The sequence below is a fragment of the Anabas testudineus genome, chromosome 3 (assembly GCF_900324465.2).
Source record: "Anabas testudineus chromosome 3, fAnaTes1.2, whole genome shotgun sequence".
Classification (NCBI taxonomy): domain Eukaryota; kingdom Metazoa; phylum Chordata; class Actinopteri; order Anabantiformes; family Anabantidae; genus Anabas; species Anabas testudineus.
In genome coordinates this window covers 26,976,112-27,120,290 of record NC_046612.1, presented here as the reverse complement: position 1 = coordinate 27,120,290, position 144,179 = coordinate 26,976,112, and the positions used below count along the sequence as shown (strand labels likewise).

The following is a 144,179-nucleotide window of genomic DNA, read 5'->3' as shown; positions in this document are numbered from 1 at the left end:
GTGACCTTGGGTTGACCTAATGTCTTTGAAAGTTTTTCTTGGCTCTTTGGTTACGATTCATGTGTATGTACACTCCAGTGGACCTTAAACTTCTAAATATTATGTGCAACTGTAGTCACAGGAACATCAAGCTGCCTGGGGATGGTCTTACATCCTTTACCTTTAACATGTTTGTCAATAGTTTTCCTTCTATTCTATTGAGGAATGAACTCTCTCCTTAGTTTTCTGTGGTCCATGTTTAGTGTGGTAAACACCATGATACCAGAACAGTAACCACTTTTCACCCAGTTGACTTATTACAAGTGTGAAGAAACTTGTGGGGTTAATTAAATCTTTTTTAGGAGTACCATCATTTTTGTTCAGACCAGTTTCATTAAATAATTTTTTATGTTTTATTTATTGTTACTTTTGTCAGTTTCAGATTATTTTTGTTACCACTGTGGATTTTTCGTACTTTAATGGAAGAATACCAAGACTTTTTTTCCATGTCTGTTTATACTGGTTATATATTTTAATCACTCGCTATAAAGGAGAGACATTATCTGACATCTGAAGATTTAAAGTCACATACTGTAGCTGATTAGACAACAAGTTATGAGGACATCTGGAAGTCAGACAACACAATATGGCTTTTCCCAAATCATTATAATCTAAATATCCTCGGGACTGGACTGTTGCTAGGTGAAACAGGAAATGTGAAAATGTCTCTGTTTCACAGACTGTATAATATATCAGTATTTTTTATCTTTATTTATCTGAAAGAAGTACAAAGAAAAATGTTCAGTGTTTTGAAGCCAATTAAAAGTTGGACACTGCAACACACACAGAAAAGTGACAAAATAATGCTGAAAAGTTTGTATAATAATAAAGTCTCACCATTCTAGACAATTATTGATGATATAATTAACAAGGTAAATGGTGTCAGGTCATGGTATCATGATTGGGTACCTAAGACTCCATCTTTGCAACATGATGAGTCATAGCTCACCACTTTGCAATCAATTAAAAAGTAATTGTACTATGGGGAAATATCATTGTGTAAAGTTCAAGGACAGAAACCCCTGTTGAATGTGCGTACTGTAACTGTCAAGCCCTGAGGCAGCTTTGCATGAGAAACTTTCATGCATACAGTATATGATAATATACAATGATAAAATGATGACAATGATAAAAAACATTGCCATACATGGGAAACATCACCAATTTCTTTGGTACAGAACTTGTGTCAGATGGAATGAAATACAGTACTCTGTGGTCAGATAAGCTTGTTTAAAAAAAAAAAAAAAACAGATGTTGGGCTCTCAGTGCTGTCTCTCAGACCAGCCAGACTGTTTTCAGTCTGAGAGTAACCTTTGTACTGTTGTGGGGTGTATTAGACAGTCACCATGGGTGACTTACATATATGTGAAGGTACCACCAACATGGAGGTGAATATTAGGATTTTAGAAATACATATACTGCTATGGAAGCATCATATTCACCCAAGGAGTCAGTAAGCAATCCCAGGCCTCATTCTGCATATGCTACAAAAGTGTGGGCTCATAGACACAGAGTATGTACTTGAACAGCCTATCTGCAGTTCAGATTAGGCTCCTGTTGAAAATGTATTGAGCATCATTAGAGGAGAGTCAGACAACATGGATCTAAGAGTATATTGCATTCAGCAAGAATAGGCAAATGTCCCACTTCCACTCCAATAGAGTGTTTCAAAAGGATCACCTGATTATTTTTTTTTATAAAACAATAGTAATCTGCACTTTTTCAGTACAATGGACCGCAATACAAAAAGGTGTGGGTTTCACTTCTCAACCCCAAGCTCAGTGGTCTCTACAAAAGATGTAAATCCTTAATACCAGCTCTCAATAGAAGGAACATGGAACAAGTGCAACAATGTGGCTCACTGATTTTAGTAATAGGTACTGGGCTGTGAAGTGTGGAACTGTGAAGATCTGTGGCTCAAAGGAATTGTTTTTGGATACACACATACTGTCACACAAGTTACAGTGATTATTGGTTTTGATCCACAAATGGGATATACTGACTAGAAGAAAAGTATACTGAATAGTAGAAGAATAGCTACTTCTGCCCAGCATATTGAAAGGTATCTTCAGTTCACCTATTCTTGTTTCAGTATCTGAAGTTGCCTGTAAAAAAGCCCCAGGCAGTTTCTCACTTCCACTAATAAATATGTATGAGCACATACGGCATACTCTTGAGAGACTACTACAACATGCAGAATGATGATCACATAAACACTGGGTCAGTAGGTGTCACTACCTATACCTAAATCATATTTTTATAGTAATAATAGTAGTAAAACATAAGTAAAACATAAGTAATGTTAGCGTAGTTAGTAAGACTACTGAAAAGTAACCTATGGATGTCTTAGGCTGACTTCATGGTGTCACATGACCTTTACCTTGTAGCTGTCTCTGGAGAGTTTCCCACTTTACTTCCCTTGATCAAGACAAATAATGTTTGCTAACATCACTAGTTTCACTGACATATACTGCATATTGAGAACTGAACACAATGTAGGCAGTCCTGAGTTAGCACAACCCCATATTAATACCAGATGTAAAAGCAATGCCTGTATAAACAGACTCTGTTGTATCAGATCAAAATGGGGTCTAGAATGCCAGAGACAACAATATCATCCATGTTTGATAGAAATTTCCAAATTCAAGTTGTAGTCCAGATGTTTTGTGACCAGTGATAGTGTTACTTGTCAAATTCATTAGCTGCAATCATGCAAAGTCATGGTACTGAGGAGTACTACTTGATACACTGTTTACATACATATACTTTTTTCTTTTCTTTTTTTATTTTACATTAGTTGGTATATGGATGATTTCAGTTTATTTCAGTTTCAGTGATAAGAAAACCTTTTAGAAATTTTTGGTTTTCTGCATTAATTTGCGATAAAACGTGATCTGCTCTTCATCTGAGTCAAAAGTATTATCAAATAAGATGGCCCTAAAATAATAACACAAAAAGTTCTGATCTTTCATGTCTTTATTGAGAAGAACCTTAAAAATATCATAGTGCTAGTGGAAAAATTATACGAACCCTTGGAAAAATGAAAGCTAACTGGAGTCAGGTATTAGTATATCTGGAGTCATCTTAAGAAGAATTAGTTTGGAGGACATGTGCAGTTTGCTCTGCACAAGAAGAATACAGTTATGTGAGCTATACCTCACCAAAAGGACCTTTCAGAGTATCTATGAACAAGAATTGATGATTTATATAAAGCTGGAAAAGGTTACAAAGTGATTTCAGACTTTAGAAACCAGTCTACAGTTGGAAAACAATTTACAAATGGAGACACTTTGGTACTGTAACTACTCTACCAAGAAGTTGTAGTCAAAATGACGCCCCCAAGAACTAGCTGAACCAATATGACCCCCCAACAAACCCCCATGAGGTAAAAAAGCAACCCCGAGTGACAGCCCAAGATTTGAAGGCATCATTGGAACTGGTTTACGGCTGTGCTTATAAGTCTACAGTACATAAAACATTGAACAAGCAGGATGTCTATGACAGGACACCATGAAGGAAGCTGCTGCTTACTAAAAACAACATTGTTACATGCCTGAAGAGCACATTGACACTGCACTGCAGCAGTATTGGCAAAATGTTTTGTGGACTGATGAAACTAACATTGAACTATTTGGAAAGAACACACAGCACTACATCTGGCCTAAAAAGTATACTGAAGGAAACGTCATGATTTGGGCCTGCTTTCATGAATCAGGGCCTGGCCAGTATAATGTGAGAATTGTCTGTATATCAGCTGAAACTCTGTAGTAAGAAGCAGTTTTTAATTTCACATACTTTTTTTTGCCACTGGTAAATCCTATTGCAGCACCGTGCAGGTTGGAAAAGATAAAGGTGTTCTTTGCTCTTCCAGAACAACCTTTTCCAAAACCCAAACAGATGGTTGGCTGGGTCTCAAGGGTTCATTGGAATCCTTTCTGCCCTTTTCCTGAGCCTGGTGTCCCGTAGTGTTTAAATGAAGGGCACCTGACACACTGGAGCTTGTCTTTTATTTGATTCTGTGCTCTATTAACAAACATACATGCATTTGTTTTATCACATTACTATTTCTAAGGTTACCCTTTTCTTTTCTTCTTATCCACTTTGATTTTACATTATTATTTCATGGTCTCCTAAACAGAATTTTAGTTTTTCATAGTTTGCAATAATGCAGGTATTATGCCAAATATAATATGATAATAGAATTGAACATTATGATGTTGGTGTGTATTCAGGTGTCCATATTTCAAATAAAGCAATAGTGTGTTTGCTGGTGGCTGTTTTTTGTTTGGCCCTGCTCTATCCATGGGCTCTGGGGAGAGGGAGGCAGCAGAGCATGCAAGCTGCTCCCTCTACCAGGCAGATGGAGCTGGAGCTGAGGAAGCAGGAGAGAGTGAGGGACAGAGGATGCAGAAAAGAAAAAGGGAGAGGTGGTGGGGAAGAGAGGTCATTGGATGGGATATTGAATATTCATTTTGTTAGCTACACAGAAGGCACCCTTTGAGGCTAACAAGCTATGTTGTTGCACTCAATTCAATTCAATTCAATTTTATTTGTATAGCGCCAATTCACAACAGAAGTTATCTCAAGGCACTTTACAGTGTAAGGTGTAAGGCCTTAGAGATTATAAAAAAAAAAAAATGATATAGAAAACCCAACAATCCCATTTGAGCAAGCTTTAGGCAACAGTGGAGAGGAAAAACTCCCTTTAGAGGAAGAAACCTCCAGCAGAACCAGGCTCATAGTGGGCGACCATCTGCCTCGACCGGTTGGGGTGAGTGGAAAGAGAAGAGAGAAAAGAACAGCAGGCAATAAGACAACAATAAGTAGTACGAACACTGGGAAGGTCAACTGGATTCTGTAGATGTACAGCTCCAGGCCGAGGATACCTGCAGAAAAGTACAGAGAGAGACAGAGAGGAGGAAACACAACTACAGGAGAGAGAAGACATAAAGTTAATGACATGCAATGGTGGCATTTAGATTAATATAGGAGAAAGGAGAGAGGAGAGGAGCCCAGTGTATCAGTAGAGGTCCCCCAGCAGACTAAGCTATATCAGCATAACTAAGAGATGGTTCAGAGTCACCTGATCCATCTCTAACTATAAGCTTTATAAAAAAGGAAAGTTTGAAGTCTAGTCTTAAATGTAGAGGGTGTCTGCCTCCCGAACCTGAACTGGGAGCTGGTTCCACAGGAGAGGGGCTTGATAGCTAAAGGCTCTGCCTCCCATTATACATTTGGAAACTCTAGGAACCACAAGTAAACCTGCAGTCTGAGAACAGAGAGTTCAGCTAACTAATTCAATTCAATTCAATTCAATTCAATTCAATTCAATTCAATTCAATTCAATTCAATTCAATTTTATTTGTATAGCGCCAATTTACAACAGAAGTTATCTCAAGGCACTTTACAGTGTAAGGTTTAAGACCTTACAGAAAATATTTATACAAAAAATTATAGAGAAAACCCAACAATCCCATTTGAGCAAGCTTTAGGCAACAGTGGAGAGGAAAAACTCCCTTTAGAGGAAGAAACCTCCAGCAGAACCAGGCTCATAGTGGGCGGCCATCTGCCTCGACCGGTTGGGGTGAGTGGAAAGAGAAGAGAGAAAAGAACAGCAGGCAATAAAGACAACAACAAGCATCAAGAACATTGGGCAGATCAACTGGATTCATCTGGTACAGCTCCAGGCCGAGGATACCTGCAGAAAAGTACAGGGGTGGCTGTGGCTCAATAGGTAGAGCAGTTGACTGCCAATCATAGGATTGGTGGTTCGATTCCCGGCTGCCACGTCACATGCCAAAGTGTCCTTGGGCAAGATACTGAACCCCAAGTTGCCTCCAGTGAGTCAGCTGCATAGCAGCTCTACCATTGGTGTGTGCTTGTGCGTGTGAATGGGTGAATGAGAAGCAGTGTAAAGCGCTTTGAGTGCCTTCTAGGTAGAAAAGCGCTATATAAGTGCAGACCATTTACCATTTTACAGAGAGAGGGAGACAGAGAGGAGGAAACACAACTAAAAGAGAGAGAAGACACAGAGTTAATGACATGCAATGGTGGCATTTGCATTGATACAGGAGAAAGGAGAGAGGAGAGGAGCTCAGTTTATCAGTAGAGGTCCCCCAGCAGAATAACCTATATCAGCATAACTAAGAGATGGTTCAGAGTCACCTGATCCATCTCTAACTATAAGCTTTATAAAAAGGAAGTTGAAAGTCTCGTCTTAATGTAGAGGGTGTCTGCCTCCCGAACATGAACTGGAGCTGGTTCCACAGGAGAGGGGCTTGATAGCTAAAGGCTCTCTCTCTAGGAACCACAAGTAAACCTGCAGTCTGAGAACAGAGAGTTCAGCTAACTAATTCCAGTCAAAACTCTGGCAGCATTTTGGATTAACTGGAGGCTTTTTAATGAGTTATTGGGACATCCTATTAATAAAGAAAAACAATAGTCCAGTCTGGAAGTAACAAATGCATGGACTAGTTTTTCAGCATCACTTTGGGACAGGATGCTCCTAATTTTAACAATGTTTCTCAGGTGAAAAAAGGCAGTTCTAGAGATTTCTTTGATGTATGAAGTGAAGGAGATATCCTGATCAAAGATAACTCCGAGATTTCTTACAGTATTACTTGAGGCCAATAGTAAGTCATCAAGGGTGAGAATGTGATTAGACAGATTAGTGTCTCTGAGATTTTTAGGCCCAAACAAGTGTTTCCTAATAATATTGCCTAAGGGGGACATGTATAGAGTGGAAATTGGAGTGTATATGTCTACAGAGAGACATTGCAAGTCAATAGCAAACTCCAACAAGAGACTGATCAAATTGATTAATTTAAGGCTGAAAATCAGGACTTAATTATTGATCAGCTCCAAAACTTTGGATCCTGCATTTCATAAAATGGAATCCACAGTCCCTCTCTAATTCCCCCACTTCCAGTTTGTAATCCTGTTTTTTTTTTTTTTTGCCATAAGGTTATACATTCACCATGATGAAGCCTACATTTCTATTTTTTAGACCTGCCAAAGCTCCTCCCTCCACTGCCAAACCCTTTGTTGGTCAGGTATGACCAGAGGTACTGGTAAAGTACTGTATTGGTGGACATGGGTCAACACAGGCATTCTGACTGGTCTGAGCTGTGAAGCACTTTGTGTTCTGATATCTGTCAGTCATAGCAGAGATTAGTTACCATATGATTGTCATATTATATGTCTGTCAAGTGGCATTTTGAAGAAAAATTCAATTCATTTTTGCTTTTTTTTTTTGTATCTTTCTGAATTTCAGAAGCATGTCTGCTAAATTTTATAAAGAAAAAATCGAACATGTTGATCACATGAAAAGGAAAGGTGAATGAGACAAAGAAGAAATGATAGAGTTACAATGTGGAGCTGATAAAAGTGGGGAGGCAGAGATGTTGTGTGTGGGAGACAAGGGAATGGAGGGAATTATAGATCTCTTTGCCAACGTGAGCAGCATTGAAAGTATGCCCCACACCACCCCACCCCACCCCCACACACACGTACACACACACTCCCTCCATCTAGCACTGCTGTTTGAATTCACTTCACAGATGAGGATAACAAGGAGGATTCAGTTGTACACAGTAACAAAGCAACCAGACTTTGATTAAAGCATACTGTACAGAGAATACTCATCACCTGCATTGATTCTAATGGTAAAACAAACAATTTATATATCACCAGACTGTTCTCTGCTAAAGATGTAAACTTGTCCTTTAGTGTCTCATAAAAGTCCATTTTGTGTCTGCATAATAACCACAATATTAATCCAGTTGTATCAATAGGACTATTTGACAGCTAGACCAATGATGTATGTTGCGACTGCTTCAAATGCAGGCTGTGGTTTATCTCTAGTAGGGGTCCTTAGGCAAGACCTCCTTACACCTACTCTGCCTTGTACCTTGTACCTTGCTTTTATCTAAAGCGTCAGCCAAATGACTAAATGTATATTAAGCCAAAAGTCCATGTATGGAGGCAATTTAGGTGGTTGGATGGGTAAACATCACTGATTTCCCACAAGACAGAAGTTCAAGTCCAATCAGCCTGTTGTAGAAGGGACACAGTAATTCATTTGTGGGGTATGCGCCACAAATGGACCCCCATAAAGCTGTAGCCCATAGCTCAACCAAAAACACAAAAACTAGATCATTACACAGACGATATGCTTGTATTTTTTTTCTTAATCATTCCAAATATATCAACAAGAGGTAAACATGCACTTTGGATGCATTCTTTCATTACTCCTTTGCAACTTACTCACCCAAAATAGCACCAGGTGATTGCACCTGTCTTTTAAAGGTATGAAATTCAGATGCAATCTCAATCACCACAAATCACTTTCAGGATAGATTTTCCTGTATTTTGCACACTAGGACAAAAACTCTACTTTGCATATTCAAGGGGAAAAGGTGCAAAATTCACAGTTTGCACAATTTATTTCACTTCAAAGATGCAGGTGTAATTCTACACCCTTAATAGATCAGCTTGTTATCAAGTTTGCATGTTATTGAGTACATGTAGCCTTTTTAGGTTGTACAAAATATGGCAAATTGCCCATACACCTGAATTATAAACATGCCTAATAATAAAAATTGAAAACATTTTTTTCCTGCTCTAATATTACTAGTGGACAGCACATAGTCAGACTTTGTGGTGCTATTGCAGGCACAAAGGCAACATTAAAAGTCTAAGGGGGACCAAATATGAAAAATCCTGTCTCTGTCTCCAAATTTATCCCCTAAACATTGGGGTCCTATCCATCCACCCCAGCCTTTCCTTAGGAAAATGCAGCGCTTCAGTCAATTAACAGTTCTAAAACAACCGTCAAAAAGTGGAGTGTAAAACCAAGCACTTCAAATAGAAAAGGATATCCCCCAAAGTATTATTGACACAGCATGTGAAGCCTCATGAGGAACACACCTCAAGCATAAAAGTGTTGATGTTTGACTGAAAGTGTTTCTTTGTTAGAACAACCTCCAAGTACTCTGTTTGAGCTGGAAGCTGCTGAAAACTAAAGCACCAGAAGCTCAACATCCCACATTGACATAAAACAAAGAGTTGGGTGGAGAGGATTGGAGGGAGGAGAGAAAATAGATGATCCCACGTCACTTTCAGTATTTAGAAACTCATTTCACAGCCTCACAATTTAACATCAGTGTTGCAATCACAGGTCATTTTGACACATGCTGTATTTGCTCTGTAAGAGAAAACAGGGTGACAGACAAGGCGTTCTGGAGTCATTTGGACAAATCACAGCCCCACCAGAGAGATGTGGAGGTGCAGAAATTTTGCTGTTTCCTGTTTCTTTCCTAATTAAAAAAAATTAGCATCAACACCCCTAGAAGCTGTTTCTTTAAAGACGTAGAAAAATGTTTCAATAACCTGGGAGAGCAAAATGCTCCATGTATCTGTGAGAACAACTCCACAGGTGACTTATTTTCTCTGGGGTGATCAGCAGGAGAGGAGAGTCTGACTGTGCAAACATACACTGCTTCTCTTACTTCACACACAAACATCTGTATACAAGCAGCATGCACAGTAAATACCCTGCCCGTCCAAAAAAAAGTAATCACCTGGATTTACCCAAGAAAATAGGTAAGAGCCTCCTACTGGACAATTACTGTGCGGATAATTATTTTTCAGCTGGCAACAAGTCATTTAACCCAAACCGATGCAGTGAGTAGCTTTTCCTTTATTAAACAGCCATGTCGGATGATAAATCCTGTCAAATTATTGGCACAAATCAAGCAAAGAAAACATCTGAGGAGATTGCTGAAACTACTAACACTGGGTTAAGAACTTTACAGTGTAGTCTAATGAATCCAGTGTTACCCTGTTCCAGAGTGATGGGCGCATCAGGTTAAGTAGGGGGGTAGGGGAAGTGATGCACCCATCCTGCCTAGTGTCCTCTGTAGAAGCCTGTGGGGGCAGAGCTGTGATCTAGGTTCAGCGGCCCTAGGTTGGACGGACAGTGTATATGATAGAAGCAGAAGAAATAAGAGTCTACAGTTTGGATGACATCCTCAGGAGTAACCTGTTAATAGAAGATGGTGACCTTTCTGATTGAATACCAGGCTAAGTTGATTAAAAAGATAAAATGTTGCGAGTGAAGTTCCGACCTCCCTGCATTTATCTATTAGTCTACTGGAGTGTGACTCTTCACAGTAATACCAGATATGGTCTTCTGTCTAACAACTAACTGCTGGAAAGCACAGTGAGCTCTGTGACACATGCACACACACCCACATGTCACGATTTCTGCCCCGGTCCTGTTAGTTTCACTCATTCTGCCTCTGCTTTCTGTTTCCATGCGAATACTCCACTCCATCACCCTCAGCATCTTATATCTGGAAATTTCCATGAACTGCCCTTCCCCACCTATCCACCATTTTCTCCGAGCTTTCCCTTCATTCAAAGTCACCTGAACTTACACACTCGCCCCTCTCCAGATTTGCCACTACTTCACCAGCTCCTTGCCACACTGTCAGGTTCTTCATGTTGCAGACTGGATTTTTGTAATTGGGCCAGGGACAATCAAAGAAGGCCAATCACTAAACTAGACTTGTCAGAAATGTTCTGCATTCAAAACTTTGTTTTACTAAAATACATTTCTGACCAGTGATCAGTGTTTTATTGGTTTCAGACTAAACAGACTAATGCTGACATTCTGAAATTCTACTTGTTACCATTTGCCATCATCATGCAGGTGAGTTGTTTTGCTGAATGGCTTTGCTGTTCATCTGTTGAATGGGTGACATTCAGTTTCAACAAAAAATCTTGGAACTCTGTGCACTCCACTTTAATAGACGTAGGACAGTCAATTTATTTATTTATTTTTTAATATTATTAATTGAATTGCAACAGAGAAAAGAGTTCTTCAGTACAGTGCCAGTAAAACTTGAATCTACACTTAATGTATTGGACCACCTCCAACGGGGCCATGGTAACAGATCTCTGTGTGTCAGTACTTGAATAAAACAAAATCTCTCTGTGATCAAGCATTAAGTTTCTGTCATTAACTTACATTTTGGTTTATCTTATGTGATGATTTTGCCAGTGTTCTGCAACTGTGCACTTCAGAGAAGCTAGCTCATAGTTAAGCTAAAATAAACACAGATGACTGGAGATTAGAGAGAAAGTTTCAGATTTGTTACACATTTATGGCAAAACTTCTGTCTCATGTGAACAAAGAATCCAGAAAGTTTCTGTGTCTGTCTAAGACAGCAAACAAATAAGCACTCTCCGTTGCAGTTCCAGTTACGCTTTAATCACCTGGTAGTCGTGTCATTGTAATAATTAAGTAATACTATTAAATAATAGTTCAACTGCAATTCAACCAAAATCTATTTTCTGTCAGTTAATTGTTTCATCCTAAAATGCACTTTCGTGCTAGTTTATGTAATTTTTTCTGACTGCATTATATTGTGTAACATGGCTCCTAATGGGAACTGTGCTTATTAGTTCATTTACTTGACAGTTGAGCAGAACGGCCACTCATTTAGCTCCTACCGTCTTTAATTATCACGGTGTTCTGGTTAGATTTAGCTGTAACTCTTAAACTGTAAATGTACACACCCAAACTCATGAAGTGCTAGAATATGAAACGACATGGCTTCATTTTAGAAATAAAGTCTGAATGTTTACTGTCTGCCCAACACTCTGAAATGAATGCATTCCCAAGCATCAGCTGAAACATTCCTTTTAAAGATTTGTTTGGTGCTCTTCGCTTTTTTAGCAAACAGTTGTAGATACATAAAATTCAATTCAATTCAGTTTTATTTGTATAACGCTAATTCACAACAGAAGTTATCTCAAGGCAATTTACAGTGTTTAAGGTTTAAGACCTTACAGAGAATATTTATACAAAAAAATAAAATGAAAACCCGACAATCCCATTTGAGCAAGCTTTAGGCAACGGTGGAGAGAAAAAACTCCAGCAGAACTAGGCTCATAGTGGGTGACCATCTGCCTCGACCGGTTGGGATGAGTGGAAAGAGAAGAGAGAAAAGAACATCAGGCAATAAGACAACAACAAGCAGGAAGAACGTTGGGAAGGTCAACTGGATGCTGGATTAGTACAGCTTCAGGCTGAGGATACCTGCATAAAAATACAGAGAGAGGGAGACAGAGAGGAGGAAACACAACTACAGGAGAGAGAAGACACAAAGTTAATGCTGTGCAATGGTGGACTTGCATTGACACAGGAGAAAGGAGAGTGGAGAGAAACTCAGTTTGTCAGTACTCAGAACTTCCCCCTAGCTTTAGAGCATATTTTAACTCCTTGCTTTAATTGTACGGCCACATCTTTACTGTTTAGATTCAGTCCCACTGCTACCATTACCCATGCATCTAGCAGCAGACAGTAAAAATACTATGAAAAGGCCACTCAACAAGTGAAATGTAGGAAATAAATGGTGAACATAATGGAGCCAGACATGTTACTATAGCTTATTCTTATTCCCAGGGATCAGCAAATCATGTTTTGTCAAGTCCTTTGATGTCACAAATTGTTGCTGACTGATTTTCCCCAGCTCAAATGGCTACAAATTAATTTGTGTCCGTATTTGAAGCCTGTTACATAGCAGCGATGTAACAGTCCATACAGAACACAGGAGACAGATGTTCAAGTTCAATGTGAGCCATTATATGAAGGAAATACTTATTTTATCTTTTCATTTAACCTAATCCTTAACTCTTTCTCCCCTAGTTGTGTTTTCTCCTCTCTGTCTCCCGCTCTCTGCACTTGTACACCAAAATTGTGTTTGACATCTACTCAAGTGGCACCATCTAGTCTAACGCTTATTTTTGTCCTCAATAGTTAAAAAGACTGGACAAAACTGTGCAACAAAGATATTTCATTGTGTATAGGCATATGGGTTAGGCTTAGGTAAATAAATATGGTCAGGGTTAGTGAAAATGCCAAACGATTGCCCTTAAAATGACTACCTCATTATCTTTACATGACATTTATGTGATTGGTTAAATTACATGTAATGGTCTAAACACAACATGGTCATGTAATTATAACTCCAGCTGCTAGACGTTCTCTTACAGTAATATGTATGTGTTGATCATTTTTGGCTGGTGATACAATACAATACATGACATGAGGACAGTCTCACCAAAACTGAGGCTGTTTCCAGTGACTGTGTTAAATTATAAATCTTTGGTGCCATTGGCTGAATTCAGCACTAACAATCATTGTTACTTACATGGAGGGTGGCTGTGGCTCAATAGATAGAGCAGTTGTCTGCTAATCACAGGATTGGTGGCTGCCATGTCACATGCCAAAGTGTCCTTGGGTAAGATACTGAACCCCAAGTTGGCCCCGGTGAGTTAGGTCAGTGTCTGTCATCGGTGTGTGAATGTGTGTGTGCTTGTGTGTGCGAATGGGTGAATGAGACGCAGTGTAAAGCACTTTGAGTACCAGCTAGGTAGAAAAGCGCTATATAAGGGCAGAACATTTACCATTTACATGGCCTTATTGAGAACAACCATAAAAACCTCACAGTGCTAGTGGGAAAGTAGGTGAACCCTTGGAATTAATAACTGTGTATGACTCTCTTCAATAGCATCTATTTTGGTTTGCCTTTGAGGTCTCTGACTTGGCCACTCCAAGGGCAGATTTTGGTTTTCTGAAGCCATTTTGTTGTGTGTTTTGGGTCATTGTCTTGTTGCATCAACCAACTTCTTCATGATGCAGTGCCCCTTTTAGGCCAAATGTATTGCAATGAGGTCTTTCCAAATAGTCCAATATAGATTTACCAGTCCACAAAACATTTTCCCAATACTGCTGTGGAGCGCTGTAAGCAGCGGCTTCCTTCATTATTTCCTGACATAGACACCCTGCTTGTTCAATGTTTTACTTACTGTAGACTCATAAACACAGATTCTAGCCAGTTCCAATGATACCTCCAAATCTTTAGCTGTCACTTGGGGTTGCTTCTTTAACTCATTAATGGGTGTTTGTTGTGCTCTTGGGGCCATTTTGACCAACATCTTGGAAGTGAAGCCACAGTCCCAAAATGTCTCTATTTGTAGATTGTTTGCCAACTGTAGACTAGCAAATCAACAATTCTTGATATTATATCCTCTGAAAGCTCCTTTTTGGTGAGGCATGGCTCACATAACCACATTCTTCTTCTCAAAAAGCTAGAGTTGTTTTTCTTCACCCGAAGTGCCTCTAGTCCACACTTCCAAACTAATATTCTTAACTTATGCTAACATCGGACTCCAATTAGCTTTTTTGAGGCCATTATTCAAAGGCTTCACATACTTACCACTCGTATTGCAAGGTTTTTATAGTTGTTCTCAATAAAGCAAAAAAAGATCAGAATTTTTTTGTGTCATTACTTTAGCTACATTGTATAAGTTAATACTTTTGACTTAGATGAAGATCAGATCACATGCAGAAATCTGTGAAATTCCAAAAGGTCTTTTTCTTGCTACTGTATGTGCCCTTAGTATTTTCAGAAGCTTCCATTTGCACCTCACAGATGTCATCCACAGCAGCAGCAAACAGGTCAAATGTTATTGATGTGAAAAATTAACAGTATGGTGTTAAAACCCTTAAAATTGCTTTGAATTTGGTGAATCTGTGGTCCTAAACGAAGGCAGAGCGGCTGTCCTCTAGCCAGGACAACTCTTTGGAGGAATGGGATGGCAAGATTGGTATCTGGTTCTGGGAATAAGGATCAGGTCAGGTTCTGATATGGGTTTCACGCTCTGTAGGCTGAGCTGTAATAGAATAACACAGCTACCCAAGCCTGCATCCATCAAACTCAACAAGTAACTGTGGAGACACACATTCATGTGCATGTACAGTACTTACATACAAATAGACTGAAAGTTTGGATTTCAATACTGCTTGATTTGATGACAGATGTGGTTTCTGCTGGCACTGGCAAGTGTGTGTGTGGCGAAAGAACAACCTCCTGTATCTGTGTACAGCACAGTTAATTTAATATGGGATGATTCACTTGCGGATGTCCATTGCTATAAACATTCAAGGATAAGGCTGGTGTTATTCTTCATTGTTCTGCTTCTCGTGAGAAGAACACAAAAGGAAATCTTTAGTTTAATCTTTAGTCTTTTAAATACTGGGAAAATGTACTTTTGTGGGAGACTATTTTCATCAGATGATTAATAAAACATTTGAGGCTCTACTGGCCATTTCTAGGAGCAGGAGAGTGCATTATCATCTTTATCCTTACTAATATACTGTACTTAAACTTTTTCATTTTTTTTTTTATATCTAGCAAAACAAATTATTTATTTTTGTATTTGATATGTCATGTGATAGTAAAATATTTTTGGGACAATAAAATAGGAAAACGTAACCCGAGGAAAATATGTGTATTTGATAAGCAGTACAGTGCTTGCATTGATTCAGTTGCCATGACATCATCAGATCTGCAAATGGATGAAAAATCTCACTGGCCTGCTGCCACCAAAATCAGGAAAGACTGTCTGTCATTCACCCAACAGCATCAACCCTTCACCATCTGTTCATGTAGGCTGTTTCTAGCAGGGCTGCTGGCACTCCATTCATATGCATGTCTCCACTAGATAATGAGCACACAGCTAAATGAGGCACTGCCTTGTGATAAAATGTTATTGATGCCACATGAGCTTAGGGATGAGTCACCTAGAAATGGTCAGCTCCCATCAATAAAACCAGAGCCTTACTGAAATGGCATACCTTAAGCTTTTACAGTAACAGTTACAAAATATTATTGATAAATCTGGTAATACCAAAATGTCTAGCTTGCATTACTTAAAACAAAGCTGCACATTAATAATAATATAATAATAACTTTATTTATAGAGCACTTTTTTAAACATAAATTACAAAGTGCTTCACAAAAGAGACAAAAACACATGTAGCCCAACAAGATCAACTTGAGCAAGGACTACAAACCTCCAGCAGTTAAGTTAAGTTAAGTTAAACGGCCATCTGCCTTGACCGGTTGGGGTGCAGGAGACAATAATACAAACAAAACAATAATACAAACACAGCTTACAACAACTACAGCATCAGTTCTTAGGAAGACCAGTTCCAATGGAAAGACATTCTAACTTAATGGGAAGTCTTCCTAAAGGAAGATTTATCTTAGTTTAAAGAAGATCAGAAAAGGCTCATAAGGCTTTAAAAGCTGGGATATATAGCTGGGGGAAAGACCATGCAGAGCTTTAAAAGTTATTAATAAAATCTTAAAATCGATCCTAAAACATACTGGCAGCCAGTGTAAGGAAGCTAAGACAGGAGTGATTTGTTTATATTTTCTTTTTCTAGTTTAGAGTCTTGCAGCTGAATTCTGAACAATCTGTAGCCGATTAATAGGCTGTTACAGGACTGTTGCAATAGTAATATTTTGGAGATATTTCTAAGGTAGATAAAAACATGCCTGAACAAGCTTTGTGACATGATGCTCAAAGTTTAGTTTACTATCAAACCAAACACAAAGACTTTTTGCAGTGGGCTTTGAATTATCTAAAAGGGGATCTGTGCAGGGCAAAATGTGTTTGGCTATATGCTGTGGACTGATAACAACTATTTCTGTTTTGTCAGAATTCAGCTGCAGGAAAGTTTGAGCTTTTTATCTCATTTATACACTGATGTAAGGAACTCAGTCCCCTGTGGTCAGAGATCTTAAAGGGACAGTACAGCTGAGTGTCATCAGCATAGCAATGAAAAGAAACATTGTGTTTATGAATAATATGTCCGAAAGGGAGCATATACAAAGAGTAGGAATAATATGTCCCAAAGGGAGCATGTACAAAGAGAACAAGATTGGCCCCAGCACTGAACCTTGTGGGACTCCGTACTTAACAGGAGAAAAAGATGACTTCTATTCCAGCCCAGTGCCTTAGTCGGTCCAACAAAATGTGGTAGTCTACTATATCAAAAGCAGCACTAAGATCAAGGAGGACATGAATAGAGCACATACCAGCGTCAGAGGCCAACAGAATGTCATTAGTTACCTTTAGTAGGTCGGTCTCTGTACTGTGATGTTTGTGAAAACCAGATTGTAATTCATCAAAAATGTTATAGTTGTCTGCAGCTAGAAATAGCTTTAGACACGTATTTTTCTAAAATCTTTGATATGAAGGATAGTTTGGAGATTGGACTGTAGTTTTCAGGGGATGAGGGATCTAATCCAAGTTTTTTCAAAAGAGGTTGCACACATGCAATTTTAAAATAATCTGGCAGATTTCCAGTGGACAGAGAAGTATTGAAAATATTTAGGAGAGAGGGATCAAGCAAATCAATGATTGAAATTAAGAATTTAGTTGGGATGACACAACTCGGCTGGAAGATGGTTTCATTTTAGAGACAGTTTGTAGTAGCTCAAATAAGGTCATGGGAGGAAACCAGCTTAAAATGGATTGTCTAGAAGGGTGTGAAACTATGACTGGTGAGGAGTTAGGGATAACAGAAACTTCTCTCACTCTGCATCACTTTCAGCCGGGATGCTAGGAGGGTTTGGGTTTACAAACTTGTCAACAGTCTGAAATAGAAACTTAAGATTATGGAAGTGAGCAGTGATCAGGTCTGAGAAGTATTTAGCTCTGGCATTCTTTACCGTCCTATTGTAGTGGAGTAATGCTTCTTTCATAGCTTCATAATGCACTTGAAGTCCCGTTTTTCTTCCATCTCTGCTCAGCTTTCCTACACTCAGCTTTACAACTACGAATGCTGACATTTATCCAAGGCTGTTTGTTGGTGTTTTAACAGGGCACATTTGCAGTCTTTAATGGAGCACCAGTCTCTAGCGCAGATGCACAAATATTATTGAAAAGGCGGACAATATCATCAACATGTGATGTGCAAGAAATATCCTGCTTCAACATAGAAAAGGTGCTAGTGAACTTTGCTGCTGATTGGCTGTTAAATAGACAGCGTTTAACTGTGAATTTTCGAAGTTCAGTGATTGGATGAAGACAAGTATCAAATAAAACATATTTATAATCAGAGATGGAGTTCTTTAACTCAATGGAGTTTAGAGTCAATCCTAAAGTGAATATCAAGTCAAGGGTATGCCCCTTGTTATGGGTGGGACCTTGACGTGTTGAACCAGGTTGAAATATTTTTTTATTTTAAAATATACAACTACAACTACTACAACTACAATGAAAAGTTTTAGCTTCTCAGTCACAGGCATAAAACTGTGGTGAGTCTAAATGTGAAATTAAAGCAATGTCCAAACAATGACCATGTTAAAATCAGGTATAAAGATATAATCTTTATGGGCTATAGGGGAAAAGAGGTGTTTGGCCAATCACCAGGTGTCTCTAAGTGATATTATCTGTTTTGTGGTGGCCAATCCATGTCTGAAAATTATGCGTCATGCTTACTGAACCCCTCTTTCACAATTTGAGCCCCATGAAACCTGTCATTGTCACCTTGGAACATGCCCCTGACATCAGGAAAGAAGAAATCTTAAACCCTTTGATGGAATAACCTGGTCATTCAGTATATTCGGGTCGTCAGTTGACCTCATTCTTAGGAACCATAACGTTGCTGAACCTAGACCTGACCAACTGCAGCAACCACAGACCATAGCACTGCCCCCACAGGTTTGTACCGAAACCACTAAGGCAGTGCTTCTCAATTATTTTCTGTTACGCCCCCCTGGGCGTAACAGAAAATACTTTTGACCTGTTACGCCCCCCCGGGCTTCGAGTTGGAGTAAGACAGAGGTCTGGTTATTTATAATAATACATAGTATAATACTTAGGATATACCACCAGTTAACTGATTACATTTTTCAGCGGACTGCGGACAACTATTTCCACATCAGCCGAATTTTGAGTCTCCCCAGTTCTTCAGCATATCATTTTATTCAGTCACTTAAAGAAAGTAACAGTGATCATTAACACAGTTCAAGACAACTGTACTTTACTGTACTGAGTTCAAATCATGTTCTCCTCCAGTGAAACATAGCATCTGAACTCAGAATAAAAGGCCATCAAAATGTGTATGTTCGTGTGTGTGTGTGTGTGTGTGTGTGTGTGTGTGTGTGTGTGTGCCTAGCTGAGCATGCTGGCATTTCTTTTGTGCACCTATGAGTGAATGAAGAATATCTGATGCATTTAACAGTGATGTCTCACATCCTCCACACCCCAATGTTTATCCTCAACAAGGCAGAGTCAGAAGATTGATGGTCTTCCTCTGCTTCTGCTCTCACAATAAGACCATTGAGAGTTGATCTGCTGGGTCAGGACACAGTAGAGGGGGGCATAAGGTCTTCCACCTCTGGTGGCATTTGACCCTGCTCCCACCCCCTGTCTTCTTAATTGCCACTACTGTGCTTGACTGGACACTGATTGAACAGAGCAGTAGTGGCCGTGAGAGCGGGGACCCACCATCATAGCATTGCATCAGTGCACACTAAAGGAAAGATTACTGCAGCCCGGTCAACATAGAAACACAAACAGACACATAAGTCATATGTGCAAGTACATATATTTATGCACCTGAAAATTCTAGATTCTTATCATTGTGAACTTAGTGAAGTAAGAGGTTGGATTTTTGGATTCACTTTGTGCTGTGGGTGGTAAAAAAGACTGGTTAAATGTTCCTAGAGTTTCAGTGGAACAGTAATTAGTCTAACAGAGGTTGTTTTTAAGGCGATACAATTAATTACTGGCAGTGCACCAGTACATTAGCATAGAATGAGTTTCCTGAAAACTGTTTTCTCCCAGGGCTTTATTTCTTCCTTGGAAGAAGAAAATCTCCTTCAGTCAACTGCCAGTTTTAAATTTCCATGACTTCTTTCTTTTTTTGTTCTTTCTTTCTGTCCTTTTTTCGTTCTTTCCTTCCTGTGGACGGGGGGGGGGGGGGGAAGGGGGGGGGGGGGTTAGTACTCTCAGCTGCTGCCATGCTGTCACATGGAACCCGAAAGCACACCTGTCTGCAAGTGAATAAATATCAGATTACATGACTGGCAAAGCATTCTTGTGTGTTAATGAATGTGAGTTGTGTGTTGGCTTGGATGACCCCCAAGAGACTGTGGCCTCCATTCACATGTAAACATGAAGGCAAAAAAGGCAAAAACAATAATTTCTACATGCAGATGTGGGATGATGTCATTGTTTTGCAAGGTCAAGACATTTTATAAAGCTTTAGTGTAACAGTCGCATTGCATTACAGTTGCTCTCCAGATCATTCACAAACGTCAAATGTAATTCACAGCTGTTTCTCATGCTGTACAAGTTGAATTAATCCATCACTGAACGGGCATAAAATTAAATGGTATAATGACGAATGCTACCATTTAAATATGACTTTCAGAAGACTAGCCTAACTGCATCTCTACAGGGGCAGATGCCCTCCGACTTCTGTCTAAATCACTAAACTGCCATCTTGGCCAGGTCTCCCTTCAAAAAGATGTTGCTAATCTCAATGTGATCCACCTGGTTAAATAGATTTTTAAAAATGTAATCATCTGAAAAATAATATTGTTTAATTTAAGGAAAAAATGCACAGCAACCATCACTCACATTGAGTTATTCATCAACATCTCACCTCCAGACAACCCTGCCAGAATCTAATGCCACCAAATATGCATTTTTTGCCAGTGCACCTCTGTCACCCCACACATGATACATGTACACATACAATTACTTGTGCAGCATTGAGAGAGTGTGTGTGTGTGTGTGTGCCTTTTAGGTCAGGAATGCCAACTCTGGAACCATACCACTCAGTTTAATTTGATGAAATGACCAGCGATGCGTCAGAGATGTCTTCCTTCTCTCTGTGCTGCTCCTCTTGTCTCTCGAAGCTGAAATTCAGGTCAGTTTCCTTACTGAGTCTGGCAGTGGGCTGGGTGAGTCACCACTGACACAGACACAGAGAGCCAGTTCATTCAGCATTCATAGATGTTTGTGCAATTGCATGTCTATAAAGGGAAACATAATATCTGTTTGAATAAAGACAGGATGCAGAATCTGTCTTTAAGGCTGCAGTGGGCTAAATGACATTTGGATTTTTCTTATCAGGAAAGAACACAACACTGGATTGTGATGGAGCAAAGCCTCCTGTCCTCACAATGTGAGACACTGTCGCTGAGGTGCAGCGTTACTTGAATACATTATAGTGGCATTACCATAATAAAAACAGCTAAGACATGAACATGAATGCTCACTACATGTGCATGTCAACAACTTTTTTTATGCCACTCAATGAAAACAAATGTGAGACATAAGAACAACAATAAGAACGGGAGTGTAGCTTCTTGAGTGGCTAATACTAGTGCTGCATCGTTGCTGCTGTGGCAACTGTAGTTGGTGCTGGTTTAAATGGCGGATGATATTCTTGCAGAATCCCTCTCAGGCTAGCTGTGGCAGCTAACCTGAGACAATGCCAGAGATGCTGTAAAGCGGTCAAACGAATGATCAGTTATGCACTTATACAGCACCCAGCTTCACAATAGTATGTGTAATATCAAATCACAAAATGCATAATATGATATATCACTAAAACTGGTGCTGCTAAGACAAATGTTAGTCTGTTCTACCAGTCACTGTCAGAAGATATTACTCTGCCACATACGGGCCCTGATTTCTACCATGTAGTTGCTTCCTGGGTGAAAACATTCTGTGGAAACAGAAATAGTTTAATATTTTTTTAAACACAAGCTCGTCTGCAAGCTTCTTGTTGAGCAGTTTTGGTCAACAGGGTCTACTAAAATAAAAGACATTAGTTACATGACCTCAAAGGGAAACACTCGTCAGTAATAAAGACAGGAACCAAAGATGCTGTGGTATTTGTGCTGTGTCTCCTCCATTCCCATTTTTATGACTCTGTGGTAGCCTCTGCTATCCACTACGCCGTGGTCTGCTGGGGAGCAGGCAGCACAGACCGGGACAGAAAGAGGCTCAACAAGCTGGTCAGGAGGGCCAGTTCTGTCCTGGGCTGTCCACTGGACTCTGTGGAGGAAGTGAGTGAAAGGAGGATGTTGGCCAAGCTAACATCCATCATGGACAACACCTCTCACCCACTACATCGGACAGTGGAGGCACTGAACAGCTCCTTCAGTTGCAGACTGTTACACCCTCCATGTAGGAAGGAGCGGTTCCGCAGGTCATTCATTCCCACAGCTGTTAGACTGTACAATGCCACAGTTTAAATATACATGTACAAAACCGGTCCATAGCCCATCTGACTGTATTGTTTTTACTTTATTTTATTTATTTTTTATTACGTATAACATATTATATATGTTAACTCGTAATAGTGTATATAGTTGTAGATTCTCGTAAAATGTTTATTACTTTTGTATTTTTGCACACCCTCTCATTCTTTTTGCACATTGCTGTTGTTCTTTTTGCACTGACCTGCTGTAGCAATTGAATTTCCCCAATGTGGGATCAATAAAGAATATCTTATCTTATCTTATCTTATCTTATTCCCAGCTACAGTACCTAGAACCTGAGTCCTGTTCATTGACTTTTTCATTGTTCATCGTGTTTCTGCGTTCAACATGATCCAGCACCATCTCAACATGCTCTACATTTCATCCAGCTTTCTCATTGACAGACTGCATGTAAGGGTAATCTCAGGTTAGTAATTAGTAAAACTTCCAAGGCCGTGTCCTTAGTCCTTTCTTCTACACTTTGTGGTATCTGAACTGGCTTATCCTCCACCACTGCATACTTAGAGAGCTCTGTGATTTCACTTAGTGATGTAACATTATTTATTGTTCTGCTTCCATCAGTGGTGAGTCACTTGAGAGTGACAGTTAACACTTTCAAATATCTTCAAATCACACTGGACGACTAAGTAACTTTTGATCCTCACACTTTCACCACTCACATCTATAAACACCATCAGTAAAAACTCTCTGCCATTGACAAACACAAAGCCCTCTGTGTTGCCCCCCACCCACCCAAAAGCATTATTCATTCCATCCTGCTCTATTGCTCCCTTCATTTTCTCACCAATCTGTCAGTCTCCAACAAGAACAAGGTGTCCTGTATTACACACACATGCATTAACAAGAACTGTTCCCCCAACACCGTACCTCTCAGATCTTAATATAAGAGCCACCACCCACATGGCACTCAGCACAGAGTACAACCCTGAACACCCCCTCTATCAAATTCTCACTCTGCTCTTATTTGATCATAGATACAGGACACTGTACTGTACCTATTATCTGGAGGTAAACATTACTAGGTGTTCTTTCAGACATTTAGACATTCAAGCAATCTCTTACTTAAAGATTTCACTTTCTAGTCATGATGGGAGGATATTTCAGAGCTCTGCTGTTAAATGCTTAGAGTATGTCAGAGATTTTAATCTATATTAGCCAAAAACATTTTAAGGATTTAGTTGTGAAGATAATGTAGGATTTTTTGACATAACTGACTGTATAGGAGCACAGCAAAAAAGGACCAGTAAGCGAGTCATTTACTCACTGTCAGCTGGTTTATTATAAAAAGTGAATTAGTACACAGCACACCACCCTTAAAAGTGCAAGTATTGTACTGCGCTGTAAACAGAAAGAATGACTTATTGAATTCTCGTTCCTCCATTTGAAACATAACTATAAAGCTTCTATAAATCCACTCCATAAAAGAACAACTTAAGGTGTGTTTGTACAAGAAAGCTGCTGGTATTTTTATTTCGCAGGAACCTTCCCTAGGGTGAATGTCCCTTGAGTAAATTTTGATTTGCATTTTCACAGGAAGGACAAAGTGTCAGGAAGAATAATGCTCAGTGACATTTTGCATCATTATGACCTAGGAGTGAAAAGATTAACCAATAGACAGCAGACAGCAATGTGGATGGTAATAAAACTGCAAAAGCTGCAGATACATTGATATGTTCCATATCAATGAAATCTACACAGACAGTGGATTTTTATATCAATCTAAAATCTAACATGATATTTTCTTTTTCTGATCTTGTAGTTCAACATCCAGTTTTGTGACCCTAGTGTTAGGAACCTTTTTTATGGTTGGGTTCATGCAGTGGCAGCACTGGGTTAAGGTCAGGCAAAGAGAGAGCTGGCTTACTAAAGGAAAGATCAAAGAATAGACTCACTTCCCACACACCATGTCTTTATGACACAAACCAGTCTTTCTCTAACCATAACCAAATTACTTGTTCGAACCCGACCTGACACAGATCCCTGGACTCAGTTTCAGATTTGCCTCACCCCTCCCCGGCACTTCTTTACATACCACTTTTCATTAACAAATGTAATGCTTCACTCATTCAAAAAATATAATGTGCCAGAACATCACACAATTTTCATTATGTTCATTGCACTACTGTGCACAGAAAGGCCACTTTACAGGAGACAAGGTTGGTTCCACATTCCAGCTTGCTAACTATAGCTATCTATAGCTGTGCTAATCGCCATTTTGTATGCGTGATACATAAAGCATGTTACTTTGCTATAGCCTAGCAGTAACTAATGGACTCTTCTACCTACTCCAAGTGATGTTTAGCACAGGTCACGATGTGCTGTAATCACCACCATAGAGAAGGTGACTCCCCAAGAATTCCAGTGAACCACAGGTGACGGTACCTTTACCAGGGCAGCCTGACCTGCCTGTTATTTGAAAGCATACTGTCACTGGCAGCCATAATAACAAAGCTCACCTCAGCCTTCACAAATAGAACTGTCTTTAACTGACTAACACAAACAGGAAACATCCATTTACATGGCAGCTACCTCAAACTAATCCATGACTCCTTCCTTTTTTATACTCCATCTGGATATGATTTGGCTGCAGTGGGGGAGACATGCTGCCCCTACATACGGAGCCAAGAAATACTTTTCCTATTCGCTTTACTTCCTTCAGCAAATATTAAGAGACTTAAAGTTTAGAGGGGGAAAGGGAGAGCTGAGCAATGAAGAATGAACTAAGTAGAGACAGAGGGAAACTAGTCAAAGGATGAACAATGTAGAAAGTGAATTAAAAGGCTGTCTTCTACTGAACGTCAACAGAATGTTAAGTATTAAAATGTCAGCTGTTCAAATGTTGAACATGTTGAATGAATGATGAGACTTTTTTCCAGGCTGTTTGAGAACATGTTTATGCATGTACTGTAAGGTGAATCCTGCTATGATCTATCTATGATCTGGGAGAAAGGTGAGAAGAGCAGAGGACAAGACCTGAAAGAAATAGAGATGAACTGGAGGGAAAATAAGAAATTTGGAAGTGAAGGAAAGCATCTGGTTGTGATTTGCATAGAGAGGTGTCTCCTCTGCTTCTATCCCACAGTATTGTGCTTTTCCCTGACAGACTGACAAAGCTGCAGGAGGTGAGCACTGCCAGGAAAAATAAAAGTACAGGCAAGCGTATTTGGGAGCAGAGGTTGGGAAGGAGGAGGAGGAGGAGATGAGAGGGGTTAAGGTTGAAGGTGATGGTGGTGGTGGGTTACTGTGAACAAAGGCAGTCAGTCAGGCCAGCCGCAGAGGGTTAGAGTAACATATAGAGTGAACAGGCCTTTAAATAAACACGGGACTCAGAGATGAATGTCTGGCTGGCGTGCACCCTGGGACCTACATCTGGAGGTCTAACAAGTTTCTATCATTAGACATCATTACTGCTGCTCCTCCTTGTGCTCTGCGCACTGGAAGCTCCACAGTCAGGGACAAACAGCAACATCAAATTGAGTCTCTCTCTGTGTCTCAGGCTGTTACTTTCTGATGATAGTTTTTGCTTGTTAGTGACATGTTTTAGCCCTGCTCATTAGCCAGAGAGAAGCCCTGACATTTGGGAGCAAATCTGGGGGTCTTATTTCAACAGAGTGACCAGTTTCCTACTCAGGCCAATTTGTTGTTCTGTTTCACCTTATTGCTATTGCATCTACAGTACAAGCAGTATTTGTATAATGATTAGCACGAATGGACTGTGTATAGTGATGTATACATGTAACTGAGGCGTTGTACACATTATGACACTGTACAGTGAGGTTTTGGTGGATGTTTCAGACTCACTTACACTGCAACCTTGTCATCATACTTACTCACTGTTTTTTCTCCATGCCTCCCTTGTGTAACGTGCAACATCTACCCTTTCTCAGATGTACGCAGTCTACCTGGAGTTTGTATGTAAGGGCTGCAACACACCAAGCTGACATCAAGATCTAGAGCTGCCTTAGTCTGGCTTTTGCTTTGCCTTTTCCTGCCTTCATCTGGACAAAAAAGTGGCTGTAGGAAATAACTCTAAACCAGCAGGAGTAATCGTACAAAAAGGGAAAAGAGAAGAAGATCTAGGAGTGCAGATATACAAACTGTGAACAAAGCAGCATTTGTTTTCTATTTTCACACCACTCTCGCTCACGACCAGAATATGTCTGATGACTGTAAAGGGCACTGGATCCATTTCTCTTCTCATATGCTTATTCGCTAAGCTGAACAGCCAATCAGAGTTGCTTCTATCACTGATGGGTCCATCGGCAATTCAACATGCTGGCGGTTCAACCAGTGCCAGCGGTGTGGGACACACCTCAAAATGTAGTCGGGCCGACATTGGCCGGTGGCTGGTCATCAGCTTGATGCATCCCAGCCCTAAGAGCTAAGAGTCTGGGGTATATATAATATAAAGTGGTATATATAATAATTAACACCCTGAAAGTGAAATCTTAGGAAAAGACACACTTTTTTACTAGCACTATGAAGCTTTTATGATTCAATGAAGAATTGAATGAAGACATGAAAGATCAGAATTTTTAGTGTTATTCTTTTAGGCATATTATATTTGTTAATAGTCTTGACTTGAAGAAGATCAGATGAGATTTTTCCTTTTTGCCACTGTATTTAACAGTCCTCGCAGGCACATGGCTGCAGGGTAATAACGGAAATAGGCACTCAGTCCCACTGACATGCACAGTGGCATCCACAGTTCACAGCTTACAATACTGAGGACGCATTTTGACTGTTGGAATAGTCTCACGGTTTTGGCCGGAGCTCTTCTGATGTAGCAGAGACTCTAGCCATAATAGTGGATTTATCCTGTTAGCTCCACGTGGCCAAATCAAAGCTGAGCTGCAGCATAAAAAGATGGCTTCCATATGTTAATCCTCCCTGAGCCGGCTTGTTTGGTAAATATGAATAATGTAAATAGCTGTATTTTGAAGCTGAAGTGATTAATTGTCCCTGGGTTTAATTTCTCAAAAAGTGTAGAGATGCTGAATAACAAGTGGATGTGTTGTTTGGTATTTCAGCAGAAAGCTCAGATAAATATATCTGTGAACACTTGTACAGAAAGCAGTTTCAACGGCAGGGACACTGGAAGATGAATAAAAGCCTAAAGCCCTGGACATTGTACCTGAGCAACAAGTACGCACCTACAAAACACTTACAAACAAATTTTTTTAAAGAAATCTTTCAACTGCTCGGCCAACACAGAGAGTAGCCCTAAAATTACTCGTTGTGGGTAGAGTAAGTCTGTAGTGATGGTAAATAGCGGATCGATCATAGATTATCTGTTGGATGCTTGGATGTGTGTTTTTATTTAGTTTTGAGTCGTTGTGGATTTAATGTGAGGCAAACTGTTGTTTCGACTGGATTTGATGATTGTTTAGATTGTTAACAGTCTGGAACATGCTTCCTGTGGAGAATAATGCACAAGCTTTGCAGCAAAGTTTGTCCATACTTGTGCAAACCCTCCTCCAACACTGTAGGGGGCACTATGTTGTTTTCTTTATTTTATTTTAATCATTTCTTCTCAGGAGATGTTGATCTCAACAATATTTTCAGAATAAATAAAGCTTAACTAAAATAACTGCTACAGTCTCCATTGGAAGAGCTATTGGGGCTTTGTATCCACCTGAGGATAAGCAGTTCATTCTGGTGAATTTGTGACCATGACATTTAGTGCATGTGTAAAAAATAAGGGACAGAGCACATTTCTGTGTTTTAGATTCACTTTGCTTTAAAACTATGGTAACCAGAGGTGGAAGGAGTGTGACAGGATAAACTGGAGTCACAGTGGGACAAAATCAAAGGAAAATAAGGTGTGTGGGTTCACAAGAGTTTGTGTGCGCAGCTTTATGCATGACCCACAATAAATATGTGTGTTTCTTCTGAATCCTGGCCAATGAAGTCCAGCAAAAGCATTCCAGCACATACACTGGGGAAGAGAAGGGGAAAATCAATCAAGAGGCTACAGACCATAAATGATGCTTTACATTACTCAGGGCAGAACATATGAGTCATACACACTTCCACACTGTTGGTCAGCCGACAGGAAGAAAGACCAATCAGATTTGCCTCATCCAGCGCAGTGGTCCATCAAAGCCGTCAACTCCTCATTCATTCTTGTATTGTCTCCCTGCCACATGCTGCTCTCTGTCTGTTATTACTTAGCGTAAGATTTTTGCCAATATCGGGATTCCTAATGCTCCTAATGAGCACAGTGTATATACAGTATATAAGCTGCTGATGCTTTTACCAGAGATAGAAAATGCTGCCAAAAATTCACATACAGTGTAGAAAAAAACACACTCTTGTCTACTTCTAGTCTACCTCAAAATAATTATGTTAAACTGAAGGCTTTTTTCAGTTTTTCCTTTTTAAAGAACAAGAGAGAACTAGGCAGACACATGTCAGATCAAGCGAGGTCATCCTGGTTTGATCCAGTCAGACAAGTAGGCTGCTTTAAAAACAAGTAAAAGAAGTTTCAAATCAATACAGAAACTGACGATTTTAAGTGTAGTATGCTATCTCCTTCCGGCACTGGTCAGCAGCCGGGCAACAGATTTCCTGATCGATTGTAACTGATTTATAATTTTATTGGTTAGACCAGATAGGAGAGCATGATGGTGGTTCAGTGTGCTGGATGTAAAAAGGAGAAATGGCCTCACTTTAGCTACATTACTAGAATGATAAAAAGCAGATGTAGTGATGACCACAAGTGTTTAAAGTTCAGCTCAGACTTAAAGATGAATGCATTCCAAACGCAAGTGTTGACCAGAAATCTTGTTCTGTCACCGTATTTACTCTCTGAGCCTTTGAGTCAATAACTAAAATCACAGTTTTATCTTCATGGACCTGTAAAAAGTTCTGTGACGAAAGGGGCATAAATTCATTTTGTTCACCTTATCCACTGACATGGCTGCCAGTGAGCGCTATATCAGATTTTGGCAATTATATTGATTTCATTGTCATATTTGGTCCCTGCAGCTTCTACATTACACTAGTTCAGAGTCTTCACTCAGGTCTCTGTCCAGCCCTGTGTTCTAAAACCTGACAGTGTAACATCACCTGCCTAACTAGCTGGAATCTTCCCTTCTCTCTTATCTCAGTCATTATCGTGTCTTTCTCCTCCTCGCTCATTAGTCAAAGTCAAAATACAGAAGGAGTGGTTGAGACTACTGTATGTGAGGTTCGGTAAATTTATAGTTTTTGTACCCTCATTTTTGTGAATGAAACTGTCACAACAACAAAAACAAAGTAGAACAGGAAGTCTCAGATGACAATTTTATGCTACTGATCAAATCACACATCACAAACATTAATCGTCGAGTGATTTACAATGTGTTTATGCAGTTATGAAAGTTTGTTAAATCTGATGCGGAACCAACAAACCTCAGGGAGAGAAGAGAGCCATTATTGACCATACAAAAATGGCAACAGACAGACAGACAAGGTATAATAAATATGTCTGAGACATGAATAATGACAGATACTTGACAGCCCAAGCATTGCCAAATAGAGGAATGCAAAGGTCTGCACAATCATCTGGTATGTGCAATGTGTCCTTTACGGTCACTGTATGAGTGTGTGCTACCTGGACGTGCTCTGAGTCAGTAACATTTCTCCTACAAGAGGCAGAACAATGACTCTGCAGCAGCTGGATTTCTGTCATATAAACTTCTGAGACTACCCTGATCATAGACAGGAAGTTAATTTATCACAGGCCTGCAGCTCAGCTGGACCACTAATTACATGCATTATTCTAATCAATCTGAAGACACACATATTTCATTTAATCTCCTTTATTATTCTGCCATGAAAGAGTTCTCTTTCCTCCCTCTGGTAGGTTAAGGGTCAGTGGAGGACACCTCTGCAGGTGAACTAAGAACAACACAGCACTGTCAAACTGGCGATTTGCCAGCATCATTAACCACCAGACAAGACTGCAGATGATGCGGCATCAATGACGCATCGATGCTGCTATTTGTTACAGACTTCATGTCCACTGGGATGTCATTTAAGTAGCATCAAATCTCAAAGTTGCATTTTGTATTTTGGAAACGACTGTTAAGAGCAGCAGGAACATAGTTCCACTAAAGAATGTGCCTAATGAGTGTGTGTGTGTGTGTGTGTGTGTGTGTGTGTGTGTGTGTGTGTGTGTGTGTGTGTGTGTGTGTGTGTGTGTGTGGTGTGCAGCACACGTTTGTGGAAATAGTACCATAATGGCAGTTGCTGTATCATGCACTTTGTCATCATTGAAACCACAAGAAACAGAATTGTGGAACCATCACAGCTGGTTAGTATTAGAAACTAGAAACTACAAGGTAGGATAGGTAACACATGAGCTTGAATGGTTTAGGGATAAACCATAACCTCCTCCAAACAGAATGCAAAATGTGTCATGAACACAAGCAAGTGTATATAGTGGAACAATGATGACAGAACCAAAGCCCACATCAGTCCACAAAGCTGTTCAACACTATGTGGTCCTCTGATGTCTCCATCCTGAATACATCCTACAACAGCAGAGTCATCAGAGAACATCTGAAGGTGGCAACAAAACAACCATCCTGAAGGTGGTTTGTCCCTGCTCAGTTATACAAGACAAAGAAGTTGACACATGAATGTTTCTTTATTCACTGTTATTTTCAAATTTTCAGCTGTATATTATTTTTTAATATTTGTTTTGATTGTGATTGTTACTGGGTTTTGATAGTGATATGTTGTATTTGTTTTAATGTTTTGTTTCTGGTAATAGAAGAACAGTAGTTGTTACAGACGGCAGTAACTAATGGGGATCCAAATGAAGAATGAACAATAAACAATGGAAGCAGGCATCTGTTGGAATTACACCCTGTTGGCACCAGGCACCAAAATGGCAGCTGGCTTTACACATTTTATCTTCCTAAACAATCAAAACTACTAATGGGCAGAAGAACTGCGCGCCTGTTTTGTTGACATGTAAATGCCAGGTTCATGTGAGAATGTCTACTTTAGGAACGTTTTCAGACTGCCAAACAGAGAGAGAACAAATGTCAAATCTACAGTGAACATCAAATAGATTTATGGATATCAGCGATTCAAATCACTATGACAGAAGATGGAACCCACTGAATATATATATTTCTTATAACAGGTGTAGTAGGATTAGTCAGGCAAAGATATTTTACCTATAAAGAGTTATATTCATTAAGGTAAGTTTGATTTGAGCCATGCTCCGTTCATATGAAGCCTGCAGCAGGAGGTGTTGTTTGCTAATAAGAATCAAGGCTTGTTGCACTGGACTTGGAGCAACCACACCACCATTAGCCATTCAAATTTGAAAAGAATTTTTTAAAGCTAAAGTTTTTGTTTTCTTGTTTTTATTACTTACCACTTACTTACTTGCTGACAAATCCACTGAAACACTGCTTTTCAAAGTCTCAGTTGAGTTGAGTTGAAAGACTATAACTCAACTGTATAATCACCAGTTTCCCATTAATGCCATGTCAATAACTTTTGAATAATGAAATACACTTAGATGAGGCACTGTGTGCTGCCTGCTGTTCATCCAGTGAACGTGACAGAGACAGAATGTCTGTGATGGTGATGTTTAATCAATGCTGAGTAATTAAGACATCCAGCTGTTATTGTGGCTTTACATCTTTAACAGGCTTCTAGTTTCCAATTAAGCTAATTCACGTCAGCTACGACAAACACACACAAACTCCGGCAAACACGGCAGACGGCTCAGGATTCCAGGATATCAGCACTTTGCAGGGACGTTTGGATTCAAAGTCTAACACGTTAATTGGAGCCTTCATTTAGCCTCTTTTTTTTTTTTTCTAACCTCTCGATGCTAATCTGTGTTACTTTGACATTACATCTGCAACAAAATCACAGGGAATGTGAAGAATAAGGAACATTTTCTATAAATTACGAGAGTCAAATGACAAGCGTGGGACAGTTTATCTGAGATTGACACTGGGCTTCAGAGCCAGTGCATCAGAGCCTGCTGTGCGGAGCTGTGGACCTGTGGGCCTGTTTTTTGTTATGTTGTTGGAAAACATACAAAGTTGTCCTGAAGTCACCTCCACAGCCTCTGTAGTCTCATGTCATCTCTCATTCAGCATTCATTTAGTCAGTCGTTCTAAAGAAAGGGAGCTGCGTGTTCCTGGTTTTACTTCAATTTTCCATGTTGCTCCACTGACTTATTATTTGCAAAACCTGGAAACTATTCAAAACTGTGACAAATGAACACTCTCCATTGAAAGCTGTCAATTCACTTTTTCTTCTCTTTTCTGTTCCTCCTTGGTCCATCCTTCATTTTCTTTTAGTGATTATTACTGTAATGACTATTTGTTCATATAAGTATTTGTCATTTAAAGTATAAGCTTTTAGCTTCTAATCTTTTCTGTACAACTATCCTGTACTTTAAATCTATTCATAAAGATTTCAGTAAAGTATGTGTAAACATTTCTGTGAACATTTCTAAATAATAATAAAAAGTGACAAAATATGTATACCTGTCAATAACATTTGTTTTTTTTAACATTGCTTTGCCTTGTTATAGCTGCTCTCTGTTCCAAAGGAAACAACCACACCAGCACAAACAGAAAACACCTCGAGAAGTAAGAACAAAGAAAAGCTGATGCTGGATTATTATAAGAGCTATATTAGTCAGGAGTGGAATGCAGTGCAATAAAGAGAGATGACAGAATGACTTAAATAATGACATTAATAATGATTCTGATGATGGTCAAAGGTTGGAGCCATAGAGCCAAAATGCGAGACTATGCAGTCCATTATGCAGCTCTCCGAGGCTCATGGGAAATGTCATTACCTTGTGTAGACAGAATCTGAATCCCAAACTCCTTCCTGATCAAGTTGGGAGTTTTTTCATTTTCTTTTGTCTTGAATTGAAACCTTTTTTCGTTTTTTAGCTCAACCTTCATTCAGTGAATGACAACAGTCCAAACACAGTTAGGCCACTGCTGGAATTAAACAATCTGTCAGCTGCTTGGCTGCATTTTCACCAGCCACACTAGTCACTGACATTCTCCTCCACCTCTCCCATCCTAAGTGGGTCAGTGGGTCCATCAACGCTTGCCAGTAAAGTGCCGTTACTGCAGCAGACGCAGTAAGGTAATGAGCAACAATTAGCAGAGCTGTCTTATCAGCTCCCTGCTAATAGTAATATACTCAAACCCCCTCCACCCCCCGACAGAGCAGGGCCAGTCTTAACCTGTATTCTTGTTTCTCTTTCCCTTTTTCTACTTTCCTCCTTCCCTCCAGCAACACAGCGCCTTATGAATGGTTGTGTATGTGCTGCACTGTACATTGCAGCATCACTCGTCATGCAGCCAGACAGAGCAGGAGGGTTAAACTGAGGTCACAGTGAAGACAGCTGAGTGCAGAATATAAGATGGGAGTATAGTTTTACAGACATCTTTGGCTGTGGTTCTTATTAGGATTCATGTCTTGAATGCTTCAACCACACCTGTCTGGCACTGCTCCTCTCTTCCTGAGATGTGTGTTTTCATTCCGACTCTGAAGAGCTGCTGCTATGTATGCGAGTGTGTGTGTACGTATATGTGTATGTGAGTCTGCTTCATTCATGATGAGCATGGGCATCAGATGTCTGCTTAATCTAGCTGCCAGGGAGCAATCAAAGGAGCCAGATACGACATGAATAATAACACAGAGTAAGATGATGTCTGAAAGGTTTGTACATAATGCAAAAAATGTTTTAGAACTATTCATTATGTGTTATTGTGATACACGTGTATTCATGTTTCATTCATAGTTTACTCATATACACTGTGTTTTATTTATTTATGATTAGGCTTCAGGTATACAGTTTTTAAGCAGTCATGACAATAAATGAGAGAGAAAACAGACAGAGACCCCACCCTAGAAAAGCCTACAGCACAGTACTGCTGCAGTAAATCAAAACAAACACACACACACACACACACACACACCCTGTCACAGATATCCATGCATACACATACACAAATAGTCACACACACAGAGCAGTGAGAATGGGAGAGGGTCCCCACCCCTGTCTGTCTACATTGCAGCAGTGCTGCAGTCAGACAAAGAGGAACAAATGTTTCATAACAGGGCTGCAGCCAGTGTTAGAGCAACCCCTAGTGGTCCAACACTCAATACCAGAACATTGCTTCAGTACTTAAACGTGTATTTGAATATTTGAACGGAAGCAAAACTAGAAATGACAAACAGTATAACATGCAGAGACTGTGAAAAACTTTGGGTCAAATTAACAAGTTAATACGAATACTTAGATTAAAAATAAAAATCAAATTATGCAAATTAGGGGCTTGGGGGAGACCTCCGGGGGTGCTCAGGGGCTCCTAAGTGGTCAGTTCAGTCATGGCAGAAGCTGTCAGTTCCTTGTTCTGTTAATGACCTTTGCTTGAAGTCATGTGGTTCAGCATCTCTGGAGTAAATTCACCAGCTGATGGTGAGAAGTCCCTGTGGTAAGGACATCACATATGTAACAATATTGACCTTACATATTTTACACTGAACCATGTGACTTCAAGGCTAAGTCTAGATACACCTCATGGAGCTTTACACTTACACAAATGCATTAGGAGGTTTATGTAAATCCAACATGGTGGTCAACACATAGCCATCAATGTAAAGAAGCAGCATAGGTTCTGTATGTATGCATACCACACATATAACCCAGAATGTGATCATTTTATTTGTATTTAGCACAAAGACAACATATCTACTCATCTTCACATTTTAAATGTAATGCCAGCACCATGTTTCAAAAAAGTTGGAACATGGCACAAAAGCCATCAGTGTGATGATTGGGTCGTTTTTAATACACACGACAACACCACATGACAGACAGCCGTGAGTTGTGATTATTTTGTTAAGACAGGAAACATTTTGAAAGACATTTACCATGTCTGTATGTTTACATTTGGAGATTAGAGCATGAATCTGACTAAGGCTGACGTTGCCAATTCTCTGTCCAATACCTCCTGATTAGTTACTTTACATGACAACCTGCTAACAATCAATGCATGGATGAGCAACCATATGCTGCCTAACCTTTCTAATTGTGTGTTGCTCAAGATGACTGCTGCACACACACATACACACACACTGTGTTTTGAAAACCTTACATGATTTGGCCAAGGGCAGGAGAGAAGAATAACAACTTTGCTGTATGGTGCAGACATAGTTCAACGGGTCAAGTGTCTGACTGACGACATCATAGCTGGTGAGGGAGTTGTGTGCATGTCTCTCTGGATGGAGCAAGGGTTAGGGTATTTGTGTGGGTTTGGACATTTTTGTATGACTACTAGGGGGTGTGATGGTTGCTACAGGGTCACTACTGAAGCAGTGATGGGAAAGTGAGTGAACTCTTGCTGCTCTCATACAGGTGTAACCACCATCTTTGAAATAATAGCAGCTACAATTGTTAAGCCTGTATATTGTAAATTTAAAGATACAGTACTTGCTAATAACTTGTCATACTGGTTGTGAAATGACTGTAGCTCAGAACACAATACACAGTCACTGTGCAGTACAGTAGTTTTCTGAGGCTTGAAGCAAAAGCAGCTAACACAAGTCCCATTCAGAAAAAGAAATATTTCTTGGAACTGAAATGTCACTTGGAAACAAGTCTTCCCTTGCCTCTTCCACCAACTGTCTAGTAATTTCAGATCCTGACAAACCCACCTTACCTGTTTCTATTTCATCATTACATTAATAATGAGGGACAATCTGATTATTATGATTCATACACATTCACTGTTCATGTAAACTTCCATAGTTACTTTGCTTGTGTAAAGCTGCTTTGCAACAAGGACAATTGTTAAAAGCGCTATACAAATAAAATAAAATAAAATTGAATTGAATTGAATTGAATTGAATTGAATTGAATTGAATTGAATTGAATTGAATTGAATTGAATTGAATTGAATTGCAGCATACATACTGGGGAAACTGGATATTGTCCCGCAAGATCAGATATTTTAGTGAGAAAGAGAATATTTTGTTTGTTTGTGTTATTGACACATTCCGTATCAATGTATTTGTGATTTGCCATTTATGTTAACTGTGGACATCTCCTCATAACTTAACGTAGCTGTGTGGTAAATTTAATAGAATATAAAGCTACTTTTTCATTTAATTTGAGAGACTCACAGTGACATTGTTGTGTTATTTTAATATTATGCAAATGCTCAGAAGTGTGCTGCAAGAGATCTACATGCCACTATAAACTTTGGTCACATTGTGTCAACATGATTATTTTGCCAAGAGACTAGAATCAATGCATTATGTCTAGTTACTCCAGTTTGTTTGTGAACATGGAGAGCTGTGTGGAGCTCTGCTGACAGTTGTGTTTTCATCTGACTAGGAAGATAGTGTTAGCATGCATAAAACCCTAAACCATGCTGTTCTATAAGTTGTGTACTCTCTAGGAGTGTCACATGAAGCTATTGTGACTGGTTTGGAATATTATATTGGTTTGGACTGTATATAACTGTTATATACAGTCTTAGCTTTTTTGTGGGTCTATGGATGTGTCGTGTATTCATTTATTTAGGTTTTCTTTGTCCATAACCCTACTGTAATATTTCTGCTAGTATTTAGGTTCTTGATTTTAATAAGGCTGCACAGACCCTCAGATATTGTATAATGAATGAAAAAAAAGTGTCCTCCTGTGGCTCATATGACAAGACTGCTCCACTAATAGATTTTCTTTTATATAAGACAGTGGCTCAATAGAAACTAACATGATGTAGAATAACATTATATATATATATATATATATATATATATATATATTTATATTATATGTAAACCGACTAAATACTGTAACTCTGTATAATGATAGGAGAGAGACTCTGTAGGAGGTAAGACATCACTGAATCAAGTGTTTTCACTTACATAACCACCCAGTCACATATTTGGAGTTTCTGGTAATATGGACATAGTTAACATATTGAATTCAAGTATTATAAATCTGTGATATATATAGATGTATAAATTCTGGCTATTTAGGTAATATGAGTGAAAGTGAAGCAGTGTAGAACAGGCCTTCACTTCTGTGGATAGAGCTGAAAACAAATAGTATCCTTCCCTTTCATCTGATCCTACTCAAACCACTGAATACAGAAAAAAACACAAATCTGCAGGGAATTGATAATATTCAGTGTTAGCTTTGAGGTGTTAAATGAGATTAGGTGGCATTAATCATTGAGCCGGTACCTCACTCAACACCCTAATTTAGGAATACTGTCATTTTGAAAGGATGAACCTTCTGCTCAAACAGATATATTTTGGCTGCAGGGCTTTGACTTTAAGCTTGTCGTGCTGGAACAGCAGGGCCTTGGCAACTGGCACGCACTTTTTCAGGGCCTTAATCCACATTACAGTTGGCTGGCTTGCTTCCTTCCTACACTGCCTCTTCTGCTCCATGATCAGACTGCATGACAAACAGAAACAGTCAACACATCCAGAAAAATGAGCACATTCTTCCTGAGGTCTTAACGGAAATAGAGGGTGTGCTTACCGCACTTTATTTCTTACTTTGCTAGAACATCCAGAAACAATTATAGCATGAACATCATGTGTCCAGCCTACCCACCTCTACACACTCAGTAGCCTCACTCCCAATTTTCAAAAACATGCTGAAAACAGAACTCTTCCAGGACTTTCTCTGCATTTAAATCTAAAAAATATTTTTTTTCAAATCTTACACAGAAAAATGGGGACATTAAACGTATTATTTTTGTCATTTACAGTACACATGTTAACAACGCATCCGCAGCTTAGTTATATAGAAACAAGGCTAAGTCCAATTAAGAACATAACATATTTGCAATATTCCCTCTCCACCTCTCTTTTTGATTCCCTCAGCATAATAATTCTGCACAACAGTCTCTGTGATCCAACAAATTCCTAGCTGTTACAGTTGGAGATCCTCTCTTTGTCTGTCATTGCTGTGAGTTGTGATTCAACCCTCTTGCACTTCCTCCACCTTGTGCTCACTGGACCAGTGCTTCATAATGTCCCTCGTTCTTTGTTTCATCTGTTTCTTCATTCTCACAACATTCTAGCAGGAGCAATCCCTCTTCATCTTACTGTATATCTTATATATCTCCTATATCTATCTTATATCTTACTTTGGTTCCTGACAGATCCTTCTCCTGCCTTATCATGGTGTACATCCCATGACATGTACTATGAAATTATTTTTCATATGTCACTTTAAATAGACCAGAGACTAAAGTACTGTGCAACACTTTTACCACTTTTAATTTCTTCAACCCCTACAAATCTTACTGTAAGATCAACCCTGCTCATCAATCACCTTTTCCTCTTCCTCATTTTTTCTTTCTTTAAATAGAAAGTCGGTTAATTTATTAGTTCAAATCTGTTCAGCCCTTGGTTGTTTTCACCTTAAATAATTTTACAACAATTAATCACAGATTGAAAAACATATTATATTAAATTTAAATAAAACTCATATCAAAGTGAAAACATGTCTTACATAAAAATCACCTGAGTGCAGTGAATGTGTTTCCAGAGTTGTAGTGCAACAAGAGAAAACACACCAAGCATCTCCTCAAAAAGATACTACTGTACCGAAAAGTACACGATACAAGAACTTTTCCAATTACTTACTAATATTTCTTGGAGAACAGTTAAATCCATCATTAAGAAAATTAAGGAATATGACACGTGTAATTCTGTCAGAAGGCACATGGAAGCCTACTACAAGAAGGTTCTTTGGTGTGCTGAGACCAATATTGAGCTTTTTGGCCACCAGAGTAGTTTCAAACCACATCACAAACACACTTTCCCCACAATGAAGCACTGTGGTAGCAGCATCATGCTGGAGGATGCTTCTCTGCTTCTCTTCTCCTTCTTGGCTTGTGAAGTTTGAGAGAAAATGAAAGAAATAAAAAACAGAGAGAAATTCTGGAGGAAAATCTGATATAGTCTTTAAAAGAAACAAGTCTTGGGAGGAACTTTGTTTTCCAGCAAGACAATGACCACAAGCATAGGGCCAAAACTACACACTAATGGTTTCAAACAACAACGTTCTGAAGTGACTCCGAACCCAGACCTCAATCCAACCGGGAATCTGTGGCTGGACTTGAAAAGGGCTCACTGGCTATGTCACTTCACTCCTGATACCCATAAAACCTGACAGAGCTTGAACAGTTCTGTTTGAGTCCAGATGAGCTTGTTGGGACCTAACAACACAGGGTCAACTTTTATGTCATTTTATTATATGTCATTATTATTTTATTACATAACTCTATCAGACTTGATTAAAAAAGAATCAAATATGATAATAAAATAAAGTGTTCTACATCACACTAGTTGTCTGTTCCGAATATGAATCAATCAGTCTCAAATGTAAACTGTTACATAGACCTCGTTCTCTCATTCCTTTAGAAAACTGTAGAAAGATGAGAGACAGAGTTCACTCAGAGTTCACTGGCATTCGCATTCTGACTCCACTGTCTTTCATGTCTTTACAGATGCCAGCTGAAGTATACGCGGTCTATTTGAATGTGCGGGGCTCATATACTGAGATCTTTTATGCTGACTTGCTTTACATAATAAATATGTATATGTGTCAAGTGTGTTATTAACAAAGTCAAACACATCCTCAGTCAGTGTATTCTCCCTCTCTCCCTATCAGTCAGCTGATAGGGAGAGAGGGAGAATACACTGTAACAACTGTTACAGTGTATTCTTAACAACAGACAGTTGTTTCTTAACAATCAGTTTTTCTTAATATTCAGTGCAAATATATGTAAAATAAAAACAACAAAAGAAGACAACAAAAGAAGTGCAGTAATTGAAGTACATCCCTGCATTTGATCTCTACTGTAGCACTCTACTGACGCCTAGTGGTGCTTTTGTGCAAAACATTTTCAAAGACATGGTGACAGTAATGGTCAAACTTGCCATGTCACCTACGGAGGCAATAAAGAGTTGAAACACAACACAGGGATCATCAAGATAGAGGATTGTTTGGGCTGGCACGTCCAGTCTTGAAGTGATGATAGAACTAGTTGTCTTTCATCTGAACACTGCTATGAACATAAATATACACAAATGAGGAAAATCTTAGCAACTTTGTGCGAGTAGCAACATGGAGCTAAGGAAAGATGAAGTAGAATAACATGGAGCTGAAGGCTTATTCAGTTAAATAGGACTGAATTTTTCTGATATTACTGTATGCTGTATGACAGATGAAATACTATAAAATAAGCTTAGAAATAATCTGACTGTATGTGAATTAATGTAAATAATGGTGTCAGTGTGTTATGTGTTGCTATGAGTACATCCATGTCAATGCCTGTCATGCAAAAACACAGTTGGGACTAAAAGAAATCAGAAGTCACTGGTATTGTCCAGATATAAATGACTTTTACAGAGTTTAGGTAAAACTTAAAACTAAGTCTGAAAGAAGCTTAAGTTAGCCATATTAGTCATGTAGCACTACCGTGCAGCTAATGTGGCTAAGATCAACAAGCTAACCCAGTAAACAAGACAAAACACTAAAATGGTAACAAGCTTGAAACTTGAAATGAGGGCCAGGTTAGGTCAGAATCAGTCCCGCAGATTAATCCAGCATCCACAATCTGGCTGGAACTTAACATACGTAGGCCTACTAGACCACTCTAACGCGGTCAGTTTATTATTTAACATAGGAAATGTATTCTATAGTGTTATAGAATAAGTTTATTTAAATAATTTATATCTTCATGTACTTCTTAAAGTCTAGGACACTCCCCGCTAGTGGGCAATAAAGACATGACGCATGATATATGTGACATATCAGGTGACCTTAAACAACAAAGAAAACTCAAAGTAATACAGCAAGACAGCAATAAGGACTGTTCATTATATATATTTGCTTTGTTAATTCTGAGTCACTGAGATTTGCTGTTTATAAAAAAAAATCTATTAAAACTACCAAAACCCCATAGAGACAGTGTCTGCTCCCCGACCACCTAAATTATATATATATATATATATATATATATATATATATATATTAAAAAAACAAGCCATGAGGAGTGATTCATAAGAACCTATTTCAAATAAAATCGACTCTTCTCACAGAACAAAATAAAAAGAAAACAATCAAATGTGGACTGTTAAATATTAGAGCTCTCTCGTCTAAATCCCTGTTAGTGAATGATTAATGAATGATAGCTACCAAGCCCCTCTCCTGTGGAACCAGCTCCCAGTTCAGGTTCTGGAGGCAGACACCCTCTCTACATTTAAGACTAGACTTAAAACTTTCCTTTTTTATAAAACTTACACTTAGAGATGTCTCGGATGACTCTGAACCATCTACATGTATACAGCAGCACATTTCCTCTCTGTGATAATTATTTAAAAAACAGTTTCCAAACAACAGTGACTTGGATATGGATCCATTTTAATGCAGCCCTGTCACTTTGACTACTTATTATTCCCATGTATTATTTTGTCATTTATATTGTATGTTACTTACTAACTGGAATGGATTGTTGTCAAACTAAGTTCTTTGTGTTTAATACACAGTGAAAAATATTTAATTTATCTGCAGCAGTTGCTGATTTCAGTTCTGCTGAAGAAGACCTATTCAACAAGATTACCTCTGTATCCAGCCTGAGGCTCAGATTTACAGCTCAGACCCCAAATTAATTCCTCCTGATTTGGAGTTTAGAGTGAGTATCCACTCATGTGCAAATGGCTGTGAGCATTCTTCTTCCCGTTTGCCACATCATATCGCTTTGAGATGGGCTTTTCAGCAGTTGCCTTACTCACAACAAAGTACAGATCTCAGCTCATCACTGAGCATGACTTGAGAGTGGCAGTATCAAGCCTGCTGTTTTAAAAACGTAAAACAAATGAAAACCACGCTGCAGACACTGATGCTAAGGCAGTAACATTCTAAGTGATGCACTTTATACAAATGTTTAAAGTACATCTTTATCACTTATACTTACAATGTGTAAAATTCTTTCCATCCATTAAGACCTTATGGAGGATGTGCTAGTGTTTGTCAGTGGGACATCTGCATTCACAGAGGCACTTTGAATAGGGTTCCTCTATTCAGACATAAATGGCTTCAGGCGCATGTTCCCAGAAGCAAACAACTGCACTAACTGAACTTTTCAGTAGGCCATGAAATCTGTAATTAAGATTTTAGGGATAACGCAGTTCCTGATGTTGGTTACATCTCAGTGGAAGGTGTATAATAAAGTGACCTTTTTTTAAATGGAAAGAAATGTATGGTTTTCTTTCAGTGGGATCATACCAGTTAGGGTAGGATGTTTTTGAAAAACAAAACACACATTACAAAACTACAATATACAAAGACAGGTAACCTACTAAATTACAGCTCGCTAATTACTAAATAATAACCTAGTAATTGTTTCACAATTTAAATGAAATAAGTGCAAATAATACTAAATACAAATCTTCAGCGGATCAGTAAATACTTGAGTTATCAGTGCTATATTTTTAGAGCAATTAGTGATCCTCAAGGCTCCCCTGCTCCGCTAGTTTCTCCTACTATTTCTGCCCTCCACACAGCTGATTACCTGAATCAGGTGTGAAAAATCAATTAGAAGCCATAAGTACACACCTAATCCAGGTAATCAGCTGTGGGCACGGCAAGGGTAATTAAAAAAACAAGCGGGACAGGAGTCCGGTCCCAGGTATGAGTTTATTCATTCATAGACTAGTCTATGATATAAATATCATAGACTAGATATAATAAACTTAGACATTGAATTCAGATCTTATACAGTTCTGCAAATGCCACAGTTAGAACAAATAGTCAAACCTCCCCAAGATTCAGTTTCCACAGAGGGACCAGACAAGGTTGCCCACTCTTCTCCTCACTTTTTACAATCTTCATCTTCGTAGCATTAGTGGCAGCAATTAGACAAAACAAAGAAATTACTGGAATAACGACAAAAAATACACATCATAAAATAAGTCTATATGCTGATATATTACTGTTTCTCCTAAACCCGCAAACATTTGAGGCTGGTAGTCTGGCTAGTCTGAATTTCTAAGACAGTACACAACACTGGCATCATGTTGACAAGCACAAATGAGATTGTATTTGCTGGTGCCTATTATATTAATTAAAATTCATATATAATATTAATATGGTAATACTGAAAATAAGTTTATGTTTCCATATATGAAAAATCTAAGTCACGTAGCAAATTCACCATGATGCTGTCTCTGTTTATGGTGTTTATGAGAGATAGAATAGAAGCCAGCTTTTATCAGGTAAGTCTGAAAACAGTAATATCACTGTATCACAGTACAGTTGTCAATACCTAATATTGTAAAATCATCTGAAACCATAAGATTCTTCTTCTCTTTAAATCCCTTCAGGATTCCAATAGTAACTTGTTATTTTAAATACAGCCCTTTACTTTTCTTTTTTTTAAAGTTTAATCTATTTATTGATCTGTGCAAAGTCTATCATAGAAGGATTCAGCAGCTAAGTATAATTTTATGAATAGATGCCAATTGATCAGACAACACAATACAAGGGCCAGCTGAGCTTTGTTAAATTCTACATCAGTAGATGATCTTAGTTAATGTGTAAACATGTATTTAAGTAATATAATGATCTGTGATCAGTCTGAGGCCAATGAATTACAAACAAAACCTCTTTAAGGCTATTTTAACTGTGGAACTTGGATAAACTGTAAACTCACAAAAAACGTTAAGTCTTTCCAACATCCACTCAACATAAAATTAATTAAAATCAAGGACTTATCACTGGTAGGACAAAAACTGTTGTTTGCATGAAACAATGCATGCAGAAAAATTTATATTGGGAAGACATGACCTTCTCTTTAAGAGCGCATTACATAGTACAGGAGCACCATTAGGAGAAATCATGTCATGTCAATGATGACATTCACACTAGTAAACACTATGGATCATTTTTATTTATCATAGGCATTGAGGTGATCAAACCCTGAATAAGAGGTGGCAATATCAGAATTTTTAGGAGAGGCTTTTTTATTTTAAATGTTCTTCTTCCTCTGAGGGTATGAATGAGGACTTCTCAATTAACAAGTTTTTATAAAATATTCTTTGTAATTTCCAATTGCAAAATGACATTTACAGCTTGCATTGAATTTTTGGCATTTCATACAAAGTTTTTATTGTTTTTAATATTTTGTCAATTTGTTTTTTAAAATGTTGTTCCTTAATTGCTTTGTTGAAATTTGTTGTTTTCCTCAGAAAAGCTGTGTCATATCTGGTGCTTTGTATACTGTTTTTGGAATGTACCACACCAACCAGACACCTACTAGATGTATTAGAGCTCCCCTCCACATACAGTATGCACTATGTTCACCTATTGACCATACATGGTGTCACTTACACACCACATGCTTCCTCATCAGTTTAATTGTACTGGTTAGCAATCACATAATGATACTCCAATCAACCCTTGGAAATCCTTCTTATTGGTTTTTATATTTTATGTGGAAATGATTGGTTGCATAGTATTGTATATTTCACTGCATGCACTAGTTTAACATGCAATTGGTCTGCATGTGCAATTATAATAATATTAAATCTGAATTGAAATATTAAATAGCATGTTTAAAAAACATGTAGTGCATAGTGCATTAGCTCTGTTCTTTACTCACAAGAACATTTTGTAATTCATCCTGCGCTTGTAGCCATCTGTGGAGATTTTGGGAAGAATGACACCAATAATAATATGTATTATTACTTTTCTTAACCTACAAAGTCAATATTCATTATATGTGTTTGTTAACATATCAGAATGTGAAAAACAGAAACATTTTATTGCCAGGTACAGTGAAGGACTTTACAGCACTAGGAAGTTGTCTTGATGTCAGGCGCAGACACAGAATTAAGATGAAGTCAAAGGGGATATAGAGACATGGAAAACAAAAAGGTGACACAATAACTAGGTAAAAACAAATCCTGTACTGCAAGAGACCATGGTGCAAGATGAACTTGCCATATATAAATATGGAATATGCGAACAGAAGACAAGATGGAAAAAGAACAATTAAAAATAGCAAAGGTTATGTATAGAAAAAGTGAGTTTACAAAGGAGGTAGTCAGTTAGCAGTACATTACTGTGAAAGTGATAAAAAAGACAAGTTCATACTGTGTGTTATTAACTATTATCACACTCATGACTAGTATTATATTTAGTACCTAATTGTGAATTTCAGTGACAGTAAAACATTTTTTACAGTAACATAATGGCAAACCTACTCCTGGAAAACATTTTTACAGTGTTCTCATGACACAGAGAAAGCGCATAAATGCTGATTACAACCAGCAGACATCATTTTTTTTAATGTCAGAAGATGTCCTTTAGTCATGCTTTGTCATATTTACAGAAGGTGGGTAAAGGCATGTGTGACTTAAGCCAGGAGAACAGTCTAAATCTGCGTAGTGTTTGATCCCAACAGTTGGGGATGTTATGTTTTGAGTACCGGTAAGTATTCCATTTCTCGAGACAATACTGTTCCTTGACTAAAGCTAAACAAGTCACAAATCTTTCCTTTCCAGAAGTACTGATTCAGTATGAACCATCCATGAGCCACTAGAGAGCAGTATCAAGCTGCATAAAAGATGCTGTATTTCCTGTGCACACGGGGACAAGAATCAGCAGTAAAATGCTTTAATGCTTCACTGATTAATACTCTCCGCAAAATAAGATGCATGTAACAATGCTTGCTGGTATGTTTTATTGATTTGTTTTTATTACCAGATGTGTTTTCACAAATGCCTTTGCGCTGCTCGGTTGTAATGTTCCACCAGTCATTTCCCAGCTGGGCCTTGTTAAGATTGAACTCCTTTCCTTTAAATGCAGCATGTTTGCCTCATACATAAATGATGCATCTGCATTAGTGTCAAGTGATGAATGCCAACGCTAATACAGTAAATTGCAACCTTTGCTACCAGAAATGTTTGTTTTTATAGATCTTTAATGAAATTATACATTATATTTACATTTTGCAAACGCTGAATGAACAATTGCATCAAATCTTTAGCTTTTGTCATAATTCATTAAACAAAGACATTGTTATATTTAAGTACAAATCAATTTTGTGCTTTGCGCAATGCAATTATCATCATACTCCAACCATACACTGTTTCTTACACTGAACACTTCAACAGTTCAACAGTAAAATCTCGTACAAACACTTCTACTTAGAATGCAAATACATACCTAAAATTAGGCACATCCACCCACTCACACATGCGGGAAAGCATTTATACACTAATTGAACACTAATTAGTCTCCAAGAGGACATTGCATGTGAAATTAATGAGGCCATGGGGCTACACCAACAGAATGTGGGATCCATACATTTATTGAAATTCAGAGATGGGGGCTTGAATCTTTAAGATAAGATAAGATAAGATATTCTTTATTGATCCCACATTGGGGAAATTTGAATGTTACAGCAGGTCAGTGCAAAAAAACAACAGTAATGTGCAAAAAGAATGAAGAGGTGTTTAAAAATGTGCAAAAATACAAAAGTAATAAACACTTTACAACAATCTACAATTATATACACTATTACGACTAAACATATATAATATGTTATACGTAATAATAAAATAAAATAAAGTAAAAAACAGTATAGTGGATGCATGATAACCGGTTTTGTACATGTATATTTAAACTGTGGCATTGTACAATCTAACAGCTGTTGGAATGAATGACCTGCCCAACTGCTCCTTCCTACATGGAGAGTGTAACAGTCTGCAACTGAAGGAGCTGCTCAGCGCCTCCACTGTCCGATGTAGTGGGTGAGAGGTGTTGTACATGATGGTCACTCAACACACTCAACACTCAATATACACTGAAATTGTGTAAAGAAAGATTTTATCTTCAATTTACATTCAACATTGTGAACATCATGTTAATGCAACCGCAAAGGGTCACAATCCAGTGTCATCTTTTGCCAGTCCCAAGTCTGGATAAATGCAGAGGGTTATGTCAGGAAGTGCATCCAACGTAAAATATTTGCCAAATTAAACATCCAAATCATCGACAAAACTTCTGTATCAGATCGGTCCCGGCCCAGGTTTACAGTAACCGCCACTGGTGCTGTTGACCTAAAGGGACGTGTTGAAAAGCAGAGAAAGAAGAGGAAAGCCAAGAATGTACACCTAACAGTAGGGACTTTGAATTTTTGGACAATGACAGGAAAGGCCAGTGAGTTAGTTGACATGATACAGAGAATTAGAGTGGACAAAGTGGACAAGTGGGATTGTTTCTTTACCTCACTGATGAGTTCTGATGCTCTTGGAGTCATTTTGACTGACCGCCCACTTCTTGGTAGAGTAGCCACAGTCCCAAAGTATCTTCCTTTGTACATTGTTTGCCTAAATTTAGACTGGTGAATTTCTAAAGTCTTTGTCACCTTTTGTAACCCTTTCCAGTTTTTTGTAAATTCTTCATCGTAGATCCCCCGAAAGCTCCTTTTGGCGAGGCGTGGCTCACTTAAACGTATTCTTCTTGTGCAGAGCAAACTCCAAAAATGTGAGTGTTTTTTGTCAGTCAAAGTAGCTCTAGTCCACACCTCCAAACTAATTGTCTTAACTTATGCTAACATCTAAATCCAGTTAGGTTTTTTGAGATCATTATTCAACATACTTTTTTCACTCGCACTGTGAGGTTTTTATGGTTGTTCTCAATAAAGATATGAAAGATCAGCATTTCATTTGTGTTATTACATGAGAAACATACAATTTGTTAATACTTTCCACTGTATAGTGCAAAACATGCTTTAAATTCTATAGCAGTGCAGTGTTTTAAGCAGTCTGCATGGCATGGCAAGTGTCTTTCAATGATTATCCTATGGCTTATGTTAAAATTCAGCTGTTCAAGTTAAAAAAGAGCTCTGTTTAATGTTGCTATTAAGTGGCCCAGTCAGCAAGTTTTCTGTGACATATGTATCACCTATAAAACTGGAGATCTGATCTGACCGTAGAAGACACTGCAACAAAATGCTGTATTTCAGTGGAATCAGATTTTTATGTCACTAATCTCATTTCTCTGTTTTAGAAATTCTGAGTGGATTACAAGCCTCAAACAGCAGCTACAAGCAAAGCTCTCATGGTATCACTTTCACAGGACAAATGCATTTTGAAATGATTGCTCACCTCTCAAGGGGTTTTACCACAGGTTGGGTTGACACACAAATGTGTTATTTACTGTAAATGTGGTTAATAATCAATATGTTACTGTAATGGCTGATGAACTTATTATGTGGATACACAAAGAACAAACAAAGGTTGTGACAATGCTTGGAAAAAATGTGAATGTGTAGCTCATGTGACTTACTGATGAGTGTGATATTTTTCTTGGCAAGGTCGGAGATGTTAGCCTGGTTGGTCCTGACAGCTGTACAAAGAAATGTAGTCAACCCTGCAGAAAATCTTATTGATGAATCTGTGAAGGATGACATTGGAAAGGAAGGAAAGACACTGCCTCCTTCTGGATATTTAGCACAACTTGTGTATTTTTTATTGCCATCACTCATGTTTACCACCTTATTTACAGATCTGTTGTATGTATTACTATTAATGTAGTGATGCTCTTACAGTATGTGATCACGCTGACCAATATTTATTTACTACCCCCATCAGAGCAGTGAAATCATGTCATTGGGAAACATATTCTGATACATAAGTATGCAGTGTTTAACATTTCTGTCTGCTGCTGAATCATTCAAGGGGTCTGTCTTAGTTGGACATTCAGGCGGTCCAGCTGTAGTATCAAGTTGTTCACGGAGAAAGACACATTGGTCAGAACTACTCCTCTGAGTCTAGTTAAACAGCTCCAATTAAACTGGAGACAGCTGTCAGGTCTCATTCAGCTCTATGATCCTTCTGTCCCTCAGCTTCAATGATGGGGGAGCAGTTATGAGCCAACTGAGCATTGGGCACAAATCACTGTTACTGCAGCAAAAAGGCCTCATAAAGGTGCATAATAGTTCAATAAAATCATATATATGAACAAACCCACGGCTTCATTTAAGGAAATAGTTCACTGGCACAATATGAGTTAAGTTTTTCGAAGACCTGTGCTTTCCTGTGGTGACCATAATGCACTGATTGGATTATGTTCTGATGCAGCTTATTCTTAGAAGGTATAAAGTCGTATATTTATCAATGGTGAGTCAAAGGGGCGCTGACCACTTGCTATTTATTTCAACTTGTCAACATATCCTAATTGTGTTTGATATAAACTAGCTATAAACCTCACAGTTTTCATGCAAAGGCATCGCATGAATTTAGGGACAATTAACTTGTTTGAACAAGATAAATATCTTAAAGAATTCTCAGAAATCAGGTTTTTGAAGTGGCTTTTGTTCTTCAATCAGAACATGACTTAAACTTTGCAAGATCTGAACATCCTCACATAGATTTCTCTCAGATAACTCTGCCATGTACAGTATACGCATAACCAGGTTTCTAATTGGCTTTTTGCAATAGCATAAGCAGGACAAGGACTGCAGAGACCCATTGCTCTAATACTTTCAGCAGAGAGTAACAGCTGGATGAAATTAAAGATCAGTACACAGAATGATGCTGATTCATTTATAAATCAAGTGTTCCCAAAAGCTAAAACGAAAACCAACACAAAGTGCTCCATAGACGTTCAAATAAGTCACTGTTCACCGTGTATTTCTTTAATTACCACAGTTTGTGCTGTGAATAGAGCGTTGTCTGTCTGTGTGTCTCTAACACAGGTTACATTCACTGCTCAAAAACACATTGAAAACACATAAGATTATGATGGGGAAAAAAATCATGTTGAATTGAGGCATGAGGCATGGCTTCAATACTCTAGACTACTGTATACTATAGAGTATATTCAAATTAAAATACGCCCTGAAAACTGAAGTGAAAAAATTATACAACCTTTTTTGCTGAAATTTTATTGCAGCAGCTCAAACTGGTATAAACTGGCCCCCACATGCTTATGAATGCCTGAAAACATTGCAGTATGGTCCTAATGAGACAACAAATGGTGTTCTGGAGTATCTCTTTCCAGATCTGGACCAGGGCATCAGTGACCTCCTGGACTGTCTGAGGAGCAACCTAGTGACTTTGGATTGACTGACACATAATGTTCCAGAGGTGATCTGTTGGATTAGTTTAGGTTAGCACAGGGGCCAGTCATACTGCATACTCTCACCACACGAGGCCTGGCATTGTCGTGCACCAGGAAGAACCCAGGACCTATTGCATCACCACAAAGTCTGACACTGTGTTCAAGTGTTTCATCCTGATGCCTAATAGCTCTTAGGGTGGTGTTGTCTAGCCTATAGAGGTCTGTGGGTCCCTTCATGGATGTGCCTCCACAGACCATTACTGATCCACCACCATCCTACCCAAGAAGATTTTAGGCAACATAATGTTCTCCATGCCTTCTACAAACCCTTTCACATGTGCCAAATGTAAATGTTCTGCACTTATATAGCACTTTTCTACCTAGTTGGTACTCAAAGCGCTTTACACTGCATCTCATTCACCCATTCACACACCGATGGCAGAGCTGCTATGCAGCTGACCTGACTCACCGGGGTCAACTAGGGGTTCGGTGTCTTGCCCAAGGACACTTTGGCATGTTACGTGGCAGCCGGGAATCGAACCACCAATCCTGTGATTGGCAGTGAACTGCTCTACCTATTGAGCCACAGCCACCCCTGTGCTCAAGGTGAACCTGCTCTCATCTGTGAAAAGCACAGATTGCCAAATCTGGTCTTCTGTGGTGAATGCCAATCACCTCAGGCCACCCTCATGACGTCTGTTTCTGATTGTTTGGTCAGGGACATTCACACTAGTGGTGTGCGGGAGGTCATTTTGTGGGGCTCTGGCAGTTCTCATCCTGTTCCTCCTTGCACAAAGGAACTGATACAGGTCCCGCTGATGTTGGACCTGTTTATGATGTGCTTTTGTTGCAGCCATCTGAGCAAGGAACATATAACGTATAAGTACCGCTGATCTGTCCTGGGTGCAACTTGCCTCTCGTCCAGTGACCGCTTGGATAGGCTACATCATCACCATAATCTTTAACACAATAAAAGGTTTTAAGTCTAAAGTTGTCAAATCTGTTTTTGTTTATCCAAGATAATTTTGTTATTTTCCTGTAATACATACTGTATTAATATACTGTTACACACAGTTTAAGTTAATGATTTGATGTATATTTGTGTATTAGTGAATATATATAAAGAATGTGTCCAAATGAAAACTGAACAGAATCTGTCTGGTGTGTTTAGTGCTGTCCCTTTAAACAGTCAATTGGGCTGTGATTGGACTGATGAGTAGGCTTCAGTCTGTACTACTGTACTGTGTGTGATGTTACAGGGGGGCTCCAGATCAGCATTTACTCCAGTCCAGTCAGCTCACTGCTCACACAATGACCTACACACATTCTGAGCAGAGACAAGCATGAGCACGGTGTCAGAGCCTTTGGTCAGCAGCAGCAGGTCTCTGACTGCAGCCAGGAGACACAAGAGCATCAGGAAAAACTCAAGGAGGATTTATTCAGCCTACCAGGACCACCAGCAGGGGTAAGTCTGCCTGCCTCATCAGTTTTACTTTTGTTATTTCACTCTCTATGCATCTCACTCTTTGTGACCATCCGTCTTAGTCTTAAATGACATTCTGTAGTGTAGGTTATACACTTAGTCATTTGCTAAATCTAATCAGCAGAAAACTACAAAGACTCTCCTGTGTTCTGTTTAAACATTTAATCTTAACTCATTAGTGCTTCAAAGACTATGACTTTGTGAACAGTGAGCTTTAACCTTAATATAGGCTTAAATTGAGAATAATCTGAATCACTCTGTTAACCTTTTGTTTGGATATTAACTTGGTGATAAAGATGTAAACATGCTATGATGTGGAAATGCTTCTCCGAGTTTAATGGTGAAATCTATGTTTCTCTCACTCTAGTTGAAACATGTACACTTTATTTAAAGTGACATTGACTGTTGCATGACATGCTAACTGGTCAACCTCATTTAAAGTAAAAGAGTGTTTTTTTTTTCTTCTAGCATTTATGTTGGTCCTATGTCATTTTTATTTTTCTCTAAATGCACATGTTGTCATTGGTTTGTCTCTTTTGTAAATGAAAAGACGTTGTGTAAAGTTGTAAACCAGTATATAGCTGTCATGAGCAAATGTACTAAATCAATTTAGTGTGTTAAGTATGTCTGAAAAAACCCATCATTGACAACAGTAGCCTAATACTGTTTTATCTAGTCTAGTTTATTATAAGAGCCTCCGCACTTACAAATCATCTTCATACAGCGCCTGTGATGCCTCTCTTATATTTTTTCCTCTCTTCTATTGAGCGAGCCCCTTTTGTGATTGCCTTTGTTTTCACCCTGCAGCTCCTCAGATGATGAAGATAAAGAGGATGAGCGGGTGGACAGCAATGACCCAGAGGAAATGTTCCAGAACATTCAGTACCAGAAGGAGATCATTGCAAACATTCGGACCAGACCCTGGCCGATGAGACGCAAGCTCAAAGTTCTAAAGTAGCCCTTTCTCTTACTCTTCTTTTACTTCAGTTACACACAGAGGAAAGTTGGTTCATCACATACCCTTTTGAATGGATTGATTGATTTTTTGGCCAATTCCGACTCCTATAAAAAATTATGTCTTCTCACTCTGTTTCACGTCCTTGTGGAACCTTTTGTTTGAAAGATCTCATCCTTTGGGACAGTTTTTGATTTATAAATAGTATCAGATTTTACATTAGCATATTTATTTGTACTTTGAAAATCACACAGCTGTCCTGCTTAAACCCCTATTTCCTCATTGATGAGTAAATACTCTTCTAGATTACACAAACCAGAAATGCTCAGTCAAATAATTGAATCATGTCACACTATATTTTATTGACCTTTTTTGTTTATTGAACTTCAGCAAAAAGCAGAAGCAAAACAAAGCATGTCTGATCTAACAGAGGTCTCACAGACACATTCCTTGTTCCTTTGTTTGACTGGACATCAGACTGTCTTTTGTATTTTTATCTCTCTATATAATTTCATATATTTATTATTTTAGCAACCAGCTAACAGAGCAAAGTACGGAACCTCAGGTTGTATAATTAGTATTCAAGTAAGATTACCCACATTTATTTTGCTTCTCCAGGTGCAGGGTTAGTTCTAGCTGTTGCTTCATGTTTTAGTAGAAGTTAAACCTTCATTATATTCAAAATAAGACACAGCACTACTCCAGTCATACTGATTTAGATCACAATTAGGCATTTACTGGAAAGACATGTAAATATCAAATATGCTTTGATTTTTCAGCTACATGACTTTTAACCATATTTGGTCTTCGTTCCCTCCAATGACCATGCGCAGATGTCCAAACGTAAGATAAACTATGGGAGTCCATACAGTGAAGAAGGTTGTCCCTATAAGTTGATGTTATAGGTACTGGAAAGACTGTGTTTTAATACTGAATGTTCTGTAATTAGAGTTTAGAGCACAGGCTGAGCCAGAGAGAGCAGGACTAGATGTGCTGAGTATGTGCCATGGATAGGTTTTATATTGGCAGTTTGTTATTACCGCACAGGTTTTATTACCACAATCAGGCATGGGATGCAAGTCTGCGCTTTTACACCCACTTTAATCTCAGGCTGAATGTCTGTGATTACTGCCACTGTAATAACAGCTCATATTTCACATCACAAATCAGGGATTTTTACTGTTGTTATTATAAAATAAAGGCATGTGTAATCCAAAGTTTGTAAAAGCTACTGTTGGTTTCCGTGGGTGAAGCGTGTGTAACGTGCACATTTGGAGTCTTTATTGATTAATGCATGGCTCATAGCCTTCTGAATTATCCACAGTAAGCTGATTTCACTATCTTATGGACTGTAGAGGTATAATACAGAATTACTTTAGGCCATTTAGTGGGACCAGTCTGTTGTAACTGCTTTTAGAAGAATCAGAGTAATAGTGCTGGTTCTAGAATATGTTAAGGCCATAGCATTCATCGTAATGAAAATATGCCAAAGTCACTAAGGAAACACTTTCATATAAGAAAACAGAGCCTTTGTTGAAGGGTTTTTGTCTGAAGCCACTTTGCTCACTTTCTGTATGAAACTGGACCACATTCTTTCCACATGCTGTGGAAGTCATAATTGTTTTTAATTTCAAATTGCGTTTTCTCCTATGAATGTAATTTCCAGGAAACAAGGTTGTTTCAACAACTGTGCAACAGCTTCTGTCTCTGTCTACAATTGGTGTATTTATAGTGAATTTCAGTGGCACATACGTACATACATAGTAAGCGTCCACCTGTCTGTGTTTATTTTCCAGGCAGGCCAGAGAGATTGTTCTCAAGTATGAGGGTCGACTGACCAGAACCAGAGGTTACCAGACTGCAGGAGCTGATGTACGGACACTCCAGTCATTTATACTGAGTTGTTTAGATCTGTTGAGCCTAGTGGTCAAACCCTGTAAAGGTACAACATGAAATGAAGTATCAAACAGCCAGCCAGGCAGATTGTGGAGTAGAAAGACCCGTCTTTATTAGCAATGTTTCAAAGGTAGAATCAAAACAGAGCAATCATGGTCACAAAAATGACTTTAACTCGACTTAACACAGCTAGATCCAGAGTTCAAACCCACCAGTGGAGTCTGCATGTTCTCCTCATGTCTGCATGGGTTTCCTCCCACAATCCAAAGATGTGCTGTTAGGTCAATTGGTGACTCTAAATTGTCCATGAATGGTCTATCTCTTTGTGACAGCCCTGTGATAGACTAGCGACCGGTCCATGGTGCACACTGCCTTTTGCCCAACACCCACGATTCCTAACTGGATAAATGTTATAAAAGTAGCTGATGGATGGATGACTGGTTTTGCTTTGGCTGAGTGGAATTCTCCTTTCCTCCATTCTATCACTGTGGGCCACTATAGTGATACGTGTGCTCTATACTGTACGATCTAACCACAACTCCATTTATTCTCTCTTGAATGTGTGCCGAGTGGAGCTTCTTTGTGTCATTTCACTGCACTGCAGTATCTTGATCAGAGCCAGACTGATAAAAAAAAAAAAAAAAAAGTTTGGATTTCTTTTATATAAACTGCTGCCTTCTGATTCTCATAAAGCATTTCTTCTCCTGTTGGCTGCATGTACACAAACGGTACTGCAGATTTATGTCTCTGTGTATTGCATACACACATGTACAGACAGCAAGACCGGCAGAGTGGAAGACAGCTATGCAGCTGTAGCGTAGCAGCATGACTGAATTTATAGTGTGTTGTTATAGCTGAGTTTAATTAAAATGTTCAGGCTCCTCAGGCCCCATTAGAATAAATGGACTTTTAGTGAGCTGTCTGATGATGAATTAGCAATTCTATAGTTTGGCTCCCACTTAATTGAAAATCAGAATCACTGGTCCATTTGACCTTACCTTGATTAACGATCATCATCTCGGTTCTGATTGGATCTTTCAACACATCATAAAGTTTGAAAAGCTCTACAGTCCTTTTGCACTATATTTGCAACAAAATTACATTCTGAGCAAATTATATGAAACTTGTATTTGAATTGCAATATTGCATTATAATAACATAAAATTAAACTAGTTTACACGATTTTGGACCAAATGCAGCACAGATACTTGAAACACCTATGACTGATTTACAGTTACATGACAAAAGCAAAATGACAGAACAGTGTTTATTAGTTTAACTATAACCATAACCTTGTGTGCCTAACCTTAACCATGTGGCTGTTTGATTAAACAACACCAAGGGTGTAAAGATAGACATAATTTGTAATATACCCTAACAGCCACTGTGCAGTAGAAAAACAGAAACCATTTGTTTACTGTACTGTATATACAAAGGTTTGTATTTGAAAAGGCACTGATTAAGGATGTCATCCTGCTGTCACACAACCATTCAAAAGCTTGGCATCTCTTAGAAATGCAGTTGTTATAAAAATATGCAGCTTTCCAGCTGTGTCTTCAGTAGAAGGGGGATCGTAATAGTCAGTCAGCCTCTTAAACAGAAAACCTGCATTAAACACAAACATAACAACTGGAACACATGACTAATGTTTGCTGATGATTTTCTTCTGTATGACTATATAAATATTCCATTTCAAAAAGCAGCTGCTTCCAGCTGCAATACTCATTTACAATATTAATAATATCTACAAGGTATTTCTCATTAATTGGATGCTATCAGAACTTTCCAGAGTGACAGCTGGGATAGGCTCCAGCCTCCTTAACAGGACAAGTGGTTAAGAAAATGGATGGATGGATGGATGGATGGATGTTATCATCTACTTTTCTTTCAAAAACTAAGTGAGCCCAAACTTTTGAATGGTAATGTAGGAGAAGTGCTCCACAAATAAATACATTCTAATCATTATAATAAACTGGATATAATCAGCAATGTGATTTTTATTGTGGATAAAGCATTTTGAAGAGCCATACTAAATACTCTACTATTCAGTAATTCCAGCTTGAGATGCAGATCAAATGATGATGACTGCTGTCCAGTGTTAATGTGTGTGTGTCTGATTTTCTCCTCTTGAAGCTGCTGAAAAAACTTTCTCGTCTGCTTTACAACATTGTGGTTATTTTCGTTCCCTGGGAAATGAGAATCAAGAAAATCGAAAGTGAGTAACATGCATGTTCTACACAAGTGATCAAAGTACTGCTGTGTAGTATTGTCATATGTAGGGATGTAGTGGAGGAACCCTGCGACTCTCAGATGTACATGTTTTGTATAGTGGTATGCATATGGTGCTTTCAGAGGACAGAAACAGAAGCTAAATCATTGCCTGTGTACCACTACACCACTGTTTGTCAGTCTCACTCAGATGCTGTTCTCTGTATTGATGAGGTCACTTTGGGTCAGGCGTGGCCTCCTACTTCATCTTTCTGCGCTGGTTGTTTGGGATCAACATTGTTCTCACCATCATGACTGGAGCTTTCATCGTCCTACCAGAGGTCAGCAAATCACACATTGTATAATATATAACATACAGTACTGACTCACATAAAATGATAATAATTTTTGAATAATTTGTAAATTGTTGGCATGTTCATGATTTAGAGACTGTGTGCAGTGATTATTGGTAGAAATCTCATCATTAATCATATCCATACAGATACACATATTGAAGATGTGTCTCTTAGATGAAAAACATGTTGATTACAAAAACAAACTACATTGCTCTGGATTCTGTTGTGCTTATTAAAAAAAAGGTCACTGTTTGTAGCCTGGTGATTTTCCAGCAGCCTTAGCTCGAGCAGTTAAAGTACAAACCATAGGCAGGATTTACTGTTTGTCACTGACACACAGACACAAGCAATTTCCCCAGACATGACTTATCATTTCCAATGCCTAATCTTATTCCTTCATTTATTTCTTTTACATCTCTCATTCCTTACATCATTTGTTGGGACTAACCTGCCACTGTCGCGCTCATACATCCCTCTGTTATCTCAACTCTGCTTAGTGAATAATAGGATCCTACATCAAACATCATGGACGTTGTGTCATATTTCTGTTTCGTGTGTTTTATGCTGGACTTGTGTGAACAAGATTGGAATGTAGGGTTAGTCCACCCCAATTATTACCTTTTATTTCCCAAGTTTGCCTCCTTTTTAGGCTAACACTAGATAGACTATGATTTGCTACAACAAGGCTCTCTGTCTCAGTTTTCTTCCCTGTATATGTGCGGTACGTGATAGTTCTTTGGTGTATTTAATTGCCACACACTGAATTGGTCTGTGTTTGTGTATTAGCTGCTGGCTGGAGCTCCATTTGGAACGACACGGAGTAAAACTATTCCCCAAGGAGCACCTGGCTTCAGCCCAGGACCTGGACACCATCTGGTCTCTTGGGGCAAGTCTCCTTTCCTTTTACTGTTCTGTCAATAGAGCATTACTTACAGATACAATGGACCATTAACATTACTTTACTTTATTGCCTCCTTGACCTCTACTCCCTCGCCTTCCACAAGTGACATGTTCAGATTTAGAGTCATATACTTTAGCCATGTCATGTATTTGTGTTTGTTGTGAACTTGTGTGTGTATTTGACCTCCACAGGGTTACCTACAGTACTCTGTGTTATTCTATGGCTACTATGGGAGTGTGAGGAAAATTGGCAGTGCTGGGTACCGGTTGCCCCTTGCTTACTTCTTGGTTGGAATGGCGGTCTTTGCCTACAGTTTCATCATTCTCTTGAGAAAGTAAGTATTGTTCTCTGTTATCTTAACTTATCCTAATGTATTTTACTTCACTATTACTATGATGAAGCCTTATTCTTGAAGCTAAAGTGATTTCTGGCAGTGGAACAAAAAAGATTCAATTGATAAAATTGTTTATTAAAATTAATTAAGTAAATAGTTTTTTTTGTAAAATTGTTAATTGTTGTCAACTTAAGGTATTTTCAATTAATTGCTAGAGTTCAGTTTTGGCAAATTTGTGTTGTTGACCAATAGAAAGTCATCTTAACTTTTCTGACTTTTGACAGGATGGAGACCCAAAGAGAGATAGAAAGATATTGTTTATTAGTCAAATGGTCTGCACTCACGTACCACTTTTCTTCGTAACTGGCACTCAAAGTGTTTTTACACTGCTTCTCACATAAGTACACAAAAGTGCACACACATAGCTAAAAACAAATAAATAAATAGTAAATGTACATAAATCATTTTGTCGCGAGGCAGTTAATGGTCATTTAAAATCCGTAAGACATTTCTACAACAACAAAGCCAACCTTTTTTTTTCTGCTGTAATCTAAGGACATTTCAGTTTAAGATTTAAAAAAAGTGAGAAAACTAGTGTACTGAGCTCAGAATGGGTTGGTCAAAAAAACAACACAATGACAGAAACAGGCCAAAGAAGAAAACCCCCAAACATTCCATATGATCTTGATCTTAAACCCAAATGTCTGCAACAAAACAGATGACCAGGTGGTGAGAGAGCAAGTTGAAATAAAAGCATGAATGAAAACATAAAAAGTCATGACATTTACTGTAAATCATATATTAAGGTTAAAAAATCTCTTAGAAGCTAGGGATCATAAATCTGCACAAATGCATACCGGCCAGGATATGTTGTGAATCTCTCTGAACCAAAGTGTCGGGCTGTTCAACTCATTAACTGACTGCCTGACTTAGATCACCATCCTTAAAATGTATGTAAATGATAATATAGTATATAGTTTTGTCAATGGTATTCAGATATTCTGAATAATCATCCTGCAGAATGGCCAAAAACTCTCGCCTGAGCCTGGCTAGTGCTTCTGATGAGAACTTCACATTTTGCTGGAGGGTGTTCTGTGCCTGGGATTACCTGATAGGAAACCCAGAAGCGGCAGAGAGCAAAGGAGCTGCAATCGTCAATAACATCAGGGTTAGACATGCACATGGACACATAATCCCAGCTAGTGCATACATAGTCTCACACACTGTACATTCAGTATGGCATTAGTGAACCTCCATTTCTGTATGAAAGTATTGCTTCAAATCAGTGAGTGGCTGTGTTTTCCCTTAAACACGTGTCTTTCTGCACAGGAAGCCATTGTTGAGGAGCAGGAAAAGAAGAAGGATACCAGTTTGTAGGTGTAGTTTTCTCTGCATGTGAGCTGAAAAAATTAAACAGTGTTAATCCAGCTTATTTATGTCACACAGCATGTGGAATCTCTACAGTTTATACAGAGTGGTATGTATCCTGCCATAGGTTATAGAAGCTGCCCCAGTTAGATGTCACCTCCACACTTGTTCATAAAGAGTGTCTTGCATGTTTTTCAAGATGTGCTCTCCTTCTGATCAGTGTGTTTCTGTGTGTCTTCAGGGCAGTTCTGATCAGTCTTCGCATCTTGGCCAACATCCTGGTGCTGCTGTCTCTGGCTGGCAGCATCTACATCATCTACTTTGTAGTGGACCGTTCTCAGAAACTGGAGCAGGAGAAGCCGGAGCTGACGCTGTGGGAAAAGAATGAGGTAGCAGAGCAGAGCAGACATCATCATCCTCATCGTCATTAGTTTGATTAGATTATCCAACATACAATACACTATCCAGGGAATCAATGACAGTGGAGACCTGAGACTGAGTCAGTGGAAGAAGCTGTCATTGGCAGTTCATCATTACATTCAGTACAGAGGGGCTGCTGTTCTCTCAACCTGATGATTCCACAACTGGTTCCGTGTTATGCAACAAATTATAGTGAATAGCCTAGCATTTAACCAGGGATCATCTGATTGGACCACATTAGTCACATGATTGTGATACCATTGTGATTTGTAATTTTTATTAGATAGTGTTAATTGTGAAACAAGAAATGTTTTAATTTTGTTATTCTATATTGGAGGGCTGGAGGTTGTCTGAGTTCCATCTTCCAGAACCTCAATATAGCAGTTTGGACGTTCATGTTGTGGTTTTGGTCTCTGAAGCTAACACTTGGGACCAGTTTCATGTCTTTTTTTCCCGCAGGTGAGTGTGGTGGTTTCGCTCATCACTATGATTGCTCCATCTGCTTTCGAGCTGGTGGCTCAACTGGAGATGTACCACCCACGGACCTCACTGCGATTCCAGCTGGCCAGGTGATCTGTCTCTAACAACTGCTGCGTTTAACAGTATTATTCACACAAAAGTTTGGGGTCACATACAAGTTTTCAGCTTGTGCCAACAGAAATTGTAAATTGATACATTAGCAAATGCACTATGTTTACTCATGGTACTGTTTTTATCTGTGTAGATATTATATTAGAAAACAGATGTTTCCAACTACAATAGTCATTTCTAATATTATCACTGTCTACAGTGTATTTCTAATCAGTTTGATGATATAAAATCTGCTTTTCTTTTATAAAGACGAACAGTATATTGTACATAATACTGTATGTCTAACTGCACATAACAGAGTCTGTGTGTATGCTTATGTGTTTACAGAGTACTTGTACTATACCTTGGCAATCTCTACAGCCTCATCATTGCCCTCCTTGATAAAGTCAACAGTATGAGCTCTGCAGTGAGTATGGAAAGGAAAAAGAAATCAGCTTACAGCCATAGTTGTCAGGCCTCACTAGAAAGAATTTTTAGAACTGTTTTTGGTATAACGTGCAAAAACTTGCTTCAATGTGGCAAATGTGGTAATATAAGTGAACTGAGCCTTTAGTCATGCAATTCATGTTAGATGGTAAAGGAAACATATAAAGAGAATCTGAATGGATTCTCTTTATATGTTTCTCTATAATTTAATGTAATGCAATGTAATGTAATTTCTTTTCATTCTTTTTTTTCAAGACTGCCAGCCATGGAGGCTTTAAATAGTTCCATAAACTGTGAACTAGTAGTAGTGGTGAAATTAAGCTTATCTTTTTTAACACTTAGCAGCAATGGTTGCAGGATACTGAGATACTGACATTAATAGATTAGGCTAGTTAACTAATGTTACCTGTTTTCATTAATTGTTTCCCAGAAAAATGTCCAGTTTGGTTCTGTTGTGCAGTGGTTGTTTTTACTGCTAAATCCCACTTTTCTCAACAGATCTCAATCACCCTGTTTAAACTATTTGAGCCTACATGAATCACAGGACACCTATTGCTATATATGAAGTGATTTCAGTCTCATCTAAACTATTTATTTGCATCAAAAGGTGGCTATTGCATAATTAGTTGATAGTATAGTATAAGAATAGTATAGCACATAGCTGGTGAATTGAATTGAATTGACCCACTACTGTCATCCAGGTCCCACTGAGTTCGGGTAACTGGTCTGACACCAGCTCCTTCCTGGCCACCATCTCTCAGCCTGAGGTAGACAGCCTATCCACCTTGGTATCTGAGATCTCTGTCTCTGAGCATCACAACAGCACCATAGCACCTATTGCCGCAGTGCTGGATATTTCCAACAGCAGCAGAAGCAGCTCGTCGTTTGTTTCCAACCAGACGGCTCTGTTCGAGAAGAACACCCGCTCTCAGCAGGACCAATGCTGGGAGACCTACGTTGGGCAGGTTCTCTCTTCTCACTGCTACACTTATAAGGGGGCATTATTTTTATACCATTCAAATGTGCCTCAGATTAGGGACCATCTCTGAGACTGGAATGATTTAGATTCAGACATTAGGCCAGTGTGCTAAGGCTGTCTTGAAAAAAAAAAACTATATAACATCTAGTATGAGCAGAATGATGTAAAAACACCAGATTGATTGAAATTGTTCTTGAAGATTGGTTATATGATATATGATTATATGATTGATTAAATAAAATGAAAAAAAGGTAAATATTGAATACAGGGACAAAATATACAGCATATATCATTCAGAATCCACAACACAAGTATTAGCACAACGTTAGCAACACAACTTCAGTATTGGACAAATTTTCATCAGATAATGATGATGGATCAAATTCCTCCTGCAAGTAGTCTATCAAGTAGCTGCTAATGGAAAGGGGACAATCCTCCACCAGTCCACCAGTTAAAAATACAGATATAGACATAAAGACTGTCTCTGTTGATACACCCCATTTAGCATTATTGCTCTCTCTATAACTACAAGGTGATTATTGAAGACTCTTTTCACACGTACTCGTCCATATGTCTTAGGCCAGTGCAGAGTTTGGTGTATCGTTAAATAAACAGTATTTCACATAAGGTATCCATGTGTTTGTTGATGTTTTTTCTCCAGGAGATGTTGAAGCTCTCTATCATTGATATGATTTTTACGGTGGCCAGCATCCTGCTCATTGACTTCATCAGAGGTTTAGTGGTTCGCTACCTCAGTGACTGCTGCTGCTGGGATTTAGAGAGCAAGTTTGTAAGTCACTTGTTATGTATGTTATGTATGTTTATCCACACTATCTATTATCTAGTTGTGCATATATTATGTTACATACAGAAGTTTTTTATTTTTTTGCAATGATTATTTAATTACAAATGCATTTTTTAAACATATACTGCTTATTTTCTCCACAGTAATGAATTAATGACACATACAGATTGTTCTGTATTTGCTTGTTTCAATATCTTATTATTACATGATGTTTACAGATACATAGAGAGAAAATCCTAAGACTCACTGGGCCACATGGCCATTTAAAAAATCTACTTGTTCTTGTTTTATTTTTTTCTCAGCCTGAATATGGAGAATTCAAAATAGCAGAGAATGTCTTACATTTGATTTATAACCAAGGAATGATCTGGTAAGTCTGACCTGACACAATGTCTAAAATACCTGATGTAATGACATTTTGAGGATATCTTTGATTCCACTATGTCAGCACTTTCTTGTCAGTGTGTGTATAACAAAAGAATCTAATTCACAGTTAATGGCCTGACTTGTGCTCATCGCCCCCAAAGCCCTGTTTAAAGGACTGCTGCCCTCTATAATCTCTCTATTACACTCTCAACTGTATTTCCTCAGCTCATTTCAAAAGTGTCACCTTTTACCAATGAACGTAATGAAGTGAAACCGTGAGCCACAGGCTATTATGTGTTTTATATGGGATGTGACCCCAGTGGCTGTGTGTGTGTGTGTGTGTGTGTGTGTGTGTGTGTGTGTGTGAGAGAGAGAGAGAGAGAGAGAGAGAGAGAGAGAGAGAGAGAGAGGTGCTAACCTGTGTCTCATTCTTTCAGGATGGGAGCATTTTTCTCTCCCTGTCTTCCTGCTTTCAATGTGCTGAAGTTGATTGGTCTGATGTATCTGAGAAGCTGGGCCGTCCTCACCTGTAATGTTCCCCATCAGCAAGTGTTCCGAGCCTCCAGGTACAACACACAAACACACACACACACACACAAACACACTGAACTGAATGTAATGTAATGTAATGTGTTGGGTTGCAAGTTGTTTTTGCTTTTTATTTTTTCCCCAAGTAATCATACTTGCTGATGCTGTAACACTGACATGTAGTCTGAAATAGTATCAGAAATCAGGAATAGGTTTAAAATGCAATAACTGATTAGTTAATCCTATTAATTTCACATAATATTTGTTGAATTAGTAAGATAAGGCCTGTGCAGGGATGTGCAGAGTGCTACTCAGGGGCAGGAGTCAAATGTAAAAAAAAAATATCTATAAGTTCTGTCTTATCTGTTTCTCTTATCTGTTTTTTTGTTTTTTTTTTTTTTCAAAAATGATAGAACTGAGTATGTTATCTAATTAAGGAGGCCTGCCATGGTGTAAAGAACACTCAACCATATGGATGAAAAAACTTGTTCAACACTGCCATCTAGTAGCCAGGAGTTTAAACACAACACAGAGTAAACTACCATAACTAGTAATGAGTAAAGGGGGCAGCAGTACCCCAGGGTTAGTGGTGCAACTCCCGGTCTCTCCTAGCTACTTATTAAGGTGTCCTTAGACACGACACTGACCCCGGAACCCTTGGTGCTTCAAATTGTGCTTTTTTTTTTTTATTATTCCCAATACTGCCCCCTTATGATCATAAACGCGAGACAAGTCTGAACACATGTTAACAGCATTGACATCTGTAATTTAGGAAATTATATCTTATGAAACGTATCACCAGCTACATTATCTTATTACTTTCAAATTTATTTTCAAAATTATAATGACTCTTCTGTGATTTTGTAAATAATATACTTGTAATAATTCAAAAGGCGGACACAGGAAGGGGTTTATAGAAGCCTTTTAACTCAGAATTTCAGAATTAAAGTGCACAGATAAACACAGGCCTAAAGCACAGAGACTCATCTGATTTATGTAACAAGGCTTTTATTGCCTGTTTTAGTCTTTATCAGTCACTCCCAGACATGGTGGGAAATCTATGCAGCCACACACACACACAGACAGACAGAGAGAGAGAGAGAGAGAGAGAGAGAGAGAGAGACAGAGAACATTTCATGTGAGCCATTAAATGCAGTTAAATGCAGCAGAAAGACTGATACTGACACAATGCTGATAATAAAAAAAAGCCCTTTTATGCCCTCTACACATAACTGTGGAGTGCTGACACATCTGAATGTGTGGAACACTGACTGTAATTCTGTTGGTCATAATATAGATTTTGTTTCAGCATCATTAAAGTAATCCAGTGTTTGTGGTATCAAATACACTGCCCATTCAAAAAAAAAAAAAAAAAGTCACACACACTATAAGATATTGTTGAGCCACCTTTCACCATGGCATCGTTTCAATAAACTTATGCAATATGACAACATATATTCCCGTCCTAGAGTTGCATTCCTTTTTTGCCAAGATCTTGTATTGATGATAGGAGAGATGGACGTCCGCGTAAAGTCTTCTCCAACACATCCCTAAGATTCTCAATGGGTTTAAGGTCTGGACTCTGTGGAGGCCAATCCATGTGTGAAAATGATGTGTCATGCTCCCTGAACCACTCTTTCACAATTTGAGCCCAATAAATTTGCTTAGCCTTCCTGTCATGTTTGGGTCAAATCTGATCTATTTACAACTTAAAACACTCATAAATATTGTGTTTTACATCTGTCAAAAGTGACCGCTATAGGAAATGAATGGGTATATGAATGAATGACTATATTCATCCATCAGACAGAAAACATCCCTAAACACACCGCCCCAACTAAATCGCTCACTCACTCACTCACGCACACATTTCAGACTGAACAGTGTCTTTTGCGGGTACACATCTCTTTCCTGCTCTTATGTGCCGATCCTCCCACGTGAACCAACTTCCTGATGATGCTGAATATATCATATCTTCACACAGAGTAGACAGGTGTCTGTTATGTGAACCCATCTCTTTCTCACGCTTTTGTGCCTATCCTCCACGTGAACCACACCTTCCAGACTAATCAATGTCTTCACACAGACCCATATATATAGCTTGATGTTTGCTTTGCACTCCTTTTACTCTGAGCACAATGAGTAGACGACTGACCAAGCGGTTCTCTGTCGAAGAGGTTCTGGTCCAGGTTTTGGACATGATGAAGAGGGCACTGAAACTGAACCAGAGATAGAGGAGGATGTCTCAGAAATTCAAGACAACACAGATTTTGATCCAGACTTTGAGGAAACTGACCAGTCAACAGATGGAGAGCGAGAGGCCTCTGAAGAACAGGCACCTGAGGAGACATTCCAGTCCAGGAGTGGACACTTGCTCTGGTCTTCATCCTCCCAGGACAAAGGAAGTAGAGCCAGAGTGGAAAACATCATAAAGATGATGCCAGGGCCAACACGGTATGAGACATCTTGTGTGTATGACGACTTCCAACTCTTTTTACCAGAGTTCATTGCGGGAATTATACTGGAGATGACAAACCTGGAGGGGAAGTGTGTGTTTGGGGACACCTGGAGGGAAATGGACCTGGTAGACCTCCAAGCCTACATAGGTCTGTTGATTTTAGCAGGAGTATATCGCTCAAACAATGAGGCTACAAAAAGTCTGTGGGATGCAGAGTCTGGCAGCCCTATATTCCGAGCAACTATGTCTTTACAGTTTTATGTCCTATCAAGAATTATTCGATTTGATAACAGAGATACAGGACCCGTCCGCTGGTGAAATGACAAACTTGCTGCCATCATGAACATTTGGGACAGGTGGGTGGAGCGCCTACCACTGTACTGTACAATCCAGTCCCTGAGGTGACAGTTGATGAGCGCCTGGTTCCTTTTTGAGGTTGCTGTTCCTTCAAGGTGTACATTCCAAGCAAACCAGGAAAATATGGAATAAAGATTTGGGCAGCATGTGTCGCCAGGAGCAGCTATGCCTGGAATATACTTCATGTTGAGTTTGGTGTTTGGTTTTCATTTTTTACATTACATGTTCATTTTGTAATACATTTTCGGTGCCTACTTGTCTTTTCACTGCAGTCACTTTATGTCTTATCCTATAAATTCATGTTACACACTACTTTGAGACATTGTTCACAACTAAAGAATGTTGAATAAAGATTTGGTGGTGAAAAATGTTTTTTGTGCTAATTTAAGAGCAGTTAAAACAGACAGGTCAATTTTGACCGGGAACACTAAAGTAAGGGGTGGGAAGTAAACACGACAGGAGGGTTAATTAAATCACAATCTATATATATATATATATATATATATATATATATATATATATATATATATATATATATATATATATATATATATATATATATATATATATAGAGATATATAGATATATAGATATATATAATATATATATATATAGATATATATATATATAGATAATATATTTATATATAAGTGTGTTAATGATGAATTGTGCCATCATCTGATGGAAAACATGCACTAATAGGACTTCATCAAGGTGGGTATTTTATATGTGATTGGGAGATGCCCTGAGTGTTTATTATGTGCTTTGAAATAAGATTTGTAGTTTGAATTTTACTGTTTAATACTATGTAATTCATTGGGTTGTGCTGATGCAGGTCCAATCTTCCATGCTGTTATATTTGCAGTGGGTATAAAACTTAAATATGACCTGAACAATCCAACTGTAGATCACTAACTGAAATTCATTCATTTTTAATGACTTTTCACCCCATCCCACAATTTTCCAGCATGCTCCAGTTTCTGGAAATTCCTTCTGTGAAACACTATTGTGCATGTGCAATGCTGAGCTGAGCTCCAGAAATATAAATCTCAAAAAACTCCACTGTACTTAAATGATCTTAGTTTTTCATTAACAATAGGTTGCTCAAATTATTCAATTAAATATGAATTATGTAAAATCAACTGGATGCTGATATAAAATTAACTCATGCAGTTCTGCTCAGGACAAATGTCCTAACTGTCTTTTGACATGATCTTACTTTAAAAAAGTATTGTGTATTGTGAATTTCTCAAAGAACAATAGCGGTTGCACTGCAGTGATCAGAATGCAGTAAGCTGTACTTTGGTTTACAGTGTCTCTAAAAACCTTTTGTTTTTTTGAACTCTAAATTGTATTTGCCCTTTCTTGTTAGGTCGTAAACCTATTTCACTAGATTGCTTCAGTAGATCTAACAGAACAGCAGCAGTAACATCTGTGTAACTCACCTCTTTATTAGATTAGATTGGATTCAACTCTATTGTCTGCTTGCAGTGAAATGCAGTCAGCACCTAACAAGATGGAAAGTACATACTGCATACATATCTTTGAAAATGGAAACTGTATATGCGTGCTAAATATCGTATAAACAACATAACTACAGTATAAAAACATAGCGATTCATTCATGTTTTTTAGAGATACCAGGCTACGAAGGTTAGTGAAGAAGTTCAGTGAATCTAGTAAAAAGACAATTGAGCAGTGACAAATTATTTCTTTCTGTAATTACATTTTCCTAGGTCAAACAACTTCTATCTGGCCATGCTGCTGTTTATGCTGTTCCTGTGTATGCTGCCCACCATCTTTGCCATAGTGAGATACAGACCGTCACAGCATTGTGGACCATTCAGGTAACATCTAATTTAGAGAGTAATAAAAGTTGTGCTTTTAGAGGAAACTTTGACGTGAATGTTATCAATTTCATATCATCTGTTTTGGTCCAATACGCTTTTATTCTCCACAGTGAGAATGACTAGACTTGTTTCTGGCCTTTTTTCTTCCAGTAGCTACTGGAAAAGCCTGACCGTTAAAGGCAGTGTTAGAGAAGCTGTTTCTCACCTGATGCTTGAATGTTAATATAAATATACACTGAATATAAAAGTGTGTATTTCAGTGGACAAGAGAAGATTTATGACATCATCTCTGAGACAGTGGCCAGTGACTTCCCCCTGTGGTTCAGTAAAGTGATGAGCTACGTCACCAGCCCTGTGGTGGTGCTGCCAGCACTTCTGCTGCTTTTGTAAGACCACACATACACACACACACACACACACATACACACAACTACAAATCAACACACAGTGGACTTAAGAACTGCACCTGTGTTTCAGCATGCTGATATACTACCTTCAGGCCATTGCCAGATCCCTGAAATTTACCAATACCCAGCTGAGGATGCAGCTCCAGACTGTGAGTTTATAAGGAATCACTTTGTTTTCACCATGGATAGTTTGTAGGACTGAATCTGAAGATGTCTACATGCTTCTCAGCTATGGCACATTTGCATTCACAGTCTCAACCTTGGTGTCTATGACAGGTAGAGGTCTTTGTGGGTGCAGAGCACTAGAAGCTAGAAGAATTCAGGATCTCAACTGAGCAGCAGCAGTTACAAAAATAAACATAGTGCTCGCTGTGTGACAAAGTATATCATTTGGTGACAGTGTTTCAAAATTATTACCTTTCCCACTCCTTCTCCAATTCCTTCTTTGCTTGATCACAATTTTCTCAGGTTTATTAACAGTCATAGTGTGACAGATACATTCTCAAAGGTTCTACCTGTGCCTAGAGACCATGGTTAAGAAAATAAAAAAGCCCAAAAATATAAAAACAATGATTGAAAATAGTTTCCAGATGCAGTATCTAATGGTCTAAGCAATTTCTAAGGTGGAGTATTCCTTTAAACTTTATAGGAGCGGACTGAGGACAAAAAGAAAGTCTTCCAGATGGCTGCAGGTATTCTCTGATGTTGTGTCAGGTCTCCAGCGTGTGTTACATTGTTACTTGACGTATTGATGATGACTCTGTGACATCGAACCTTTCCTTAGCGAGACTGCAGGCTCCAGAGGCTGTGGCGGAGAAAACGACGGATCAGCAGGAGAGTGACATCACAAGCCAGGAGGCCTCCATCCACACGCCATCTCCCAGACGGAACGGCAGCATCACAAACTTTCAGTCTCCTGTTCGCCGTGGCAACAGCATTCGCACTATTGCCCAATCAGCATCTAGGGCTGACCTGAACAGAAGTGTGACTGGATCTGTCAGAAGTCCAACAGTGACCATACTGCCCAAACACCGGCTGGAGCACATACCTAACAGGTTATACACACACACACACACACACACACACACACACACAACTGTTTTCCTTTACCTTCATCAGTATATGAGAACTTAATTTCTATCTATTTATTGTATGTTACTATTCAGTTCCAAGGTTTTTGTCTTCATCTACAGTATTTTTTTTTTTTAAGAAAAACAGAAAAAATCATCTCCAAATCTTTCCTTTTTCAGTCCCTTTCATTGTTTTACATAGTTTTCCGTGGCAAGAAAAGAAGCTAGGTCACTTTTAGCTAAGTCTTTAGATAAGATTCAACTTTATTGCTTTACACATGTACGAGTACAAGGCAACAAAATGCAGTTTAGTTAACTAACAGCTGATGCTAATTATATGAGTTTATTATATTGTCAGCTGTTCTGAATCTCTCAATTGAACTGAGCCTGATTGTAAGTTCTACATAAAAATGAAAAGTAACAAATTTTGTTTACATTAGTATACTTAAGTACAGTTTTAACATCCATGTTTCTTTGTACTTCTTGTTTAACTCCTATTTTACTACTTTTTATCAGTTAGCTTAATTTAACAGATTTGTATTAATGTTAATCCGAATTGTTATTCATTAACTTGGAATGATGTGAAACACTGGGTCAACATTTTGCATTAGAACAGTATTGACCTGGTGTCAGTGGACAGGGTTCATAATGCTGTCTTAGGTTCCTTTAAATGTTTTATTTTATTTTATTTGTTTTAGTTTTGGCATGAAAATCTCAAATCTACACCTGCTGAATATTGGCTTTAAAGGCCATACCTGTATTCTTTTGGAATAGTTCTTATTTTGTTCACATACACTTCATCTCTGCTTACCAATGTACAAAAATGGTCTGATATATCAATTTTTTATGCAGCAACAGTGGTTTTCACTCATTTCATTTGGTAAAAAACACTTAGTTCGGTATCAGTTTAGTCAAAATGATGAGATTATCATGTGACAGTCCTGAGCAGACATTTAATCCAGTCCATCCGCTATTCAATGATACTGTATTAACATACAAATATTATTTTAATAATGTTCATAAAAACTGATTCTTGTGTGTTGTCCTTTCTCATAACAGGCCCGCACCATTTCTTGGTGGCACTAGTGGTACCTGCAGGTCCAAGTCCTACCACCACATAGTGTACAACCCACCAGGTCGCTCTCCTGACAACATCCACTCTGACCCCCTGTACAGGAAGACCGTATGCTCCGTCCATCCTGTCGAGGCCGCTGGGATCATCGCTGCACAGAGTTATGCAGGACGACGTGGTCACACCACGCGCTATGTGATTGTCAATGAGCACGAGCCAAGGAAGAAGCTGCTGCGTTCAGCCACTCGGATCCCACGCCATTACCTCATGGAGGAGCCAACAGAGGTCCTGGAGCTGTACCCACGCAACATCAAACGCTACACAGCCCGCACCAGCCACAAACAACTACAGCATCCTCACCGGTCACACCCATCACAGCAGCATCTGAGTGAAGATGAAGAGGAGGAGGAACAAGGAAAAGGTAGGGAAAGGGTGTCATTGGGGAAGGCTCATCGGCCCCGATCCCTCTCTGACCTTCACCAGCCTGCACACTTCTACATTGGTGACCATAGAGAGAGCAACGTGTTAATGGCTAAAAACAGGCATGCAGGTCGAGGAAGATATGGAGCACAAGACGAAGTGGAAGAAGAGGATGGTGAAGGGGAAATGGACTTGGGAGATTTAGAGCCACACTCCCGGTCGAAGACCAACATCAGAGGAACAGACCCTGTCTTTGTGCGAACCAGACATCATAACCATTCTCCAGGAAGACACTGTCAGTCCCCGGCAAGGACCAGACACATGGAGTCTTACGTGAAGCCAAAGACAAGACAGAAACTGGAGAAGCCTCTGACCGAGTCAGACTCGGCCTCCCTGGCGTCCAGCAGTGACCAGCAGAACAGCAGCACAGACCAGTACATTCAGGTCATCCACAACAAGGAGCGCTACTTTAAATCTGATGCGAGGCAAGGAAAGGTGGCCAAAAGGAAGTTCAAAACCAACTTGGATCTAAATTTGTCAGAGTCAAATGACTTGCTCTGCTCCAATGTATGATGGCTCTGCTAAAATGATGCATTTCTTTCACAATGTTCATCAAAAAGATCATAATGTATATGCTCCTGGGAGTTAAAGCACAGAAAGTCTATAGTTATAAATGTGATTTATTTCTCCCATGTTTGTGTTCTGTGTGAGCTAATTACATGGGTTATTGTAGCAACGTGTATAACAATAAAACTTAACTGTTTGACCTCAGCTATAGAATATATACATCTTACATATTTCAGCCCACGTCTCACACTATCACAACACTGTAGTGACGATCCAGCCTTCAGATGACTCCTCTCAGGCTCCGCTCCGGACAAACAGCTGGTGATGAAGTCACCACAATACGAGACCGAGTGAGGCGCTGTTCACTTTCAAAATAAAATACCAAGCGCTTGGCCGCTCAATAAACGTCTCGCTGTGAACGAAGTGATGATATAAAGCTTATTTGGATTCCTGAAAATATAGGCATAGTTAGTATAGAACAGTTACTATAGCACATAGCGCTTCATACATGGTTAAGTTTTTGAATGCGGGTTTCTTTTGAAAGCTATTACCGGAAACGCACTGTTTCTGCCTGATGGACGCCTCCAGTAATACCTGTCGGACCTCACACGATTCATTCAGCTACTTTGGACTTAGACAGATGTGGGCGGTTGCGTGACCTTAAGCCACAAAAACAGTTGTTTAGCTAGCTAAAACGAGCTAAGGTAGCTGCTTGTTCATGAGCGATGCTCAGTGTATAACGTTAGGCAGTTCGTTTCATTCATTTTGGCTAGCGTTAGCTTCGTAGTGGCAGGTCGGTTCGACGTTCACCTACTAGCTCACGTCAGGTAACGCTAGTCGCCGCTTCGCTTGTGTTTCATAGTCCAGGAACAGCGTGACTTGTTTCCCGGGAGGTGACTGTCCGCTGTGTCGAGCACTTAGCCGCCGGAACGTCAGCTAACCGTCTGCAGGGAGAATCAGGTTCAAGAGGTAACGTTAACTTTCACTGTCATGGATTATGAACATAAGGCAAAGGTAGTGGCTGAATGCTTGTTGAGCTACAAGAGGGACGAGTCCGGGTGGAAGGTCTGCAAGAAATCGGTAAGTATTTTCTGTTCTTAGTGATTTTCATCACTTACTGTGATACATGTTGTTGTTAACATGAAAGAAATGTGACGTGATGTGGCCTTGTTCATCCACATCTAACAGCTCAGGAGAGAGCAATATGTTCCGAGAGTTTCACATAACTCTATTTAAATCTTATTCATATTTTCAAAATAAAGCTTCGTTGTCGGTGTTCAGTAGTTCACTGTTTAAAGTGTACTGTGCACCTACTCCGAATCCATCCTGTCTGGCCTCAGTACATGTACCAGCTGTACTGTATGTAACACCGTATTAACATGTGTATACAGGTACAGGTTGGCCCTTAAGGACAATTAAGGGCCAACTTGTTGTATCAGGTGATTGTGGCTTTTCTGTCATGCTTGCTCCTCAAGTAAGAGTGCAGCAATCCTAAATTTAAAAATGACTTAGTAGTTTGGAAATATGTAGTGTATTAGATTAAACAGTGTGGACATTTGTTACCTAAAGTCAAATGTTGCTCACTCTAAATGTAATGTTTTCTTTGGCAGAATGACGTGGTTGTGTCTTGGCGTCCTTCATCAGAGTTTCCTGGGAATGTGTGAGAAACCTCAAGTTATTTCTTTCTTTATTATCCGGTTTGGATTTTAATAAATTGATTCATTGAACACAGTAAAGACAGCACACTGCTGTAATGCAAGGATCAGACTAACGGGACTTGTGCCTATAACAGTTACAATTTGTTTAAAATCTACACAACATGATCACAAAAACTGCATGGATAAAATTTGAATTAAAATTTCTTCCAAAAATATGTCACAGCAAAATAAATAAACGGTGACAGTGGTGTAGTGCAAGGCTACTTTAGCTCTTCTATGACATTTAAAAAACAATTGTAGCTATTATTAGCTGCTAGTATTGATGTTTGTTTGTGATTTTGTGCATTTTTTAAGGTATGGAAAAGTCCTGGACAAATTTCAACAGAATTTCAAAAGACAGAATGCTATATGTCCCTGTGCTCTTCTCTTTGTGGCATTTGACAACATCATTTGTAATTTGGATATTTATTATTAAGGAACCCCAGATGCCATGTACAGTGAGGTGTGAGCACAGGCACAGTGACCTAAAACCAAAAAATTACAAAAGTAATTAGTGAAAAATGTCTGTTATTGTATTTCAGAATGCAGAAACAAGGTTTCTACTCTGGAGGTTTTGTCATTGCCTTAATAATTGACTTTCTTTTTTTTTTTTTGACAATCGATCTTGTCCTGTCATCTGACTCCCTCTACAGCTACAAGGGCGAGGGTGTTGTTAGTGGCAACCTGGAGAAAGTGTGGGAGTGCCTGAAACCAGTACCCAACGGGCTTAGAGTGAAATGGGACAGCAATGTCAAAAGGTTTGAACTTTTGGAGCAAATCACAGAGGTGTGTTCCTTTTTTCTGATGAGAGGGTGTTTCATGGTGATTTTGTATGATTTTGTATGAACTGACCCAGTTCTCACTCAGTAAAGTAGTCCCATTTCTTTTTAGTTCCATTAACAATTGCCTAAATCATTTTTAAAGCGCCACAAGGTGTCATAATCAACCTCAGCCTTTTAGGAAAATGTCATACTAGAAGTGATACTAATTTTTGCTTTTGTCTTGTTTGACTTAGTTATTGAACTTCACTTGTCTCCCTTGTCTCACACAGGATATCTCTATCTGCCGAACAGTCACACCTTCAGCAGCTATGGGAATCATAGCTCCCCGAGACTTTGTAGATGTTATTTTAGTTAAGCAATACGAAGATGGCACAATTTCATCAAATGGTGCGTAACAACACATTCTTGTCTCCCTTATTTGCTAATCTTGTTTGTTGTTTCTGAGATTTATTGTGCTGTGTAGTAGGGGATGGATGGGGCTAGACTGTCACTTACAGAAGTGATTAGGATGCACGGCTGTTTGATTCTTTACATAAAGTAGTGTTTTGAGATTCTACTATGCAGAGGGTGCACAACAAGTCTGGGCAGACTCAAAAGAGATTCAACATAGATGTCAATGTCTGTGGGTGTTTTATCACCTCACAACAAACATTCATGTTGACTTGAATCAAATATACGTGGAAAAAATTATAATAGGAACTTTAGGAAGGGTCTCATTTATCAAAGCATCTGTACAAAGTTGGTAGGATTTCATCTGTTCTATAGCCAGGTTATATGTATCTGCTTGTACATGTTCAGGCTTATTTAAAATACATACTCTACAAAAATTCCAAAGACCTCTCTAAATTGTTAACCTTAATGTGTAGAGTTAATTACTGTGGACAAACGTAGTAGATGAAAACACACCTAAATGAGGTTAAGATAATAGCATTTAAAAACATCCTTTACCAATCAAGTATGGGCATTATGGACATAGGTCAAATCTTTCAAATCATCAAATCTTTACAAAACCCAAGTTAGTTATTTGGCAAAATTTAATATGAATACCTCATATTATGTCATTATTACAAATATACTATACTATAATATAGTGAAATACTTTATAATAGTTTTACTATTGAGGTTGAACATAACGCAAAGTAAATAATAAATACCAGTTACTTATAATTAACTGGTATTTATTGTACAGAAACATGGTCTGTTATTGACAAATCTGACACATCAACACACTGGTGCTACTAGAGAAAGGAGATGAGATGGAAGCATTAATGATAACATTTCCTCTAAAAGTTTTCTGCCTGCCAAATAATAAACTGAAATGCAGGAAAGACACTTTACAGTATATCCAATATTGACAGTAGAGTTAGGGTGTGTGTGTGTGTGTGTGTGTGTGTGTGTGTGTGTGTGTGTGTGCATGTGTGTGTGCGTGCGTGTGTGTGTGTGTGTGTGTGTGTGCGTGTGTGCGTGCGCGCGTAATTTAGGAATCACTATGTCCATGATTAAAGCCATCTGCCACACTGTGAACTGGCCAGGAGAGGTTGTAAATGTACAAATATAGTGTTTCCAAAAATAATATAAAATGACTGTGATGATTATGTAAACAGATGTGAGAGTATTCAAAAAACAAATCTGTCTATATGCAAGGTTGATAAATGAGGCGTCTGGAAACAAGCTCAAATGATAGTTTCTCTATTAGTGTAGCCCCTAAAGTTGTGGTGGGCAAGGAACTACAGACCTGTGGTTTCAACTTATGTTACTACAGCAGCTCACTTTATGATGACATAATCCCTAACTGGCTTCCCAGCCACAGTCACCTGCCTGAGCAAGAAATACTTCCTGGGGTTAAAGGTGGATGTTTTTGATGGGGACAAAGTGCCACCTGGGTGTCTTAATATAACTTTAAATATATTCAAAGAGTAGATATCCTCTGTATATATATTCCCTGAGAAACACACAGACTTTTTGACTGTTTTTTTAAAACAATCATAACGGAACAGGATAGACATTCACATAAAAACATAAGTATAAAAAAGAGGTGAAAAAGACAACTGAAGAACATTTGCAAGCAATTGAACATTAATAAAGGCGAATAATTATACAGTTTGTTGTAGAGTATTAAAACAATCTGAAGTCCTGTAATAAATCCACTTCAATGAAAGTCATACTGTTCAGAGCTAAAATATTATATACAGTGAGGTATTTCTGCTATTTAGCTTAACTGATAAAAAAATAGACTTGAAATATTAACATAAATCAAAGTTATAGAAACACCTGTCAGTGGAATGCAATGCAGTTCCACAGCATCACCAACTAGAGTTTTTAGAATGATCATACTGCTGAATTGCAGGATTGTTGCATTAGACTGTGCTAGCTTTAACCGGGTATAACTGAAAAACACACAGTCAAGTATATGACTCCAGATTGTACTTTAAGATAAGAGGGCAGTTCAACAAGGCGATCATATACAGTAACTGCAAATAAGGTGAGGTCATTTCACCAACCAATATATTGCTCCTCACAAAGGTTGATAATTATTAACCATGACTGACTCTTTAGTAGTGAGCCGCAGCTTTTAAATTTTGGGGATTTTGGAAAAGAAAAATTATTTTTTTCCACTTTTGCCACTTCACAGACATGTGAAACACAGATGGTTTGATATAAATACACAATTTACTTCAGAGGCAAAAAAAGTGAATGGTAAAATGCTTACCCAGACATCTGCACAGTCTGCAGACCCACTTCCTGGTTGTGAAGTGGTTAAGATAATCTGTATTTTTTGCCCAGTGGACCAGCAGTTGTCATGGTGTTCAGATATTTGACTAGTGACACATTGTTTATGATTTTGACTTTGTATACTTTGTTGATTTGAAGTCACACAGTTAAGGTGTACCTAAAGTGGTCGGGTGGGTCGATTGACACGTAATTTGGATGAGCTGTGTAGGAATTACCACGCTTTATATTATATTTTATATAACAGTGTACTGTGTCTTTACTGACTGTAAAAATATGGAACTCTATTGGAATTAAGACCTTTGACCTTTGAGGCCCAAAGGATTTCAGATGTTTAGTCTTAATGGTTCCACTAGAGGAATTTACTAAGTAACACACTGTGCACCTTTTTGAAAATCCACTTATTCATGCTCTTGCGGAAAGTTGGATGAGAAGATTCTCATCTGGACCTACTTAAAGCATTGAAGCTTCATTTATACTGAAAACCTGCTTGACTGTTGGTTTGGATTTTGAGCTTGATAAATGTGATAAATGTGAATGTTATGTTATGTCAAACAGCCACTAATGTGTGTCACCCGAGCTGTCCTCCCCAATCCGGCTACGTGAGAGGATTTAACCATCGATGTGGTTGCATCTGTGTCCCCATCTCAGGGTGAGTAGCTAACAAAGGATTACAGAATATGCTGGACAGAGTTTTAATTCATGACTATTGCTTTTCTTTTTTGTGTAATTCACTTTTTTTTTTCTTGTATTTGTTCCTCACTATTTGCAGAGAGCCCAACAAAACTCAGGTGTTCACATTCTTCCAGACAGACCTGGGCGGCCTCCTCCCTCGCACTGTGGTTGACTCATTCTTCCCCTCCAGCATGGCTGAGTTCTACAGCAACCTGGCCAAGACTGTTAAATCCCTGAAGGACCTTTGACAGATCAACCTTCAGTCATGAGGCATGCCGACTGGTCAGGCCACATGTTCATTCCAAACTAAATAGGGATCAGCACATTTTACATCATCTAAAAGATCCAATCTGCATTTATGTTTCAAGTACATTCCTGTATTCCGGTGTTAGGAGGAATCTAGTAAATCAACAGTCACTCCCCTTATTTGAAAGCAGTTTATAAATGGAAAAATGCCAAAGTAAGAATGAGGGCTTGCATTTGACAAAACACGCATCTTAAACTCCAGTCCCTTTACATCCTTTACATCTGTAGGATTAATTCCAGTGCAGAATCCTTCTTTCATCCAGAACTTTCTGTGACATCAGACATGTCCTCCTCTACTGTAATTGCACACTTTAGGGTGAACAGGAAACATGCATGCTGCATGGACTTTATTTATACCTTATACTGGTAAGAGACCAGGTTTAGAGTACTGCCTTGTTACCTCATCGTTGTTTTGCGTACTTGAAATGTCATAGTTCTGCTCACCCCCTCCACCTGTAAACCTTGAATATCTGCCTCATTTACTAGCTACTCTGTAACACTGAAGCACATGTGGGATACAGTAGCATACAGTACTGTAGGTCTTTTAAAGCAGATTCACTTGTTTTTTGTTTTATTTTTTTTGTAATAGAATGCATTTTTAATGAGTAATGTAACATTAGTTAACTAACAAATTGTTATGTCATCCTGTCACATATGGATGTACTGAAACTTTTTTTAAAATATTGTGAATCAAGATTCTCTGTGAATCTCTGTTGCTGTAGCAGTACATTTGTCAAGTTTGGACTCCACTTGTCCAGACCAGGGCATTTTATTCTGACCTGACGCTTTGAGATACCGGTGAAATAATAACTGGATAACAGTCCAGCCTCTGGCTTTATTTATATCATGTTTTTCTTCAATATAAAATTTAGGTTCAAGCTTAAATGGCGTGATATAGAACATTACATGATTCAAAATAGTGTGATTTAAAAAATGTATTTTACAGTTTTATGCTTTGAGTGAGGCTTGAAAACTTGTTTTCATCAGCTGTGAGGCAGCTTGTGCTGGGAACACAGGACAGTAATATGTTTATTTTCTTATTTACATGAGGTTTTCTTATAGTGGCACATCAAAATATCAGATGTGGAAAATGTCCAGTTACTAAGAGTCACTGTTGCAGGGTAGAAAGTAGAGCAGTCGGTCTACTACTTGCAGTGTGGAATGTGTGAACCCTGGCTTCAACAGGTCACACGTCAAAGTGTCCTTGGGCAGGGCATTGAACCCAAAGTTGATGTTTGTTCCTAACTTATAAGTACCTTTGATTAAAAGTGTCTGATACATGTAAATTGAGTGTGTATCAGTTAATATGGAGACATACAGACTATTGACACATTTACTGCTTGATAAAGTCATTACCACTGAGCACTAATGGTGCTGTAATAAAATATTCCTGCCTATTCCAAAAAGCTTTTACCTCGTATACAGCAATGATAAACAAGACATAAACTGAAACCACAGTTGCTTTTTACTCTTTCCACTATGGATTCTGAAAGTGAAGCTTTCATTTGGTGCTATAAGCCTGTTTTTTCACTCACAGCTGGTGAAGCTAAGTTCTCAAGGCTGAAACTGAAATACACACTTAGTTCTCATTTTATTAGGCTCACTGGGTTAAAATTAATACAGTCCTGCAGTAAAAAAGATGATGTACAAGCTTAAACATACGTGACGTAATTGTACAGATTGACAAAATGAAATGTACAGGTGCAAACTCAAATGTAAAAATGTTTAGATATCGAAGTTTGTACGTCAAAGAAACATTTTTGAATGACATAATGTTCCATAGTGTGATACATCACTCGTCTGTATTTGGACACAAACATCAAAGCTTACAGCACTTGGTAGAATAAAAATCATGTCTGTATTTATTAACTAAGCCAACTAACTATTAACTAAAAAGGTAGAAGCTAATCAAATCAGACTGCTATTTTGAATGTTAAATGTTATAGAATAACCATGAATACAAACATAGATTATTATAACTGCCAGAATTGTTTTGAAATAATCAGACAAAATAACCACACAAATGTGTTTTGTATCATTCCAACCTTCATACATACAAAATATTTGAACATAGCACAAACATGTGGTTGGACCAGCATTATGTAAGGCTTCCTTTCATTCCCTCTTCATTACTGTTAAAGTGAACACTTCCTAACTGATAACGTGTGGATACAGACCACTTGATAAAGTATTCAGCTTGACCTGAATAAGCACTTTATTAAGAAATGAACTGAGTAAGTCAACGGTTGCAGAGTCAGGGAAGGCTAGATGATAACTTTGATTAGTGTATTAAACTGCTGAGGTGCCCACTCTTCTCCAGAGCGTTTATGTGTGTGATAAGCCATAAACAATGACATGTTTTAACTAGTCTTTTTCAGTATTGTCAATATTTCTTAGTTAAGTGTTGAGCCATTTTACCTGTAACACCTTTTAACCTCACTTAGTTGTCAATCAGTTTTATTAGACACAATCAGCCGTTTCTTATCCTGTGTGCTTGACATGTTATTGCTTACATTTGGATATAGAGGAATGTACGTTGTACTGTATTAAATGTGGAGCCATCAGGTTTTACTTTGATTGTGAAAATGTCAGTCTCATTGTACATACAGGTAGCTGCTATGGAATGGAAACCATATATCTGACTTTTAAAGTAAATCAATACTGAATCACCTTTTTGACTTCTATTAATCTGATCTGTATGTGTGTGTACACAGTCAGGACAGCTGTTTTATTTCTAATCTGGTCCAAATTCTCACATTTTTGTCTCATTTTAGTCCAAAAAAACAAAGAGTCTAGTTTTATTGGAGAGTGTCCAGTAGTTTTTCTTTTAATTATAAGAACGTTAGTTAGATCAACTGACTTCAACATTTGCATTCTCACATAGAGGTTCTCCGGGTAATGTCTACATAAGTTCAGTCTGAGAATGACTTTAGACACATACCACTGTTCAACATTTTCTATTAGGTAGTGAAAGTGAGCTTCATACCTACAGCTTAGAGCTAGTCAGAATATTCATAGTGGATCACGAATAATGCAACAGAGAACAGAGGGAAATCTGAACTGTTAGGAAAGATGCATGTAAAGAATCTGAACCTTTGGTGAATAAAACATCACAGATGTGTTTAAAATACACAAATAGCTGTGACATACTGCTCATAGGATGGGGATTTAGGATGGGTTTTTTAAATGTACCAGTAGTAACTGTAACAGAGTTATGTAACCTCTTAACTCTATTGAACTATTTAACTTTCTGTGTTCCTTCATGTGTTGTTTGAGTTTTGTGGTATTTTCCCTAGTGATTCTGTAGCTGCTCTCACTTTTTCTCATCGTGGCATTACAAGTGAAATGGTCCCAATATCATTCTGTTTGTTACTAAGCCTCATTGTTGCAATTATGTTCTTTTCCTGTCAGTATGTTGAGTTGATATAGAGAATTTGTTTTAAACCACATTTTAATCAGGTTTTTTATTTGACAGTTAAACTGTATGGAGATTTAGTTCCTGTTCTTCTATTACGTGAGTTTTGTTTTTCATTAACATGGTTTCTAAACATGTTTTTAGCCACTGTCACCACTAGAGGACCCTGTTGTCTCATAACATGAAATACTTTTTCACAAGTTTTTGGTTGTAAAAACACCTCAGCTTGTGCAGAGCAGTGCAGCAGCATGTGGTTGTGTGATGGTTTACATTCACTGCTCACTTATCAGTGAACTTTGACCAACGTGTATCTCTGTGTATCCAGAGTGACACGCTGGTCAGAGAGCATGTTTAGTGTTGCAGCACCAGCCCTGCTTTAGTTCAGCTCTTCTGAGTATCAGGTTGTGCCTGTGATGGGCTTTCTGATGACCAAATATCCTGGATGAATGTTTTGTTGTGTGACTGAGTTTTTGATACCAGTCCAGAATTTAGTGTGGATCAGGAAAGGTGTGATCTACTGTCCTGGCAAACAAACACTTCAGACATGTCTCCTGTGTTCCACCAGTGCAGGCTGTGCTGTGTACTCACTGTGTTGGATAATTTAATGAGTGACACAACAGGAAACTACAGTTTGTAAAATGAGATATGTCATATGATGCTGAGAGTGACTCCTGCTGTTCTTAAAGTTGACTTACCCATGTCTAGTCAGGGTCACGGAACGGTTTCTCTTGTTCTGTTCACCCATTAAAGTGTTGATAAAAATTTTCTTAAGAGTATGTTGTTGTCCACCACTGGCCTGAGAAAAACAACTTTTTATGCTTAAAAAATTCAAAGCCATCTACTGTCCAGACGTGGAGAATGAAACATTGCACAGACTTGAGCTCCATTTTGAATCATTTTATACAAGGTATTTTGAGTTCTTACAGCAGATGTGGCTGATTCTGTTAACATCTGTTTTTTATTTGTTTTAAGCGTACCTTAATAGAAAACATTCATTATGCGGCAGAGACAAAGCATTGTACTTGTGTGTGTGTGTGTTCATCCTGAGAGCACAGTGGATTATTTTAAGCACACAGAAAAAATGAAAATTTTGTGGAGAAATTACAGCATCTTTCCACTGCTTTCAAAGCCTTTGACACTTGCTCATAGTGTCTGAGTTTTTTTTTTTTTTTTGTACTTTTGTGGATAATAATCAACAGCCAAATACAGTTATTGAGCATGGATCAAACTGTCCCACTGGACACTCAGGACTAAAACACAAACAACTATGTAACGTTCTGGTTGGAATTATTTTGATGGACACTGAAAATGGCAGGAGGTTCAAACATAAATCTACTGAGTCAAAAAAAGTGCGTAACAGTCTTTGATCTTCTACTTTGTCATACATACAGTACTATTAATCAGAAAAATAGACAATTACTCTGATATTAAATTAATTCTCTTCATTTATAGATACATTACAGACAACAGCTAATGAGCTCTTGTTCTCCAAACTGTTTTAATTAAATGAGCCAGTGCAGCAGCAGCACAGGTTTGGTGCGGGGCTCCTGTATTTTTAGTCTGAACAAAATCAGAGTGAACCATTTTGAAAGACTTCCACACTCACACACTTTGTAAGGCAACTGTGGAAACTGAGACCATCTGTCCCACATTAGCTAAAAATTGGGTTTCTCACGTGGCCTGTGGCTTGTTTTGTACCGTGATGGACTGAGTGGATACAGCTGCTCGTCCTACACCACTACTGGAACAATGTCAGGTGTCATGGAGGAACGGCAAACAAACTAGTTTTCACTGTTAGACTTTTAAAATAAATCCAGTCATGTTATACTCTTCAATAACTTAACGTGAATTAACAGAACATATTGTTACATTTTGGATATTCAGTATATGGGGTGTCAAAGACAACACAACACACCTGGCAAGCCAAACTTCACTGTTGAGTGACTGTATCCGTGGGAACTGAAGTTACTGTTTGTTGTGTTTCTGACGAGTAGAGGCAGTTCACATCCTGTTTCACTCCTTCATATTCATACTGTTGCCTTCAGTACTGTTTTGGGGGCAGTTGTGATGGCATGTTGGGTGTTTCCCTATTACTGGTCAGTATGTGCTGCAGACAATCTGATCAAAATTGGGCTTTTGGATATTAAGCAGCTTTGTATCAATTTTGATGGGGACATATGGAGGTCCATATATATTTGGACACTGGTCATCATTTTGGCTCTGAAACTAAACAATCAAGACGTGCTGTAAACATAGACTGTACTGTACTGACTTCATTCTTCTGTCGTCCACCACAGGTGTTTCAATGATCTTCTAGTCATGAAAAGTCTGTAATGGTTAAATCAGTCGCTTCACCTGAATCGACCTGAGCTGCGAAAACAGCCCAAAACTAAACATGAGGTGAAAACAAAAGCTAGCAGAGCATCACGAGAGAGGAGCCCCAGCATCTGGTCATGCCTGTGGCTTCCAGACTTCAGGCAGTCATTAGCTCGAAAGAAATTGCAACCTGGCAAAACTGGCCTTGTTTGTCCAAATATTTTTAGCAACAAAAAGTTTAGGGTTAATGAAGCAAAATGAATGTTATTCTTACACAATTAAACCTTTAGATTGAAGCTATTTCTTTGATTCATAACGAATATATTGTGCTGATGTGCAGAGCCAAAGATGATGACAACTGTGTCTTAGTTTAAATGTATATGGACCCTGAACTGTTGTTTAACCTGCAGCAGTATTGTTGTCTTCGACTAAATCTAATTCAGTAATTCAGCAGCTGTGTCTCATTCCGTCCCCCCCTGCCTCCTCCTGATGATGACTGTGATGGGTCCTTCAGGTAAAGCCTTGATCATGTTCCAGGCTTCAAAGCGAGTCATGTCCTGCAGACTGACTCCCTGCACCTGCAGTAGTTCCTCTCCACTTTGAAGGCCGCTCTGCTCTGCTGCTCCACCTGTCAAACAAACACACAAAACACAGTTCCTATATTTACTGTAGCTCTTTCACACTATTACAGTAACATGTTTTCAATGTGTAAGCTGCTGACAACAACATGAAACAGTGTTAGTGTCCAAAGGTTTCTGCAGATGCAGATACACTGCCAGTCCAAAACAAAAGTCACCATCTGGATTTAACTAAGCAATAGGTAAGAGCCTCCTCTTGCATAATTACTGCATGGGTGATTATTTTTCAGCTGGCAACACGTTTTGTAACCTTGTTAGTTTGTCTTTGACTCCAGTCCTTCACTGCTCCTCTCCCATAAAATCAACTATCAGCTTCAATGAATAAATAGATGTTTAATGTAATTGTTATCATGTCAGTGCACCTTTAAAGATCCTGTTGATGACTAGCGGTCTGTCTCCATGGATCGAACCTTTTCCTCCCTCCAGAGTAAAACCGACTCCTCCTGCTCCTTTCTCCAGCTCCACACTCACTGGAACTCCCTGCTCCTCGGCTGCAACACAGAATGTGATGAATGCAAACATAGTCTGAATACCTCTTATTGTGCAGCTGAAAAACTGAATGTTTATCACCCACAGAACTTAAAAGGTTTCTGTGGAAAAAAACGAAACACTGGAATAATAACAGTGTCATGGAGAGCCCAACTTTGTGTGTCCAGTGTGACTCACCTGTAGGGTTGGGCTCCTCAGTCTTGCAGCCTCCTCCCTCTCTCCCTTCCTCCTCTGCCCTCTTGCAGACGACCACCACAGCCAGCTTTAAATTACGGGCTTGACGCAGAGCAGCGGTGGCATCGGCGTGAGTGACGCCACGCAGAGTTTGTCCATTTATAGACAGCACTTCGTCTCCTTTCTGAATGGTGCCCTCCTGAGCTGCCAGGCCGCTGGGAAACACTCGGTGGACCTGCAACCAGTGTGACACATACAGGATCAGAGAAACCTAAGTAGTTCACACAGTGGGAAATGCAGAGCGGAGGTAGCATGAAGACTGCAAATCTTCATCCTTTGTTTATGCGAGCAGTCAAGCAAAACACCGCTTTCTTCTGTCTCCTACAGTGTGAATTTGCCTCTACAAATACAAACAAATACACTGATTTCATAAAACATTAACTGAGAGGATTGAGGATTTATACCTCATGCCTTCATCTCATCCACTAATGACAAACTATGCAAAAAGCAACACCTTCCATAAGTTCTTGAAGAACTTCACTGGCTTAAAATTCAATACAGAATGAACTTTATTACAGTAGGAAAAGCAAGCACAGTGGTTTCCAAAATATATGTTAGATCCATATGTGGTGCAGGTGCCTTCAACTACTTCAGGAGAGCTCATGTCATTTGTTGCTGCTTAACATAACAGATATTCACTTGTAATAAAATAAAACCCTGATCTGGTAAGCAGCCCTGTGTCATAATATTTAGATACTGTGTTAAAATTTGAGATACTTATATTTTTACAGTTACTAGTTACTTTTTTCAGCTTTTGAGTTTAAAATGTGATCTAAATGTTCATGTACATTTATGGGTTATTGGCCTATCTGACGGCTCCTACTCCTCGTTCGCAGTGGAGTACTATTACAATAGTTTTTTTTTACTTGCACTGCGAGGTCTCTACTTGAACTTTTACTTTAGTATTCTTGTTTTCTCTAGATGATGCATCTGTTATCATGGTAATAAACAAAACAAGTGCTTCCAAATGATATTATGCATTTTAAAACGTCTCCCACGAAATTCCATTCAACTTCATTGTTTCTGGTGGAGGCAGAAATCACAGAGACAAACAGATACTGTAAGACAAACTCAGGACAAATAAAATGGAAGCTGTCTATACAAACAAGTGCAATCAGGGAGGAGACAGTTACACCAGTCTCTGACTGTTGTCACAGAGGACAGAGAGTCACCCAGTGGGCATCAGGAGGCCATATTTCAGTCTGACGATGTGATCGGTATGAACGTGCGCTGCTTACTGTCAGAGCTTTGCTCTCCAGGTCAGACCCTCCAGCGATGCTAAAGCCCAGTCCAGCTCCCTCCTCCTTGTGCAGAATCACCACTTGGATGTCAACCAGTTGCTGTGGAAAATTATAGAAATATGCATATATTTATATTCACAGTGTGGTTTGTAATACACATATTATGTGGAGCATGTGGTGAGCCCAGATGTCTGGATATCCAAGTTGTCACCAGAAGCCACATAAAACATCCCCTGAGATCACACGCACAGAATAGAAATAGTAACATCAGAGTAATGGAAATTGATAATGCAATTACAATAAAGACAGGTTGGCCTTGTTAGTGATCAGAAATCAGAAACAGCAACAGTACATTACAATTCAATACAATCTGCGCTTACCTCTGGAAACTTTGTACTTTGATTCTCACTTAAAGAGATACATCTTTAAAATGACTAGTAAATTAAATCAAAAAACACATATGCCTGCAAATGTCAAGGTCACTGTGACCTCATGTTCATCCACTCTTGTGAACATGACAGTACAGGAGTGACCTGAAAGAAAGTCTTCAAATGTGGATAAATGATCCGATGTTGTTGGTCACAGGTCAAAGACCAATGTCAGTGTAGCCTCCAGTATGTACATTCTTCTTCCACTCAGTTTAATTCAATTCAGTTCAATTTTATTTGTATAGCGCCAATTCACAACAGAAGTCACCTCAAGGACAAATGAATTACATTTTGCTGATCAAAGGTCAAAGTCACTGTGACCTCATATATGTGCCATATATATCAAAGCTATATCACAGAACATGTTCATATTTTTACCTTCAGTGTCTCTTCATCTAGGGCTTTGACTTCCTGGATCATCCTCTGTATTTCCTGTGAAGGGATGGCTGAGATGACAGACTGAGCACATACAGAGGTGACTGCTGCCTCGCTGTGAGACCCTCCCTCCCCTCGCTCAATGGTACACTCCCTCAGTGTGGCCAAGCTGTGTTTAAAAAGATGAAAACATATCAGTGAGGCTGTAATGTCAAGTAGTCAAGGAGTCTATGACCACTGTGTGTGCCAGCAGTGTATTTAAAATCTCACCACTGCTACTCTGATGAAACAGGAAATGATACTTATTTTCAACAAGAAACCACTTCCTCGTCGATATTAAACAGGCACAGTTAGTCTTCTGTGGCTGTGCTGTTGCTGTTTCTTTCATGTGTTTTCCCGAAATGTGGAAATACCTGAGAGAGAATCCCCTGTCAGCGCTGTCCCCTGCATGCTCAGACTCCTGAGGGTTGGTAAGGTCCGCTGCAGAGGGCTCCTGTGCGTCTTGGGAGCGAGGGTTACCGTGGCAGAGGTGCATGGGCAGAGAACGCATCAATGCCTGTGACATCTGCAACAGAAACAACGCATCAAAATGGAGTGAGATGCAATTCAAGTTTGTTCATCTTGTGGCAAAACAGTGTGAGAACACTCCAAAGACGGTGTAACCAGTGTTTGTTATATATAATAGAAAAAGCAGCAAACAATACATTACTGTTTTCAGAAATACTTTTTTTTTTTTTTGTCAGAACGGTATTTAATCATTTGCCAATTCAGTTTGGATTTTTAAAACTAAGAGATGATGGAAGGTGCCCTGTGGAATCTGGGCTCTCAATGACTGCAAGCATTTCCACTATATTAACATATAATAACAAAGCACAGTACCATAGGAGCTGGCATGTGTTAGATTACCTGGTTGCTGAAGGTGAGAATCTTCTCTATACTCTCTCCCTCCAGGCCTCTCAGGGAGCTGCTGTCTGTGGGTGGAACAGCACTCACTGTCATGCTCAGCAGCTTTCCCTGGCTCTGTGCTACAGACCCCTCTGTCTCCTCTGGAGGACCTTTTCTGTCATCTTGATTGGACCTCACAGATGCTGTATCTGTAGGGGGTAGATCGCTTGACTCTGTGGACCTGCTGAGATCCACATTTTCTATGTCAGACTCCTGTTTGGATAGTAAGACATTTTCATCATCATGGGCTTGAGCTGACTGGGAATCGTTTATCCCTGAGTGCAGATCAGGGCTGCTGGTGTCAGGAGGTGAGAGGTCTGTTGGGGACTGAATGGAGGGAGGTTTGTCTTCAGAAGGCTTGACTGTTGTTTTACTACATGCTTCAGAAGTGGAGGTGACAGCAGGGGAGGAAGCAGAGACAGTGTCTTCTGTCTCTCTAGGGATTTCATGTGAGGCAGGTGGACTCTTGGGCTCCTTCGCCATCACAGGAAGGGAAGTGGAAGGAGACACAGTTCTCCTGTTGTTCCCCTTCTCTAGACCGTCTGAACTCGAAAAAGTCTCAAATGAGTGGATCTTTAGTTTGATTGACATGTTGGCTGCAGGTGAGGCAGCTTTGGCTCCAAAGCTTCTGTTGAAGCCCAAAGAAGACCTCTGCTCTGCAGGTTTACCTGGCTTCTTCTGCTCCTGCTCATCCCGAATTTTCTTCAGACTCTGACGAAACCATGCAGGTTTAGGTGCCACAGGGGGCGCTTTCTTGGATTCTGGAAGAGTTTCAGACTCAGTGTTTTCAGAAGTGATGTTTGACAGAGTATCCAAAGTTACATCTGTGGCAGTGCCATTGAGTTCGGTGGGGTTCTCGTCGTCACTCATGGTGGCCGGCTTGCTATGGACGTTGAGAAGTTGCGAGGGGTCTACAACTCTTCGATGGTGATGTTGGTGGTATATCTCGAACAGCTGTTCTGGGGAGCTGTCTGGAAGGCGAATCCAGGGATCGTGAAGCTGCTCTTGAGTGTTTTGTTCAATGCGAGCCTGCCTCCTAAGTGCTCCTCTCTTTGGCTGTGAGCAGAGCACGGCTGATGAATCAGCTGTTGATACAGAAGACAGTTATAGAGTCTGAGAGGTGGTCATGTGGCAAGCTCATTAACAATTTCTGTGTAGTGTAGTGCTCAAAGCTGCTATCAGAACATATCCAACATATCCACAATGACAAGTAGCAGTACAATGTCTTACATGTGAACCAACTTAGTTTTCTATGCTAATTATCAGTAAGAAGATGAAAAGTCATAGAACCACTAAATGTATTCCACTTCACCCTGACATTCACAAATGTCTGTAAGGAATATTGTGAATTCATCCTACAGACAGATTTATTGTCTAGAAACTAACAATGTACAAAATTTCATGGCAACCTGTTCAATTTCACTGAAAGACTATAAGTAAACCTCATCGATCTCTCAGAAAAATAAAGGCTCTTTAAAAGGATCTGTACATTCTCCTGTTCAGACATTAGAACTGTTCCAGTTGAGTTGCCCAGTGGCCACAGGTCAGAATGTGCTACTACACCTTGCATTAGTGAATGTGATGAGGAACTTCCTGAAAAAGAGAGGCGAACTCTCACTTAAGTTCCCCTAAATAACAAAACAACAACAACAGCAAAAAACATATGCACAGTACAATCTGTGCGTATGTGCATTTAGATTATGTAGCTGGAATTTAATTGCTATCATTTTTTTTTTTATGTCAAAAAACAACCAACCTTACTTAGGATATCTCCTACGTTTACCCACTAATATTTTATTTTTAAATATTTTTTTGGAGCAAGACACATTAGCAGTACTTTTACTCATAAAATGAACTCTATTCTATAAATTGTGGCTAACCCAGTGTGTTGGGTGTGGTGACTAAATCTGGAAATACTACCTTAAAACATGTGATGCCACACTTGTTCATTTAGGATCATTTCGACAACATCAAACTGAGCTGTGTGATTTCTGGTGGAGGTCTGGCAGGTGGAAATCAGCACTAGTGCAGCCCTAGACGACCTCCATCATGTCCTGATTAAACTTTACAGACAAATCCAGCCTTGAACAGGAAGTCAACCTCAGTTACACTGTGCTTTCCACTGAAATGAACACCACCAGGTTTAGACAACTGTCTAAACAACCGCCTATTACTGTGGTTGCATTCAGGTGCTTAAATGTAAGGTAATAATACTTGTCTCCTACCTGCGTGTAGTCTGCTGTCAGTGCAGGCTGCAGAGTCTGGATAAGTGAAGTCTTTTTCACTCCCCTCTGACTGTTCTCTTATTCGTTCTCCTTCCTGCCACACAAACAGGAAGTATTGTGTCACTGTAGCTTCTCTAGCAGCAACCACAGAAAAGTGCAATAATCTACTCTGTTTCCGCTCAGACATTCCTCCACAGTCATCCACTGCTTTCACAGTGTTTGAGTGTTTCATTCAGCCAGTAACAGGCCCATGGCCTAAGCGATGACAAGCGTGGTGCATGCAGACACAGAAGATGCATTTTTTAGCATGTAGGCATACACACAAACACACAAAATGGATGACAAGCATGACTGAAATCATAAGATGGTGGTAAAGATAAGAGAAGTATGATAATATGCATTTCAATGACTGAATGATGTCTCAATGCCATCTAATGTACTCACAGAGAGAGGCATATAGTACATACCTATGCTAAATCACAAAAAAGGTGAGTACACCTGAATTTTACACTGCAGTGAATTAAGTTCACGTTGGTAAATTCCTCAGGTCACAATATACAGTGTTCAAAAAAGGTCTTGAATAACAAAGTCTTTAAGTTAAAATTTGTATAAGTCGTTCAGAATAAAGTTACATAACAATGTTTAGCTTCAAAAATGAAAGTGAAAAACTGAAATCACAATATCATCATTTTTGTGTAAAATTTCATCACAGTAACCAATAATGAGATTTAAGTGTGTGTGGCCCGTCCATGCCTGTATGCACTCCAACAATGTCTGGACATGCTCCTGATGAGGCAGCAAATGGAGTTCTAGGGCATCTTCTCCCAGACATGGGTTAGGGAATCCGTGAGCTCCTGGACAGTCTGCGTAATGTGCCATAGGTGCTCAATTGGATTTAGGTGAGGAAAATGTTAGGGCCGGTTGACATAACCGACCACATAAGGCCGGGCATTGACCTGCACCAGGAGGAAACTGTCTCCTGTTAGAGGTCATTTTGTAGGACTCTTGCAGTACTGGCCCTGTTGCTGCGTTGTTGCCCTTCTACAGCCCTATCCAGCTCACCTGGTATCCTCTCCAGGCTCTTGAAACTGTGCTGGAAGACACAATAAACCTTCTTGAAACACATCTGAACACTGGAATAACTGGACGACCTGTGCAACCTGATTAGGCTGCAGGTAAAGCCTAATGCTACCAGTTGTGACGAAAGCACTAGATAACACAAAACCTGAGAACAACAGTTTCATGTCAGGAAGGAAAGGAGCGAGCGTCTGTTTGTGGCAACAACAAGTTTAACCAAGTTGGTGTTATACTGTGATAATGAAGTGCTCCCTTAAACGTTGTGAGAATTGTGCATACAGTACCAAAATTCAGTGCCAGTGCAGAAAGTAGTGTGCCTGTTATTAAATGAGTTTTCATTAACCTTCACTCTATTTTAATTGAGGTGTATGGGATGTAGAGACTGCAGAAAGAAGGGGATGTAAAAGCCTTTGACTGTTAAAAACATTATCAGCTGTAATACATTGTTCTGCAAAATCGCCCAATCGCAATGTTCTGGTCTGGTGATGCAGCTGTACAACCACTTCAACAACATTTTGAAATCTGGTTGAATAAAATTACACAAGAAGTGTGGACAGCAATGTCCTCATACTTTAGAGCAGCGGTATTCAACTGAAGTTTAAAGAGGTCTGGTTACACAAATTGTTTGGAAGCAAAGGTCCAGAAGATTATAATGTCTAACTATTTACTGCGATATATTATCAAGTAGCCTGCGTGTAATCAATACCTGACTGTGAAATCAAATTAATTCAGTACAATTCAAAAACCTTTTGACAATTTTATTCTTATGTAACATTAAACAGAGCATGTGGCTCAAGATCCTGGTGGACTGGTCATACTGGACTCTGAGACTAGCAACTCGCAGTGATTGCACTTCAGATTTGAGTGGGTATGTGTGTTCAAAACCTTTGTGTTTTGCCTCATAATGGTTTAGTGCTCCCAGTGGGTAATATGCACAGAAAGGAGTCTGTTCATTCTGGATTAAAAACTCTATATTCACTGTCCACTTTTCTCTTTTTGGACATTTTTATATTTATCTCTTCCTTTTTCAGTCTCACCGTCACCATCACTCTCCTCTCTGTCGTCTGTCTCTCTCCTCTCTCTCGTCTGTGTCTCTCCTCTCTGTCGTCTGTACCTCTCCTCTCTGTCGTCTGTCTCTCTCTCCTCTCTGTCGTCTGTATCTCTCTCCTCTCTGTCGTCTGTCTCTCTCCTCTCTGTCGTCTGTATCTCTCCTCTCTGTCGTCTGTCTCTCTCCTCTCTGTCGTCTGTCTCTCTCCTCTCTGTCGTCTGTATCTCTGTCCTCTCTGTCGTTTTTAACGTGTTGTTGTACAGTCTGGTCTTCATAGAGGGGGGTTAGGGGGTGTTTTACGGGGCTTGTGCGGCTTTTGTGTCCGACCGGCATTCGCTGGTCGTCGTGCAGGTGGAGGTGGAGGTATGCTCTTCACCGAGCTGAAGCACGCCCTGAAAGTGGCCGCTGCCTGTATTAAATCAGCTGCAAAGGATGAACGGCTCCGTCGTTCTTTTCCTCGACAGCGTTGATAAAGTTCACCGCCTGGTTGAAAGTGGTGTTGTGATCAGTGACTCCTTTGTTTCTGTGTCTCCTCTCACTCAGCCCTCTAAGACAGTGACTCTGTCTAATGTTCCACCGTTTATCAGTGACGAGCTGCTGTGCAGAGAGTTGTCCCGACACGGGAAGATAGTGTCTCCTTTACGGAGGTTACCGTCAGGATGTACACAGCCAGAACTGCGTCACGTCATCTCCCACAGATGTCAGGTCTACATGGTTCTGAACAATAAGGACAAAGAACTGAACCTGGTGCTAAAGCTGAGGGTTGATGATTTTGATTATGTTCTGTTTGTGACATCTGAGACCATGAAGTGCTTTGGCTGTGTGAGGGGCGGACATCTCATCAGGGCCCGTCCTGAGAAGGCCGCAGGGCAGGTCTGATGGTGTCCATGATGGGGTGGAGCAGCATGTAGGGGGCAAAGGAGGGCAGGAGGTGGGCGGGCAGGAGCAAGGTGGAGGTGAAGGACAGCAGAATGAGCCTGTGGCAGGTGTCCTGGGGGGTGACCAGGCTGAGGTGGTGGTGACTGATGCTGGTGATCACACATCAGTTGTAGAGACAGCAAGTACAGGTGAGGGGGTGACGTGTGCTGAGGAGCTGAGGTCTGAACAGGAAGCAGTGATGGACGAAGGGGACAGTTGTAAAACAGTAACAGGGGGAAAGAGGAGAAGTAAATCTAATGTGAGCAGCTCCCAGGACCAGCCTGGGGCTGTGAAAAAGGTCAGAGGTAGAGGCCTGAGGAGCCTGAAGGTGGCCGAGTCGGACTGTAGTGGGGTCGACGACTCTCCCGGCACTGACGCTGAGATGTCTGGTTCTAATTCCTCCCAGTCTCAGAGACTGAGAGCGTACAGTGAACTGTTTCTATTACGAACTAAGAACTTTGAAGATTATTTTTCTGATAAAGAACTGTTTGTGACCTCAGTCCGTGTTCAGATGAGGAGCAGAGGTAAAGGAGGCTACACGGACCAGGAGATTTACAGACTTAAGAAAATAGTGTTCAAGCTGAGCCAGGAACTTGGGTGGGAGCCAGGGTGATGGAGGGTTGTTCTAAATGCTCACTCCCTGCCCTGGTTTTCCTGCTGTTGTTCTGTGGTTGTTTTCTCTTCTCTCTCCCCATGACTACTTTCAAAATTGGCACCTTGAATCTGAACGGGGCCAGAGACCTGAAGAAGAGAATGGTTTTATATGAACTAATGAAACCGAATCACATCGACGTGATGTTAATACAAGAAACACACAGTGACAGCAGTAATGAGGTTGACTGGCACAGGGAGTGGCCTGGGCTGGTGGTACTGAGCCATGGCAGCAGCAACAGTGGGGGTGTCGGTATCCTGTTTTCTGGATCCTGCCCTCCTGTCTCCTTCACTACATCTGAAGTGGTTCCTGGCAGACTGCTGGTGGTACAGGCAGTGTTTGAACGTACCAAAGTGCTCTTGGTCAATGTTTACGCTCCTAATACAGGAGCGTAGAGACTCCTGCTCCTCAATGGAGTGAACTCTGTTCTAATTCACTGTAACTGCGAAGATTGTATATTCTTAGGTGGTGATTTTAACTGTACTGAGAACGACCGTCTAGACAGGAACCACATCGAGCCTCATCCTGCATCTAGGCGTGTTTTACAACAGGTCACTGAAGCTCATGAGCTGGTTGATGTCTGGAGGAGCTTCCACGGCTCTGACAGACAATACACATGGTCCCATGTGAGAGATGGCACGATCTCCTTAGCGAGACTGGAACATTTTTATTCCTTTAAGCATCACACCTGTTGGTTTTACCGATCACTCCATGGTTTTGTGTCATGTTTTTATTAATAACATTAAGACCAGGAGCGCATACTGGATTTTTAATGATTCACTGTTGCTGGATGAGTGTTTTATAGATGGTTTTAGGTTCTTTTGGAAGACTTTTAAAACCCAGAAATCTGATCTTACACAGTGGTGGGACTGTGGCAAAGTCCAGATCAAGCAATTCTGCCGACAGTACACTCTCAATGTCACTAGGGACATTACCAGGTCGATTGAGGCTCTGGAGAGTGATATTGTGGAACTGCAACTTTTGGCAGATTCCACAGGAAACACGAGACACCTTGACATCCTCAAATCCAAAAAGGCTCTTCTTGCCAGCCTACTGGGCACCAGAACACAAGGGGCACTAGTCCGGTGCAGATTCTAGGCTGTCGCAGAGATGGATGCTCCCTCCCGCTTTTTCTTCAGTCTGGAAAAGAGGAATGGCCAGAGCAGGTACATCCACAGCCTGCGCTCCTCTGTAGGGGCTGTACTGACGAAACCTGGTCACATCAGGGGGGTGGGGGGTGGAGTTCTACAGAGACCTGTACAGCAGTGAGTACACTGAGGACTTTCTGTGTACGAGACTTTCTGTGGTGAACTTCCCCAGGCCTCTGAGGAGGTTAACGTGACGCTCGGCGTACCTCTGTCCTTGCAGGAGCTGTCTGTATCGGAGTGTTTTTCAGTCCTGGCGACTGTTAGGGTGGAGGAGGCTGGAGCCTTCTGTCTCCCTGTACTGGCTCCTGGCTGAGCCCCTGCTATGCGCGGCCCGGTTGGACGTCCACGATGGCTCCACTCTGCTTTGCTCTCTTCTGGCCTGACAACGCTGATGCGACTGGTTCACGTGGCTGGTCCTGAGTATGAAGGGAGGGCGGGCTCCTGGGCTCGATGGTCTCTCGGTTGAGTTCTTCAAGGCTTTTTGGCCTGAGCTGGGGCAAGATCTGCTCGGTGTTGTTGCTGAAAGCTAAGCGGAGAACTTAGGAGGTTTGGTCTCAGCCCTGGTTTGATTGCTATGATCAAGGTTCTGTACCAGGACATTGAGAGTGTACTGAAGGTCAATGGTGAGCTGAGCGCTCCTTTTAAAGTGCGACGAGGCATCAGACAGGGCTGCTCGCTCTCAGGGATGCCGTACGCCCTGTCCATAGAGCCTCTTTTATGTCAGGTCCGGTCCTCCATTAGTGGTTTGGTTTTACCCAATTGTACGGCCCACCCTGTGCTGTCGGCCTATTCAGAGGATATTGTTGTTCTCGTTAAGTCACAAACAGAGATCCGTACTTTAGAAAACATAGTAACGGCTTTTAGCACTGTCTCATCTGCTAAGGTCAACTGGCACAAAAGTGCAGCGTTGGCTGTCCGCGGCTGGAGGAGTGGGCTTCCCACTCTACCGGGGGGTCTCACCTGGCAGAGGGGGGGGTTTAAATACATGGGTGTGCAATTGGGGAATGAGGAGAGTATGAATTGGAACTGGTCTGGTGTTGTGGAGAAGGTGGAGGGGAGGTTACAAAAGTGGAGGTGGTTACTGCCACAGATGTCGTACAGGGGGAGGGCTCTGGTGATCAACAACTTGGTGGCCAGTGGGCTCTGGCACCGCCTGGCCTGTGTGGACCCTCCTGTTGATCTTCTCAAAGAAGATCAACAGGTGGGTTCAGTCCATCGTTGTGAATTTTTTCTGGGACCAGCTTCACTCGGTGCCACAGTGTGTTTTGTTTTTACCCAAGGATCAAGGCGGTCAAGGTCTGATCCACTTGTCCAGCAGAGTGTCCGCTTTCAGACTGCAGTTTGTCCAAAGGTTTCTCTCTGGACCTGAGGATGTGGTCTGGAGACCCGTGGCCTCTGCCATTCTACAGACCGCTGGCACACTTCACCTGGACTCTGCGCTGTTTCTAATGGACTCCACTAGTTGTGATGTTTCGGTTTTACCTGTATTTTATCGGAGTGTTTTTCGGTCCTGGCGACTGTTGTGGTGGAGGAGGCTGGAGCCTTCTGTCTCCCTGTACCGGCTCCTGGCTGAGCCCCTGCTATGCGCGGCCCGGTTGGACGTCCACGATGGTTCCACTCTGCTTTGCTCTCTTCTGGCCTGACAACGCTGATGCGCCTGGTTCACGTGGCTGGTCCTGACCTGGGAAACGCACTGGCCGTGGCCTCGGCTTTGGGTCTGAGATCAGCCCGGGTTTCAGAGAGGATTTTGGGACTGGTCCTGTCTAGACTGTCTGCTGATGAATGACGGATGCTGCAGGATTACTGCAGTGGCGTGGAGAACTTGGTTTTACTTTGGACTTTAGAGACTCGACCAGGTGCTTTGACCTCTACACCATCACGGGGAAGACGCCTGCTGTGTCGTGGAGTTGAATAGAGTCCAGCTGGGGGTCAGGGTGGACACAGTGTGGAGGAGGAGGCTGTCCCACGCCGTTGGTCTACACCCGACATGGAGGGTTCTCTATAAGCCCCCCCTGAACAAGAGAACTGGAGATCTTCAGTGGCGGATCTTGCACTGGGGCAATCGCAGTGAATTCATTCACCAGCAGGATCAATCCGGAGGTTTCCTGCGCCTGTGTGCACTGTGGTCTACCGGAGACTGTTTTCCACTGTTTTATGGACTGTGACCGGCTGCGTGAGCTGTTTGAGTTGTTGACTGTGCTTTTTGAAGGTTTTAGTGAAACTTGGACCACGACTGTTTTTATCATTGGGGCTGGGTACCGCAGAGCAGATAACACGAAGTGGCAACTGCTGAACTTCTTGTCCGGCCAGGCCAAACTTGCAATTTACAAGACCAGGAAGGCCGAGGGTCAGGAGGTCACCTCTGTGCCCGATTGTGGCTGGATTTTAAGTTCTATAAGTTCATGAACAATCTGCTGGGTTTTGTTCAGCAGTGGTGCTACGACGATGTCCTCTGCTCTGTGGTGGAGGACGACCTTGTGTTTAACACTGTTCTTGAGGGATTAGTTTATTTTCACCAGAGGCTGAACCCTCTATTTATTGATGTGTTTATTTATCTTGTGTTGTTTGATGTCATGTTTATGATGTTTTGGTCCGTGGCACGTTTTTATTTGTCGGTTTATTTACTCTGAATATTTTGTAATAAAGGGTTTTGAATTCTCACTCGTCTTTGTCGTCTGTCTCTCTCCCTCTCTCCTCCCTGTCGTCTGTCTCTCTCCTCTCTGTCGTCTGTATCTCTCCTCTCTGTCGTCTGTCTCTCTCCTATGGAGTGGCTCTGGCTTGGGGTGGCTGTGGCTCAATAGGTAGCGCAGTTGACTGCCAGTCACAGGATTGGTGGTTTGATTCCTGGCTGCCCTGTCACATCCCAAAGTGTTCTTGGGCAACATATTGAACCCCTAGTTGCCCCCGGTGAGTTAGGTCAATTGCATAGTAGCTGTGTGAATGTGTGTGAATGAGAAGCAGTGTAAAGCACTTTAAGTACCAGCTAGGTAGAAAAGCGCTATATTAGTGCAGACCATTTACCATTCCTCTCTGTCGTCTGTATCTCTCTCCTCTCTGTCGTCTGTATCTCTCTCCTCTCTGTCGTCTGTATCTCTCTCCTCTCTGTCGTCTGTATCCCCCCTTTCTGTCTCTCTGTTATCACCGTTTTTCTTTATTAATTCTTTCCAACACCAACTTTCTCTCATCTACTATTAAGTCGTTAATTTTACCGCCTGTGATCCACAGAATCGATTGGCTAAGTGAAGTCACGTGGGACGGCTTAACTCACATTCAAATGGTCAATGCGTTCTCGCTTCCACAAAATAACTATTGTAAAGATCACAATAGCTGCGCCAATTAAAATTAAGGTGTCCCGCTAGATTTGGAATCAAAATGTTCAGTTGGGTCTGTAGCTCTGGGTCCGCTGACCGCGGCCCACCTGTTAGTGACCCCTGCTTAAGACCATAGTGTGCAAAAGCTAGAGCAAGTACTTATTCCGGAGTACCTGAAAAAGCTGCACACACTTGAGTAAACTTTTATTTAACAGTGAAGGCAATGCTAATAAATAATCTCCCAATGATTAAAAGATTCATACGATTCATACTCTTTTTGTTTCTTTGTTTGTTATTTTTATATGTGCATGTTTGCAAGATGTATAACTATAAAGCACTAAAACTTTTAGTTACAACTTGTAAACTCTTATGCTGGTTGCAGTACTACAGAGTAATAACAATGTACATATAGAAAAGCACATCACTGAAACAAAAAATTATAAAATGACATACAACAAATCCTGTGCTGCCTATAACTGATTTTTCAACTTAGCATTCCAAGAAATCATAAAAACCAACAGGCATTCCACATGCTTTCACTAGCAAAACACTGAAAGCCACATTATTTCACATACAGTCCGTAAGAGTAACCTCAGGATCTTTCGTAAGGCCTTGTAAATACTGCTGAACAACTGCAGACAGTGGAAGGAGAGGAGCATGTTGCATGTTATTTTATTTCGAATGAGCAAGGTTAGTAAATTTAGGGGAACATGATTAGTATCATGAGCAGTACAATCATCACACATCAACTAAATGACATAGCTGTGAGCGGATATCAGCCACCTCGCCTTCTCTTCCCTTTTGAAGACAGAAGTCAGAGTAGAAATGGCAACACGTCTTAATGAGATACAGTTGACAGCTTCCTTATATGGGCACTGGTACTATTAGCAGTATCAGACAGTACTGACATATATATATATATATATATATATATATATATATATATATATATATATATATATATATATATATATATATATATATATATATATATATATATATGTATGTATGTATATATATGTATATGTGTGTGTAAGAATGTATCTATGTAATTTATATATATATATATATATAGATAAAAAGCAAATGCTTTTATCCAAAGCAACTTACAAGGATAGGTTAGGCGTAAGGAGGTCTTGCCTAAGGATCCCTACTGGAGGTAGGCTACAGATGGGATTTGAACCCAGTCTCCCACATGGGAAGTGGTGTTCCTGTGATGTTTGCCAGCTGTGTGTTTAGAGGGTTGTACTGTACCTGGCAGCTTGTGTGTGATGATGGCTCCAGTCCTTCTCTCACTGGGGATCCTCTGCTGGAGCCACTGGAGTCGCCATTATAACCATCCTCGCTGGTCACATCTTGAGGCCAGCAGTACCGGTGTGGAGCAGCACGCACTCTGAGGTTGGACTGCAGACACACACACACACACACACACACACACACACACACACACACACACACACACAGACACAGAGCAAATGATCTGCTGTCATTGCAATAATATAGTACATTTGTAGAGGAAATGCTCCTCAGACATTAAACTATTCTTTTGAGTGAAGGCTGCAATGATGTCAACTTTTGTCAGAGGACAGAGGGCCTCTGTTGACTCTTGAAACCTTTCCTTTGTCTTAGTGATCCACGTATAATTGGGCAAAAAATTTTCTTAAAACCATCTCTGTCCCCCAAAAACCCAGTATTGAATTCAAACAAAAACACCAGGATTACAGAATAGATGGAAAGATGAATGAATCTGTGGACGTAGTACCTTGTTGCCCCTGAAGGCCAAATCCAGAGCCAGCTGACTGGAAATGTTGGCAACAGAAGAGTTGTATGGGATGTTATAGTCTTCATCAGGATACACAGGCACTGACTGTCTGTTGTCGGACCACATCTCTGTCATAGACTACAGGACACGATAAGATAAGATGAGCATAACAATCAACAATCAATTTTCAAAATTGAAAATTGATTTAGACACATTTTAAACAGGAACAATGGTAATACCTGTGGCAGTGGTTAGTTGTACAGTAGCTTTTAGAATACTGATCCTATAAACTGTGGTATAAGTTTTAGCACTCTCCATAGAGCTGCAGCATGTTTGGTTACCTTGGGTGTGTCTAAGCTGTGAACGCGTCCTGATGGGTTATGGTGTGTGTTGTGGAGGTTGTGGATGGTGAGGCAGCGGTTGTGGTGGTGACTGTTGGTGTTGTCGCTGCAGGAGCGGGTCATGGTTTTCTGCACTCTTCGAGCCATCAGCTGACTGAAGCTCCTCCCCAGACAACGCTCACACCTGTGTCGACTGTGAGAGCAAGACTCTGGTCTACGCAGGCCTGGGAATGAAAAATAGAGATTCTAAACATATCATGAGTGATTAGAAAACTACAATTAAATGATAAAGCTTGTTGCTGATCAGTGTGATTTATGGTTGACTTCAGGTTAACTAAAATGTATTGACTCACATGTAGTGAGGGTAAATGAAGGCTTTAAAACATTTGTGTTTTAAATAAACTGAGCCTGACATCACAATGAATTGATTCACCTTTAGCCATGTTTTAACTTAAATCACAAAATAAAGGAATATTATTAAAAATATGAATGTCCCTAATTTAATGAGCTTGTTCAGCACTGATTAGTGTGCCACTGATAGCATTTTAAAAATAGGAACAGGATTTGTACTGAGAAATAAGTGTAATTGGTGTCTGTGGTTATATTTGTCAAACCTAAAGGGGGCATTTAAGATGACTTAACTGATTTAACAATTAGAAATATTTTTCTCCTTACTAGAACTATGAAACTGTTGCAGTTGTCTTTTGTAGCGTATTTGGAAGTGTAAGAAAATAACTGTGATTATGTCACTCAGGTCATGTAATGACATAGCTACAGAGCAAAACACATTAATCACATGTGTGTAACCATGTAAATGAAGAGGATGTCGATATCATAGGTGTGTGCTGAAATATGCATGACATTACGTCATCAAGATTTTCATGACATGCAAATGTGTAACAGGCAGTAAGCAAACTTCCGAAATGCAGGGTTAGGGTTTTTAGAGAGTGAACACAAGAAACTACTATTTATTTTACACAGCTGTCCCCGATTGCAATTGCAGCACACATTTATTATTATTATGAGTATAACTATCTATACTACTATAGTATAACTATGTATGATAAATAAACTAATCAGAAAAGTCACAGCATCCAACTATGAAGAATTAAGCAGGATTTAAGCTGTAAGATTACTATGGCAACATATAGTAAATGAAGGGTGAGGAAAAGGACACTTAAGAATGAAAAGAAGCATTCAAGACAAACATAGAGAGAACACGTGAAAGATAAATACATGAAAAGAAGTGGAATAGAAGTTCCAGCCCAGCTGTGACCCTGGTTTTGTATATAGGTTTGAGGGAAATTAATAAAGAATAAATAAATATTTACCATCCATGCTCCACTGGCTCTTATCTTTTCTCAGTTTGCTGTTTTCCACTGCCAAAGTGATGGCGTCATTCAGCTGCTGCTCTGACACCTGTGGCACGCAGAGTGAACATGATGGGAATAGCAGCATTACAGCACGAACACAGTGTGCTCATGCTCAGAGCAGCTCACAAACTTGCTACACAGAAACAGTGACTTATGACAGTGTGAAAGTCTTCAGAAGAATGTGTGTAAAGAGAAGATTTCATTTTAGACTTAAAACCCATGGTATGAAAAGCTTCTACTGACAGAATGTTCAGGTAAAATAGTATTTCTATATCAGTATGTTTGAGTCCAGTAATTTCTTGAAAAAATTTATTTTATTGTATTTTTTTTTTTTCGTTCACACTAACAAGGCTTGTCTGTGTATTTCAACCATAACACTATTAATAAGACATGAGTGACCCACTGACATGTTCTCTCACTATCATCAACACACAGTTTAATTGGACTCTGTCCCACACAAGGGTCCTACTGCTACAAACAGAGAGATGGACTAACACATTGTTTGTTTTGGGAAAAAAAGGTAAAATAAGGGTAAAATTCAGTTTTTTAAGAAATTGAAATTCAATGCAAGGCCCAGCAAAAAACATATCAGGCAACCGACTTGGAATAGTGACAGTAACCACAATATTGTTACTGTCTAGACCTAGACCTGAGTAACAGCACAAGAACAGAAGTAATTCAAACCTAAGATGGATACAGTACCTAGCCGGTAATGGAGCACGGTGTGTATTGTCCTAGAGAAGCTTTTGAAAAACTAAAGTAGTAGAAACAGTGTCAAAGGCAACAGAGAGAAAGTAAGGGACTTTCTTTTCCAAGAGCTCTTCATCTCAGACAGGTGACATCACATAAAATATAATAACCAAAATGAATCTGTCAGTACATTTCAAGGTGTTACTCTGTTGAACTGGTAGGTTGCACAGCTGTAGGTTTCACTTGATGACACCAAATGTATTCACAGACTTTGCTATGACACTCAAAATTGAGCTCTGGTGCTCTGGTCCAACTTGACTGAAGTCGACCTGTGGGAAATACAGTTCACTGGACATGATTTGGAAAGCCATACACCTGTCTGTATAAGGTCCTACAGTTATTTAAACTCAATTCTATCCTATTTTATTTGTATAACGCCAAATCACAACAAAAGTCATCTCAAGGCACTTTACAGTTTAAGGTTTAAGGCCTTACAAACTATAATTATTTAATATATAAAAAATTATATAGAAAACCCAACAATCCCATTTGAGCAAGCTTTAGGCAACAGTGGAGAGGAAAAACTCCAGAAACTTCAAGAAACCTCCAGCAGAACCAGGTTCAGGGTGAGGGGCCTTCTGCCTTGACCAGTTAGGGTGATTTGAAAGAGGAGAGAGAAAAGAACTGCAGCCAATGCTAAGTCATCTAGGTAAGAATGTGATTAGACATAATGTCTTTGGACATCCATTTTTAGGAACAAACAAAATAACATCTCTCTTGGCTGAAATTAGGAGAAGGAAATTGGAGGACATCCAGGCATTTATGTCTTTTAAGCATGCTTGAAGTTTGATTAATTGATTAGTTTCTTCTGGTTTAACAGATAAATAAACCTGGTTATCATCTGCATAGCAATGAAAATTTGTAGAGTGTTTTCTAATAATATTGCTTAAGGGGGACATATAGAAAGTGAAAAGAATCGAACAAAACCTTGTGGAACTCCGTAACTAACTTTTGTGCATGGAAGACTCATCATTAACGTGTACAAACTAAAATCTATCTGAGATAGATAGATACATCAATAGATACAATTTAAACCACTTTAGTGCTGTTCCTTTAACCACAATGACATGTTCCAGTCTGTGTTATAAAATTTTGTGATCTATAGTGTCGAATGCAGCACTAAGATCTAACAAGACGAGTATAGAGAGTAGTCCATTGTCTGATGCTAATGGAAGTTTGTTAGTAACCTCTGTTGTGCTGTAGTGCTGTTTCTGTTAATCCTGATTCAAAATCTTCATACAAGTTATTCTTGCGCAGGTGATCAAATAATTGCTTTAAAATGACCTTTTCAAGAATTTTATTTTTATTTAATAAAATATTAATTTGTTAAAACCCCTGAGCCAAGAGTGGGCTTTTTGCGTAGAGGTTTGATTACAGTAACCTCAAAAGGCTTTTTAGTAAGGACAGATTGATCTGATGTAATATGGACGTGCTGATCAAAGGTAAGACAGCTTTGAGGAGTCTAGTTGGGATGGGATCTAAGAGACATGTTGTCTAAATTTGTCAACAGTATTTTCACATAAACACCTACTGTAGTGAATCTTATCCGTAGTTGTAGTAAATTCTGGTACTGTAAATTCAAATGTAATTAAAAAATAGTCAGATAAAAGAGGGTTTTGGGGGAAAACTGATAGAAACAGTTAACTGATCAATTTCAACACCGTATGTCAGAAAAAGATCAAGGGTGTGGTTAAAACAGTGAGTGGGTTTATTTACATTTTGGGTGAAACCAATGGAGTCTAATAGTGAATTAAATGCAGTGTTGAGGCACTTATCATCAACATCTACATGGATATTAAAGTCACCCACTATAATGACTTTATCTGCACTAAGAACTAAATGAGATGGAAAGTCTGAGAATTCAGGACAAAAGTCAGAGTAAGGGACAGGAGGATGGTACACAATAACAAACAGAACTGGTTTTTGACTTTGAGGAGCAGCAGCTGGTTGAGCCAATGAGTGTTTTTGTAGAGTGTAACTGCTGTTAATGTGTAACAGTACATGTCCGAGCACAAACCGAGCCATAAAGGCCAAGGAATTGTCTGTAGACCTCAGAGACAGGATTCTATCAAGGCATAGATGTAGGGAAGAGTATAGAAAAAATTCTGTAACATTGGAGGTCCCATAAAGCAGAGTGGCCTTCATCATCCATGAGTGGAAGACGTTTGAAACCACCAGGACTCTACCTAGAGTAGGCCGACTGGCCAAACTGAGCAACCAAGAGAGAAGGGCTTTAGTCAGGGAGGTGACCAAGAACCAGATGGTCCTTCTGAAAGCTTTTCAGCATTTCTCTGTGAAAAAGGGAGAATGTTTCAGAAAAACAAAACAACAACTCTGGCTATGCAACAACTCTGTGAATGTCCTTGAGTGGTCCAGCCACAGCCCAGACTTGAACTTGATCGAACGTCTTTTGCTTGACTTGCAATAAGTCCATTAAAATAAAGGGATTCCTTCATCTGAAACAGTTATCGGACATCAGGTAGGGATAACAGTCAGGAAAATATAACAGAATATGATGGAAAAATTAGAAAATCCTTTTCTTTAAATCCTGATCATAGCCTTATTGTTATATAGTTATTTTTGGAGAATCTGGTTGATATAGCCATTTTAAAACAACAGCCATTTTAAACAACAACATTAATCTAATTCTGGATTATTCTGTATGTGGTTCATGGTGATCTGCCAATCACAGGATTGGTGATTTGATTCCCGGCTGCCACGTCACATGCCAAAGTGTCCTTGGGCAAGATACTGAACCCCAAGTTGCCCCTGGTGAGTCAGATCAGCTGCATAGCAGCTCTGCCATCGGTGTGTGATTGGGTGAATGAGACGCAATGTAAAGCACTTTGAATACCAGCTAGGTAGAAAAGCGCTATATAAGTGCAGAACATTTACCATTTGTAGTTTAGGCTGATGAACCCAGCCAGAACACAGGGCTAAAAGGCACAGGGGCCTGCAGTTGAACCCAAGAAGCAACATTAACACTGAGCAAGCACAGGCTTTGCCCGGTAAATTTACAGCAGGTTATTAAATAAGAGGAGGTGCATACCTTAGGGTCAGGGTGGCGACTGATGATGATGTGGACTGGACCTGGTGTGCACTGGCTCAGGACTGTGTAGACGTCATTGAGCGCCATGTTGTAAACCACAGTATCGTTGATCTCCATGATCTCATCCCCACACCTAAATGTAGAGAGAATAAGTTCAGAAGAGAAAGGAAACATGAGAAACTCAGCTGTATACTGGCATAAATGATGTCAAGCATATTGTATAGTATAATGTGAACACATACAGTTCTTTTTTTTCTGTACTATTCACATTCTATTACATCCATGTTATAACAGTTGGCAATTTAGAACTCTCTAATTGTCTCTTTGTCTACATCTCTCCTTACCGCAATCTACCATCCATGTGTGCTACGGATCCAGGAGATAAAGTGTGGATGTAGATCCCAGGGCATCCGTCACCAGAAGGAACACAGCACAGTCCAATACCCAGACCAACCCCTGCCTCTTTGAAATCACAAATGAAGCTTTATTATCATTACAACATTAATTCAAAAAACTCTTAGTACACACTAAAAAAGTACAGGTAAAACAGTCTCTAAGGAAACTAACACATGCTTAAATGTCATTTTTTGCACAACTACTCCTTTAGTCCCCTAAATATTAAAGATTCTGTTTATAAACAGATGAATCTCATTACTACCTCAGAACTGTAAGAGGCAATGTTTGGTGTATGAAACTAGACTAGACTTCACTGACTAATCAGCTGTCAGAATTGTGAACCACAGTGTTGCTGCTGTCCTCAGAGGCTGACCTTTCTGCAGGACGATCTCCATCATGACACGGTCTCTGGGTTTAACAGGCTCGCCCGAGATGCTCAGCGTGTTACTGTAGGTGTTCAGGCAGTTGTAGTCTCCCATGTCAGCGCTGACCCTGGCCATGCCTGTAGTGGAGCTGAGGGAGCGCGACCTGCACAGCTGAGCTACCTGCACCTGACCACACAGTGCCCCCACACGTAGGCTGGTCCTCACCACCAGAGTCAGCAGGCCCTTCTTGATTTGCTGTATTTTAAAACACATTTCATAGTTCATGTCAACGCTGCATACTTGTAGAAATGTTGGCTGGATGAAAGTAGTCTGGGATGTTTTGGTGTTGTGTCAGACTTCTTTTTTTATGGTACTTCTATACTTAGTTTCCTGCTTTGGACATAGCTTATTAATGCCCACGCGAACTCTGTAAGTTCAATTCAATTCAATTTCATTTGTATAGCGCTTTTAACAATTGTCATTGTTGCAAAGCAGCTTTACACAACCAAAGTAACTATGGACGTTTACATGAACAGTGAGTAAGTAATTTTGTTAAAGAAATTTAAGCAGTTTAATTCTATTTAAACCCGAATCCAATCCACATTGAATCTCACACATTTTGTGTCTCTATTGATTCCTTTCACCTTGATTTTCTGTTCACTTCACCTGGTAAAGGCTAAACCTCTCTTCAGAGTCTTACTAATTACACACCTCTGAGCTGAGACGAAGTATTTTCCTTACTTTGAACTTGTGCAGAGCTTCATCATGAGTCAGGCCATGTAGTGACTCTCCGTTCAGTTCCAGGATCTCATCACCTGTGCAGACACAGAAACAGATTTTGTCACTTTACAGCTTGAGAAAATCAGCTTTACACTGACACTGCTGTGTTTTAAATCTAATGCCATTTTTAATCAAAATCTAAATCTAATATAAAACTTGACTTCAGCAAAAAGTGATAATTGTATTTTTTGAAACAATGGATGACCTTGCTCCAGTGAAGTGCCACATCGTTATTTCAATCTAGAGTAACTCATTGTGTGATTTTGAATATTTAAAGAATTTTATCCTTGATGGATGGTAGCGTCCAACAACACTGCATTCAGATATTGGATGGTTTTAGTGCCTTTAGTGACTTTAAATATATTTCCTTCTGTATTTTTGTTCTGCAGCTAATAAAAGTACAGTATAGCTGGGACAAGTCACTTTTACATTCTTCAAAAATGCCAGGGAAAAAAACAGTTTGTACATAAGCTTTCATATTCCAATTTCTCCTCACCCTCCTGCAGCCTTCCATCAGCAGCTGCTGCCCCTCCAGGGAAAATGGTCTTGACATAGATGCCCATTGGTCCATACATGCTGTCCCTCCCTCCCACTATACTGAAGCCCAGACCCTTGAAGCAGCAGCAGAAACAATATTAACACCAGTAGCATCAGCATTAACATCTGTTTTTTTAGTAGTACAATCATTGATTTAGTCAGAATTAAAATCAAAAGAACAACATAAAAAGCGATAGCTGAAGGAGTGTGCTCAGACCATGTGAAGATGTTTAAGAGCAAACCATGTGTGGAGATGTAGTTAACAGCTCTGAAAAAACCTGCCTTTCCGTGGCCCTTCATCAGTACAATGTTACAGATGATAAAAGCTTGAACGTTGCTACAGGAGTGAACCAGCTGGGCAGAGCTGAGAGAGCGGGAAGGACGATGCACGGGCTGAACAGAAGAGAAGTGGAGAAGGAGTAAAAAAGACACACATTGCAGTTTACTTTTGCCATTTGCTGCTGGCTAAGTGATACGATTTTGTTGCTGACATGATCAAATTTTTAAAAACATTTGTTTCTCGTCAAAGTATTTTTGAAAAGTATCAGTAATTCATGTCCTTTCACTGTTTCTATTTTCATAATGATGTTTCTCACTGGGTAACTGGTTTTCACTTCAGACTTTTTTTGTTTTTCTGACATTGTAAAATCTAACAAACTATTCTATATTGATTTATATAAGACAAGGCAATACATTCAGTAAATTGCAATCCTCAAAATCACATTAATTAGCTAATGTCAAAAGATCTGGTTCAGTTGTAATGTCAGATAGCCTGAAATACCTGTGCAGTGGTCTGAGGAAACTCCAGCTGCTGGGACAGAGACTTTCTGTTTCCATATAAACCACCATGGGAATGACTAGTGTTCAGCTCAGGGGTCTTCATGATAATGCTGTCCAGATCCCCAATCCAGTAAGGATGAACACCTGCTTTTAGATACAGTATTATCAGAAAATGAACAAGATGAAAATGAATTTCTCTTTCTTTGGGGTGGCAGTAACTCATTTGATAGAGCAGATGTCTCCAAACCTTCGTGTTCGTGTTTGATTTCCAGTTCTTCCTGGCTACGTGCGAAGACACCAAAACCCTGTAGTAGCACCAATATGTACTACAGCTGTCCAACCACAATTTCCCCACAAAATATGTCATTATTATTATTATTTTTGTTGTGGTTGATGTTGTTGTTGTATTTAATACCACACAGCATGACCAGCATAATACAAACAATTATACATCTAATTACACTGTATACCAAAGCTACTACCTCACTACTTTACTTTAAATGTTTGGTGGTCAAGAGTATTACCAAATATAATGTGCCTAAAATAATAACACAAAAAGATTCTGAACTTATGTCTTAATGTCTTTATTGATTTGACTATTGGCTATTGGCTGTCACTGTTTCTTTGCCTCATTAAAGAGTGTTTATTGTGCCCTTAGGGTCATTTTGACTGGCCACCCACTAGAGATTTGCGGTACACTGGTGAATTTCTAAAGTCCTTGACATCACTTTGTAATCCTTTCTACCTTAATGTAAATCAACAATTCTTTTGGCGAGGCATGGCTCACTATTTCTTCTTGTGTGGAGCAAACTCAAAAATTTTGAGTGTTTTTTGTCAGTCAAAGTAGCTCTAGTCCACACCTTCAAAATTATTTTCTTCCAGGTATGCTAATGCCTGACTCCTGTTAACTTTTTTTGTGATTACAAGGGGTCGCATTCTTTTTTCACTAACACTATGATGTTTTTATGGTTGTTCTCAATGAAGACATGAAAGATCAGAATTCATTTTTTGTGTTATTATTTTAGGCAGATTATTTTTACACATTATTATTATTTGTTAATACTCTTGACTTAAAGATCAGAGCACATTTTATGACAAATTAATGCAGAAAACTATGAAATTCTAAAAGGTTCACATACTTTTCAGAGCTATTACAACTGCAAAGATTGCTCCACACTGGGTCTTCTCACACTCATGCTCATTTGACACAATGGAGCCTTCAGTACTGCACTGCTCTACATCTTAGGAATTCTTTTTTACACAACATTCGTAGCACTGATCCATTACCCCTAATTTAATCACCCATGATGACACCTTTATTGTTTATGATCTCTGACTCCAATTTTAGGTAATTATTTCTCGTATTAAAAGCTGAATGATACCCACTAGTTGAATTGGAGCGTGTCCTAGCGCTGGCCATCTGTCCTGGTGGACTCTGCTTAGTTTTCTCTGTTTCCCAGCATCTCTCTTCATTTACCTCTGGGATGGGTAACTGCACACATCCACACAAAAACACACACACACACACAAGCATACACACATATACACACACAGGTCAAAAGGACTCATAAAAATAAAGATCCAAAGTTTCGGACAAACATTTTGTGTTAGTAAAAATGCAAACAAGCATAATAACCTTTTTTTAAAAAAAGATTAATTTACCTTCAGATGGTTGTTATTTGCCATAATATCTTCATCTGTGTATGAAGACATCAATAAAGAATCAGGTGGGGAAATGAGAGCCAGATGCTGTGGGCTTGTAGTTAGACTGTGTGAATGAAGGATTTCTTCACATGTGGAAATGTCCTAAAGTACAAAACACACCAGCATGAGACACACAAACTGCTTGTCCATCCCAGCAGCTGATTGATTGAGCTGGTCAGGAAGCTGCACCAAAGACAGATCATATCTTTACAATTTATTTTACCTTTACCTCATTTATTAATTCATAAAGTCCTCTCTGTACTAAATGCACATGGACAATCATTCTTAGATTATTGTGTCTACTGAGGTTATAAATCCAGTTTATCAGCACAAGCGTACAATGAAACTGTACAATAAAGTCACAAAGTATATTTTGGTCTAATATTGTGAATAGAGTAGACTAGGTAGGTAGTAGAAGAGGGTATAGTATAATATGCCAGTGCAACATAACAGAGAGAGAAGAAAGAAAAGTGAGACAATCAGCTAAACCCAACTGTTATATATTAGACATTCTTTCCTACTGCACTTTCTCTTCCATTTCGCCAGCCTCTTAAAAGTGACTTAAAATGACTTGGCAGGAGGATAAGGTGTTACACTGTCCACCAGGAAAGCAACCAGTGTACCAAATCCTAAAATATACCCTCATATAAAGCCCTGGTGCCATTCAGGGGCAATGAAAACACACTCCTGTTCCTTCTTCTTCACTGTATACAGCTATTACCTAACTGAATCTGTTTTCTTACCACAGCATTTTATATTCTTAATACTTTACCAAGGACCTGAAAATTACATAACTTTACTCTGAATTTCCATGAGTGAGATTCCCAAACTTTTCTATGTCCCTGCTTAGTCCATTAAATCAGAACATATCAACTTCTTTCACTCTCACAGTCTGGATTTCAGATTTTCTGGACTCCATGTCATGTCTTAAAATCTGTTTTGTTGACTAAATTCAAATTCTTATTTTGTCCATGGAACTTTTTGTCTGAATGTGTGTAGGAAGACTGGGAATGGATTGCAGCATGAGAAAAATTCCACGCCTACTTGAAGACTTACAGTAGCTAAACTGTCAGTGTTCTCAACAGTCTCTGGATGCTTTGTCTAGTTATGTAGGCTAATCTGATCTTTTTGTCTTTTGGCCTGTGGGTTGACACAGTAGATCATGGTCTATGCCACTGATAATTAAGAAATGTATTTTGATTTGTTATTCTATATAAGTCAAGATATGATCTATACATTGTATTTAAATTCAATCTGACTTTCAATTAGCACATTGTACAGGTGAGTACTAGAAATACTGAAGCTAATACACAGCTTTACTATTTTTCACTATAATTATGTGTGTAAATGAGACTTTCATCCACATAAAGAGTATTGGCTAAGATGGTATTGTTTCATGTAGAAAAAATTTACACAAACAATAGACGTTGTTAATGTTACCATTAACAAGACCACAATCTTTCTCCAACATTAACGAAAGTGTGTTTGTGAATCCAGGACTTGGGCTGCTGGCTTGACTGTCTCTTAATTTAATCTATCCTAAATACCTTTAAGCATGCCCTGCATAGCCTCAACAAAAATATCTTATTAACCTTATAAAGCTTTAGAATTTCTTTTGAAAAACTATTTACAGGACACAAACCGATGAAAAAAAAATATTCAACATTGTGTGCCGCAGACTTTTCAAAATTCAGTCCCTGATATGTATCAATCTTATAATGTAACAACCTCTATAACTATAAATCTAAGCAAAATGCAAAAATCCTGCATACTAGGAGAGAATGATCTTTTTTAAGCATTATTAAAAGAGGAACAAATACAATAGTCCACTTTGTGTGCCATCTGCTATTACCTCACTATAGGTTTTAATGTGAATGCTCCTCATTCCCTCCCCCTCCATCCAAGCACTGCCATTTAGAAGCTGTCCGTTAAAGGGTGCCAGCTTGTCTGGGCTCAGGAAGCTGCAGCCTCTGAAGAGAAAACACACAGACACAGCTGAAAACCAAGAAGTCCAAAAGTCATCTTCAAAAACTGGATGACTCATTCAAACATACACATCACTAGAGCTAGCTGATACAGGATTCATGCCCAGACTATCTAAAAGTCAAATAGATTTGGTCTTTTAAACTAAAAACCACATTGCAGCAAGTGTTTTCTGATGTAACAGATTATTATTTGCAGTGCTAGTGGAGCATTGTGTGTGTAATGTTCCTCTGATGGTCAGTTTAGGTTTTATCCTACATATGTATTCACAGGGGCTTCACAAAACAAACTCCTGTAACTACTTTCATGTTTTCTAACACTGGGAGCTAGTAGTAATAATGCACAATAAAATGCAGAAATGTCAGTAAAGGCAGCAGCGTAGAACCAAAAACTAGCAAACATGGATGTAGCAATGCACAATATAAAATATTGTTTTTAAAATAAGTTTTTTAAAAATAGACACTGAGGAGGGACAGTCACTCAGCTAAATGTGTTTTTGTGGATATCCCTAAAGCTCTATGGGACACTGTGTCCCTAGTTATTTTAGCACACTGGAGATACACTGCAGTCAAGTAGAATCCACTACTCCTTGTTACCAAACTTAAAATGTGTTAGTAAATGCAATGCTCAAAATACCAGATTAATGTCAAAGTAAAAATGGGTTTCAACAAAGTAATGTCAATTAAATAAAAGTATGTAAGGTGAAATCAGTGTTTGGATTAATATCCACCTCCATGCAGGTCAGTATTTAGAAGATGCACCTTTGGCTGCAAACACAGCATGGAGTCTGTGTGGATAGGTCTCAATTAGACTTGCACATCTAGGCACTGGAATTTTATGCAATTTTTCTTTGCAACCGTTGTCGTATGTACAGTTTCTCCTATCTCAGTTGCTGAAGCTTGTAACTTCCTCAGAGTAGTCATCAGTTTGTTAGTGTCCTTTCCCCTTCTCCTTCTTGCACGGTCACTCAGTTTGTGTGGACGGTCTGTTCTAGGCAGATTTAGACACGTGCCATATTCCTTTCATTTCTTGGTGATATTTTTCACTGAACTCTGGGGGATGTTCAGTGCTGTGGACATTTTTTTGTATCCATCCCCTGACTTATGCTTTTCAATGACCTGGTCTTTGAGTTACTGAAAGTGTTATTTTGTCTTCATGGTGTAGTTTTAGCCAAAAAACCATGATTAAACAGTGACTGGACCTTTCAGACACAAGTGTCTTTATACTTTTATCACTTGAGACGCATTCACTGCACTCAGGTGATCCCCATTTCACTAACTGTGGGACTACTAGTACCAAATATTTGGACTTCTGTTGGATTAGGTCAGTCATTTTAAAGGTGGTGAATATTAATGCAAACACATTATTTGTAGAAACCTGTTTTCACTATGACATTAAAAACCTATTTATTTGGCAACTTTTATTGACCGTGATTGATTTATAATGTCAATAAAAGGGTGAAACATCCAACGGTGTGAATACTTTCTTATAGGTACTGTATATCCATACCCTAACTGCTGTGGAGTATGAAATTTCTTTCTTGTGCACAATTTTCCAGCATTTGCCTTTGCATTTAGAGTTAGTATTGTTTTTTATTACCTGTGTAGGTTTCCTCCATTCCTCCCTGACTCCACATTTGTCTGGGCACTGTTATCAGCAATTTGTGGTCCACACACCTCCTCAGTGGGCCCTGTGGCTACACACATCTTCCAGATACTACTTTCCTATAACAACACACAAATATACATACACACACACACATTGAACAAGTATAAGGAAACCTCTACATTAGTAGCTACAGAGCAAGAGTGATGTGAAAGCCTAGAAAAGAAGAAAAAAAAAAAAACAGCATGAAGGCTTTATACATGCATGAATTGTGCTGTAGTGTGGGAGGTTAGGTTTATGCGGCGAAGCCATATATGACCCTAAAGGGAACAGTATGTGACCAGATTGTTAAATGATATAACACAGACTCTTTCGAACAACACAACTCTTGCCCTTACAGACTTGATATAATGATCCTCTGTTGGACTGTAAAGAATTTGACCAAATTACACATATATAAAATTGTTTCTGTCTAGAAGGTGATTAAGAATGACTGATGCTCAACCTGGCATGAATTTGCCCCAATGGAAAACACTGCTCCATTAAATTGTCGTTGAGCTCAGCTTCAGTTAGGATTGTTTAGCAGCCTATTTGCTATTAGCAGTAACATATTAATCAGGATTGTATAGTTGTAGAGATTGTTTGGACTATCAAACTGAAATACAGAACCATTAGCTGGATTGGCCGAACCCGAATAATATGGCTGAAAACATTATGAATGTTACCATGCTCACATATTAAGTTAAGATTCGTAGTGACCATTGTAAACTAGATCCACAGTTTCGCCACTCAAAGCACCACTGTGACAGAGGTTGCAGCATCTTTTGTTGTTCAAAATAGCAGGCAATTGCCTCAATCTGCATTCATTAAAGATTGTAGTTAGATTGGCTAACTAAAGATCAAAATTTGCAGCAGATACAGGAAACCTGAAAAACGTTCTGACTAGTGAGCACAATCAAAAACAATGGTAGTTTAAAACTACTACTACTCTATAGTATCTGGAAGTTGAGTTATGGTAACTGGACTTCCTTCTTGTTAGGTTGAAATGTTTTGCTACTCATCCAGTAGTTTCTTCGTCTTCGTTTCTTAGTCTGAAGCTAGTTAGAGCCCACAAATTTGTACTCCAGGTCTGGTTTCACTTCACCCATTGGCCTGCATTGGCTTATTAGGTGAAGATACACTAAGAATGAGTCCCTCTCACACCCATAGTCAGCAGCATTAACTCGCTATCTTACATTTCCAAATACCTGGCCACTGTTGGCTCCACTAGTTGGACCCATGGAACATCAAGTCATGTGATGTTCCATGGGTCTCTCATCTTAGCACAGAGAGACCCAGGGACCTGAAACTGGATACTAATGAAGCCATGGTATCCTTTGATATCACTTCCCTTTTCATGAGCAACCCCACTACAGATGCCTTAACATCTATAAAGAAAAGACTGGATGACGACCACTCACTTATCACAAAAAGCAATCTTAGCCCAGACCAGATCTGTTTGCTCCTGGACCTGTGCCTTAACACCACCTACTTCACGTACAGAGATGACAAACAAAGACATGGCTGTGCCATTGGTTCTCCAGTGCCACCCATTGTAGCCAACCTATATATGAAAGAAGTGGAGAAGAAAGCTCTCAACTCCTAAAACGTTTGAACCTAACAAGAAGGAAGTCCAGTTGCCATGACTCAACTTCCAGATAACTTTACCTGGACGTCTGAGAATCTTCACCAACATACTCTATAGTAGTTACTTATTTTCAGTAGGTATAGTGAGGATTGAACCCTGTTTGAGACTGGGGCCATGTGTTATTAGGCTAAACTGCTAAAACTGCACAGGACAAACACAGTCTTTGTTTGAATGCTTGACATTCAGGCCAGCCACAGCACTTAGTCTACCACACCAACACAAGGCATGTGATCGTGATTATCATTACATTTGGACAAAAAACACACCCACTGGTCCATACAGTAGCAAAGTGGGAGCATGTTGTCCACATAGTAATACATCTGAAAGTCTAATGTCATCCTTGTATTATAATTTTAAAATAATGCATCAGAATGTCACTGTTGTTCTAAAACTTTCTACTGTGGAATGCATGGAAACACATATTTAACAGTGACTAAGAACTGTGAATTATTATCTGACTAATCTCATAATGGCAGGCTATGGAAGCAGCCTCTGTGATCATGAGTAAGTGTGGCAGATTGATTCTGCTACATTTCTAAACACGCCTGTGTCACGTCATCATTACAGGACATCAGAACTAGTTTCTCTAAGATACTTCTGATCACATTTGAATGAAATGTATGCAGCAGTTTTTCTGAATGGCCACAAGGAAAATCAAGTGAAAAGGCAGAAGTGATAAACAGGGGCCGACAGAGACAGAGACAGCTGAAGGTGTTGATTAGGCACTTTACAAAATGTAAACTGTCAAAAACACACAACACAAATCTGTGAAAGTTTCTATAACAAAAAGAGAACATGTAATCAAATTTGTTAATCAGTGTGTTGGTAATGTATTCAATTGTGTACCATAAGCTAATATTACTCCTCAGCTGACTGAGGTAGGGATGTCATCCTAAGTTAAGTATTTTTAGTATAAAACTCCTTCTTCAGACTTTCAGTCAAAGGTAAGTAACAAAATAAGGAAGTTTGTACATATTGCACACAATGTATTAATGTAACTAATTTGCTGAAGCCAAATTAACTAATACATATTTGTACAGATGAAAAACTGTCGATTTCAGCTCACATTGCTATTGTAAAAACAACCTTTTAGAGGGATCTCTTAAAGTTTTGTATGAAAAGGAGGAAAACCTGTTTCAGTGTTCAGTGATACCAGACTGTTGGTTTAAGACACACTTGTGTACCACATCTCTTTAGTACTTTCAAAAGCTGAGTCGTACCTGTATTGTGTGAGCCTGTAGCCTTGCAAAAGTCTTCTAGTTACTCTGTTGACACAGTCTAGAGATTAATCAGAATATAATAAGGGAATAGTGGGGACTATGAATAACTGCATTTATTTGAACTCATTGATTAGTTTTTTAGTTATTTCAGTTTCACTGACTGACTAACCACTGCTACAGACAGCCATGTCACTATAGCAGGCATAATATAGAAATCAATTAATAAAACAACAAAAATTTGATAGCTTGCTGGGTAGAACTGAAAAGCAGTCATACCTTGATGCTGAAGGACCTCCTTACGCTCCTTTTATTTTCTCTGAGAATTGTGGTCTGATTATTGGCCTCACTGCCTCCTCTTTTCTCCAGGTTTGAATGCTGAGTCGTCTTCCATTGTCCATTCTCTGTAGCTCTGTACCCAGTTTGATCCCTAGTAGTCGCATCTGTCTTCCAGGTTGGACTCCATGTCCGGCACCCATCTGACCTTTCCTCAGCATGCCTTTCTTCTAGACACTCGTCATTAGTCTTAGAGTGACACAGGATAAGGGACCTGGACAGAGTGAGTGGAGGTCAGTTTGAGGCATTAAATTACTTATATGGTAAGCACGTGAGACTGGAAAGACTGGAACAATGCTGCCTTAAAGGTTCATGCTGAAAATTGAAAGGTCCTTGGTGTTTGTACCTGGAGAGCATGGCCAACTTCTTGGAGCAGTGGCTGTGGCTGTTGGCTGGGTTATTGTTGCTGCTTTTTCCTTGGTCCCTGCGTCTCCTCTCCATCCTCCTAGCAGCCGCTGTGCTGGCTTTTCTTCTCTGGTGGGAGTATCTCTGAGGCATGGCTGCGAGTGTGTGTGTATGTGTGTGTGCTGAGAGCTCAGGAACCAACACACTCTTCCCAGTCGACCCGAAGCCTAATGGAGAGGGACGCTCTAGAGGGCAATTAGAAAATTGAGTTAGGGCAGTCTGACTGCATCAGTGTGTGTAAGTGTTCTGAGAAACTGCTCGGGCAATTGTGGAGAATAGCAGAGATAAAAGTGCTTTTCTTTCCCTGCTTTAAAGAAAATTCTAAATTTTCCTCGGTTCTCATGACTGCAGTTTAGTCAGACTAGTGTTGGGAGAAATACACTGTTTCTCCACACAAAGAGAAAAAGCCACCACCGAGGTAGCAGAAGCTAACTCTCAGCTCAATCTATGTTTTAATGTCCATACTATGTAAGAACAGATAATGCTGTTAGCCTGGGTCTACTGGTCCCATTAATGGGATTTAGTGAATGATGGTCTTCACATGTCTTCACACTCCAGAGAGCACTATTAGATGGCCCTAGGATGCATTATACATGCTTGCATAGATGGCCTCTCTCAATTGCCATGAACACTTAGTAAACAATGTGCTGATGCTCTTCAACTGAAACTCATAATGCTGTTGGCCTGACATCATTATCTAGCTACCTTCTCTCCCAGCCCCCTCACACTCAGATCCTGGCTCAGGATGTTTTGAACACTTCTTCACATGGATGTCAAGCTGATGCTTCTGTGATCGGCAGGTATATGAGGCTTTAAAAAAGGGGTGCACATGTCTGTTTTCCGCCTCTTCTAGACATGCTAAGCTAATCTAAACAAATCAAATTATGATGATAATTATGCTAACCTATCAATAATTTTAATTTTATGTGTGTGTTGGTGTATTTTCATTATTGCAATGTTGCTGCAGCCTTCTAGATAAGGTGTTCCCAACCCTGATCTTCAAGGCCTATGTCATTTTAAATACATTTATGCACAGAACATTGACAGTGTATTTACAGTTTTATATTATTCTAATATTCTTCATATTACAGTTCTAGTACTCATGTGGGCTGTTGTCTTAAGACTGCAGTGCTCAGTGCAGCTGATACAGTGATGTGTCAGCCCACATACTGACTATGTGACTATCAAGACCTTCAGGTGGAATATAATAGACATCTTCAAACTGTCAACACTATAAAGTGCAGACTGCAAGGAAGCTTACTGAAGTCCATACCTGGTTATATCTACATCTCAACTACTAAAACAACTACAGTAATTCAAAAATAAATAGAAGTATAATAAAAAAAAGCCAAAATAGGCGAACAGATATCTTAATACTCAAATAATGTAATATAAATATGTAATGTGGTTAAAGAAAGACTTTAACCGGTGAATCCTGTGAATGTGTTAGTAATTATAGAGCATTAGTCTACTGTTGTGTTGGCCAGCTAGACAGGAAACAGAGACATGGATCTCTATGCTTGAGGCCTATAAGCTCCACAGTCTCCATCTCTTTCTCTTCCCCACTTGCTCCTTTCACAGACTGATAAGCTCTCAATTTGTATACCAGCACCTTGGGAACATTTCTAGTAGTAAGATGGAAATTATTGTGAGCAGGCCTCTATAAACCAACGATTGAAGCATATCAGAATATGTTTTTACATTTTTAAATACTTACTTATTTACTTAATAGTCATTATGTTACTTTTATGTTACATTATGTTTGTTTTCTGAATCTTTCACTTAGTACTGATGCCACTGGAATGTTTCCCACTATTACAGTGCTACATAGTAATGTATAGTAATGAACTGAAATCATTATTTTTTGCATTTTACGTAATCACAATGCTCAAACTATATGATTATTTACTGATTTCACATTGGTCTCAGACTTTTGGGGCCTATGTAGATGTGGACAAAATTGTTGGTATCCTCCTGTTAAAAAAGGAAAAACCCCAAATGGTCACTGAAATCACTTGAAACAGACAAAACTATCAATAAGTAGAAATTTACTCATGAAAATCAAACATTGCTTTTGAATTGTAGTTTAACAAGCTTCTAAAAACAAACTAATGAAACTTGCCTGGACAAAAATAATGGCACCCTTACTTTAATATTTTGTTGCACAAGCTTTTGAGGCAATTACAGCAAGCAAGCAATTGCTGTCCCACTCCTTGTGAATGGAATGTTTCCCACTATTGGGAGGAGCTGCAGCTGTCTGAGGTTTGAATGGTACTGGGTCACCGAGGACATTATTCTGAATGACAAAAAGAAGGCATTCAGATCAGGTGACAGAGAGGCAGCGAAGAAGGTTCACAGATTGCTGTCTGTCAGGATCAGGGAGGGAAAGGAGGCTTACAGGAGGAAACTGGAACAAAGCCTTCAGCATAACAACACCAGGGAGGTGCAGGCTGCAGGGCCAGATGGAATCAGCCTAATGGTGCTAAAGGCCTGTGCACCCCAGCTATGTAGTGTTCTAAAACATATTTTCAACCTGCATTTGGAGAGGGCTCCTCTTAGGTGGGAACAAGATGTGCTTAGTTCCCATGAATAAGAAGCCATCTCCCAGTGTCCTTTTGACTACAGATCAGTGGCCCTGATGTCACATATTAGGAAAGGTTTTTGAGAGGCTGATTCTGCAGTGCATCCGATCTCTGTTCAAACTCTCACTTGACCCCCTCTAATTTGGTTACCAACCCCAACTTAAATGTAGGATGGATAAGTCCATCCTACATTTGCACCTACACACACCTAGAGAGGCCTGGGGGTTATGTTTTTTTTGTCCTCCAGTGCATTTAATATCGTCCGTCCTGCACTGCTGGGAGAGAATTTAAAAAACGTGCAGGTTGACACTCCCCTGATTTTGTGGACCATAGACTAGCTCACCAACTGCCCACAGTATGTCCGCCTGTAGAACTGTGTGTCTGACACTGTGTTCTGTAGCACAGGTGCTCCACAGGGGACAGTTCAGTCTCCATTCCTCTTCACCCTGTACACCTCAGAATTCAGAAAAATTCCAGAATTTTTTATAAAGCTTATAGTTAGAGATGGATCAGGTGACTCTGAACCATCTCTTAGTTATGCTGATATAGGCTAGTCTGCTGGGGGACCTCTACTGATACACTGAGCTTTCTCCTCTATCAATTCAAATGCCATTTTTGTTAACTTTTTCTTATGGTCAACTCTTAATCTTTTTTATCAACTTTTCTTTGTGATGTTCTTTTAGATCCCCTCCCTGAACTGCCACCTTACTGTGGTGGAGGGGTTTGCGTGCCCGAATGACCCTAGGAGCTATGTTGCCGGGTGCTTAAGCCCCTGGTAGGGTCTCCCAAGGCAAACAGGTCCTAGGCGACGGGCCAGACTAAGAGCAGTTCATAAACCCCTTATGACGAGTGAAAAATCAAGGTCGGATACGTCGCCCGGATTGGCGTCACCGGGGCCCCACCCTGGAGCAAGGCCCGGGGTTGGGGCATGTAGACGAGCGCCTGGTGGCTGGGATCTCTCCCACGGGACCCGGCCGGGCGCAGCCAGAATGAGCGACGTGGGACCGCCTTCCCGTAGGCCCACCACCCGCAGGAAGGCGCATAAGGGGTCGGTGCAGTGTGGATTGGGTGGCAGCCGTGTGGAGGTGCCTCGACAACCTAATCCCTGGACAAATCTGGCAATTGGGACATGGAATGTCACCTCACTGGGTGGAAAGGAGCCTGAACTTGTGTTGGAGGTTGAGCGGTACCGGCTAGAGATAGTCGGGCTCACTTCCACACACAGTCTGGGCTCTGGAACACAACTCCTTGAGAGAGGTTGGACTCTCTTCTACTCTGGAGTTGCCCATGGTGAGAGGCGGCGGGCAGGGGTGGGCTTGCTTATAGCCCCCCAGCTCAGCTGCCATGTGTTGGAGTTTTCCCCGGTGGATGAGAGAGTTGTTTCCCTGCGCCTTCGGGTAGGGGATAGGTCTCTCACCGTTGTTTGTGCCTACGGGCCAAATAGTGGTGTAGAGTACCCAGCTTTCATAGGGTCTCTGGAAGGGGTACTGGAAGGTGCTCCGACTGGGGACTCTGTCGTCCTACTGGGGGATTTCAACGCCCACGTGGGCAATGACAGTGATACCTGGAGGGGCGTGATTGGGAGGAACGGCCTCCCTGATCTGATTTTGATTTTGTTATTGGACTTCTGTGCTAGTCACAGCTTGTCCATAACGAACACCATGTTCAAGCATAAGGGTGTCTGATGGGTATCGGCAGGCCAAACGTGCCGCAGCCCGCGCGGTCGCAGAGGCAAAAAACTCGGACCTGGGAAAAGTTCAGCGAGGCCATGGAGGAGGACTATCGTTCTGCCTCAAGGAAATTCTGGCAAACCGTCCGGCGCCTCAGAAGGGGAAAGCAGTTTCCTGCCAACACTGTTTACAGTGGAGGGGGGGAGTTGCTGACTTCGACTGGGGACGTTGTAGGACGGTGGAAGGAATACTTTGAGGTTCTCCTCAACCCCGTCGTCACGCCTTCTGTTGAGGAAGCAGAGGCTGGGGACTCGGAGGTTCATTCGTCCATTTCCCTGGTCGAAGTCACCGAGGTAGTCAGTAAGCTCCTCGGTGGCAAGGCACCAGGGGTGGATGAAATTCGCCCTGAGTACCTTAAGTCTCTGGATGTTGTAGGGCTGTCTTGGTTGACACGCCTTTGCAGCATCGCGTGGAGATCGGGGACAGTACCTCTGGACTGGCAGACCGGGGTGGTGGTTCCTCTTTTTAAAAAGGGGGACCGGAGGGTGTGTTCCAACTATAGGGGGATCACACTCCTCAGCCTCCCTGGGAAAGTCTATTCCAGAGTGCTGGAGAGGAGAATTAGGCCGCTAGTCGAACCTCGGATCCAGGAGGAACAATGCGGTTTTCGTCCTGGCCGTGGAACACTGGACCAGCTCCATACGCTTGCTAGGGTGCTCGAGGGTTCATGGGACTTCGCCCATCCAGTCTACATGTGTTTTGTGGACTTGGAGAAGGCGTTTGACCGTGTCCCTCGTGGCATCCTGTGGGGGGTACTCTGGGAATACGGGATTCGGGACCCTTTGTTAAGGGCCATTCGGTCCTTGTATGACCGCAGTAGGAGCTTGGTTCGCATTGCCGGTAGTAAGTCAGACTTGTTCCCGGTGCATGTTGGACTCCGACAGGGCTGCCCTTTGTCACCGATCCTGTTCATTACCTTTATGGACAGGATTTCTAGGCGCAGCCAGGGGTCGGAGGGAATCCGGTTTGGGAATCACAGGATTTCATCTCTGCTTTTTGCAGATAATGTTGTCCTGTTGGCCTCATCAGACCGGGACCTCCAGCAGGCACTGGGGCGGTTTGCAGCAGAGTGTGAAGGGGCTGGGATGAGAATCAGCACCTCCAAGTCCGAGGCCATGGTTCTCAACCGGAAAAAGGTGGCTTGCACCCTCCAGGTTGGGGGGGAGATCCTCCCTCAAGTGGAGGAGTTTAAGTATCTTGGGGTCTTGTTCACAAGTGAGGGAAATAGGGAGCGTGAGATTGACAGACGGATTGGTGCATCGGCTGCAGTAATGCGGTCGGTGTACCGGTCCGTCGTGGTGAAAAAGGAGCTGAGCCGAAAGGCAAAGCTCTCGATTTACCGGTCAGTCTACGTTCCTACCCTCACCTATGGTCATGAGCTTTGGGTCATGACCGAAAGGACAAGGTCGCGGATACAAGCGGCCGAAATGAGTTTCCTCCGCAGAGTGGCTGGGCGCACCCTTAGAGATAGGGTGAGGAGCTCAGTCACCCGGGAGGAGCTCGGAGTAGAGCCGCTGCTCCTCTGCATCGAGAGGGGCCAGTTGAGGTGGCTTGGGCATCTGTTTCGGATGCCCCCGGGACGCCTCGTAGGGGAGGTTTTCCGGTCCTGTCCCACCGGGAGGAGGCCCCGGGGAAGACCCAGGACACGTTGGAGGGACTATGTCTCTCGGCTGGCCTGGGAACGCCTCGGTGTCCCCCCAGAAGAGCTGGAGGAGGTGTCTAGGGAGAGGGAAGTCTGGGCATCTCTGCTTAAGCTGCTCCCCCCGCGACCCGGCCCCGGATAAGCGGATGAGAATGGATGGATGGATGGATGTTCTTTTAGATAAGAACTTGCAATAACTAGTCATCAGCCAGCAGCTTCTAAGCTGTTGGCATCTTTTTAGCAACAGATCAGCTCTCCCACTTAATTTCTTTAGAAATTGCTTCCACTAGTTATATTTATATCATCATTCCATTTTCATCCATCTTTACATATCCTGTGTATAAAGAAAATAAGAGTTTTTTGTATTGATGTTATATTATGATATTGGTGTAGATCTTTTCTGGTTATAGTTACTTTTCTTTCTGTCGGATTTGAGATCAACTGTAATAATAAATCAAAAACAATTTCCTTCTGAGATTACTAAAGTTTTCTGAATGTTGAAATTTGCAAATCATTTCATTCTGTTTTTATCTAAATTTTATCCAGAGTCCCAACTTTTTTTCAATTAGGGTTTTAAAAAATAAAGGTGAAAGAGGGGTAACAACTTTTTATAGGCATTGATGTAATACCATGTGACAGTAACAGTGTTTGGAACCAAGAGCCAGGAGGAAAAACTGGGGGTGGAGGAGAGTGTTTAGTGTGACTCAAGTTAAAAGGTGTGTTTCGAATTGAGGAATAGAGGCTGAATAAACAGTGTGACACTGTGTGTGTGTGTGTGTGTGTGTGTGTGTGTGTGTGTGTGTGTGTGTGTGTGTGTGTGTGTGTGTGTGTGTGTGAGAATTATATACATACATGTTCATTCAGTAAACACACTGTGCCTGTAGCATTGACATGGCAGGAACTTCAGACTAACAGAAACTGATTGAGAGAAAGCAGAGGGTGGGGTGTCTGTGTAGCTGAACAACGTGTGTGTTGTTTGGAGTTTTCACTGGGGATTTTTCCAGTCTGTGAGACGAAGCAGGACTCACACAGCACTTCCAAGAGAGCCACCTGAAGGGAAAACCTTTCAGTCCTGCTGCAAATGAAAACTTCACCGCTCTTACAAAGTGTGCCGTTGCAGACAGTATCTGTGAAGTTAGAACTGAACCGTACACGGCTGAACACTAAATGATCTTACACTCGTTCTGCTGTTGTGAGCGTGGTATGACAACTGGATGCTGTGTACGGCCATGTGGTCATATCTAAGTCTGGCTGTGGGGAAAGCAGAGAGGAAGCCATGCCCATCCACTGCTGGCCTCACTGGGCTATTTGTGCTCCAAAGGTCACGTTGGAATGGACATAAGCAATGTTATGTAATTTGTATTTCCTTAAAAGAGCTTTGTGTGCAATACATAAATCCATGAATCCACACACACACTTCAATTATTACACACATCCAGCCTTCAGGCCAACAAGTGTATCATCACTTCTGCAACTCATTTGGATAGTTGCACAATACTCACTCACACCAACCTCAGAGACTCTTACTTTCTCTTACTTTCAAGTTGGATTCCAGTTTGTATGTTTTGCATAATTATAAAAAAACAACAAACAAGCTTGTTATAACCCCTTAAGCACTAGTAGAGGAATGTCTACTCACCATAGTTGATCATAGTGTCTTTCAGCCAGGCATCCACAGATTCAATTGAGTCAGCAAAGGATTCACTCCAGACGCACAGTGAAGACGGGGTCAAAAGCAATGTATCATTCAGAGCATTGATCCCTCGCTGTGATCCATCTGGAGTAATGTGCCTCTACCTCTTCTACTCCTTCGTCGTCCTCTCTGCCTTTCCTCCCCCTCTGTCTGGAGAAACACAACAGTGTGTCTCATTATGGCACAGCTCCCCAAAATCACTGCCCCTTTCCTGTGAGCCAACTCCAGAGAGGAAAAGACCGCACATACCGTGGCTGGGCCTGACCTCACACCTACTTTGCATCACACACTGGTTGTAGTCTTTTACAAGGATTTGTGAGTGTGTGTGAGCCCATAGTTTGTGTGTGCGTACAAACAGTATGATGTGAATAGATTCTCTGTGATTCACTCTAGTTTACATACCTGTATAAACACACACTCCTCATTTGAGTTTATGGACGTGTGTGTGAATGTAGTTTTCAGTCTGGGTCAGTCTTGTTTGAACTGCAGCACAGCACAATAAATACACAGACTGGAGTTGATTTGGATGGAGGCTGTGGATAGAGAGAACCACTGTGGTTGAACTCAGGTTTTGATGAGAAGTGAGGCCTATACGTGGTCTGCTAGGTGGTTACATACATGGAGGAATATCAAAATGTGAACTAGTTCCAGAAAAACAACAATCTTTAAAAAAAAGATGTCATGTAGCGGAAGCTGTCATATTTCAAATCAAATTCTACTATTAACTTACTCAAAGTTAGGCAGATACCTACCTACAGAGTCATCTTTTAATAACATGATCTCACCTGGGTCTATTTTTGTTCGAGTCTTTCACCCCCACACACACATCTGCATATTTCCTAAGACAAATATTTATGCATCCTGCCAAATAAGTCAGAGAGCCTGTGTGTGAAGTCATGTATTTTGTTGTGCTTCCCTCTAGTGGTTCGCCTGTGTCACTGTGGTTCCTCTGAACAGGCCTCCTTCAGTTTAGGGTTTAGTGTGTGGTGAGAAATTGCAGTTTGCAAAGATCTGATGTTTCCAGACATTCCAGTTTCTTCTAGGAGCAAATTATCAATGTTTAGCAACAGAGAACTGAGAACTGTTTAGTTAGACACACATATCTGTTTTTTTATCTAACAAAATACAAATAATACTTTTCAGTTTGTTACCTACAGTACGTGCATCATAAAACTTGTGTTCACTGACTACATCTTTGAAATTCCACACATTTTCTCACTCTAGTGAGTTTTGCCACTCTGATTCAAACACACTGCTTCACACTGTTTTAGAACTTACTACAACAAAACACAGCATTGCTGTAGCTGCTATTCCGCTAAGTTTACAGTTCCTATAAAAATGTATTACCTTTAATTTTTATTTTTATTATTGAAACATTTCAATCATTGTATTAGTTTGGCTGTTTTGACAGGATTTGTTAATGTCAAACTGAAAACAGATCTCTAGAATATTAAGTATAAATTAATTTGGAATATGAATCAAAATAATTACTACATACAGTTGCATTCAAGACTATTCAACCCTCAATGCAGTTCAAGAACAATTTAAATAGGTCATCACACTTAATGTAACAAGTGGTTCCTATCAATTAAACACAAAGTGCAAATTATAATGACCAGCAACATGGTTGCCTCTCCTGGATACCATAAATGCTGTGTCAGTCATTCAGCACAAGGAGTGCTTTTGTTTGTTCTCAGAGACAGGCAGGTAGTGAAAGAGAGGGGGTGTTTGCTGATTTTAACAAATGTAATAATGCAGTTGGATCAGCTGTTTCCATAGCCACTAGTATAGCTGCCATGGTATTAAGTGTTAATGAAGTTGGGGGGCATGGAGGTTCTGTGGTAGTGACACAGTTGTTGCATCATCGTTATTATGGTGTCAGATAAACATGCTATTTTACCACCATCCAATCCACTACTGCCATAACAATAGTTTTGAAAGTTTCACATGATGTCTCTAGGACATTGTGACTTGCTTTCTAGAGAAGCTTACACTGCTCCTATTGGGCGTATTGTTGTTGGATGTACAGAGCTGGATGTACTTTCTGAGGAAACTCAGGTCCTTCAACGTCTGCAGCACCATGCTGAGGATGTTTTCTGAGTCTGTGGTTCCAGTGTTATCTTTTATGCTGTGGTCTGCTGGGGCAGCAACATGAAGGTGGCAGACACTAACAGACTAAACAAACTGATTAGGAGGGCTGGCTCTGTTCTGGGGGTGGAGCTGGACCCTCTACATGTTGTAGCTGAGAGGAAGATGCTGTCCAAACTCAAATGGACAATCCCTCCCACCCACTACACAGTGTGTTGGTTGGACAGAGGAGCACGTTCAGCCAAAGGCTTATTAACATCAAGTGCTCCACAGAGCGCCACTGGAGTTCTTTTCTACCTGTGGCCATCAATCTCTGCAATTCCAACCAGGTGAAACAGAACAATTACATCAAAAAAACATCAAGCAAATTTAAAAGACATAAAGGTCTGGATGTCCTATAATTTTATATACTTGTGTATGTTTTCCATAAAGGTCTTACCCTTTTGGTATTTTATTTGATTTGGACCTAAACTGATTTCAATTGAACTCAAGTCTTATCAGCGACATCAGTGTCATAATATTGTATGATGGAAGATGTTCATTACACTTATTGAAACCTTTCTCATGCAATTTACCCATTGAGGCAAATGTGGTGATTTCTGACTTTATAATATTATTATTTGTAATATAGCTCCCTCTACTACACCATTGCCTACTACTGTTGCTTTTACATATTTAAACTTTAAGGGAAACGCCTTCTGTCAGTGCAAAACTAACATTATGATATGTTATGTCATTAGATATGCCTCTATAATCTCCAAAATAGACCTGCCATACCTCTCTCTCTCTGAGTGACACATATAGAGTAACACACTTTTATACCCTGCAGGCTGCAATGCACCTGTCTGTGGTAAGTCATGAGTGACTTACACGTAATTAGGAACTCATGGTACCAGGACCAGAAGACAAACACATTGCTCATATTTCAAAGGCATTACAAAGGTCAAATAATCACTTGAAATTTCATTTACTGTGAATTTTCCGTGATTTTCTGTGATTCAGTGACTAGTGTTAAGTTGACTAAAGTGTTGACTAAAGCAACATTAAAAGTTTAAAATATGTCACGTGGCTTGTAAACGTTGAGCTTTCTATTATGATGTAGGACTAAATGCGTCTTGTTTTGGCTGCCTCACTGGAGAAATGAACTCAACCACAGTGATCTAATACTGTAGCTCTGCTTCTGTACTGTGCTGTGTGAAGGAAATGAACCACACCTCATAGGGAAAAGAGGGTAAAAAACATCCTCAGTAAACAGCCTGAGGGCAGGAAACCCTCACTGTATTCTCTCTGGCCCTGACCTGAGAGCAGACACTAAAGGGATGGGCCTATATTTAAACAATAATACACTCCCATCCCTCTTACTGAACTCAGAACACAGTAGATATTGAACCCTCAGACAAGAACCTTGTTTCTTTCACTCTTTGATAAAGGATCTTCCCACTGAATGGTTAATGACCATATCTTGTAGTAACAAGCAGTTCCTCTTTTTGGTATCCTGTTTATCCACACTCAGGACAGAGTCACTGTATTTGCAGTTGGAGTCAACAGATGCCAAAGGTTGATATGTTTCCAGTATTAGTATTCGGTGTGGGGATTAGGGTCTTAAACCCACATGGGCTTGCAACATGTGCTAGTTTTGTCCACTAGGGTGAACGAGTTACTTACTGGTTTGGGGGTGGCTGTGGCTCAATAGGTAGAGCAGTTGACTGCCAATCACAGGATTGGTGGTTTGATTCCCGGCTGCCACGTCACATGCCAAAGTGTCCTTGGGCAAGACACTGAACCCCTAGTTGCCCCCGGTGAGTCAGGTCAGCTGCATAGGAGCTCTGCCATCTGTGTGTGTGCTTGTGTGTGTGAATGGGTGAATGAGACACAGTGTAAAGCGCTTTGAGTACCAGTTAGGTAGAAAAGCGCTATATAAGTGCAGAACCTTTACCATTTACTGGTCAAACCTTACAAAAAACAATAGCACTCCTCTGCTGCTTTTCATTTTCCTTGGAAGTTGGACATTGTCATAGTTCAGGACCATCTAGGACAGCTCTAACAATAACCTTCCAAAAATGTCGAAAGTAATGTTTTATTTAAACTTGGTCTTTCAAAGCAGAGAGAGCATCTGCCACTCGAACCTGAACTGGGACCTTGTTCCACAGGAGCCTGATATTTTAAGGCTCTGTCTCCCATTCTACATTTACACTGAAGGATTTTTACATCCTTGTAGAGTGTTAAAGTTTCAGTTCTACTTTGGAAAAAATAAACGTATGGACTAATTTTTCAGCATCATATTTTTTCATCATCAGATTATAGCATTGTTCTGCAGGTGGAAGACAGCAGTTCTGGCCCAATCTAACCCTAATGCTTCTTAAAGTAGTAACTAAGGCCAGAGCCAAACCATCTAGAGTAATTATATTGTTAGATAGCATATATCTGAAATTTTTGGGTCCAATATTTTTCAAGCCATTACAGCAACCTTAAAAGTCTGTGGTATGTAACCTGTTAGTAGATAGAAAGATAGTTTGATTTGATGTTATGTTGACATGCTGATCGAAGGTTGAACAACTTTAAGCAGTCTTAACATGTTGATGATTGAGATAAGTTAGTTCTTGTTAAGTTAGCACAGCAAGATCTACATATAGGGAAGAAGCAGAACATCGAAAAATCACGTGTACATAAGTATTCGCAGCTTTAGCACTAATTACAGCTTAGTTATTTTGAGTATAATGCTATAAGCTTTGGACACCTAGTGTTGGGCAGTTTCTCCCATTCTTCTTTGCAGTACCTCAAGCTTCATCAGGTTGAATGGGGATCGTCAGTACACCATTTTCAGATTTCTCCAGAGATGTTCAATCAGGTTCAAGGCTGGGTTCTGGCTGGGCCACTCTAGGACAATCACAGAGTTGTCCCATAGCCACTCCTTTGTTACCTTGGCTGTATGTTTAGTGCCATTGACCTGTTGAAAGATGAACCACCACCGCAGTCTGAGGTCCAGAGTACTCTGGAGCAGGTTTTCATCAAGGAAGTCTCTGTACATTGCAACATTTATCTTTCCCTCAATCCCAACTAGTCTCCCAGTTCCTACCGCTGGAAAATATCCCTACAGCATGATGCTGCTGCCAATATGCTTCACTGTAGGGATGGTATTGGCCACGTGCTGAGCTGTACCTGGGTTCCTCCAGATGTGATACTTGACATTCAAGCCAAAAAAGTCAATTCAATTTAATTTTATTTGTATAAATAAAAGGTTTAAGACCTTACAAAGTATAATTCTAAGAGAGAGAGAGAGAGAGATCTGATATTTAACAGTCCACATTTGATTGTTTTCTTTATATTTTGTTCTGTGAGAGGAGTCGTCTGTATTTTTATTAAGTTCTTATGAATAACTCCTCTCTTGTGTTGGTTTTTCATATTCATGATTTGTTTTTGTTTTTGACATGCACTGTTAACTGTGGGACCTAATACAGACAGGTGTGTGCCTTTTTTATATTAAATACAATGAAAAAAAGAACAAACATTTACTTTGATATTTTGGGGTAGTTTTTGTAGAATTTAATTTAATCCTTTAATTTAAGGAAAATAATGAATTTTATCCATTTTGGAATAAGGCTGTAACATAACAAAAAGGGGGGAAAGTTGTGCTGTGAATACTTTCTGGATGCACTGTACAGTACTGTAAGTTATAATAGGCTCAACAGAGCTATATCTGTCATGCTGCCTATGGTGCTGAAATGAAACCTTGGGTTGTTCCTAATTGCCTCTATTAACGATGAATATGTCATCTTTTACACACTGTTAATGCAGTGAGCATCCACCTTGGATTTTACAACTTGGTTAAACAGTGGATGCATTTTCTAACTGCCCTCCTATTGTGTTTTTTTTTTTGTGTGTGTGTGTGTTCACTCTGCTTGAGCCCCCTCTGCTGTCACAATCAGAGATGTGCCTTTTCCATTTCCACTGCATATTGTAGTTTCTTTTATGAGCTCCCTCTTAGCATTTTCTTTGGTCCCCTGTACTTTAGAGTAGAACAGGTACAATGAGAAGGATTCACCACCATTTTTACGATAGTGGCTTCAAATTCAGTGATTGCAGCATATAACATGAAGGAGAAAGAACAGCACTATGAGGCAGAAAGATCGCATGGTGTCACACCTTGTGTTACTGATACGCATTAGCTTGTGCTCACACACACATGCGTGAGAATAGCCAATAACATAATGCATTCACTAGCCCCTTATTCGCTCCCTAGCCTTACTTAATTTCAGCTATGCCTAACGCTGACATAACCTAAACATAATTGTTACCTGCACCTTAAAACAATTTTTTGATCCGGCCCCATGCTGTCTGGTCACTTGCTGTGAGCCAACAGTTCTAACCACTACACCAATGTGCCACCCTAGGCCTAAGCCTGTCTCCTAAAATCACATTCCTATGCAGCTAAACTTCACTTGCTATTATTTTTGCAGGAAACATCATAAAGGAATTAAGCTAAACTGAGCTTTCCCTTATTTAGTTAATATAGCTAAATACACTGTTTAAAAAAATTAAAGAGACACTTTGAAACAACAAAACACATCAGAGCTCAATGGGGGGAAATCATGCTGTATATACTCATATGGACTGAGTAATGTATTAGGAACAAAAGGACGCAACATCATCTGATGGAAATGAAAACAATCAACCTACAGAGGACACCCGAAAAGAGGAGCTTGCTCCTAATGAGACAATAAGTGGTGTCCTGGAGTATTCTTTCTAGATCTGGACCAGGGCTTCACTGAGCTTCCAGACAGTCTGAGGTACAACCTGGTGGCATTGGATGGACCGAAGCCCTGACTGTCCCAGAGGTATTCTATTGGATTTAGGTCACATGTAGCTGACATTCAAGTGTGTGTTGTTATTGTGTGTTGACTTTTGCAGTCTGAAGACAGCACTAATGATATAATCTGCTTTTTAATATATGTAAAATAATAAATATAATAATAAAAATAATGCTAACCATGGTGAAGGTTAGTGTTGAATTCAGCCCCTACTTGCAGACATTTTGAAAGAAGAGCTTCACCTTGAGTTAGGTAAGTTAGGTAAGTTCTTTATATGAAATGAAGAATTATCTCCTGAATCTGTTACATGGACAATTGTCCATGTAACCAAAGAGCAAAAGCAACTTCATATCTTGAGTTTAAACTGACATAATTTGCTATTTTCTGTCAAACATAACGATTCAATCTAAGTAAGTATAAATCAAGGCTTATTTTGAAATCTAGTTTCATTAACAATCTTTACAAACATTTATTTGCAGTTGATATTAAGCTGCACAGAAATGTAAATTTAAGGAGTCAGGGTTGAATATACCATAACTGATGGAATATAAGAGCCCTGGCACTGGTTCTCCAATTATAATTGTAATAATAACAACAATGAAACATTATTGTGCTTTATGGGGAAATTATTATTGCACAGCTGCGCACATATGATGGCACTCCAAATATTACCATGCCAACATGCTAAGCAAAGTTGGCGCATAAAGCACTACTGCGCTTTAGTATAGCCACTGGATTATACAGATTTAATTAGAGTTAGATTTTTAATCTTACTTTAGCAGCTTGGAAATGCAGACTTTCTACACAATCTGCCGCTAACCTGCTGCTATCTTGTTTCCACTTTATAATGTCTGTAATATCAGCCATCATCCACCTGGCTGTAAGAGAAGAGGAAGTTAGTATAAATTATAACCCTTCGCCTCTCATCCTGGAAGAAAAAAGGTCACATCAGAGAGAAATCACACACACTGACTTTTTTACAGAATGCAGGGAATGAGGTGATTCCTGATAAAGTCAAAGCAGTCACTGTAGAAGTGGACTGAGGCACAGCCCAGTGTAATGTTTCTGTTTGTGTGCAAGGACAATAGCGAGCAGGGTGGGGTACACACAGGATATGAAGTGTGTACTGCAAGTGGGGAGTGGGCTTGTTTTGACAATGTGTTCACTGTCTACTTCTCAGGAGGAAGCTCTCCAACTACTGTGAATCCAAAAAAAGATCTTAAAACCATTGTAGCTCAAAGGTCAGTGTGCGTGGGTGAAAGTGTCCAGCCAAGCATCTTTTCCCCTCTGGCAAGTCCGGGTGAAAAAAGAGGGTCTCAACGTGAGTAAGGTCAAAACTCAGTCTCATACTGTTTCAGGAGCCAAAGAAGGGATGGGCCTAGAATTAAAAATGGACTTGAGACAAAGCCAAGTTTCCACATGAATGTGAATAGAGGGTGTTTTCATTAAAACAGCAGATGTCAAGGCTGAGGAACAACTGTTTAGGTTCATCACCTGCAACAATACTGCACGGATCACCTACAGTCACAGCACACAACCAGATCTGCTGAGGGCTGTCATCTGAATGTCTCCACCAAGTGCATTGTGGGAAATTAAACTTTGTTACACTTTCCAACACAGCTCTTTGTGTTAAGTGTATTATAATTCATTTCCACAGAATCTGCTAATATGTTTCTATTTTCTTACAATAAATTATGGAAATATTTTAAATTTAAATTTTAAATAATTTATAAATTCTACCCCTGCTTCCCCAGTGTATATGTACTGGGGGGTTTTCACATTATATTTAGGTGGCACTGTTTAGTGACTCTTATGTATATATATATGTATGTGTGTGTGGGAAGTACAGGAAATGCTACGCTACTTCATATAATGAACATCAAGTTTTGTTATAAAAAGCTTCCAGGTGAAGGTTTCTATAAAACCAAAGTTGTGTGCATTTATTGTAGTGATGAACTGTCCTTTCACTGAAGCACAACAAGTTTGAACTATCATCATCCCACAAACTCTGCAGAACCGAAAGCTCTCCAAGTCTCTCACGAACTAACAGAGAAGTTTGTTGCGCTGAACTCGTCTCTTGAAATGATGATGCGGCTTCAATCGATCCACAATACCGATCCACTGAACGCAGTAAAAGCATAAGGTAGCCATGCTAAGGACCTCCATAGGCGAAAGGAGAGCTCAAACATGTGGTGGTTAAAGGTAGCAACAGCTCTAGATCCCAGGTTCAAGGACCTGATGTGCTTGCACAAAGCAGAGAGGGGAGAGGTGTATTTTATAATAAACTGAGAATGATGCTGAAGAATAGAGAACCTGGTCCACAGACCTTTGGAGAAGGAGAGCCAGAACCACCAAAGAGGAAGACTGCCCTCCTAGTGATGGGATCAGAGTCAGATGATGAGGCACTGTCTACAGATAATTGTCTAGAGAGGTACAAAGCTGGGCATAGTGTCAGACAGATGTCCACTACAGTGGTGGTCAGCACATGAAAAGCAAGTCAGGGGATGGATACAAAAAATCTTCCAATGCACTGAACATCCCCAGTGAAATCCATCATCAAAAACTGATAGGAATATGGCACGTCTACTTCTGCCTAGAACAGGTCATCCACACAAACTGTGGGAACATGCAAGAAGGAGACTAGTGAGAGAGGCCACTAACACACAGATGACTACTCTGAGGGAGTTACAAGCTTCAGCAATTGAGATAGGAGAGACTGTATTGGCAAGACAAGACGCTATGTTTGGCACACACCACTGTGAAACATGGTGATGGCAGCATCATGCTGTGGGGATGCTTCTCGGCACTTGCCCTGGAGGGCTTGTTAAGGTAGAGGGTAAGATGAATGCGGGAAAATAATCAATCCTGGAGGACAATCTTATTCAGTCGACTAGACAACTACGACTTGGGAGAAGATTTCTTTTCCAGCAAGACAATGGCCCGAACCATATAGCGAAAGCTACACAGAAATGGTTTACAGACAATAAGGTGAATGTTCTGGAGTGGCTTAGTTAAAGCCAAGACCTCAGTTTTTGCAAAGAGAAATGGCATTTGACCATACGAACATTTTAAACTAAGTGTGTCCTGTAAAGATTATCTACAAACTCAGTTTGCCTATTTAAAGGGTGGTCAATGTGCTGTTTCGTATCTTGGCGTGTACCACACTCAACATGAACCACAAAAAACTAAACAGGGAGTTGTCTCAGGAGATTAGACAGAAATTACAGACAGTCATGTTAAAGGTAAAGACTGTGAGACAATCACCAAGCAGCTTGATGGTGCTGTGACTACAGTTGCACATATTACTCAGAAGTTTAAGGTCCACAGGACTGTAGCCAACCTCCCTGTACGTGGCTGCAAGAGGACAGTCAATGAAAAATTGAAGAGACAGATAATATGAATGGTAATCAAAGAACCCAAAACAACTTCAACTTCAAGACATTAAAAGTAAACTCCAAACAAGTTAATGGTACATCAGCAACAGATCACACCATAAAAAAATTACAGTCCAAATCACAGTAGAAATGCATACTGACAAACCACAAAGCTTCTAGGAGAATGTCCTTTAAACTGATGAGACAAAACTGGTCAGTCACATCAGCTGTATGTTCACAGATGCAAAAATGAAGCCTTCAAAAGGAAGAAAAGAACACTGCACTTACTGTAAAACATGACGAACTCCGTTATGTTCTGGGGCTGCTTTGCTGAATCTGGCCCAGGGTGTTTTAAATCTGTGCAGGGTAAAATTAAATCTCAAGACTATCAAGGCATTCTGGAGCAAAATGTGCTGCCCAGTGTCAGAAAGCTCGGTCTCTGACACAGGTCATGGTTCATCCAACAAGATAATAATCCAAAATACACTGCTAAAAGCTAAGAATGTCTAAATCATTGGACTATATTATATATATATATATATATATATATATATATATATATATATATATATATATATATATATATATATATATATATATATATATAATAAGACCAGAAAAGTTGTGCAATGATTAAAAAAAAAAAAACTAAAACATCTGGTTATATTACTCACAGTTATTTATGTTAACTGGCAATAGGTCAGTATTATGTATCAGCCAACAGAGGCCAAGTCTTTCAGAAGGAAAGGTGAGGTGGGGTTGTTCACCATTCTGTGAAAGAAAAATTGTGGGAAAAGAGTTCAGCAACTTGAATAAATGTTTCATTGTAAAACCACAGAGTTTGGGGAGCTCATCATCAAGACCTCCTTGCGCTTACCCTTTTGCGCTTTTAGTCATTTTGAATAAAAGCTGCTTCCAAATTACTAAATGACCACTAAACGTAAATGAATTTTGTCAAATTATGTGCTGGGGTACACTCGGTTCTGTGCCATCTTAATTAGTTTAGAGTGGATTTCTAAGCGTGTGCTCTCACACATAGGAGTTGTGAGCTTCTTACAGAGTATCATGAAGATACTGCCCCAAATGAAGCACGGACAAACTGTCAGTCTCACTAGTCTGAAAATACTGATTTTGCACATTCACACATTTGAACTATGATAACATTAGAGATACATGATATATAGTGTATTTCTTTTGAAGTGCTTGGAACACAGAGCAACACTACAGCTAAATGTCATTTAGTCAGCCAAACCCATAAATAATTCACCCAGGATCAGTTTGCTCTTCTCTGCTTACTTCAACACACCTGATATCGAATGTGACAGTCTGCCTGGTAAACACAAAGGACATCCACCTTATGCTGTGGCCAACCTGAGGATTATAAACAAATCCACATTCCGACTTACCTGAACACTGTAGTTAAACTGAATATCCCAGTGCTTTTGCAGTCAAACACTGCTTCTACCAACAGAGACCTTGAGCTGTGGCACAGATGGCAGCCAGACCAGGTCAGCATGTCTGTGTGAATCAGCATAAATGCTCCGGCTTCCACTCGTCCACAAGTGGCTTACTGGTCCTCAGAGATGGGTGTCGTCAGCACCAAGGGGATGGTAGCTCCCCTGGGGAAAATGATAGGCAAGTGTTTCCCTCCTGCAGCAGGAAATGGGCGAAACCTTGCCTAAAATTATGACTCCAGCATTTTGTCATGTGGAGGAAGCCACTCCTGATAGCACGGGCTATAGGTTTCCTGTTGTGGGCCAGCAGTTTTGGCTTCACCGGTGCTGTCAGGAAGGCTGAGAACTACTGAGAGCCAGCTTCGTATCATGCATTGCATTGTATATAAATGTTAGGATTATTTACAGTGACACAGTAACTACCAGTAATATGCAATATTCGTCAGTTGAACTAAAAATTGCCCCTCTAAAAATTATGTGGCTGGGATTAAATCTTTTTCTATCACCCTGGTTCCCTCAACAAAAAGACAGGATTTTTTCTTTTGGGTTATTGCAGAAAAAGAGCCTTGTGACCAACAAATGTTTTGTTCAGCAACATAATCTTCATAAACAAACATCACTTTGAGGATTTTTGTGAGCAAGAGGCTGTGTGCAAAACTCATCTCCTAACTAGAGCCAAAGATGCTTGAAGAACTTGACAAACACTGTCCAGTGTCATATCAGGGTTACCTGCACTGTGCTATAAAAGGATGCAACTCAGATCCAACTTCAAAAGCTGCATCGAGTACATCCCTATATAATACCTTTTATTAAAAAAGGATTTGGGTCTTGTGAGATCTACAAACCCCATGTCTTACAGCAGCTTGCTGTAGCAGTATGACCCGTGTTGAACTAGAGCACGAGAACAAGAGGCAGATCCATATAGGGTAACACCAGTTACAGGAAAACTCATGTCCCGTCATTAGATCATTTCTGTTGGTTTTCTGATTACAGAATTGTTTTTTGAAGGTTAAAAATTCAGTGCACTGACAATAGGACACTAACGTACGTCCTCAACCTCTGGCTGAACTTACTTTGAATCATACATTTGATCAAGGTGGATAATAGCAATAATAGCACTTTCGGAAGATTGTGTTGTTGTATGCTAGAACCAATATTTATATGTTGATGTGATGCCATCGACAATTAGTAATTAGTATGTACTTATATGCATTTCTGCCTGTGTAACGGAAAAAATTGTTATTTTTAAAAAACAGTTTTGCTAATGAGCCAATTAATTAAAAGGAAGTTGTACAACAAGCAAGTCAAAATATTTGTTGTATACTTAAGTATTATGTACATAGTATATGGACATTTTACTATTAACCCTTTATTGCATATGCAATTAGTTTGTGGTATTGCTACTTTCATGACAACAAAGTTTTAGTTTGTGTTCCCTGAGATGATTATTGCTTTAATTTATGACTTAAATTTCTATGTATGCAATAAAACCTCTGATTTTGTAATACTTATGTATCTACTCATCATTCCCATTCTTCCCACACCTAGTTGGCTCAACACAGACTTAACAGGACACCAAGACAGAACTTCCCATCTTAAATCAATTCACTCAAACTGCAGAAATCAACAAACATACGTGCATCCCTGCATCGATATCTAGCAATGTATACAGTTCTGTTAATACATAAGATTTGATGCTTTATACATCAGTTATGAGCCATAAATAAAAATGTGGGATTATAAAAACTGAATTATCAAATTGTGGACCGATACCAAAAAGAACAGAGAATATGACATTTTGTTAATTGGTGTAACAGATCTTTTCAGTTACTTTGGCTCTCAAAGGACACTAGTCCAACAACAGAATATCAGAAACAACATTTTTAATAGTTGAAATAAATACTCCATTACATGCATGATCAAAACACTTTAAAATACTATGGGAAGTCTGGTAAATAGTGTAAAACCTATGGCACACACTCACAGCAGCTTTTTACCAATGAACAATTCACACGTTGGAACAAAAACAAAAGAAAAGCATTGAGACACTTAGATCACTCTTTCCAATCTCACAAAGCACATGTAAATCGAGGAGGTCAGCCAACCATAGGTTTACACAGAGAGGCTACATCCATCATCAAGGCTGGTGTTTTCACTGAAGCTGAAAACTGAGGTAAGATTTTCAGGTTTGAAGGCTGCTGTCTGTTGGTAAGAGTGGGCTGTGAGCTGAGTCCAGGGGAGGCTCACAAAGGTCCATTTTGAGCAAGGTTTGTGTTGCATCCAGCGCGACACAAAACCCTGCAGTGCTTGTTTTAGTGTTCCTCGACATTCTAACACACTCCAAACATATGGACATACCCACAGACAGCCTTCCTCTGATGTTACTCTGACTCGAAACCTGATGAACAGGGATACAAGTGAGTCTCTTTGGTATGTCAAAATAGGACAGAGGGTTGCTGGAGATCATGTGGCCTCTTCCTAAACTAATTCACAGAATGAGAGTTGACTGGTGGCAGAGTTCTCGGAGATGAGCGTTCTCTGAGTGCCTGAGTGAGCAGAGTGCAGCCGTCCGACACAGCGCACGCTGAGTTACGCAGGCGCTCCCGGTAGTCTGCCATTTTGGAGCTGCTCTCTGGATGCTGGGCAACGTCCCTGAGGCCCTGAGTGAGTAGGACACAGGCTGAAACCACACTCATGGCCCCTCCTAAAACTGCAGTCTGTACCCCCTTCCCTTCAGTGGAGATACTCGCTGCTCTTCCCAGGAACTGCGGCTCTGTGGCAAACCCAACCAGGGCGCTGACAGCCTGGGCCAGAGCGCCACTAAAGAGGACACAGCGGTTCCTAGTCAGCTCATTGGGCTGGGTTTTCACCTCTCTGACACACGCCATGAAGGCTGTGCCACTTGTGCTCATGCTCTTTACACTCAGTTTGAACTGCTCTTTTGCGAAGCGGTCTCTGGACCTCTCGCTAGCCAGCGATGAGATGTCCGTCAAAGTCTTGAGGTTGGTGGAGATGTTCTGAGAGAGCTCAAGGAGAAGCTGGGGCGTAAGCTCTGGCAGAGGCGTAACTCGGAGGACACTGCAGCTCTGCTCCACCTCGTGTCGGCAGCGGGTTACCTTGTAGCGGTCCACCAGACCGGGCAGGCAGGGCTGAGAACCTGGGGTCTCCACGGCTGCCAGGTAAGCAGCGTGGGCAGAGCACTCAGTCAAAGACACCACAAGGTCAGCCATCTCCAAGAGGCGATCCCCAACCTCTGTGAAGCGGCCCATGTTGAGCTGGCTTTGGATGTCGTGGGTGAGAATGGAGAGTTCTTTAGTCCTGGCAATGATGGTGTCTCTGCACTGGTCGAAGGTCTCGGCCAACACCACACCTTCAGAAGTCATGACTGGCCTCGTCTCGCTGGACAGCAGGAGGAGGTCAGCCACAAGCTGCATCTTGCCCTTACATGTGTCACAGATGGAAGAGAGATGCTTCCTCTGCTGCAAACTGCCACTGGGTGTGCTGGTTGATCCCTCACTAGCCGATTTCCCAGAGCCACCACTAGCCATAATAAGGAGGGGGTGGGATGAGGGGTGGGGGCTCAAACTACTTTTCTGGTGGGTTTCAATTATTTATAGATTTCTGCTGCTGCACACTGCATTGTACTAGTAAAGTCATTTCCAACATAAACCTCACCTTTTTACAAACCCCTTCAAATAACAACTGGCCAAACAGTCTTGCTTAAATTCCTTCAGAGAATATGTAATCAACTGTACATTATATGTGGACACACAGGACATGTATTCTTAATGTAAACATGTGGAAAAAGCAAAACTCTACAACTGCATTAACTTATGTTTGATGAATGTGTCTGTAAAGTATGGTACAATAAAAGTCTAAACTCTCATCTGGCACATCTGCCTTGATTATTAGTAATTTGAAACTGTAACACAGCGGATCAAAATCCCCACAAAGTCTGAGTAATCAGTGTAATAAGCTATATGCGCTTATTGTGACATATTAATTTAAATGCCCTGAACAACTTAAATCAAAAGTCAATATTCTTACTGTAGTCCCAGGTTTTTGTGGAACAGATATATTCACAGGTTTCTGAATTTCAAATTATATATAAAAATATAACAATCACACACAAACTGCAGTGCCACTAAGATGCCTTCTTAAAAGACAAAGTGCAGATTGGGAAATATGAAAATAATGTCAGAAGCTCTTTATCTTTTGAAACCACACATTCCCAATTGTAATTTTATCAGCCTCTGTGCTGTTTTTGTCACTGCAGATGCCTTTTCTTGGGGTCTTCTTATGATTGCTGCCAAGAAAACATCGTCTCAACATTTACTAGATTGTGTTTGAGTCTATTTTTGACTGTGATCATTTTGTGTGCACTCGCATCAGAGCAAGTAGCCTGAAACAGCACCGAGATCTTGTCCGACTTGTTCCCAAAGACTTTGACCGGCCTGGCGTCACGTTACTCATGCTGGTTAGAAACGGGGCACCACCCGGGCAGCTCTTCTGGACAGCGTGAAGACCTGCGTTTCCCTCCAGCACCATCATTTCATGGATCCTCCCAAGTAAAACCCACCGAAAGGGCGACTGTCCAACAACCCCCTCAATCCACTTTCAACCTCTTCTTTTTCAGACAGAGCCCTGGGTTAGAAGCTAGTGCTCGCTTCGACTCCATATGCATCGTCCGTCAGTCCGCCCTCCGCCGCCTCCTCCGCGTCTCAACTCGGGACCAGAGAGCGTGTAGCCCCGCATATCCTACGTGAAGAGTCGCCTCTTATATCCATGCCAGTCGTTGTTGTTTGAACATTTAACTCACTTGTTTTGGCAGGTTCCACGGTGACGAAACCTTTACCGTAGCTGGAAGAAGTGGCCGTTATTCCCAGGGATTCAAAGCCGTGCTGCGCGCTCCCGCTGCAGTACTATGAGGAAGCAGGGAGGGTGTGGTCGCGGCTGAACGGCTGCTGGACACAGCAAAGTTGTAGCAACGGAACAACACAAGTAGTCTCTCGCTTAAACTCAACTTTCCACCATGTCTGGGAGCTGGTTGTTGTCTCACATGAACGACGCCGCGAGAGGAGAGTCTAGTTAACACGGTGGTTAAGCCGCTTCGAGAAGTTTTACGTCTGCTTTTACTTTCAGGACTGTTGCTCTGCCATGAGACATCTCTGCTGCGTCAAGTGAGCCGAGCCGCTAGCTTAGCAAGCTACCAACAGGAAGTGTGTGTTTTCAAAATAAAAGCAGAGTTTTTGCAACGGCTGAAACTGCTTGCAGTCAAAGCTGTGACCTCTGAGGACCATGTAATCATATTCTCTCTTGCTTTTGGAATTTTGTATTTTTTAGGAAACTGGAGGAGTAATAAATTCTATATTTAAAATAATAATAATAAATATGTTTTGTTGTATTGTAGTAATATTTATTGTATGGTGGCCCTGAAAGCTCAACATTCTGCCACTTAACAAAACACAATCAAATAAAGAAAATTGATTTAGAAAATAATAATAATAAAAAACACAGAAATGCAGAATACAGAAATGTGCTGCCAAACACTGCGTGTTTTGTGTTTGACTGGATTTTCTCTTTATGCTGTTTTCTACTGTCAATACTGTGCCTGTGTTATCAAGCTGGTGAAGTTGTATTCTTCATGTGTGTTTTGTTATTTGCCTTTGTTTTGTTAAGTTGCAGCTTATTGAGCTCTCAGGACTATAGTAAATAGTTTTTTGTTTTTTTGTTTATTTGTTTGTATGTCTGGGCTATTGTCTTGCTTGTAAGTAAATTAAGAAGCAAGTTAAATATGTAGAGTGGTTGAATAGTGTTGTGAGATCGCTGCCCTCCATGTGGGAGGCCGGGGTTCAAGTTCCTGCTGTGGTCTACCTCCAGTAGGGGACCTTAGGCAAGATTCCATATGTCTACACTTTATACTTATACTAATTATACTAAAACAAAACAAAAAAAACATGTTGTTGTACCATGTTCCCAACACTTTTTTATTTATTTATTTTGATAAAAGCATCTGCCAAATTACTAAATGTAAATGTAATGTGCAGTATAAGGATTCTAAATTCATAATGCAAAACAGTGTTTTATGCTAGTGTACACTGGATGGTGGACACAAAGTTGCTCATGCTATGCTTGGGAGGTTGGTATTTTCTCTGTAGTTTTTCACTGTGAACTGTAAATCACACAAGAAGAGAGTCAAGAGTCACCTGAGCCAGCTCTAAGCTTTATAAAATAGCTGAGCTTTAGCTAATCTTAAATGTAGTGAGTGTATTAAGAGGGTGTCTGCCTCTTGAATCTAAACTGGGAGCCGGTTCTGCAGGATCAAGCAGAAAACAACCTCTGTCTGTCTGAATTTAGTAGTAGAAAATTAGAGAACATCCTGGCCTTTAAGATAAGATAAGAAAACCTTTGCCTTGTTGCAAAGTACAAGTACACAGCAGAATGCCAAAAGTAGCAAAGATGTAAGATAAATAATAAATCAAAGTTGTATGAAGCTACAAGAACTATACATGTGTATAATATGTTGTCAGTGATGCTGCTGCTCCAAAGGATCACCCCATAGATGGGTGATGCCACCACAGAGTCTTAGAAGGTCCTCAGGAGTGCCCTGTTCACCCCGAAAGACCACAGTCTCCTCAAGAGGTAGAGACAGCTCTGGCCCTTGTACAATGCTTTTGTGTTATGAATCCAGTCCAGTTTCTTGTTCAGGTGAACACCTAGGTACGTATAAGAGTACTAGTCTAGTTCTACTCTCTGAATGTCCATTTCTTGGATGTTCACTGGCGAGGGGAGAGTAGACATCTGCAGAAGTCCACCACCATCTCCTTAGTCCTCCCTGCGTTGATGAAGAAGATGAGGATGTGGTTCTGCTGATGGCCCAGGACCAGTCTCTTCAGGTTGGGCCAGAA

The 144,179-nt window shown here is 40.0% G+C and overlaps 4 protein-coding genes and 1 long non-coding RNA gene across 6 annotated transcripts; 2 read left to right on the top strand and 3 right to left on the bottom strand.

Annotated features, from left to right (window-relative positions):
• The first annotated feature begins 51,707 nt into the window (after positions 1-51,707).
• LOC113174688 (transmembrane channel-like protein 3) lies at positions 51,708-72,186 on the top strand. The gene is given in 23 exon segments (XM_026378777.1): positions 51,708-51,829; positions 52,655-52,801; positions 54,599-54,674; positions 56,832-56,913; positions 57,141-57,247; positions 58,049-58,093; positions 58,095-58,148; positions 58,355-58,497; positions 59,518-59,665; positions 59,827-59,870; positions 60,107-60,254; positions 60,745-60,854; positions 61,204-61,282; positions 62,004-62,267; positions 62,943-63,071; positions 63,389-63,456; positions 63,890-64,018; positions 68,531-68,641; positions 68,905-69,030; positions 69,122-69,200; positions 69,701-69,743; positions 69,836-70,106; positions 71,181-72,186. Coding segments are annotated over 23 exon segments (3,531 nt in total).
• A 579-nt stretch (positions 72,187-72,765) lies between these two features.
• Positions 72,766-83,432, top strand: stard5 (StAR-related lipid transfer (START) domain containing 5). The gene is made up of 6 exons (XM_026378986.1): positions 72,766-73,260; positions 73,791-73,840; positions 74,531-74,663; positions 74,929-75,046; positions 77,948-78,041; positions 78,162-83,432. The coding sequence occupies exons 1-6, from the start codon at positions 73,171-73,173 to the stop codon at positions 78,310-78,312; spliced, it is 636 nt and encodes a 211-aa protein (XP_026234771.1). The 5' UTR covers positions 72,766-73,170; the 3' UTR covers positions 78,313-83,432.
• On the bottom strand, positions 82,668-125,687 carry il16 (interleukin 16). 2 transcript variants are annotated; one of them, XM_026378984.1, is made up of 26 exons: positions 125,494-125,687; positions 117,842-118,085; positions 117,439-117,709; positions 114,250-114,374; positions 112,520-112,637; positions 110,626-110,769; positions 110,350-110,455; positions 108,965-109,110; positions 108,466-108,576; positions 108,143-108,257; positions 107,608-107,681; positions 106,875-107,121; positions 106,450-106,567; positions 106,106-106,238; positions 102,265-102,352; positions 100,934-101,157; positions 100,593-100,730; positions 100,085-100,234; positions 90,677-90,770; positions 88,413-89,536; positions 87,920-88,071; positions 87,510-87,675; positions 86,701-86,802; positions 85,406-85,637; positions 85,102-85,230; positions 82,668-84,729 (listed from the first exon to the last, which is right to left on the bottom strand). In XM_026378984.1, the coding sequence occupies exons 1-26, from the start codon at positions 125,504-125,506 to the stop codon at positions 84,563-84,565; spliced, it is 4,731 nt and encodes a 1,576-aa protein (XP_026234769.1). In that variant the 5' UTR covers positions 125,507-125,687; the 3' UTR covers positions 82,668-84,562. The 2 variants fall into 2 exon arrangements, with proteins under 2 accessions (XP_026234769.1, XP_026234770.1); XM_026378985.1 differs by having other exon boundaries at positions 108,965-109,107.
• Positions 125,688-135,280: 9,593 nt separating this feature from the next.
• LOC113174832 lies at positions 135,281-137,282 on the bottom strand. Its single transcript, XR_003299917.1, has 3 exons — positions 137,224-137,282; positions 136,492-136,588; positions 135,281-136,174 (listed from the first exon to the last, which is right to left on the bottom strand). It is a non-coding gene; the product is annotated as an uncharacterized LOC113174832 (long non-coding RNA).
• Positions 137,283-139,137: 1,855 nt separating this feature from the next.
• On the bottom strand, positions 139,138-142,468 carry tlnrd1 (talin rod domain containing 1). Its single transcript, XM_026378925.1, has one exon. It carries the CDS (start codon positions 140,817-140,819, stop codon positions 139,755-139,757), a length of 1,065 nt encoding a protein of 354 aa, XP_026234710.1. The 5' UTR covers positions 140,820-142,468; the 3' UTR covers positions 139,138-139,754.
• Positions 142,469-144,179: the final 1,711 nt, after the last annotated feature.

Excerpts from the sequence above, each read along its gene's own strand:
- stard5 (XM_026378986.1), top strand. The coding sequence starts at position 73,171 with ATGGATTATGAACATAAGGCAAAGGTAGTGGCTGAATGCTTGTTGAGC. Across the intron at positions 73,841-74,530 it reads TCAGAGTTTCCTGGGAATGT|CTACAAGGGCGAGGGTGTTG; the intron begins GTGAGAAACCTC and ends CTCCCTCTACAG. Across the intron at positions 78,042-78,161 it reads ATCTGTGTCCCCATCTCAGG|AGAGCCCAACAAAACTCAGG; the intron begins GTGAGTAGCTAA and ends CACTATTTGCAG.
- il16 (XM_026378984.1), bottom strand. Across the intron at positions 114,375-117,438 it reads GGAGGTCCTTCAGCATCAAG|GAAAGTAGTATCTGGAAGAT; the intron begins GTATGACTGCTT and ends GTGTTGTTATAG. Across the intron at positions 100,731-100,933 it reads ACAGCTTAGACACACCCAAG|TCTATGACAGAGATGTGGTC; the intron begins GTAACCAAACAT and ends CGTGTCCTGTAG.
- tlnrd1 (XM_026378925.1), bottom strand. The coding sequence starts at position 140,819 with ATGGCTAGTGGTGGCTCTGGGAAATCGGCTAGTGAGGGATCAACCAGC.